This window comes from Epinephelus moara, chromosome 12 (assembly GCF_006386435.1).
Source record: "Epinephelus moara isolate mb chromosome 12, YSFRI_EMoa_1.0, whole genome shotgun sequence".
Lineage (NCBI taxonomy): Eukaryota > Metazoa > Chordata > Actinopteri > Perciformes > Serranidae > Epinephelus > Epinephelus moara.
The window spans coordinates 13443320-13579506 of record NC_065517.1 but is presented as its reverse complement, the minus strand read 5'-3'; the positions used below and the strand labels follow the sequence as shown (position 1 = coordinate 13579506).

The 136187-nt window shown below is 40.8% G+C and overlaps 4 protein-coding genes across 7 annotated transcripts in view; 2 read left to right on the top strand and 2 right to left on the bottom strand.

Annotated features, from left to right (window-relative positions):
- Positions 1 to 28639: 28639 nt before the first annotated feature.
- Positions 28640 to 37760, bottom strand: pex3 (peroxisomal biogenesis factor 3). Of its 2 annotated transcripts, none has more exons than XM_050058972.1 (12): positions 37062 to 37497; positions 35776 to 35907; positions 35549 to 35630; positions 35344 to 35387; positions 34591 to 34712; positions 34006 to 34072; positions 33830 to 33884; positions 33539 to 33677; positions 33377 to 33447; positions 33169 to 33291; positions 32981 to 33077; positions 28640 to 32316 (listed from the first exon to the last, which is right to left on the bottom strand). In XM_050058972.1, the coding sequence occupies exons 1-12, from the start codon at positions 37081 to 37083 to the stop codon at positions 32233 to 32235; spliced, it is 1038 nt and encodes a 345-aa protein (XP_049914929.1). In that variant the 5' UTR covers positions 37084 to 37497; the 3' UTR covers positions 28640 to 32232. The 2 variants fall into 2 exon arrangements, with proteins under 2 accessions (XP_049914929.1, XP_049914928.1); XM_050058971.1 differs by lacking the exon at positions 37062 to 37497 and adding an exon at positions 37539 to 37760 and having other exon boundaries at positions 28642 to 32316.
- A 2139-nt stretch (positions 37761 to 39899) lies between these two features.
- adat2 (adenosine deaminase tRNA specific 2) lies at positions 39900 to 42541 on the top strand. Its single transcript, XM_050058975.1, has 6 exons — positions 39900 to 40176; positions 40838 to 40942; positions 41378 to 41528; positions 41611 to 41717; positions 41954 to 42026; positions 42415 to 42541. The coding sequence occupies exons 1-6, from the start codon at positions 40090 to 40092 to the stop codon at positions 42441 to 42443; spliced, it is 552 nt and encodes a 183-aa protein (XP_049914932.1). The 5' UTR covers positions 39900 to 40089; the 3' UTR covers positions 42444 to 42541.
- Positions 42542 to 49497: 6956 nt separating this feature from the next.
- Positions 49498 to 85457, bottom strand: aig1 (androgen-induced 1 (H. sapiens)). Its single transcript, XM_050058974.1, has 6 exons — positions 85110 to 85457; positions 77145 to 77300; positions 68890 to 68991; positions 53378 to 53493; positions 52682 to 52848; positions 49498 to 50133 (listed from the first exon to the last, which is right to left on the bottom strand). The coding sequence occupies exons 1-6, from the start codon at positions 85248 to 85250 to the stop codon at positions 50114 to 50116; spliced, it is 702 nt and encodes a 233-aa protein (XP_049914931.1). The 5' UTR covers positions 85251 to 85457; the 3' UTR covers positions 49498 to 50113.
- A 15692-nt stretch (positions 85458 to 101149) lies between these two features.
- The window catches only part of hivep2a (HIVEP zinc finger 2a), a 126937-nt gene continuing 91899 nt past the window's right edge, over positions 101150 to 136187 (top strand). For all 3 annotated transcript variants that reach the window (XM_050058965.1, XM_050058967.1, XM_050058969.1), the window contains exons 1-2: positions 101150 to 101547; positions 115036 to 115094. The gene's annotated coding sequence lies outside the window, so the exon portion shown is untranslated. The remainder of the gene's footprint in view (positions 101548 to 115035; positions 115095 to 136187) is intronic.

Here is a 136187-nt window from a genome sequence, read left to right as displayed (position 1 = left end):
TGTTGTATTTTTCAAAATTCAAGATCAACACATGAATTTTCAGTTTCAAATTTTATTTTTTCAAGTACAAAACTTTTGACCCTAATGTAGCTCCATATTAACATAAAATATGCAACGTGACGACCCAATTCACAGGGTGCTAATTTATTAAGTTATGTAACACAAAGTTGCATAGATTAGATTTAGGAAAAGAAACATGGTTGGGTGTTGTCACATTACGTACGAAACATAGAGTTACATAGGTTAGGTTTAGGCAATACATTCTCACTCCGACCTCGTCACATATTGATGTTTGCTCATGGACTTTCCACGTCCAGATACGACGTGCAAGGTACCGTGGGTGCGTTGGTTATTGACGTTCTGGGGCACCCTGTCAAGTTCTGCCTGTTACATGCATTGTCTTCTTTCTTCTTTCCTTTTTCACAGGAAGTCGAAGTTTGCATACAGTCTCTTTCAAAATAAACACACTACGGCGATACAACATCACAAATTTACGTTTTTTCCTTCAACAACTAACGCACGTAGTTGGGTTTTAGGCAACAAAAGCATGTGGTTGGCTTTAGGAAAAAAGAACTTATAATAGCGACTGGCCACGTACCATGCAGGCATTAAAGGATGCCTTTTTTCATTGGTTTCTGACTCCAGAAGTCACTCTCTAAGCGCCGGATTTTGACGACTTTGGAGTGAGACCAAGTTGGTTTAGGAAAAGAAGCATGGTGATGACTTACCTTAAAATAATTTAAAGTTCACTTGGTTTCACAAAATCCCAAACCCCGGTCTCCTGAGGGAAAGTTCTGTGTTTGTTTGACCATCTGCCATCCCAACATGCCTTCTTACACTGACTTTCACTCTTTATACTACTTCCTTTATACTACAGCCTTCCTGATTATGTGGGCTACATATGAATTACTGGCTGGTTATGTACAAACTCTGGGCATTACTTTTTGTAGGTATACATACATAATTTACTATATTATCAAGATACCTTTTTTTACAATCAATCAATTAACCATTTATTTGTCAAATGAAATTATACAAGGCACAACGAAATGCGATCCTGTCAGCTCCTTCAACTTCCTCAATGCAATTTCGTCATTTTTTGCCTCCTCTTACATTGTAGGCTGCTGCTTTATAAGTGTCCATATTTCCAGACTAATTGCAGCCTTGATGGTTCTGGTAATTCTATTTTTGGAATGATTTATCTGTAGTTTTGGGGGCAGTTGCTGCTTTTGTTTTACAAATTAGATCCACCACAGACTCCATGGATTCATTGATGTCATTGGTGACGTCAACGGTGGTGTCCTGGAGCATCGTAAGAAGACTAATGTTTAGAGGTCAAGGTTAACACTGGACTATTTTTGGGTGAAAAGCAACCAGTTTTTATTGACTAAATTTCATTGCATAGTTAGAGTCTGTTTCACATTGGAAATAGTCATTTAAAAACTGACAAAGACATCTAGACCTTCAGTTTTTAAATAAATTTAGACTACTTTTATTGTTTTTTTTGGTTTGTTTTTTTCCTTTTGCTATTGTGTTGTCATATTGCTGCCATGTGTTATGTTTCACCTTGTGTTTTATGTATTTATGTTTTTTCATGTTTTATTGTGTCTACATTTTTGTGTATATAGTAAAAATAATAACTCTACTCTTTGGAAATATTTTTCAGCAGGTTAAATGTGTCTATTGTTACATAAGAGAATTAAAAACTGAAGTTTTCTGTTAGTGTAATGAAGCTGCTGAAGCTTGAATGTGAGTTCTCTTTGTTGACTCATATTCTACTGCAGTGACCCAGTTTCCCCCTCAGGTCTCATTAAACTTTTATTAAAGTTTCATCTCTCACACTTCTCCCCTGCTTTCTAACTGCAGCTCAGGCATTGCCTCATTTGGTGTGGTGGAGAAGAAAACTCCTAACAGGAAGTACATAATGTTCGTACTGGATGTCGTTTCAAACAAAGGAAACTTTACATTAATCACCTTCCTGCTATCGAGCTGCACAAGCTTTTGTGGGAGTCATGTCGCACCCTCAAGGCTGACAACTTCTCGTTTGACTTGTTTCTGCTTCTGTCATGGCAGAAGTTCACCTCACAGGTTAAGTTAATTGGCTATCACACCTTTCACCTTGATTCAAACTGAGTGTTTTTCTGCTCTCTCTATACAATCTCACCCTGCATGTGTTTCATTTGTTTTCCTTGTTTGAGAGTGTGCTGGATATTTTACAGACTTGTCAAATAGTGAGTGTATATTGGTAGAAAGTTTTGACATAACTTTTTAGATATTGTTTCTTTATAAATCTGAGATGAGAATCATACATATTTAAATAAAAGAAAAACATCTGGATCAAAATGCATGTTAAAATGTTCTTAACATTTTCTGGAATTAAAACAGAGCTGCTTTGGAAAGGCCCCAAAATGAAACTGAAATAGTCACGGGGAAATAAACACATGAATTATCATCTCCATCCCAGCTAGGGACACAATAGGCTTGACTTTAGCAATGTTCCTCAGCTAGAACCAGGAGTGAACCAAATAACTTTGATGCTGGTCAAGAGTCACAGGCTGGTCCATAAAAACACTAAGACTATCTATTACCTTTTAAACAAAGCCATCTGGAGCAGAAAAAAACTACTAACATTTTGTCAGCATTAAGCTGTAGAAAATTATTCTTAATTTGTAGAATAGCCGGTTTTGTAGACGTATAATTGAATATTGTCTGCATAGCATTGACAGAAAATATCTTTAATATAACTGATGTGCCTGAGAGGAAGCATATGCAGCGCAAGCAGAATTGGGCCCAGGACAGAATTTGGGGAATACCACAAGACAGAGTTTCAGTTGACGAGGCATTGTTATGAGCGGTAATCGAAAAACTCCTGGCCGAAACTCCAAAACTGATCCAGAGATACACCAGTAGATTTTTTTTTCTTGAAAGATAACAAGACTTGTAAGACTCAACAGTAATGACGTGATAGTGTGGCGGTTTTTGCTGTCTGGTGAACTTTTAACCTTGCTGTAATTAGAAACAAAATACTAAAATAAAATTAAAAGAAAATATCCACCAACATTTCTGTATATAGCTACATGTGCAAGTAGTTAATGCAAGAAATATGAGTCATTCCTAGTTGCCCAGCAATGAGCCTATTTCTCACAAAGCTGTAGAGTAACAAAGTGTGACAATACGCCCAGTTTGCTGAACTTCTGTTCTTTTGTTCTGTCTCTCATTTGCTGCAGCGTCCCATTTTTCCTGCGGGGATAATTAAAGTTTCATAGCATCTTTCATAGAAAGAGCAGGAGGTTTGTATATAGCTCTGCACTTAAAATGAATTTGGAGCTTGTAGCTGTGTCTGTATTGTATCTGTATGTGAGGTTTGTGCCTGTTACATCAGCAAATTTAGGAAATTACATCATATGGGTTCAACTAAGGATGTATGTAACACTGCAATTAAATTAACTGAGGTGTTCACAGTGGAATCTCGATACACCCTGTCGGGACACAGGAGGAGGCGGGGAGACTCCCAGTGGCTGGGAGTTGACTGGTAAATAGCTGGAAACTGACTGGCAGGCTGGCAGTTGAAAGGCCTTTGGTGGGAAGGGAAAATTCTCGGTGGTGCTTCTGTATATATAGAAATATATATTTAAGGAAAACAAACACAAAGGTAGTATTAGACAGGTAGTATTAGAAAGTAGCCTAACTAAGTATGGCACTCAAGTACTGTACTTAGAAACAATTTGAAGGGTAATCTTACTTAACTTGAGTATTCCAGTTTAATGCCATGCTATGTTTCATACTTCAATACGTTTCAGAGGGAAATATTGTGCTTGACATTTATCTGACAGCTGGAGTTACTCTACAGATTAAGTTTATAAAATATGATACTCTGCCATAAACTATCCAACAGTACACTGTATTATAAGTGTCTTAAATGTTCCCAGCCCCCACAAGCTGTGACATTAAAGTGCTGCTCACATGTTAAAGCATCAGTAATAATATGCCAATATTATGATACTGCATGTATTTATGGACCATATGCCAAACAAGGACTTATACTTTTATTTGTAAGAGAGTACTTTTATGGTATTGCTACTTTGACTTAAGTAAACCACAGGAGTTATTCTTCCACCTCTGCTGACAAGCAAGAAAACAGGAAGAAAGGAACCACACACACAGAATTATGCTGATACAGCCTGAGGATGAGGAACCACCTACTGGTGTTTTCTGCCATGGTGTCACTGATGAGAAGAATGAAGCATCTTAACCACCGATGGTTGTTTAGATTTATGATCACTGACAGTAGATTCTGCCAGAGTGACAGTAAAATCTGATGTGAAGCAACAGAGGAAGAGCAAGATGTTGCAGACACGTTTACTGATACTGTGGGCCAAAGCAAGCTGACTGGAGATTCCATGAAGGTTTTGCAAATTGATCATTTCCTATTCGCAGCAGGGATCTTGTCATTTTCTCTTTTTTTCCCTCTGTTCTTAAATCAGTGTTTTCTCTCCAAAATAAAAGCCTTTTAAACAAGATGTGTGTAATGTGTGGGCATATTATTTCCTCCTAACAGTCATAAATCAACAAATAAATCAGAACAAAACACTTTCACCTGCTGCAGCCTGTGAAATGGAAGACAAATTAAAACTGCAAAATTAAGCTGAAAACACATTGCTGCCGCTGCCGCATGGCCCGTCATGTGCCACCCTTAGCACACACTGGACATGTCGTGCTGCAACTCGTCAACAGACAACCACACAGAGTTATTACTACTCTTACTGAAACATCTATACTTCCTCCACTTCTGCATTAGCTTAAAATCATGTGTGAACAGCCCCTCATTAAACTTGATTTCTCACCTGAAGAGCCAATCTCCAGAGCTATGACTCGCCAGGTAGTATCTTTTTGGCCAGGGATTGTGGGTCGTGACAGTGGCAGAGAGTGCTGCGGGGGGGTGCATCAGGGAGGGCCAACATGCGTCAGTGTGGGGTTGTACATTGAAAATTACAGGGGCGTATTTTTTGACAGTATTTTTTGACACCATTTTTTGACGCTTGCTGCCAGTGTGTTTTGGTCATTACAGGTTAAACCTGTTAGTCCTTTGTGATATCAATTGTGTTTAATTCACAGTTTTAACTAAAAAGACAATGAAATAGCAAATATTTCATAATATGATGAAAGCAGTGCAAAAGATTCTAAACACAAATAAGAAGTTAGACGATAAGCCAAGAACAAGTCATTTTGGAAGTTTAAATATTTATGTTATCTTTAGCAGATCCAAAATGGACACAACTTTTGTTTTTTTTTAATGTCCTTTTTGTATCATTTCTACTGATGAACTTCTGCACTTACTTTAATTAAAAACATCTGGTACATGCAGCCATGATTGTTTGTCATTATGTGTGTTTAGCTCAGAAAATAATGAATGTAGTCACATCACCCATTGGTTTGTGGACTCACGTTTCAAAGCCTCAAGTTTGGCATTTTAGCAATCATCTTGGTTTTTTTTGGATCCAGGTTGGGAGTTACTGCCCCAAGCAAAGGAGTTCTAGGGTAAAATGGCACATGAGATGGACTGGCAGTCCATGAAGCTGAGCTGAATGGCAAAGTTCTCGATTTACCACTCCATCTAGGACCCTCCCCTATGGTCACGAGCTTTGGTTAGTGACTGAAAGAATGAGATCGCGGATACAAGCGCCCAAAATTAGTTTTTTAGACTCAGGGACAGGAAGAAGAGCTCAGACACCCATAGGGAGCCCGGAGTAGAGCGGGTGCTCCTTCACGTAAAAAGGGGCCAGTTGAAGTAGTTTGGGCATCTGATCAGGTTTCCTCCTGGGCGCCTACTGTTAGAGGTTTTCTGGGCATGTTTAACAGGTAGGCTAGTAAACCCGGGGGTAGACCCAGAACATGCTGGAGGGATGATATATCTTATCTTGCCTGGGAATGCCTCGGGATCCCCCATGAGGAGCTGGAAAACATTGCTTAGCCTGCAGCCCTGCAACCCAGCCCCGTATAAGCAGGATGGATGGATGGATGGATGGAGAAACGACCATATTTGTAAGACAGGAGCTAGGAGTTGATCTGACTGAGAAGAGGACACTATCTGTGGATAGCCTGTCACTCAAAGAGGCCACACTCTTAATTATGCATAACGTTTAAGCCTTCATAAAATGTAAACGGTTGAGCTATGAAAAATTTACTCCCAGTACAGTTGTCATGAGGGGGGAATTAGCTAAAGAGACCAAAAGTGTTTTTTGTACCAGTCTGTAAACCTCATTTATTTCTGCTGTAAAGTTGGGCATTTTAACATGGGGGTCTATGGGGCCCAACTTGCTTCTGGAGCCAGCCTCGTGTGGCCATTCAAGGAACTGCAGTTTTTGGCACTTCTGCCTTGGCCTCATTTTTCAGACCCGGAGGATGCCGCTTGGTTTTGCTCCAGATATTTAATGCCTTGATAGGATTGTGATGCCTCAGTGAAGGTATGCTCTCTTGTAGCTGAAGTCAAACATTAGCACAGCAGTGTAAATATAGTCTTTCGGTGACGCCGTCAGTGATGATGCGGTTTTGGGACTCTAAATTTGGCCGGTGGACTCCACAGCGTGAGAACGCAAAGCCGACAGATGACATCATGTCAGAAGAAAATAGTTTAGAGCTGTGTATGAAACATTCCTCTCTCATTTCCTCACCACTTCCTTTACTCCTTCCCTTCATTGCTTCTTTCTTCCTCCTCTGGACAACTAGTTCGTCATTTTCTTAACTTTCTTTTTCATCTTCTTTCATCTTCCTTCCTTACGTCCTTCCTCTCTTCCTTTTTTCTCCCTCATGCCCCCCCCTTTTTGTACAGTACACTACCAACATACTCCAGCTGCTCCAGTCATGGTTATTTATAATGTCTTAGCTGCTTCAGTTAAAGGTGCATTCCATATTTCTTCTCCCTCGTTTATCTAATGTGTGACCAGAGTCTTGAGAGATGGGATGTGTTTTTCTGTTATTAGAATAAAAATAATACTGAAAGCTCCAGTACAGTCACCTACTGGACCTTGTTGTGTCATTGTTTTGTCGCCTGCTTTTTCCAGGTATTTATTTTGAATCACATTTTATGTAGTTAATGAATCCTGAAGGTGCTCTGAATATCTACAAATCAATGACGTCTGAGCAACACCACCTCCTAAGGTCATATGTTAGGATCAAGCACCAATACACATACACAGCTGTTGTGGTGAACAAAATTTTTCAACAATTTTATTTTCACTCCCATTTTTTTTTGTTTCCAAATAAAACTATCATATATAAACTGCATAACAGAATTCAGGCTGTAATTTGAGGAAAAATACAAAATCTTCATAAAGGTATGCAAAGTAGAGTTATCATTTTTGTAGGATTTCATATAAAAAATGTGTTGGGGTTTTTTTTGGACAAAAACATACAGCAGGAATACATGTGGGGCTGATGCACTCACTGGTGGTTTAACAACCTGCCTCATACCTGCAGGGTTCCAAGTAAGAGGCCCTTAAACACCTGCAAAACTTCCACAGAACACCTGAAGAACACTCTGGGGAAAAATCAGAAAAGTCCACAGATTTGTATCGGGTGTTGCTCTCAGGTGTCAGACAAAAATTTACATGCGAAGCAATTAAGTCTCTTTTCATTGGGAAGATTGGGCATTTCCATCTCAAATCTTTGCCATGACAAATAGGAAGTTCCCTCTTACTCTGCACCTTTTTGCAAGGTGCTGCTGAGTTAAGAATGAAGTCTGGCAGGTTCACATACCAGGAATGTTTGCAGGCTCAGTGCTTTGTCGGTTGTTTGTTGATGTAATACTGAAGATGTCAGAACAAAAGACGACGGCGTGTTGTTTTGAATGCAAACGTGTGAAGATGAGTCATAAGTTAAATCCTTTACATGTTTGAATTCTTTTCATGCTTTCAATCACTCCATGATGTAAATGCTTGTATGACATGTGCAGCTGTTGTCGTACTTGCATACTTTGTATTTGTTGTGTTATTGTATCAATTCAATTTGCATTCAAGTTGCCATGGTGGGTTGTGCAGCAGACCACACATGGCAGCTGTCCTCAGGATTTTTTCTGGGACTTTGGGGGCTTTAGACACCAGGGCAATTATGCTACAATTATTAAACAGAAACAAAAACAAATGTTCGAACTGGAGACCATTTTGCAGTGGGATCACTCCAACAGTGATAAACAAAGTGAGCCAGGGCTGCAAAGCTGGGGGGCAGTAGCCTCTTCCCTACTTCCAACACCCTTACTTATGGCGCCCTTGCTTGGACTGCACCCATCTTTAAATTCGGCTTTTATTGCGATCACAATGACACACCTTTAGAGTTCCGGACTACAACTTACATGGCTGGGAAATACAGACAAATAAACACTTGGCAAAGTACTCAAATGTGCTACTGTGGGAGTTTTCGCGATCACATCTTGCCATGATGACACACACAGACTCAAAAGGTGAAAACTAACAAAAAAAAAAGAATGGTTACTTCAGGTCAATTAAAATAAGGATTCCATATCCCTATATACCTAGTCCTATATTTTATTCCTGTAAGTATGGAGTAGGCTGTGATTTAGATAATGTTGGGTCTAAATGTTGCACACAAAACATTTTAGATTTTATTTGGTGTCTTAGGTGTGTGCTGTGTTCCTACAGCATTAGACAGGGCCAGAAAATCAGATTATAATCACCACATGTCACGTGACATACATCACTAGCATAACATGTTACGCATACTAGCACACAGTTACTAAACTAACTCAGCTGTCCTTTCAAACAGAAAACAAACAGTGGTCTCGCAGGTGAAAGTCCAGAGTTTGTTTGATCCATCCTCCCCTGCTGTCTGCCCTATGCCAACTTTCTCACTCTTTGGAAAAATTTCGAAAAATGCTGCTGACTGGTGCGTCTCATACCAACCCAAAAGGGTGCCTCTGTGCGTTGGGGTCTGATGTCAAGGGCCACTGACTAAAGGGGGTTTATACTTGTGCGTCAGACCCTACGCCGTAGCCCACACACATGGTCTTTGCTGTTGTGAGCATTTATACTTGTGCGGTGGTGTGTCTGTGTCACTCTGCAGTTATACAAAAACATACAAAACACTAGTCGGTGGCAGGGTTTCTGTGAGGTGCTGTAAAGTTTTGTTGATTCAGAACACACCCAAAAACAACAACACCCAGTATTAAATATGACTTAATTTAAATAATTTCAAACTACACAAATCAGCTTCATTATAACTCGCAGCATTCACAGACAAAGCACTTGTCTTTATCTGGACACATTTTTTCCACAAATACAACATGCTAACATTATTAGCACAAGCCTATGGCATTTTACATTGTATGAATTAGACAAGCAGCTAGCGAACTTTTCCTCTACTCTTATGAAGCCAGGGACAACAGCAACATTTAACAAAGGTAATGGTACATAATCTGGCTCCATTACAACTCACAAGATTCACTGACAAAAAACCTGTCTTATACTAAAACACGTTTTCCAAACAAATATAACATGCTAACATTATTAGCACAAGCCTATGGCATTTTACATTGTATAAATTAGCCTAGCGATGAGTGGAGATTTCCTCTGCTCATATGAAGCCAGCATAAATCCTAAAGTATAAATCCTCAAAGGATAAATCACACACAAGACTTAGAATGCTGTTATTGTGGAGGCTTTATTGTCTTCACAATTTATTGTTTCTTCTGTGAAATAAAAGTAAATAAAAGCTTTGTTTCCACTGAGGGAAATGGTTTCAGCTTACAGAAATAGACAGGAGGTCTGCATCGCCGTGATGTGTAGTTACATTTCTGGGGAGGTGCATGTCAGGCTACAGCGTAGGGTACAGCGCAGGCTTTATGTCGACGCAGAGCCTACGCCGTAGGTACGGCGTTGATTCGATGCAGAAGTATAAATCCTGCATAAGTGTCAGTATTTGACGACTTTAAAGCATGACCAGGTTGACTATGCAAAGCAGGCTGACACAAAAATTCCCTATAATTAGTACCAAATTACAGTTGTTTCCAGGAAAATTCCAAGAAAATTATTAGGGAATTACAGACCAGTAAAATAAAGCATCAACTTTTAAAAAAAAATGTAAATAAAGGTCTAAATTCTGTTTCTCAGCCCTCTTTGTTATGCCAGAATTTCTGTATTTATTTGTCTTTTATTTATGGCCTAGAAATGTGCAAGTGTTAATATTAAAGTTGAAAAAACATTCTCAGAAAAACATACCAAGTATATGACCTCAATGGCCTTTGAAATAAAAAAACATTAACTGATTATTGTTGATGTTACAAAAGATGAACTGATTTACCTGCCTTTTGAAACACAAGTCCTGACATGAGTAGCAAACATCCCACAAAAAGGTATTCATAAATAATATACTGTTGATACAGAACATAAAACTTAAAGAGAAACAGATTTCCCATGAATCCCCTGCCAGCTGACCCTGCTCATTCATTGTTAATGTGTGTAAGTGGATCCCTGACTGAGGCTTTAGGGTAGCGCTCCATTTCTTTCTCTCTTTCTCTCTCTCTCTGCTCCACTAACCCCTGTTTATGTTTACATGGCTGTTGCCCTGGTGACAACACCTTCACGCCCTGCAGACTTCTACCCCTGGAACTGACAGACAGACGGGCGGGTGTGTGACACACACAGAGGGAGTGTCTTAGAGAGAGAGAAAGGGGGAGGGAAGGGAAACCAGAGCCTGGGCTGTGTTCCATTCTGTAAGATCCTGTGTTTCCCTTTATCCACCTGTAGTCTGTACTTTTGTTTTCCATGCTTTTNAAGGGGGAGGGAAGGGAAACCAGAGCCTGGGCTGTGTTCCATTCTGTAAGATCCTGTGTTTCCCTTATCCACCTGTAGTCTGTACTTTTGTTTTCCATGCTTTTTGTTTGTTTTTTAGGTATTTATACTTTTGTTTTTGTGTGGTTTCAATGTTCTGTTCAATGTTTTGCATTTTATATGTTTGATATATTATCATTTAAAAGTATTATATAAAAAAACTTAATGATTATGCTGCATGATTTTTATAAGAACCCCAAGAATGAGTAGATATTGCTGAGCCAGTATTCATCAAGTGCAAGTCAATTCTACTGATTTCCCTTTTTGTGTACTGTTACTACAGACAGTATTATTCTTATTTATCTCTCTAAAGTGCTATATTACAAGACAGAAGTTTTGAGTGGACATAAAGGTCACACAAAAAACATATTAAGTGACTTTAAAATGTCAAAAATCACCACTGCTTCCAAGTCCAACTAACATTTGTCTCCCTTTCTGTCATTAATAATGCTCACTCAGTTCTTTTACATCTACACTTAGAGAAGACATAAACAGAAGCAAAGGATCCTTAAAGGAAACACTAAATGGGATGTGTCCCAGGATTCCCAGGATTTCTCTGGGCTCGACATGGCGTCACATCCTCTGTTGCTCTGCTGTTATTTTTGGGTCGTGTGTAAACTGGGTTATATGGCCTTGGCAGCTGCAACACACACACACAGACACACACAGACACACACACACTTGCACACCCTGTTTTAAGTATCAGTGACGTCAAAACACTACTGATCTTTATTTGTCTCACACAAGAGGTGTACAGCCGTGATGTAAAAAGACATTACATCACTGTGTCGACATTAATAAGTAGGGAGATGTGTTACTGTGTAAATAGACTCGTAGTCATAGATGACATTTCTGGGCTACTGGCTAATATTAACATCTGCATATTGTATATTTATACTTTTATATTTGTGTCTACTAGACAAGCAGAGCAAAAATAGTGGAGAAAATGACATTAAAACTCAAGTTTGAGACCTCAAAATATGAAATTCTTACGTAACATTTCCATTAAAGGTTTATATTTCACATAAACTTTAATCTTAGCACCCCAGTGACGTCAAATGTGAGCAGCTACAAAAACTAATTCGAGGAGGAATCACACCTCTTTCCTCTGACGCTGCTGTTTCATCATTAAAGTTAAAATTTAACCTTGAACTTCTACTAATTTCTGTGCAAGTCAAACTGCTTCCTGATTCCAGTCTTGATATCAGACTACACACACACACACACACACACGCCAGCCCTTTTCTCGCTTGATACGCTCTGTATCGCTCTGCTAATCATGACTCAGCATGTTTGTTAGAGTACAAACTTTCCCAGCAGTGTCATTGTGTTTTTGTCATTTCTCTTTCGCTCACAAGCCCTACATGACATAGCAGATCTCAGGCTGCAGAGAAAGGTAACATGTGACCTGCTTTACATTGTTCTTAACCTGGTTTCATCACATCATTTCACAGCAGCTCTCTTCATGTGACTGTGAGTCATTTCAACACATTTCAGGTTATTTCACACTGTCATGTTGTTTATTGTTTTGTCATGGCTTATGAATTCTCACCTCAATCAGTGCAATCTCAGTTCAACACTCTCACTATTTAGTAACAGTCATTTGTTGTCTTATAAATCTGTGGCATTTGAGTTAAAGATGGAAAACCTCCTCAACAGCATTCAACAGGTAACTTTTCCTCCTGTCTTTGCTCACAAGGTAGATCATGTCATCTATTAAGGATCCAGTGGATCTAGGCCAAGGGTAGGCAACCTGCCACCTGCAGCTCTTTAGCCCTTCTCCCATGGCTCCTTGTGGCTTTGACAAAAAATTATATGTAAATTTTCCAGTTGTATAAATGTGTAGCCTATAACATCTCGTCAACTATGGGTGTCATACGCCTACAGCCTGGCGCCTTTTCCTGAAATTTGCCGCCTCTCACTAGCGATGGCTAAACTTGAGTCTCCTTAGTGATGTTAGCCATTGATTCCAACTCTGATAAAGAAAACATCTCCAAGGAAAACAGAGAATTTCAGTGAGTGGACAGATTTGTTTGCTTTCACCACTAACGCTGCAAAGTTTAAGTACCAAATAATCATATATAGCCCACTGCAGAGTCGCTACTTTGTTGAAAAACATATTAATGAATGCTCATTTGGACATATTAGGACTGTTTATAGGCAAATTTAGATTAAATAGACTGTGTTGCCATCACTACAAGACACAAATTTGCGCCATTTTTTTTGGCCCAAAATGGCTCTTTTGATAGTAAAGGTTGCTGACCCCTGATTTATTGGGATCTATTTGCAGAAATACTATATTCCAAGACGAAAACCACTGCCAAGCAAAAAGAACATTAAGGCTCGTCTCATTTTTGCCAGAAAACATCTTGATGATCCCCAAGACTTTTGGGAAAATATTCTGTGGACTGACGAGACAAAAGTTGAACTTTTTGGAAGGTCTGTGTCCCATTACATCTGGCGTAAAAGTAACACCGCATTTCAGAAACAGAACATCATACCAGCAGTAAAATATGGTGGTAGCAGTGTGATGGTCTGGGGCTGTTTTGCTGCTTCAGGACCTGGAAGACTTGCTGTGATAAATGGAAGCATGAATTCTGCTGTCTACCAAAAAATCCTGAAGGAGAATGTCCGGCCATCTGTTCGTGACCTCAAGCTGAAGCGAACTTGGGTTCTACAGCAGGACAATGATCCAAAACACACCAGCAAGTCCACCTCTGAATGGCTGAAGAAAAACAAAATGAAGACTTTGGAGTGGCCTAGTCAAAGTCCTGACCTGAATCCTATTGAGATGCTGTGGCATGACCTTAAAAAGGCGGTTCATGCTCGAAAACCCTCCAATGTGGCTGAATTACAACAATTCTGCAAAGATGAGTGGGCCAAAATTCCTCCACAGCGTTGTAAAAGACTCATTGCAAGTTATCGCAAACGCTTGATTGCAGTAGTTGCTGCTAAGGGTGGCCCAACCAGTTATTAGGTTTAGGGGGCAAACACTTTTTCACACAGGGCCATGTAGCTTTGGATTTTTTTCTTCCTCATTAATAAAACCCTTCATTTAAAAACTGCATTTTGTGTTTACTTGTGTTATCTTTGACTAATGTTTAAATTTGTTTGATGATCTGAAACATTTAAGTGAGGAAAACATGCAAAAAAGTAAGAAATCAGGAAGGGGGCAAACACTTTTTCACACCACTGTACATATGGAGCAGGTCCTCTTCCACGGAGTCCGCCATGTTTCTACAGTAGCCCAGAGCAGACAAACCAAACACTGGCTCTGTGTAAGGCCATTCCCATTGTTCCATTTCCATGTTGACTATCATAGCTCTCCTATACACTTGATAAATGGGAGAAGTTTGAGCTCTGCAACCTCACCATTAGTTGCCTCTAAATCCTGCATACTGTACCTTTAATAAAGGTTTGGGGATTTTTAGACCCAACCTCTCCTGTCCACATTCTGAAGTATCCTCGAGCAAGACACTGAATACCAACTTCAGCCTATATTCAGTTGTTGTCAAGTCATAGCTTTAGTTTGACAAAAATAGCAGTACCAACTATAGCTGATTATTTTCTTTACTTAAAGTAACAGTTGCATTAGTTATAGTAGAAGTTGTAGTGGCAGCAAAGCTAGTATTAGAAGTGGTTCATCAGTAGTAGCCATTGCAATAAAAGCAGCAGTAGTATTTGTAAAAGAAGTGGACAAAAAGAGTAATACAGCTGCAGTAGTTGCATCAGAAATATCTGTAGTAGTTGTAATAGAGCATGTATTAGTACAAAGCAGTTTTATCGTGTTGTAATGATTACAGAAGTACAAGTAGTAGCAGAGTACACTAGAGAGACACTATCAGCAGCCAGCCTGTCACTCACAGTGGCCTGCCCTTAAGTATGCTGAACTTTAAGCCTTAATAAAATGTAGACAAGTGAGTTATATAAAAATCAAGCCCTGTACAGCTGTCTTGAATGTTGACATTAGCTATAGAGACCAAAACTGTTTTTTGTACCAGGCTGAAAATGTTTATTTCTGCTGTGAAGTTGGGCAGTTTAACATGAGGGTCTATGGAGCCAGCCTCAAGAGGCCATTCAAGGAACTGCAGTTTTTGGCACTTTTGTATTGGCTTCATTTTTCAGCTTCAGAGGCTGCCGCTGGAGCAGTACTTATGGTGATAGCTGTAGTACAAGTAGTAATAAAAGCAATAACAATAACTTTGAGAATATTGGTATTAAACCTGAGATGATGTCATGATCCTTCATGGTAAAATTTTATTTGTTTGGACATTAACTCATCACGGCTCACTGTGGACTAACGCATCTGCCATATTAATGTCATATAATGTGATGATATCACTGATGTAAATAAACCTTCACCAATTTACATTCAGTTGTCATCTAATTTTATTTGAATGGTAAATGGAATGGTGGTTACGACCACTCAAAGTGCTTTTTACAATACATGTCACATTCACCCATTTAAGCACTGGTGCCCGAAGCCACCATACATGATGCCACCTGCTACTCAGGGACCATTCACATTGCTCTCATGCACTGATGGAACAGCCATCGGTAGAAACTTGGAGTTCAGTATCTTGCTTAAGGATACTTTGACATGCGAACTGGAGGAGCTGAGGACTGAACTGCCAAAATTTTGATAGGTGGACAACCAGCTCTCTCTCTGAGCCACAGCTGCCCCTACTGTTTTAGTCTTAAGACCATGTTTCAATTCTGCATTTCAGGGTTAGGGTTAGGGTCAGGGTTAGGGTTAGGGGTTAGGGTCATCATATATGACATTTGATCGTGCCTTGTGCAATTTCATGTCATCTGACCTTCTTATGTCATCATTTCAGCTTTGAGTCTTGTTTATTTCACTTAACTGTGTTTAAATTGAGCTCTTCATTTCACCTAATGAATGTCATGTCATGTCATCTTCCCTCATTACATCTCACATCAGCTCATTTTGTAACTTTATATTTTAAATTGAGTGTTTACATCTATCTGCCTCTCTCTGTTGTACATCTCTGTGGGTCACTTTGGACCAATCAAGGAGCTCAGGTGAGATGACATCACCTCCTTGATCAGCAGTGTGACCTCAGCCTGCATCATGAATTCCTAACAAGGGATCTGAGGGCATCCAATCAGAGGCGGCCTGGATTATCAGGTAATGAGGCCTGACAGCATGCAGCCAATCACATTTCAGCGCACAGATTACTGCCTCAGAGGGAATCAATAATGTAGACACACTCATACACACACACACACTCTTGCCCTGAGCCTGCCCTTACTACCATTACGGCACATGACGAAGCTCAGAGGCTTCTAGAGAAAGGGAAGGACAGACTGCCTTACACACAAGAGGGGAAATAAATAAAGAAAGAAAGAAAGAAAAAAGAAGGGAAAGTGAGAGTAGAGAGAAAAATAAAAGAGGACAGGATGATCTCAGTGTGGATGAATCATTGCCAGTAGTTGTGAGTCACCAGTGTATAAGCAATTCAAAACCAGAGAGACTGTGTCAGATTAAAACACGGCTACTATTCACCTGTCACTCAGTGTGTCTGTATCAGCTTTGTTGATACTACGAACAGCAATCTGAACGGCTGGCTCAGTTCCCACACCGATTATTAAGTTTCACCCAATGTTTTTCTTTCTCTTTTCCTGGCCTAGTCTGGAAGATAAATAGATTTTTGAATTCTTCAAAGCATGAGTAGAGATTAAAGTGCCAAAGGTAGCATACTGTATGAGCTGGCATTTGTAGTTTTAGCAGTAGGGGAGACCAGGGCCAATAGTAACATCTTACATTGCAACAATTAGAAATGAGACAAAACCATGAAACTCATTATGCACATAGTCTGTTATGATCCCTCTCTGCCTGCCAAAGGACAAACTAATATCTCTTATGCTGGTTTCACACTACACAATATCAGCCCCATTATACATATATATACATATATATATATATATATATATATATATATAATTATAGCCTGATGCAGCATTATACGGTGTAGGCTTGGATCGTGAACGACAATGAGTGTCGCACGCGATAATCAATCGTTTTATCTTGTGTAGTGTGTCATAGTAGACGACAACCGACACCAAACCTCATGACTTTCCAACAGAAAGTCTAGCATGTTTGATTTTCGTTTTGTCATTCACGACTGTTCCCATCACAGCTGTCACTTTGACCAATAGAAAACAGAGCGATCTTCTGCCATAGACAACTGTATGACAACAACACCCCAGCCTTTTTAATATTTCCTCTAGGGACGTTACCACACAGAGTAAAAAGGGAAAAATGATGGCGTCAAACAGCAGAGGCACTTTATCAACCCAGTGAGTACTGCCATTAGCATCAAGTTAGCAAAGAATGTTATTTCTTCATAATGGAGGATATAAAGCAATCAAATTTAAAAAATAGTGGCAGGGCTTTTGTAATGTCTGTCTGCCAAGTTACGGCTCAGTTGTACGACCCCACAATCGTCTTATCTGACATAGTAACTGTCGGAACAGACAAAAATGTTGTGTAGTGTGAACCCTGCATTTCTGCCAAGACTTATTTTTGAGGTACAAATTTTTTTTCATCTACAGTATTTTCCTCACACTGTCTTTACCTTTAATGTCTATGAATTTTAACATGCCTAGTCCCAGTGAACATTCTGTTGTCTAAAGCCCTGTTTGGACGGGATTAGTTTTACATAGGTACGTGGGGTAAAGTAATAATTACCAGAGATTTTAGTCCCGTCCGAATGTGCCATGTCAGTAATCATTACCACACAATGTCAGTAAAGATTACCGCGACTTTTACCTTCTATAAAAGGGTCCCGGAAAATTACCTCAGGTAATACTAATCCTGTGCGAATAGACCAGCAGTAAATATGTGTGTAGATATTTCGTCGTATCCTGTTTACAAGTGGTTTTTCGCAGATTTTCAAGCATGGAGGCTCTTGAAGAAGCACTCAGTTGCACTCAGTTTTGCACTTCACAGTCAGACAAGTCCGTGTGAAACCTCAGGTACTGTGGGCCTACGACAAACATGATTTAAAAACCAAAAGAAGGTCACAAGCACTTGTCCGAGGCACGGAACTTCTGATTGCTTTAGGTAAGTTAAGTAAGCAATGTAGCAGGGCTATGTGGCTAATTAAAAAATGACAATAAAATCAACCAGTAGGCTAATCAGTTCATAATAATTCAATGTTGTAGGCTAAATTATTATTGTTTTGTCTGGAAGGAGTGGGGTACGCACAGGAAGCAACGTTATACGCACATGACAACAGGAGGGGACGGTGGTGTGTGAATGGATTTACCCCTCCCACTTGTGGTAGTTTTACTGATATTTCTTATCCCGTGCGAATTGGCCATTAATATTACCGACATCCTCTGGTAAATTACCCTACGTGCCCATGTAAAACTAATCCCATCTGAATAGTGCTTAATACTGGATATATTTGTCAAATATTAGCTTTGTTGGCACTGGCACTGTCGCTCTGCACTGTGCTCATGTGGCAGTGACCTCTGATGATGCCGTCCCGACCAATTGTGACAGAACAGCATTGTCATGGGAGCATAGTGCCCTCCCTCCAGTCCATCCTCCGGTGTGTCCAACGCATTAAAACATTGTTTTCTAGTTGAAGCTGCGCCTCATTTTCAAACTGTATGGTTTGCCTTAAGTGAACAATGACAGCAATATAGTACACGATGACCAGCGCTAAAATCAACCTGCATAGTTGTCCCTTCACTGTGACATTAGAAAGTGTCGCATTTATCTTTCAAGTGTACTCTTCTTCAAAGTTTTGTTTACTTCCTGGATTTTTCCCACAAGGAAATTCTGACCAATCAAGAGCAGCTTTCTTGCGCAGGCATTTTAGATGCTGCCGCGAGAACACGAACCAACTCTAGGCAATTATACAACTTTGTAACAAAATTAGTCCCTGATTCGGACCAAAGCAAGTGAATTCTAGGTCTAAAGGCACCCTAAAACTAGCAATACCACAGTGTGCTGTGTTATAAGCTAAAATCCTTACTGAAGTACAAAAGTATTGGCATCAAATAGCTACACTTAAAGGAGCTATATGTAAGAAATCTAAAGCAAATAGTCGTAAAATCATCCTAATACGTCACAGAGACTAAGGAATAATGTTCATATAACATACTGATCTCACCGACAACAATAGTACGGCCGGAATATTCGCATTTAAAAAAATATTTTACGGTCCGCAAATCATGTTTATGTTTTGAATCTGTGTTTTGGCCTGTTGCGCCACCCACCGCCGTCTACCAGTCACACAGTCAGTAGAGTCTCAGCATCAGTTACAGTTACGACTGAGCTACAGCAGCACGGCAAGCAGCATTAGCAGTGTCCCAGTACATAGCATTAGCAGTCTCCTCCGCTGTATCCCGGCAGCAGCGTTAGCAGCACAGAAGCCGGACTTGCTCGAACGGTCCGCTGGAAAACCGAAGATCAAGGACGTGGCAACGCAGCCCTGCCATGGCAGCCGCCCGTGTGCAAACAAATCAGTCTCCAGCGTGCCGCTGTCCAGCAACCTCGAATCTATAGGGGAGGGGGGGCGGACACGACTCGCGGCAGTATTTTGAATTTGAGTGCAGTAACCGTTTTGGCCACAATCTTACATACAGCGCCTTTAAAGTAGCTACCAAAAGTAAAAGTACTCATTATACAGAATGACCAGTTTCAAGGTAATATATATTGTATCACTTGATTTTAATTATTAATACATCCATGTGTCTATCACAGCTGGTAAAGGTGCAGCTAGTTCCAAGCACTTCCGGTGGCGCTGCCCTCTTGGCTTGTATACTGTAAAATTAACTTGAGATAATCCCATGATTCTTTGTGGTAAAATTTGTTTGTACATGAATTCCTCATCATGGCTCATGAACTTGATCAAACCTGAACACCTGGAACGTACATAAAGGTTAAACCTGCTGAGTCACTGTGACAGTGGTGGAAAAGTTTAGGGCACACCTGATATTATCACCACAGATCCTCCACTCTCAGTAGGAAATGTCCCACTGAAGGGAAAATTTTAAAGCCTGACTATAGGCCACGTACAACAGTGATTAGATGAAAACGTGAAGCCAGCTCAGAGATCACATGACCTTAGTCATCGTGTCACTCAGCAGGTTTCACAAGGAGGAATTGAAGCTTTGTTTGGCAGATTTCCTTGGTTGTAGAGACAGGCAGAGATTTGAAATGTATTGTTCTGCTTTTTTTGGCAGTTGCTCTATAGTTAGGTGTTGTATGTAATGATATCAAACTTTATAACTGACAATCTCTATTATCATTTCTTTTACTATTATCACAACTAGTACTGCTCATTATGTTGCTACAACTACTCCCACTACTGCTGCTAAAGCACCTTCTGTACCTACTGCTACTACAACAGCATCAAGAATTACTTTTTCTGTTACTCTGCTACTTACTGCACCTCTCCAGTACACAATAAACACTACTCAAACTAATACAGTGGGCTTCTTTATTACAACTCTGAGGACTGAAAACAGTGCCGTATTGTTGGTAAGAAAATTGGAGACTGAGAAGACCAACAGCATCAGCTGTTTCAGCAAGTGCCCTTCGACATATGGCTATGTTTAAGTGACATAGCCTTTTATTGACCCAGTAATTATTACAGCAACTAAGTCAGCTTTAAAGGGACGGTTCACCCCAAAATCAATAAGTACATAACTTTTCTCTTCACTGCAGTGCTATTTATCAGTCTTGATGGTTTTGTTGTGAGATGCCAAGTGTTAAAGATACTGGCCGTAGAAATGTCTATCTTCTCTCCATATCACTACGCAGAAGGAAGCGTGCATCTACTATTTACATCTTGTGCTGTCACCAGCATGAGCCTCTCCTGCATGGGTAAATGCACACTTCCTTCTGGGCAGTGATACAGTTGGCTGGTGTAGCTCGGTAGAAAGAAAATAGTTCCTACACAACAAGGTCTGTGGATTATATTGAGTAACTGGGTCATGATTTCTGGAAAGAGACACTGATGTTTAGATTTTGAAGTGTATTTTTTAATGCTTTGAGCACCACAAGCCGAGTGCCATCTAGTTCTATTATATTGGAGAGAAGGCAGACATATCTATGGCTGATAGCTGCAACACTCTGCAACTCACACCAAAACAATCTAGACAGATAAATAGCACTACAGGTAAGAGGAAGAATATGCTTTTTTGATTTGGGGGTGAACTGTCCCTTTAAGGACTAAGCTAGGTGGATGGATGGAAAATATTGGACACCGGTGACAGCTGTTTCAAACTGCCAAATCCAATGCTGTTTTTTTTTCTTTCTTCAAAGCATGACCATGATCGTTACCTAACCTTAACCACTTGTTTATCATTGTAACCATGACAACAGACGTCCCCTACGCTTAAGAAAGTACTTATTTTAACCCAAACCATGGTCATTCCCTGAACCTAACCAAACCTAACCATAGCATTGTCACATCATAAAACAGATTTATTTTTCAACAGCAGGGCGGCTGTATGGCTGAGCAAGTAGAGCCGGTTGTCTACTGATCGCAGGGTTGGTGGTGGGATTCCAGCTCCTCATGTTCACATGTTGAAATGTCCTTTAGCAGAACGCTGAACCCCAAATTCATCAAGATGGTTGGGCCAGGACCTTGCAGGGTACCTTGCTGCCATCGGTGTGTGTGAATGAGTGAATGAGGGGCACAATTGCAAAGCACTTTGGATAAAAGCACTACATAAAAAATGCTGCCAGAAACAGTTTATAGGCGGCGTCAGATCAGAAAACACTCCTCGTGTCATTCTAGAGTGCATGCACAATTAATATATTTTCTCGTTGGACTAGTTGGAAGACAAACAGACATTTATTTCTTCACTGTAAGTTGCAGAAAACAAAATGAAACACAATGAATGACACATAATGAGATCAATATAAAGGGAGCTGATCTTGCTTGTGTGCTTTGTTTGAGCCAGCACCTTGCATCTTGTGTAAGCATGTTATTACAAAGGATGTTGTAACTCTGTAAATCACAGGTTTACCACAACACTTGACAAGATAAGGTGATTATTTGCTGTATTGATGATTTAACTGGAACTACATAATCTTATTTATGAATCATGAGAATGTCCTTTTCCGCCTGTGTGCCTTTTTGCTGCTTTTGTTGTCTTCCTGCATCACAACTGCTGAAAACCTGAGGGGGTGGGAAGATTTGTTTAAGATCTAACAAGTAAAAATCTTCATACACAGATAAAGAGTTACTTTATTTAGTGGTAATGCAGATACAGCTACTATGGTCCATGTGGGTTACGGGATAGTGAATGTGACTCATTTCACAGTCACGTTTAACTTGGATAGGATCTTGGGTCAAATCACATACTGACTATGATTTATTAAGTCAATTGATTGTATCTATTAGTAACTTCTCTCCTGTGTGAAAGTTAAAAGGATTAAATTGAATTGTTGAATTTCTTTCTTTCTCTCTTTCCTGGTGCCATGCCATTGTTCCAATACCCAAATTTCTGAAGCCCCATTCGTCCAAAAAATGACCCACTGGACCAAAAGCCCATTTCTCCAACTGCCCATTAAAACAAAAGCAAATGCCCCTTTTTCCAAAGTCCCATTTTTCTGAAAATACACACTCCCTGCAGTTAGTTTTAGTTCCCCAGTGGCGTTTAAGCCACCCCTCCTGGGTGTTTTTACCTTCCCTTTAGGGCAATTCCCAGTACTATTTAAGCCTCTGATCCTGTGTGTTTTTACCAACCTTTCATGGCATTTCCCAGCCACCAAACCCAAGTGTTTTTCACCAACCTGGCCTTGCTTTTTAGCAGCTACTGTGCAACCAAACTTGGATGTGTTAAGCCAAAACCTGATTTTTCCTAACCATGACCTTTTTTTTTTGCGCCGAAACCCAACCGCACCTTCACCCCAGCATTGTTGAGAAACACAAAGTTTCAACGCATCTGCCACAAAATAATGTATAAATGTAAAGTATCCATTTAGCATCAATAAGTGTTTGCTTTTGGCGCACCGCACTACCTTTTTTTTTAATTGAATGCCATGAGTAAAAAAAATGCTTGCTGCAACTTTTTTTATCGTTGTTTATTGTCCTGTATGATCAATCTACTTTTTTCAAGGTTCAAACCAGGAGCTTCCAAAGAGGCAAGGACGCCCAAGAAGCACGACTGTCAAAAATATTTGCTCTAGTCACTCATCACGTGAATCATTGAACGTTCGATCGTGCTTGTCAATTTAAAGGAGATGCAAAGCAGACTACTGGCTTGAAAGCAGCGTAGTTGCTGCTTGCTGTTGTCCAGTCAAGAAGCTCATAGTTGGCCTATAGAAAGTTATGTTTGGTCAATGAAAACAGAAAACGTTTGTCATCCCATTCAAACCAAGCAAGGAAGACTTGCATGCTACGTCTCAACATTAGCCTACAATTCTCTCCTCTATTACTGACATTACACACTTTAAAACTCACCAGACCAACCAACTACCTCCGCGACGCGGTCCCAAGCCTCATTCTTTTTATTTTGGTCTCTGTAACTGAACAGTGACACTTTATAAAGGACTGAATGGGCGCGAACGCAAGTAATCAACTTCTCCAGTCACCCATTGTCGGAACAAGTGTGCTGTAGGAACCAAAGTTACATGGCTTGTTCTCTGGGACCTGCTTCATTGAAGCACGTCAGCATTCCAATTGGCTGTTGCAAAACCGCGTCAGAGCTCATTACCATAAAGTTAAATGAGTTTTAACTCCTCTTCGGACCGCTCCGGTCGCTTTGGTCGCCCAAGACGGGCGGCTGACAACCAGGTCGCCCAAGTGCCCAAGTCGCCGGGCTCTCATTGAAAATGAATGACTTCCACCGTTTTGGACGCTCTGGTTGCTGTTGGTGTGAACGCACAGTTAGGATGACTCCGAGGCAGTTTGACAACCTGCTGTCTATCGTCGGGCCGTATAGCTCTGGGTATACAGCAACCACTACCACCAGTTTCTCCTCCATTGTTTACTGAAATGACCGTCAAAGAGGGCCCGCCTCTCAAATCCACTGATTGGACAATGGGGGAAAAAAAGATGACAAAAAAAGAGATGATGTGGGCACTTTTCTGCTCTGAGTTGAAGTTTTCTCCACTCGAGGAGTTTAGAGCGCTCCAGCAAGAACGCCAGGTGCCTAGAGGGCAGAAACATGAGCAAAAAGCTTCATTCTCATTGAAAACAATTACAGAAAGGTGCCTCCAGCTGCTAAATTGCTTTCTGTGTGATCAGGGACTAATGTGGTTTACTTTTTGACTGAGAAATAAACACATTTACCGCTATATTGCCAAACAATACCATCAGTTTTCATTAACTGTCAGAATCTGCTTTGTTCATGTCTATTTTTTTTTGGCTAAAAACATTTTGAAACTTGAGAAGACTGTGCAGCAAGAAACTATTTCCTGTTTCCTTAACATCAGAACAGCTTATAAAGATGAAAAACAATTTCAGCAAAATTTCAACATATCTGTGCAGCATGACATGTTTTTCCAAACTCACTGACAAACAGCTTGTACCTGTTCCCGTCTGATATTTATTTCCTACTTTTGCAATTTGGGTCAGTTGCTGAGACGTGATCTGCATCATGCAGCCAGACAGGGTTAAAAAACATCAGCGGCTCAGACCTCTAGCTTAACAACAGGGGGATTTCCAGCTCTCTGCCACAAACCGGGCAAAGACGATAACTCACTGGAGCAAGAACAAACAACGCTACAACATAAGTTCAAACTGTGACATGCAGTCATCTGGTGCAGGCTAATATGAGCTGAACCTGTTTTTGCAGTGTTGAACAGAACTCTGCCCAGCAGTGCTTTGATGGAAACTGCCTCACCACACACAGTTACTCAGCAAATAAAGGCCTTTTTTTATAGAACAAAGCCTCCATTCTGCCTCTCCGCATGATTCAGCTTGTTTATGTGGGGCTCCACTTCTATTTTGTGATGCAAAAAATTATTTCGTCAGCACGACGGGCATGGTGACACGTATCAGACAATCAGCAGAGGAGTGTTGTCAGATTGAGCAGAGCAGGTCATGAGGTGGTGAGGTTGCAGCTGACTGGTGGCTCTGTGTTGCAACTCTAAGGAAAAATTACTGGAGGTCAAACACATCACTCACACTCACAGTGTTGCAGACCACATGGCATTTTTCATCATGTGGCAATTTCTTAACCATCTGCCAGACAAAGTGTGTCACTGTGTTCTCGTCAGTAAGGACTTCTTTGGAAAGTGAGGACATTTTGTTTTGCAAGGGGCTGTCTTAGGGGGTTAGGACATGTTTTTGGGTTAGGGTTAGGATGAAGATCTGGTTAAGGGTTAAGCTTTTAATTTAAGAGGCTGGAGCATTGATGGGGTCCACACAAAGTCTGTTCACAAACACATCAGGATTCAGCTCCATTGTAGGGACTGAACTCCCTTGTGGGGACAAAAGAAACAGGTCCCCACAAGGTAAACTATTGCATGTTAGGGGGTTCGGACTTGGTTTTGGGGATAGGGTTAGAATGAGGTTTAGGTTAATGGTTAAGCTTTTAGATTAAGAGGCTGGATAATGGAGTATTTCAACATGGGTCCTCACAAAGTCTGTTCACAAACTCACATAGGGATTAAGCTACTTTGTGGGACTCAACTCTCTTGTGGGGACAAAAAACAGGTCCCCACAAGGTAAACCATTTGATTTTATGAGGACATGGTTTTTGGGTTAGGGTTAGAATGAGGTTTAGGTTAAGGGTTAAGATTTCAGACTAAGAGGCTGTAGACTGGATTATTTCAACAAAGGTCCTCACAAAGTCTGTTTAGAAACTCACATAAGGACCCTTGTGGAGACTCAACTCCATTGTGGTGACAAAAGCAGGTCCCCACAAGGCAAAACATTACATTTTAGGGGGTTCAGACTTTTTGATGAAGTTGAGCATTAGAGTAAACATAAAACATAAAAGCTGACCTTAACAACAGATTACATAGTAAAATGCAAACATAAAAATCTTGTTTTGATGTTTTCACTTTTTCATTACGTTTCTTGTCCAAAGTTTGGTTAAAACTGTATCAAATAGTACAGTTCTAATATAACCTGATGTAATCTGACTAATCTAACTCCCTATTTCATGGCAAAGTGCAACATCTTTTACTGTTGTTTGATTATTAAGGTATGGGTATATTTATTGTCCTTTATCCTGTGGCAGGGGCTTTGTGTCAAACATGTCCTTCTGACAACACACTGCAGCACCTCAGTTCAGTGTAATGTAGCAATTCATTCTTTTAACCATTTCATCCACTCACCCACTACGGGGAATAAAAACACATCATCTTCGCTCCTTATAAGGAAAAACGTCAAATGGGATCTGTAGAGAAGATGAGGTCATCTTTTGAGTCACGCTCAACCAGGAAAAAAAATGAATGTCACTTTGTGTCCAATTACATTTGAGGGGATACTCATTGAGATAATGATTAATAATTGCCTTGCCCCTTACCCAGACCTTAACCACCACAACTACATGCCTAACCCAAAACCCTACCCCTAATATTTTATCTGTGCCTGTGCACCACAAGCTACACCCTCAGCATGTAGACTACCCCTCTTTTAACCTAATTCCTCTTAACCAGAACCTTCAATTCAAGTCTGAACCCTCAAACAGGCCTTTGAACATCTGTCTGAAGGTATGAACTGGTCAATATGTCCTCACTTTCCAAAAATGTCCTCAATGTCATGGCCTAAAACGGTCAATGGTTTTCACAAAGATAGCTGTACAAGTACACACACACACACACACACACACACACACACACACACACACACACACACACACACACAGAGTTTAAATGAATTGTTTTTGACATTCATTTTTTCAAATTCAAATTCCTGAGTGTCACAGGTATTTGTCTGAAATATGATAAATCAGTAAAGCTGATGATCAGTTGGTGTTATGACCCTTGAACTTGTGTGTGCAACATCTTTTTGTTTTGGTGCTGCTGATATTTTGTCTGCCGGCTTTTTCCACTGTTTGCACTTTCATCCTGATAAGAGCTTTCGCCAATGGCTTCTCAAAAGTTTCACTGAGAACAGTTTGTCACTGGCAATTCCTGTTGATTCAAGGTCAGAGAGGGAATATGTGAAATATATTGGCTTCAAGAAAAACAAGGGGATTTTTCGTGTGTGTCAAACAGAAAACATTCAGTACATGAATGCCACATACATCAATTAAAGGGCAGAATTAAGGCAACTTTGAGTATGAAAATAATCAAATAAGTGCATAGTTAGGTAACATATGTTTGTTATATTTGAAGCAAACAGTGTAGTTTAACCAGACAGAACCCAGCAAGCAATAGTCGTCATTTAAACGTATTGGCTATATTTAGCTCCAATTTAGTCTAGCTACATGTAACCCAAATCTAGCTGATTTAATTTTGAAATTGATTAAATGTAATTTTCGCCATTGCAGATGGCGTGCAGTATGATATTCAATCACGTATGGAGAGTCAACAGTAATTTAAATATGTTTATCTACATTTTTTGGACATGGTCTCTACATAGCCGTATAATTGATGATGTCTACACTTTGGCTATGATTAGACGTCTACCAAATTTTCACTGACAGCCCAAATTCAGCCGTGATTTAGCCTAGACGTCAGGTCTTCATGTAGACGACTATTAGACGTTTTTTAAACCAAAAAATGCTTGCTGGGAAGGGTCATTAACTGCAGGTCCAGAATTCATGTGCCTGATGAATCAATCCTTTGAACAATGAAGCTGAAACATAGCAAAGTATGTGAAGACGTGTCCTTCAGATGACCCAACTCTCACACTGATACTCCTCAATGTCCTTCCTCCTCCCTAAAATTAACCTCACTGAGACCAAAACTAGTGATGCATTCAGGCGTCAGCCTGTACAGTAAAGTGTTTCCAAGACTATCACCAGGAAGTTCCCTCAAAGGCTGACACGGTGTTAAATAACAAGTTTCATTATGCTGAAGTTAAGAGTTTGGACTGTGACGGTGAACTTCAGAACACATGAGGCTGACATTTGAGGTTTTGAGTCAAGTCAAGTCAACTATTGGATTGACAACCATGAAATTTGGTGCAGACATTCACATTTCACTTGGGAGGCAATGAAGTAATTTGGTGATCTCCTGACTTTTCATTTAGCGCCATCATCAGGTCAACATAATGACATTACTATTAGCCTCAGCTATACACTGTGTCTGGTGCTAATCAGCATATATAAGCACCCTAACAGATTAAACTAAAATGGTGAACATGGGAAACACAATTGCTAAACATCAGCATGTTAGCCTTTCGCTCAAAGCTCACAGAGCTGCTAGGAAATCCCAAAGTCTAAGCAGGTTGTGTGTGTAGGAAAAGTGAAAATATTTAGTATCATGATGGGCATTAATCTCCCACAATGCAATGCAAAAAGGAAATGTAGTACTCACAACTGGGAATAATGTAAATAGTGTCTGTAGCGATGAGCTCCAGAAAGATATTTGGTAAATATTAGACAATTTGCAGTTTAGTTAACAGTGTCATTCCAAAGTCGAAGTTTGACACCTGACGTTGACGCCGGAAACTTTGAGGAAAACTTCAATATAGGGAGTTCCCATCTGTCATTTTTGTCCATCATCATAGGGCTGGGCGGTATGACCTAAAATTCATATCACGGTATAAATCGAATACCTTCACGGTAACGGTATATATCGCGGTATAAATTTAAGTGTAAAAGTTATAATAGAAGTGTTTCTGAATGGGTTTTGTAGTCCCTTAGCAAAGCTAAGTTGATAAAAAATACAAAAAAACAACAACAACAAAAGCAAAGATATAATGTATTTTTAGAGCATTTATTGTGCAGAATGCAGATCTCAAAACTCAAAATTAAAACCCAGTACTCTATGGTGCAAAATGTCCCCTGGGATCTATATCAAAAGGTAATTTCCTTCTTTTAGCAAAATCCTAAATGACTGAGTTGTGTTTTTTCCACCTGGACCTTTATGCTCTGCCATTTCTCCTCTAATCATCACGCTGTAACCTGTGACAGGCTGCTATGATACCACAACTATCACACATTCACATATGGAGTTTTTTGTGGAGCCCCTAGCGTCACATAGGTTTACATTACCAAAGGTTTATGACAAACTCTCTTGCCGAAAACCAACTCCCGTGTGCGCACGGCGAGAGAGGAGAGGGAGAGACGCTGTGCTGCTGCCAGAGGAGACACTGAATGAGTTCCCTCTGAGCGGTAAGTCGCTAAAAGAGTCTGAGAAGTCCGGGGCTGTTCATAAGACATTAACTCACTCACTCACAAGTTCTCCAGCAACACATGTTGCACGTGCTACGCTAAATCACGGACGTGAACCAGCTCCTCTTGCTCCGCTGTCTCTGTGCTCGCAGCCATTTTCACACTGAGGCAGGTGCGATGACGTCATCGACGATAGGACGGTAGAGCGCAAATCTCTACCGTGGGCCAAATTTATATAATTTCTACCGTCTACCGCATATACCGCGCAGCCCTACATCATCACAGTAAATATCAGCAAATTCATCCACAAAATAAAACCCTTTTAACAAAGGAAATTCAAGAGCACTCACAAGACTCACCTCAGCTTTCTAGCAGGTGATGTTCTTGTTTTTGACCCTTCTATGACCTTGATTGAGACAAATCTGTTTGATCAATCTATGTGTAAACTTTCCCAAACATGTCCTTTTGAACTGCACGTTTGGGAAGTCCGTTTCATAACCCAATAAACTAAAGGAGTGTCAGTTTTCTTAAGAGTGCAACTGGAGATGTCATATTAGTCTCTTAATCTTCTCCATAAAGACCAGGATGGAAAACAATGATTGTCTTTGGAAGTCACACCCAGGTTCCTTTGAGTATATTTCCAATTTGGAAAATTTCTTTCCTAAATTCAGTGATCAGTGGTCAACTGATGATGTCTTATGAGTCGGCATTCTGACAATGCAGTGATAATTTTCCAAGACCAGTATTTTCCATTCAGGTGGCTCTTATCACATGAAACTGTTTCCTGCTGCACTATGGCGCTCCCTGCTGACACAATCATTTCCTGTAATCTGTTTGATAACTAGCTTGAAGCTTCCAAGTAAACCCTGACACATAACAAAAGTTTTGAATTTTTTAAAAGCCCAGAGCACAGAGCAAGGAAACACAAAATGTATATTAAATCACATTTTACATTTATTATCTCTTTAATAAATTGCTACAAACATACATTTTAGCTGTCATTTAGGACATTATGCTTCAAAAGGCATAACGTCATTGATTACAGAGATTTACATTCTCACCTGACTGGTTTATTATGTTATCCAGGAGTCCGTTAGACTAACTTACTGTCACCTGACGTTTCATCATCTCCTGAGAGGGAGACTAACAGAAATCTGACAGGTTGAACGTGCACACCTGCTCTGAACAAATAATCATCCGCAGGTAAACTTGAAGGTGGTGGAGGAGGTCACTTTTCTCTCCACGTATTGAATTATTTAATATTTACCTTGCTCTATTCATTTATCATCAGACTTGTAGGACCAATCAGCAGATTTTAGGAGCTAATAGTTGTTTTTCCTTCCTAGCAACAGAGCTGAACTCATCACCTAAACAGATATAGCACAGGCTGACTGACACATATAGACAAATCATTTTGTCATATGATGGGTAGATGAATGAGCTGTCAGTTGCAGGAGGATAAATTATCTTTTCATAATCTCTATATGCAGCTAACCCAACCTGTGTGGCACTGAGGTGGGGCAAATCAGAGCTTAAGTAGTATTTCAAATAGGGGTAATGAAGTAATGCTCTGAAGGGCATTTTTACTGTGACTATAGTTACCTGGGTGATGTCAGTTGTCTGTAATCGAAGTAAAGGGTTGATGTAAGTAGTGTATCAGGTGCTGCTTATGTCCACCTCTCCCTGCTCTACCCATCTCACATGACCAGCTGAATCAGGTGTGCTCACGAGCTCTCGTTTGGCCGAATACACCTGATTTGAGTCGCTAATCAGGAGTGGGAAGAGTCAGAGTTGAGAGGAGCAGAATTTGGACCCCGTGGGAAATTTATAGGCATCCCAGATTGCTTGGCTTTGGATAACAGTTCTGTAATTTCCACAGAGGAGACTCTGAAATCAAGTCAGCTTTTCAAGAGTAACACACATACAATGTGTAAACCAGAAAGGAACGTGTGGAAACACTAAGATGCCATTACAAAACAACATAATTTACCATTGATGAGAAAAATACAAAGTGATTGTGGCCATTACAGTGTTAGATGCTATGAGTAATTTAAAATGTAAACCATGATGTAATACAAATGCCGTCGAGGACAGAATCATGACTAGCAAATTGATCTTACTTTTATCTGACTTAAAAACAGAAGAAACATCGTTGGAATGAAGCCCTACATATAAAGGGAAGGAGGGCGATGCAGAGGGATTCTCACATTCGCTAAAGAACAGCTACACCTTGTGGGTAAAAATGGAACTACATCAGGAAATTGAGATAAAGACCCTGCATTAAATACTCCATACATTTGTAAGCGTGCGTGTCCTATTTTTTGTCACACACCTCTGACTTAATTTTTAATTTGGTATTACTCAATGCCACTGGCTGTTCTAATACGACATTTTAATCATCCTTTTCTCACTCTTTGATTATCATATTTTTAAAAGTTGTAATATCCCTAAATTACCCACAGGCTGCTGCAGATTTCCTCCACAATGACAAGAAAAATGGTTAAATAAAAAACACTGATTAGCACAAAAAAATCTGTCTAACAAATCCCTCTACCACCTGGATTGAGTTATGAAAAACTTCTTTTGACGCACAGCCAAGGTGCAGACCGAAGCTGGAAACAAGAACAGACGTAAGCCACTCACCACTGCTGATAGAAAAGGGGAAATCATCCTAAAATCTGTTACATCAACATAATGAACCGACAATGTTTCAGTGTCATCTTGCTTAACAAAAAACAGTTGTGACCGATCCTTCACCTCTTTTTCACAGTCTTAGTGAGTTTCTCATTTCTTCAGGTAAATAAAACCACCTTACCGGGTTAAATAAGACTCCAATTCCCAAGATGCAGTGGTCCTAGAGTTAACCACAGGCTCTGCTGTGACTACAAACTCAGTGCGAGTCTCGTCTTCTTCCACCAGTACAGTAATCCATAAAGGCTCTGTTCACAGAGGGAACACAGGCGCTCCCTGTCCTGCTTTGTCATGGACATTTCTCCGATGAATCCTCACCATCACAGAGTGAAAAGTCTGCAGGATTTGGAGGAGAAAAGTGTCTCACAGAAAGGAAGGAGGGACGAACAGTCCAGGGCTTAAATCACTCTTATGTTTTAATCCCTCTTCCTCTTCATTTCCCCTCCTTGTTCTCCTGATGCTTGGTTGGTTATTTCTGCAGCTCCTGTGGGGTGCTGAAGGTCTCATACACGTTGGCAGCAAACTCCTTCACCTGGTCGTTCATCAGCAAGTCCTGAGAGAGACGGACACAAAGTTAGAGACACTGACAGAGAAGTCTGTTCTAATGAAATACAGTTTAAAAATGGACAAAATGTGATCTTCATCAAACTCTGTCTGGTCAAAGAATAAGTAGATAAGATAACGATCTGACGAGATGTTCGATGCCAGCTTTTGGTACCTGGCAGTTGCTACCAAACAAGTATAGAGGTTTGAGGCAGTCAGTGTTAATAAACAGCCCATAAGCGCAGATGGAAAAGATATCTGTTTTTCAAACACTTAAATTAAAACACTCTTTAAAATGAAACTGGTATTTTGTCATTTCTTTTACAAACATTAAACTGATCCCCAATTACTGTCAGATTGTACATTGATAACAAATTCACAGTTATAATTTGATGAGAGCTGCGTATATTGATCATCGTGGAACATCTGTTTGATTATCACTTAACAAACATTAAAGAAAAAGGCAAACAAAAGGCAAACAGCGTGTGGACTTTGTTTTGTAATTGAGCCAATCTGTGTGGTCAAACACACCACGTAAGTGCAGCCTGTTTGTGCCAGCAGTTGGGATATGTTTGTCTAAATGTTGGTGTCAGACTGACTAGTTGATTATTCACAAAAAGTGTACTTGGCTTTAAAATATGTTTGGCTGAGTGTCGACTGTAGCCTGGGTTCACCTGGACAAAGTGGCTGGGAGTCTCGCTGCAGATGGTGTTGATCTGACCGTTGATGATGGGGATGATCTTCGCCAGCGGCAGACTGACTGCAGACAGACTGGATGGACAGAAACAAAGCAACAATCAATTACACTATTAGTGGTTCTTCTGACGGAACAAAAAACATTATTTTCAGTCAAACAGCTGACCTGTCAGGTGCAGAGCTGAGGGCGGAGTCAAAGGGCGGCGGGCGGAAGAACTCGGCCAGGTTGTCAAGAAGACGAGAAAAACCCCGGTTGAAACTGGCATTGAGGACAGTGGTGAAGTCCGGACTGGAGACACAAACACACACATCAGTCACAAAACACACACTGCTACAGTCAGGCGTACAAACAAAAACACAGGTGTGGTGTTTACCTGTCCAACATGTCTCTTGTCTCATTTAACAATCTAATGGTCACAAGATCGCTTTCTGTCAACCCACATGCCTGCACAGAGGAGAAGAGAATGTGATAAGCACCCAGATGCTTATCTGTTATTACTGCTGCGTATCCTACTCATCATACTGAGTGTAGCTACCTGGTCGGCGAGCGCATTCTCATCATCAGCCAGCATGTACCAGGACATCGGCCGATTAGAGCCGGCCTCCACCTCCGCTCTGATCCAGCTCAGCTGCTGCTCCAGCTCCAACACGGACAGGCTCTGCTTCAGAGAGATGCTGGAAATAAATGATTTTAAGTCACTTATTAAGCACAAATGATGACGTTTTCTGATTCAGACCACAGAAACATCACTGTAAAATGATCTAATGAGCATTATTAATGATGAACCAAAAACATAATGTCCAAATTATCAGTCATAGATTCTCACCCTCCCAGTGAGTTCTGTACAGCTTTCTTCACTACTGTCATCAACTCTGTCAAACCTGGAGACAGACAGACAGATGTTAAGGCTGTGCTGACAGACTGACAAAAACAAGGATGAACATGGTTGAACAATATTGTGCTCTTATGAGATTTTGATGTGGGTCCAAATGTTCATCCTACCGTCTCCCAGTAGATGTTGGATACTGGACAGGTACTGCTGCTGGACATCTGGGGGAGCCAGAGGAGTCTGAGAGAAACAAAAAAACATAGGTAAATCAACCTAAAAATAATTTCCCCTGGCCTTGTTGTGTGGTAATGGTTGTTTTCAGATTTTCCTTTCTGGTATGTTGTTTTTCTAAAATCACAGCACTGCCAACAAATCTCAGTGAGATTTTCCGTGTCAAATATTCTACGTTAAGCTCAACTCTAAACAACTCTTTCAGAGTTGTGGTTTACAGTTCCATCAGGACACTAAGCACCAGGTAACTACTTTCAAAAGTTGTATGTAACAAGCTTTCATGTGGAGGGAATGACCCAATTATAAAACAGTCTGAAACTGCGGATTTTATTGTGAGACTCGACTGACAAACTGGAATAATCTGTTGCTCTGACTAGAGCTCCATCGACTGGTTCCAGCAGCAGAACTCTGATGTCAAATATTTGCATAAACAAAACAACGTCAGCAGTTTCTACTGGTAACTAATAATGCAAACTTCAGAAACAAACAGTGCTGTGAAAGAAGCTTGTGAATATTGTGTTCCTCACCGTTGTGTTCTTGCCCACAGAGTTGTCCAGGTACAGGTAACCTCCTATGATGTTCAGCTGGACTCTCAGCAGAACTACCAACATGCAGGTGCTGTACACTGCTACGATGGTGCGGGTAAAACCTGAACAAGAAAATAAGTTTCAGACATTAAGAACCAAATACTGGATGTTGAACCCCCCCCCCCCCCCCCCCCCAAAAAAAATAAGTTGACAATTCTTAGGTTTTTGATAGGGATGTCCCGATCACATTTTTTTTGCATCTGATCCGATACTGAGTCCTTTATTTTGAAACCGAGTCCGATACCCAGTCCGATCCGATACTTTGCAAAGCAGTAAGAAAGAAAAAAAAAGAATGCATCCAAGTTGTCCCATAAGGTTTGTTTTTTATTTAAATAGTATCCAAAAAGCTTACGGTGGTTCAGCAGCACAAAATGTAAACAAATTCTTCTTGTCTTCAACAAACAAAATAGGCCTATATCTTTATACATTGGAAAGCGGAGGCAACAATGAACAATATAGATGAAAAACCTGGCCATTTTTGCTGTTTTGATTCCTCCGATCTTTTATTACCGATTCCGATTTTGTAAAAATAACGTGATTTGAGCCGATACCCAATCTGAGAATCGGATATCCCTAGTTTTTGAGCATCAAAGTATTTTATGGGATTATTTACAAGTAATTTATTAGAACTGTGCGACATTAAAGAGTGTGTAGGATGGTTTAGTGATGACCATTGTGAAGAACAGAACTTACTGATGATCTTTAAGTCTTCCCAGATTTCCAGTTTATTGGCTGGTCTGTGAGACGATGTGAAAAAAGAAAAAGCAACATCATCATTTTGTTTTTTTACATCATCAAGTCTGCAACTCACATATAAGAATGTGTAGAACTGTGTGTGTAGGTGGATTAGGAATTGTTTGATGTCCTGGCTCTAACAGTAAAAGGCAGATCTACTTACTTGGCCTTGAGCATTGCAGTGAGGCTTTCTGAATTCAGCTGATTGATGATGGCTTCTCTCAGTGGAGGCAGCATGGACAGCACTGCAACACACATACAGCACAGTGAAGTACAAAACATGTATGTGTTGCATAAGACAAACTCTTAATTTTCCATTTCTGAGAAAAAAAAGGAAAAAAAGCATTTCTAAGGGATTATTATTCAGGAAGACATGTGTGACATCATCACCGGTCATGTTGCAGGTCCTCTGGTTGCTTTCAAAGTGGAACTGTCGTCTGGCCTGAGCGATGTACTCTGTAGCCTCCCTCTCCTGGATGTCCCTGATCTTCTTCTGGGCATATTTACCCAGGAAGTACACTCCTGGGGATCAGCAACAAATAAGAAGGGAAATTACTGTCAACCAACATCAGGCATACTTCATGAGGAGTCTGAACTGTTTGTAGGGTCACCAGCAATTTGCCCTGGCTAAAGCATAGATGTATATTTTGAAACAGATGCTGCCAACAGTATAGGGGATACTGGGGATGGTTGTAACACTTCTCCAACCAGAAACAAGCTAAGAATCACCTGACTCACTGTGCACATGCTTGGTTTCGTCCTTATTGTTCATGTGAGGAAGTGACATTTATCAAACTGAAATCATATTTATTACACGTCTTTGTAGATATCTTTCACGCAAGTTGTAAGTGCTAATATTTTAGCTGTTAGCTGTGAGGTAAGCTAGTTCATGGTTACAAGGGTCTGGGTTAGCTTCAAGAAGTGAAAAAAAGTAACAACCTAGCCAAAGCAAAATTTTAGATAGGATACTTGGCTCACACACATCAATTATGTCCAAAATGTAGTTAAGTAGTTTGATTAAAACCCTTAAATATCAACAGTTTCTGTCATAATCCTTATTTCATAATGTTACATTTCACCCACAGCCTGTTTTACAACTAACCCGAACTATGGGTGAATTGCAACAGCTCACTCCTTGTGTGTGAAACCATACCATGCATTTTCTGTTTGTGTTACAGAGATAACAGCTACGCCATTTAATAGCACACACGTGTAACTAGCTTGTATCACATTTTGAACACACTGGCTTAAAACAGCTCCAAGATACAGACAGGAATGTTGAAACTGTCACAACCATCCCCGGTCTCCCCTATAGTTTTTAACTGCATATTTAAATTTGATCAATGTCATGCAAGGAAAAAGCAGTTCTTACATGTTTCTCTTTTTTTGTTTAGCCATGAAACCCAAGCAAATGCTTCCACTTTATAAATAAATGGCAAAACTTTTGATGAATTGTCATGTGTTTCACAGTTAAAGCTAGAAATCATTTCCCTTGCAACACCTTATTGTTATATAACAAAACTACAAAGTATAATGGTCCCTGAATGCATCAGGTGCAGGTACTTAATTAACTATCACTAAGTTTTTGAAATATAATTACACAATCTTATAAGACAACCTGATTAACCAACCTGCAGTTACTACAAAGCCAAATGAGATTGATTGTAGGTACTTACTGGTCATCAAGGAGCTTAGCATTAAGTTAACATGCTAACATGTAGCATCCATTAGTGCTGTTCCCATGAATGTAACGTCACACCAAACTTCATTATATTTTCTGGCAATTTAAGGATGTCCCACTCATTTACAAATACAACTAATGAAATACGCTCATTGAAATAATTTAAACGCGGTGTGCAACTTTTGTCGTCTGGTCGTACCGCAGTTATTCTCCATTAAAGTAACGTTACACCTGGCTGGTTGTTTGGGAACAGCACCTTCATGTTGGCAATGATGCTGCTTGATAGAGAATAATATATATGCCGAACTGCAAATACACACTGCTCGATTCTTAAAAGCTTTTGTAACATGTTTTTAAAAGCATGAAGTCAACCTGTAAGTAATAAAATGTAATATATGAGGCTTTTTCAGTGCAGCCAGGCGTGCTGCTGAAGTTACTAGCTAGCTCTGAAGCTAACATGAACACCAGTTACCTCCAACTAAAGCTCCGGTGACAATAAATTTCCTTTTGTGGCGTTTAACAAAATTCCAGACAGATGAAAACATCCTCGGAGACTGAGGGGTTCACAAACTACAACTCCAAGAACACTCTGTACTTTTAGCTCTGCGCTAAAACTAGTTTACGGACATGTTGTCTGAGGACTTCGGATAGTTAGCAACTCTCTGCTAACATGCTAACTGTCAAACGTGCCAAAGTATGCCGGTCAAGGTGGGCGGAGTAAACTATATGACTTCTGGTTTTTGATTTCAAAATAAAAGATGAGATGAGTGTTTAGTGTGTCACAACTATTACATGTGATAAAACCGAAGACAGACTGCTGTTTATAAAGGGAATCACCAGATATTTGTGTTATATAGTTATGAGATTATAATAACAGACTTTTCTTGTCATAATCTAACCATTATAACAAGCACAACAGCAAGAAAAGAGAATATGAGTAGACAGGTCCCACATCGAAGCCTCCCACTGTCTTCTTTTTGGACCCATCCTTATATTAATATTTGACATTATAAAAAAAAATCTGATAGCCATTTATTTATTTAGACATTCTTTTCTTTTTTAAAACATTTTTGATGAGGACAATTTAAATTTTTTTGTTCAAAAATTGTGACTTGCAACCTGTCAGTGCTCACTGGTGGACAAAGTAATGTCATAGGAACACTTTTTTTTTAAATGCCTCAATTTTGGCACGCAGTGTGAATAAAAACAGAATCTTTTGGGAATCTTTTTCAACCTAGAATCCAGATAAATATCTGCGCGTAAGGGGGAAGGCCGAGAACCAACATTGAATGCATGTGACCTTTGACCCCTCAGGCTGCACTGCATTAAAAGCCAACATGACTGTATCAAGGATATGACTACATGGACTCAGGAACACTTTGAAACCACTGTCGGTAAACACAATTCATCACTGCATCTACAAATTCAAGTTAAGACTCGACCATGCAAAGTGAAAGCCAAATATCAACAACATCCAGAAACACCACCCACTCCTCTGAGCCTGAGCTCGTCTGAGATAGACTGACACAAAGTGGAAAAGTGTGCTGTGGTCTGAAGAGTCCACATTTTCCATTTTCAAATTGTTTTTGGAAATCATGAATGTCGTGTCCTCTGGGATAAAGAGAAAGAGGACCATCACACAGCGTCTGTGAGTGTATGGAGGTGTGTTAGTGCCCATGGCATCATGGGTAACAGCACATCTGTGAAAGCACCATGAAAGCTAAAAGGAGCATACAGGTTCTGGAGCAATGTATGCTGCCATCCAGATGACGTCTTTATCAGGGACGTCTCTGTTTATTTCAGCAAGACATTGAGCCACATTCTGCCCGTGGTACAACAGTGTGGCTTCGTAGAAAAAGAGCGCAGGCGCTAGACTGGCCTACCTGCATTCCAGACCTGACTCCCATTGAACATGTGTGGCACATTATGAAGCGTAACATATGACAATGGAGACCCCCGACTGTTGAGCAACTATAGTTGTATATCAAGCAAGACTGAGAAAGAATTTAATTTTCCATGACCTCAGTTCCCAATCGCTTACTGAGTGTTGTTAAAAGAAAAGGTGATGTAACACAGTGGTAAACATCTCCTGTCCTGACTTTTTTGGAACCTGTTTGGGCATTAGATTCAGAATGAGTGCATAAAGCGATAAAGGTTATCAGTTTGAGCCTTAAATATCTTATTTTGGATTGTATTCAATTAAATATATGTCAAAAAGGGTCTGTGAGTAATTGCATTCTGTTTTTATTTACATTTTACACAGTGTCCCAACTTTTTGGAATTGGTTTTGTATATAAAAAGGTAATGAATGCATTTCGACAACGTGAAGAACATCTTTTTAACTCCATTTTGCACAAAAATAAACCACACCGAGTTTATCTTTGAATAACCAAATTGGTGACGTACATTTCTCGGGCTAATCAAAAGAGAATTTCAAGGTGTTTGGTACAGATGTACAACAACATTAGAAAATGTAACGGAAATGTTAAGGACATTGGGGGACCTTAAACTTGCACATAGTTTTTTAAGGCCCTTGTTTTACATCCTTTTCAGAACAGGAGCACAATGACTTACTTTACTTTGGATAAAGCTATATATTTTCAAGGATTCAAGGTGTTATTATAGTCATTATACAAAGCAGGATTTCACAATGAAATGTAATCAGCTTGAGTCGGCCAAAGCCAGAAACCTAGAGACGTTAACATGCCTGAAAGAAATACTAACAGAAGATAAGCTTTTATTTTCTATGAAAAATCCCTTCATTTCCGGTTTACATCTAGCTAACAGCAGTCATCTTGACGCGTCAGCATGAACGTGGGGATCCGCGGTGCTGTGAGGAGCTCGATTGGTCATGTCTGGAACTGGTCCGTCCAATATTATCTTCCCCCTTACCGGTGTGGGTGAGTGTCGTGGAGACTATAGCAGACGAAATTGTAACTAAAAACGAAGAAATAAGCTACAAACCCTCATCGTATGCGAATAGTATGACGTTTGTTAAGTTAAGCTAAATATCTGCCATTGCCATGGGAACAGAGGAGGGCGGTAAAGCGGAGAGTTTTAACCCGAGTGATGAGGAAATTGAGAAGTGGCTGTCCAGCGCTTTTGACATGGTGAGTCAGAAATGACTGTTATTCCGTTCACATCTCAGCCAAGTTACTTTAACTAAGTCGTCATCTGAGTTTTGTTTTATGATTATTTTTATGATATGCCGTTTTTGAATAATTGCCAAAATTCACGTTATGAATTATTTTTAATGACAGAAATGCCTTACCACTTAAAAAAGTGCTTAGCAACTTATTAATTATAGCTATGCGTTTTTCAGGAGTGCTGCTGTATGTTTTCACTATCGATTGTGTTATAATATTGAACCTCTAGCTTTCCTTAAATTCAGCAAGTCTTGAAATGAGTCCCAAATATGTTCAGAAATTATCATTTCACATGACTGACAATAAATATGTTAGAAAATGTGCCAAACATTTGCCAGTTCAAGCTTATTAAGTATTAAAAAGTTACAGTGCAAAAATAATGTATGAATAAACAAAAAAAGGACAAACAATACATTTTAGAAGCAAAAAAATAAACAAGGAAATATAAACAATAAATAAATAAAATGATAATGAAACTAATAGGTAGTCAGAGCCGTAATCTACATAAAGATGTGTGCTGTATGCCTCCATGAGTTTTTTCTGTGTGGTTTCTTTCTTCTCAATACTACCTGAAAGTCTGTGTGTAGTTGCTGTGTGTTGACCTGGTGTAAATGTGTTGCTGCAGGCCAAAGATGCTCTGGAGAATGGAGAGGTGCCGGTTGGATGTCTGATGGTGTACAACGATGAAGTCGTGGGCAAGGGGCGGAATGAAGTCAACGAGACCAAAAATGTAGGAAAAATGAAGAATGTGCTGCCTTTGACTGAACAAACTCTGACTTTTGTCCTATTTTTATGGCTGAGAAAACTTGACAATTAGCCCCATGTAGAAATCTATAAGTTTACTTAACGTAGCATGAAATTAAATTTCTGTTGTTTGTTGGTTTTCTCATCACGTCAGTCATGCATGAGCTTGTGCAGTCTCCAAACCACCACAGTAACTTCATATTCGGGCAAACAATTTGGGGCAAGTCAATTTTATTAATATACACAGCACATTTAGTTACATGTAAACTTAATGAGCTTTACATTAAAGGGCACAGGGAGGGTATTGAATGTCTTGCATTGTTTACCTGATCACTAAATGGGATTTAAAGTTCCACTAATCAATATTCATAAACAGACAGTTTATAGAGCAAATACGCTTTAAATCTTGTGTGTGTGTTAGGCCACTCGTCATGCTGAGATGGTGGCCCTAGACCAGCTCCTGGACTGGTGTCGCCACAGCAACCTGGATGTGAGCAGCGTGTGCGAGCGAACAGCCCTGTACGTCACTGTGGAGCCGTGCATCATGTGTGCTGCAGCCCTGCGCCTGCTCAGTATCCTTCCCCTACCTCTGTGTGTGTGTGTGTGTGTGTGTGAGTGTGAGATAACAGTTGTTGTTTCTTTACCATCTGTCAGATATCCCATTTGTCGTGTACGGCTGCAGGAACGAGCGGTTCGGAGGCTGCGGCTCAGTCCTGGACGTTTCCTCTGCAGACTTACCTCAGACTGGGACCACGTTCAAGGTCTGTGCTCGTCCCTGATGTCTTTTTATGTTCGTCCACCTGCCATGTTTTATGTGTGCGTGTCTTTTCCTTGTAAAGTACACTGTGCTCATGTGTCGATGTTGAGTGGAGGCTGTTACAGCAGCAGATTAATGCCCATAATTCTGGAAGAACTTGTTTAGTTGTCATATACGGGTGTCCACATACTTTTGGCCGTATAGTGTGTATGATTGTGTATCTTGTGTGTGTATGTTCAGTGTGTTTCAGGTCACAGAGCAGAGGAAGCTGTAGAGATGCTGAAGACTTTCTACAAACAGGAGAATCCAAACGGTGATTAAAAACTGTCTCCTCTTCTTCTGTTCTTCCTTTTCTCTCTTTCTCCTTTCTTCTCCCCTCTTTCACCTCCTCATTTCCCATCTCTCCTCATCTTATCTTTTCTCTTCCTCCATTTTCTCATTTTTGTATCCCCTTTGTGATCTATTCTCTCATCTTCTCATCATTTTCTCCTTTAACTACACCTCTCCTTTTATCTTTTCTACTCCTCCATCATCCTTTCACCTATTGTCTTTTCTTTACTTTTACTCTTTACTCACGCTTCCCTTTCTTTTATAACTTTTCCTTACTGTCATTTGTTTTCTTTCTTTTTCTTTGGCATTATTATATTTTCTCAGTTTTCTTTTCCTTTCTCTAACAGTTTCATACTTTCTGTCTGTTTCAGCCCCGAAACCAAAAACAAGGAAGGACTGACTGAGTTTCCCGGACAAATCAGTTGCAGATTCAGCTTTTATGTTGCTTGATTTTACGTTTTTTATTTTTGTAATTTAATAAATGACATTTTAAAGACATTTCCGGGTGTTGCGTGCAGACTTCTTTGATCATTAGTTGCTTTACAATCAGTCTACCAGCAGGGGGAGCAGTAGACCAACTAACTTCACCTTAAGGGAAAGTGTTGAACATCTACACAGGAGAAATGAAACTCACTTTATAGTGATAAACCTCCAAAATATAAGCTTTTCATGAACTACAACTCTGTCTTTTTGTGAAATCTTAACCACTAACAGATAAGCTTGTGATACTGCAACAACAATAACAAAACAAACAAACAAAAGTGAAGATTATCAACATTAGAAAGCAAAATTTAATTCAGTTTCTTGTAGCAGTGTCTGTAGGTGACTGCTTTTGGCTCCTCGGCCATGTTGACCTTTATTGTTCACACAGTTCACACAGTTCTGTTTGTTCTTAAACTATAAATGTAAAACACACCACTTCCTGTGTTCGCCTATTTGTCTGAGAATGAGACAGACAGAAAGTGTGAGAAACAGCGAGGAAGTGTGTGGTGTGTCTAACACCGCAACAGGAGTGACCTTCACAGCTGCTCATATAACACAGGCACACACACATGCTGACACAATTCAGACTTTTTCTGTCGTTTCACTTCCTCCCAGACACACACACATATATTGTGGCATGCTGGAGTGTGTGTGTGTGTTCACAGTGTCTGCAGCTGGGAGGAGTTCAAAAAACTGTGTGTAAATGCTTGCCGGAGTGTGTGTGTGTGCTGAGTGTCGGAGAAAGTGTGCTGAGTGAGTGTGTGGGCGAGTACATCTGTGATCTGTCCGTGTGTGCGTGTGTTTCAGGTGTCCTGCAGTTTTTTCCAGCAACGTGAAGAAGAGATTTTTAAACTCTTTCTCACCTTGTTTTGCTCACACCATGTGAAAGACTCTTTTTAGTGTGTTAGCGTGTTTCTACACTTCCTTTCTCCTTTTAGTGGCTGACAACTTCCTTCCTCCCCCACTTCCTTCCTGCTTATTTCCTTCCTTCCTTCCTTCCTTTTTTAATTTCTCTCCTTTCCTTCCTCCTTATTGTTTTTTTTTTTCTTTTACAGCTTCCCTTTGTGCTTCCTTCCTGCCTCTTCCTTCCCCCTGTGTTTCTCTCCTGTTTTAATCCTTTTACATTTTTCTTCCTCATTTCCTTTTTCAGTGACTTCAGTGACGTATCCGTTTGTTTTTAGCCGTGGACCGAAGCTCCACAGGTCTTTCTGTTGGTCAATGGTCCACAAAAGTTCCCCACCCTTTGCCAGGCACAGTTTTCCCTAAAGGCCCAGACTCACTGAAACGACTTCGGAGAGCTAGTTAGGAAGATGGATGCCCCCAGCTGCATTGCCTGACATCACCGTGTCTCGGCCAAAAAGTTTCTCATGAACACACCGCAAAGACTACAGCCAACGGCCAACTAGCACATATGTCCTGCGCCTCCATGTGAGGAAATAACTCTCCACACTAGCAGATGGTGGTCGTCTGTAATCGTCTTCCAATCAGGGAAACCGTAAGATCATCCTGACGCTAGTTAGCCAGTTAGCACATGAACAACACAATCCAGTGCCCGTGAGCGACAACACAAACCATCACAAAATGTTGGGGTTGGGTTGAAAAATGGGCCCTATATGGGACTGTCCACAGGTTCTACATTGGCCCCATGCCGAATGCCCACATGGTTGATTTTACCCAAGTGGGCTCCAGATAAGATCTCCATGTTGGGCCCAAACCCACTTGGAACCCAGGTAGCCCTAGCATAACCCATGTATAGTCCATTTGGGTAAACCCATCCATGTGGTCAACTGGCATGGGGCCATTATTGAACCCATGGACAATCCCATATAGGGCCCATTTAAGCCCATTTACCACCCACATGAGCCCCACATGCCAATGTTTTCTAGAAAGAATTCAGTGGCTAAAGACAAATAATCTTACTGTATGTAATCCTAAATGCTATAACGTCGGCTGTCCATAGGAACTCCACACCAGTCTCTTACAACTGAAGAAGCCTCTTGGATTAGAGGTGAAACGTCTTCAAGAAACTCAAGAAAGTCCAGTTGCCTACAATATAGCACTTATGATTACAATGACCTGGATGACTGAGAATCTTCACCAACATCTTGCCTTATGTCGCAAGTTTGTTTTGGTCTCACTCCCTCCTGACTTTAGCTCTTTGTTTACTTTCCTCACTTCTGCTTATCTTTCTGTGCGCTGAACTGAACTGCCAATCAGAGTGATTTTATTTACTGACGGGCCATCTCGGATGCCAATTCAACTCGCTGAATCGGATGAAAAAGGCGACAAGGGCTGACTAGTGGCAACAGTGCGGGACACACCTCAAATACTAGGGTGACAGATGCTTAGAGACAGCCTGACATTGACCAACAGCTGACCGTTGGCTTGGTGTGTCAGGGCCCTTACAAACAGGCATGACTCCTGACTTTCACTTTAGATGACTGCACTTAAAATAAAGACACCCACACACACCACAATTTTGCCATTTTCCCTTTCATAACTCATGAACCAGTTGTCGTAGGAAGGCATCATTGGACGCGTGATGAGTGTTTGTCAGGTTCTGTGTGCGTGAATGTACGAACATGTTGACGCATGCCCAGATGTGGTTGCAGCTACTGAGATTTTGCACCTGTTATTCAACTGATTCCTTAATTCCCTTTTGTCCTTGTTTCTACTTCCTTTTCTCCTTCCATCTTTCAGCGGCTCATCTTGTTTTATTATTCTTTTATGTCTTTCCTCTTTGCTATCTTACCCTTGTTCCATCTAATTTCCTTCCTCTGTCTCTTCATTTCTCACCCTTTCCTTCCCTCTGTCCACTTTTATCTCTTCATGTTTCTTACTTTTTTTATACTTCCCTTTTCACCCTCTTTGCTTCCCGTCTCCTTCCTTCATTCTTTCATCTCATTTCCTTCCCTCTTTCATTTTTTACTTTCTTACAACAATGGTTCAGTGGCAGTCATTTTACCTTCTTTTGTTCTTTTAATTGCCCCTTCTTCCTCCTTTCCTTTAATGTGTCACCATATCAGTTCCTTCCTTCAACACATTGTATACTTCCTTTTTCACCTTCCTCTTTATACAGATGTGCGAAGTGCATAGGCAATTATCACTCTTTTGTTGACCCTGTTATTGTTGTTGCAATGGAAATATGTGCTTACTTCTAATGACTCCTCCTGGTGTTTATCTATTGTGTAAAAGGTGTATTGTGTATATTGTGTCTGTGTCTGTGTCTCTGTCTTCGGTGGCAAACCAGTTTTCTCTTTGGGGATTAATAAAGTTCAACCTATCTCACCCGTGCAAAAAAAAATCATCCATGAATCCGTCATGTGAAACAGCTTTACCATAAATACACATGCATACATTTCACATAAACATATTTCCCTCCGTATTTTCTACGGACGGTTTAATCGCAGATACACCACAAATCAGAAATGTGGTTTTATTCCAACTGGAACACGTGCCGGGGTCCAGCTCTTCTCTGCTCGTTAGCATGCAAATCTATGCTAATTAATGCAGAGCAGAATATTCCAGAATGTTTTAATGTGTCACCTCAGAGTGGAGGAGTTGACGTGTTAATGAAGAGACGACACACACACACACACACACATACATACACACACACACAGAGCAGTGCAGAGTTAGCTGTTAACCGCTAATGAACAGTGTTGTGTCAAACTCTCCTTTCCAAACTGACAGTTAGAGGAGTCACACACACACACACACACACACACACACAAAGCAAAGAAAAAGGAAAGCGGTGTAATATGAGATGTCATATTGTGTAAAGGTGAAAGAACAACACTGCCAGAGAAAACTCAGTTAATTTTTTATTAATAATCCCCTACAACAGACGGGGGGAGTTTGGTTTGTGTTGACAGAAAGTGTTGTGTAGATGTGTTTTGTGGTTTCACTCTTTTAACCTTTACAGTCTGAAGAAAAGGAAATGGTCTTAGTCTTGCTCCACCCTTCTGCTCAGCGCTGTGGGGAGGAATAAATACTCAGAAGAGCCTTGCTTTCTGTCTGTGCTTGGTTTTACTTCCTCATTGCCTCTTTCTCTTTTCACATCTTTTCTACCCTGAGAAACCCACTGCATTCTTCTTCTTTTTTTGTCTCTTTGCAGTTGTCTTTGTCTTTAATCAGCTTCTGTTTAGTTCAGACACAGACTCGATCCTTCATACCTGGACAGCACGGGTCTGCGTGTTTTTCTGCTCTGCTTTATTTAGGCAGAGAACGCCAGCTAACAGGGTACCACTGGAGAGAGCGGTGAATGTGTGAGTGCTGTTCATTTCATGTGCTTAATTGCGTTTGAAGTTTGGGTTTCCATGGCGACAGAGAGCTGGGAAAGCAGTTAGGAGGATTTGGCTAAATTTTAAAAGACATTTCTCTCCCCGCTCACTGCTGTGACCCAGCCACCATGTAAGTGTTTGAGTGTGTGAAATCCATCCAGTGATGAATCTGAAGCCATCAGTCTCATGTTGTGATTGTCAGCTTTCCACTGTGACACACACACACACTCACTCGCCGACTCTCTGGAGAATAGCCTCGGTCACCAGTTTATGGAAAGTATTTAGTGACCAGTGTTTTCTCACTCACAGGGTGTCAAAAATGCTGCTTTCGCTGTCCATCCCTTCTAAACACAAATATGGATATCATAAGATCAGAGCTAACCAAGCTAAAATGTCATTTATCGGCGATTAACCAATTTATCAAGATGCAGTGGGACAACATGCATATAGGATGTGTTTTTGATTTTCATCCTTCTATATAATTTTCAAGTTGAACTGGATTAAACATTACATTGGGAATAAAGATAAGATGTGGTTCTTAACTCTAAACTTTGTTTTTAAAGAAAATTGGGAGTACAGAATTTTGATGTAAAAAAAAAAAAACTCCCTCTTTAGTATCCAATACTTGCAGGCAGGTTTTATTCTGTTGCACACTTTTGCATCTCAACCAACTCCAATGTAAAGCCATCCGTGTCACTATTAAGATCTGTATCCACATAAGCCCCGTTTCCACTGAGCAGTAAGGTATAGTACAGTTCCGTTTTCACCCTGGAAAAATTGTGGATGGCACCAATGGAACTGTTCCGTACCGTCCCCATGTTTGGTCCCCCCTCTGTTGGGGTACCTAGCACACAGATCTGGTACTAAAAGGTGGAGCTGTGAACACTGCAGTCCATTGACTGGTCAACAGCAGACGGTCACTCTGCTCAGGGCTGAGTTGTGGCTGGTTTTGAAGCTCAGTTTTATGAGTAGACTACAACTATAAAATGAAAGGATGTTTTGCTGCCTCTTGCAGCAGCTGGAGTCGGAGAAAAAAAATAAACTGAATTCACTGGACCGACTGCCAGCGACTTTTAAGGTGGAACATTAACTTGAATGAATCAATAAATTAATGCATGAGTTGATGATGTTCCATCAACACACCTTAAATATTCTATGACAACTTTGACCATTGCATTAGTTTTTATATGACATACACTTTTAGTCATGAGTGGATCGTCAACAGATGTCGTAAAAGGGTGAGAAAGTCTGATTAGGGCTGGTGGTGACAACAAGCTCAGCATTTTGAGCCAGCAGGCCAGTGTTCATGTAAAACTAAAAGTCAGAGTTGAGTTATTTGGTTATTTTATTAGTCTAGTCTGTCGAGTAGAGAATGCCAACCCCATGTGTGAAGATCAACACGTAAAAGCCCGACACCAGGGAATTCTGCCCAAGCGTCAAAATATGATGAGTAGGGATAAGATCATGTTGCAGTGACACAGAATATATTTTAAACAGATGGTGATCTCAACAGCATCTCAAACTATCTGTTTCTGTCTGTTGTCACTTTATTTTCTCGGTCAAACTGCATCTCAGTCTCTTCACTGTTGACCCGTCTGTATGTGTTCTTGTCCATCTGTCTGCCTACAGCACAGTCCATCAACAAGTCATCCCGTCCAACAGCTAAATTAGGTTGTTTTCCACCTGTGTGGTAAAGATCTGCGATTAGGCAACTAAAAGTACCTGGTTAAGCTTCAGTTAAACCTCCGTCACAGTTAAAAGAATGATAATTATGCAGCATGATTAGCATGATTATGACACAGGTGTGTCCTGGGCTGGTCACAATAATCAGCATCTTGATATGCCACACCTGTCAGGTGGAGGGAGTATTTTGGCAATGGTGTGTTCAAAAAATAACAAATAAATTTGTGAACAAAATCTGAGAAAAATAAGCCTTTTGTGTGTCTCAAAAAAGTCTTAGATCTTTTACTTCAACTAATAAAAACAGGCAGCACGATGGTCCATGGTTAGCATTGTTGCCCTTCAAAGAAGAGGCCCTCTGTGCAGTCTGCATGTTGTACTCCAGCTTCCTCCTACAATCCAAAGACATGCAGGTTCATTGGTGACTCTAAATTGTCCGTAGGTGTGAATGTGAGTGTGAATGGTTGTCTGTCTCTATGTGTCAGCCCTGTGATAGTCTGGTGACCTGCCTCTCACCCAATGTCAGCTGGGATAGGCTCCCGTGCCCCCGCAACCCCTAATAGGATAAGTGGTTACGGATATAAATGAATGAATAATGAGAAACAGGAGAAAAAACAGCGTGTCAGTGTACCTTTTTTGGGTGCCGAGGTCACACACTGATCTAACCATCCTAATCCCAAGAGGTTACACTCGTGATGAGGACATTCTCTGTGTGTCTTTATTTTTTCACCTGTCTCACTTAAACTTATAGAGTCAGATAACAGTCACACAGAAGTTGAATCATTTCCTTCTAATGCTGAGAATCACTTGTTCACACTTGTCTCGTCAAAATAAATGAGGCAGCAGCGACGTCTCGTAATATGCGTGTGACTCATGAAGATGCAGTGTGTTTGCTCATCTTACCTGAGACTCTTTATCAGGTGCTATGGGGCCCCGTCACATCCAATTAAAACTCCACGGAGACTCGTTGCAATTTAAAAAGGGATCCAAACTGGACTGACCGACAGGAAATATTTGCCACTCAAGCTTTATTGATTTTGTACCAACATCTAGTTGCCTCCGTACATGTAGTGTGACTCATAAGATGAATAATAATGATGTTCAACACATTATTGATGTTCAGTAGTTTCCTAGTAGCTGATGAAAGAATCCATTCACTTTGATAAGTAGTTCATACCAGAAAAGCAAATTACAAATACTGTTAATGTGTGTGTGTTTATGCTTGTGTGTGTGCAGTATGTCAATGTTTAAGTCCTATGTTTTTGTGTAAATGTATGTTTGTGCGTTTAGTCCATTGTCCGCCATATAACAAAGCCAGATGCAACACGGTTGCTTAGTTTCTGCCACTGAAAAAATGAAAAAAATAAAAATAAAAAAATAAATTGAAAAAACAGTAGATGAGTTTTGACTCGCTTTCATTCGTCACCTTTTTCTCTATATTTACAGTTAACTGATGATCTCCTATGTTATTGTTATTGAGTATAGTTCAATGGTAGATGGTGTTTTCCACTTTTGGTGAGGTCGCTTGTTTTCTGTTCTTGTGCTGTCCTGGGTGGGCGGGGCACGACTCGTCCTCTGCTGTCTGGGCGAGGCTGACTTCGATGCCCGCACAGTCACGAGAAGATCACTCACCTTTGACCTTTTCTGGGAGAAAGAGACAGAGAGGAGAGAGAACTTGTGAAGTCAGCAGACTGTAGAGGGGCGTGTGTGTGTGTGTGTGTGTGTGTGTGTGTGGGAGGTATTTTAAATGAGAGTAAAACTAGAGACTAAAGCTGCAGGCTTCTCGTCTAGAAAGTCACACACAGACAGATTTTTTCTCTTTGGTGTGGGTGGAGTGCTACCTGCCGACCTGCTGAGCAGATGGATGGGGGAGAGCGCGAGTGTGTGTGTGTGTGTGTGTGTGAGAGAGAGAGAGAGAGAGAGAGAGAGAGAGAGAGAGAGAGAGAGAGAGACTGGGAAAGAGGCGGCTGGTCGGCAGATGCTTCGTCTGTTTCTGCTTTCTAACACTTTTCAGACTGACCAACAAGTCTGAGTAAAGTTTATCAACGACGGAACTTTTGAGCGAGATTCAAGCTTTTGTCAATCTGTAAGTCAAAATGTGACCTCAGACGCTCAGTTTTTTCAAAGAGTAACTAAATCCCAGACTTTTGGCTGAAAAGCCTCCCTGGTACGTGAAAATGGGCGGGGCTGGGAGGGGGGCTATGGCACGCCCAGTCACTCTATCACGCCACCTCCAGATCCACAGCCTCCTCCCCCATCAATATGGACATATGCTATACACATCGTTAGCGCGGTTACATTCTTCACAATGCAATCATTCAGTTCATTTTATTGAAACAATGAACATCAAAGAAGACTGTAATTCACTGAGATTTAATAGCCCGGTAAACAAGAGAGATGGAAAGAAAAAAAACAAAAACGGGACCTCTAAAGCGATCATAAAGTCTTATTGGTTGGTGGTGCATATTGTTTTAAGAGGATAAAGAGTGGTGTAGTGTCAGTATGCTGGCTGCTGTAATTCTGTGCCATTAAACAACCGTAGTAACTGTCTCTCTATTTCTCTTGTCTCACACAGACATCCCTTCCAAATATATGCTGGTAGGGTTCAATGATTGAAGCAAATAAAATGCCCGTGCTATTGATTGAAGATTTATATTTTTCGACTGACTGACTGACTGACTGACTGACTGACTGACCACTGCTGGCCACAGTCTTCACAGTCGGAAACATTGAATTTACAGAGGGTGTGGCAACAGGGAAAAGATGGAGGAGGGTAGTTGGTAATGAAAGCTGACCAACTGGTCCCAGATCAGCCAATAACAAAATTCAACTGCCTTTCAACCTGTAGAGGGCAGTCACTATGCATTTTTTTAGACCCTGTTACTGTTAGTAAACAGTATGACGTTTTTTGGTGGGCAGGGCTTAGCTGGAGGCAAAATAATTCTCCACAGACATTAGCTAGTGCTAGCTAGCGTGTTCTGTTGGCTTATTTTAGACAATGCAGAAAGATGATGAGAGCGGTGCATTCAGAAATACTTATCCCAAGCGTCGGAGCGCACTCTCGCACAAGCTGGACCGTTTGTAAATTCAGAGCGCTATCCAATCTTACAAAGGAGGATGGCACTTGAACAGTTTCCTCCAGTTTGTTTTGCTACTGAAGCTAACGTTAGCTAATGCGCTAAAAAGTTAATCTGAATACCTCCCCAATTTCTGGTGAGGTGGACATGATAACACTTAACACAGTGGCAGCTGCAATGGAATAAAATTTAAGATTTGAGCCATGACTCCTTCTATTCTGGCTCCCAAGAACACAACAAGACGACATTTTAAGACTCCTATGTCTTAAAAGCTAACAATTGTGGTAGATATGGAGAAGGAGTTGTGACGTCGGCCCTAAAAAGGGTCTATAACATAATTTGTAGAACTGAAATACTTTGCACTCCAATGTCAAGCTCTGGACCTGAATCAATCAACAACACTACTAAATACCCGTATATATTGGTTTTCAACTTAAAAAAATTGGTGTGGGGATTTAGTTACTCTTAAAGCAGCTTTCTTGTGAATTCAACAAACAGTTGAGTGTGTGTCTCTGCTGAAGTACACAGTCCAAGAGTGCAGAAAGCCTCTGGGTATCCTGAGTATTTCTGGCCGAGTATGATTTTACAAGCCTTTTTCTACATGTGAGGAATAAAGAGAGGATTATCTATTTCTCACTCAAATAAAGTTTCACATTTCCTCTCACTTACTCTAGTATCTGCACTCGCTTTACCAGAACCTATTCTGCTCTTACAAATCAGCCCAAGCATGATATTGAGTCTTTACTTGTAATTAATTTTACTTAAAATTTTGTTTTCTGTCAAACTACCTGCCATGAACATCAATAGAACCATTTTACACTGTGCTTTGTGTTTCTTTATTTATTTTTGTTACAATATCAGGATTCAACAGCTTTTTAATGACAGTTTGATTTATCCCTGTACATGTGTGAGTTGAAGAGGCAAAACGTGAAGCTCTAAACTGCAGTTATGAAATTTCAAATGCAATCCTTTTTTTTTAAATAAAAAGGTCCAAGTTACAAATACCCATAATCATTGTGTAAGCCTCCCCGCTAGACTACTTGTGTATTTAACAGTTAATTGACTGAATGCCATGTGTGTATTATAACCATTTTGGTTGTGTATGCATTGTGTACCTGTGTGTGGCTGGTCCCAGATGTAGCTGTTGAGGATTTCCCCGAGGGTGTAGAAAACACAAATCACAGCGGTCATCGCGCTGAAGAAGACGACTCGAGCCAGCGGAGTGATGCGCTCCAGCACCGGGTACACCCACACCCCTGTCACCTGGTGCACCCAACACGTCCTGGGCAGGCAGGGACACAGAAAGTTGACATGCATTCAGAGTACATTTTGGACATGGTTTATGTGACATCAGTTAGTGGTAAAGACGCAATCATTTTTTAATGATTATACTCAGTCAAACACCTAGGCTGAAATTACGTTAAACTCTACGACACCAGACTAATTTAAACCAGACTTCAACTAGATAAAGCCTAAACTAGCCTCGCAAAGATAAACTGGACCTCTGAGTGAATAAACCTGAACTGAACCCAACACAAAAAATAAACCAAAATCACATCCAACTAAACTATAAGGTAAGTAAATAAACCTCAGCTTTGGTTTTAGCACCTCAACTCCTCCTGAACTAAACAAAGTAGAACTTAATGTAGATAAAATATCAACAAATAAATCAGTCTAAAGAACACTAATCTACACATTAATTATCCTATATTACAAAATGTACTTGCCACTTTGCTACTTACTTAACCATGATCTGGATGAACAGTGTATGTGGTGTTTATTGAGTGTTGGAAATAAGAAACATTCAATACCAGAGGATGTATCCCACGCCAAAGCAGCACACGGCTGCCAGACCCCACGACCTGCTGGGGTACCGATGGTGGGTGGTCCGCATCTCGATGATGATGAAGGGCAGAACAGTGGTGTGCTAGGAGAGGAGAGCAGAGACAAAAGGACAGATAATAAACATAATGTTGCATTTTTGAAAAAGGGAAAAACCACAAACTGAACTTTTTGGATACATCTCAACCTTTTACTTTCAGCTCCAACGGTTACTGGATCTCAGCTTGTTTTCTTTAAATGATTCATTCACCTCTATATAAGGCGTGTGTGTGTATGTGTGTGTGTTCAGACACCTGTGTAATCCACCTAAACACATAAACACATTTAATGGAGGTCATGGCATGTGCTGCTATTTTCTGTGAAGCTCAAACACACATGAGAATTGTGCTTAATCGGTGTTGCTGTGACTCACCATCAGACGGCAGTAAACAAACACACACAGCAGTGGAGATAACACACACACACCAGTATGTATACCCTCAACCCTCAGCCAATGTTCCCTGCATGCTTTCGACAGCTGTCTTGTTTTCAATTTAACATCGGGAATCACAGTACGTCTCGCCTGCTTTGGTGCATTTCTCAGATCGGAATTGAAACTTGTTCAACCTCCACTTCATCTAATCGCTTGTGCACATCATAAAAGGAATTTCTCGCTCTTTTTAATAAATTGCAAATGCCTTGGCACATTTATGCAAATGATTCTGCACAAGTGTCAACTGCATCCTGTGAAACTTTTTTTGTTTTTTTGTGTCCAGAATTGATTAATTGCTCTCAGGTGAATCTTGACTTTCACTAATGAAAGGGAATACATAGACTGATATATATACTGACTTCATGTGAACTACTGTCTTTGTCCACTAGGGGGCACTCAAATACAAAATACAGGCACACACCAACACAGACACAGGCAAACACACACACACACACACACACACACACACACACACGCACACACACAACCGTCATGATCGTCTCAGCAGAGTTGAGACCTCTTACCTCATTTGCACCCTCAGGAGCACAGCTGTGTGTGTGTGTGTGTGTGTGTGTGTGTGTGTGTGTGCGTGTGCATGTGTGTCAGACTGTTCACCCTGGGCGAAGTCAGACTGCTAAGCTCTTTTGTCTCCAGCCGTCGAGCCGCCCGGCCTCGTTATGTTACGGTGAGAAAAACAACCACTGGGATTCTTCCATCTGTTAATTGTTCCCAGACTGATGGTTAGAAAGGACGATGAAGTGTTTGGTTTGATGAAGTTGGGCTGTTTAAGGTAGAAATGCTGCAGTGTTGAAGGGAAACCTCGGTATTTTTCAACCTGCACCCTATTTTCCCATGCTTTCCCAAGTCTCAGTGACTAATGGGAACAACAGTTTTTTAAATTGGTCCAGTACTGAGCGAAAACCAGGCTGCATATAACCACTCGGGGCAATAGAGCACTGTCAATGTACATGCATTAAACGTGCTTGGTTTTGCCACTGACAGGCTCATATTGTTTCTCTGCGGACAAAATGTTCTCCTTTACCTTTCGCTTGACCTGATCTGTTTGTCCCGAAGATTAAACTGCAGTCTGTTTTCCTGCTGTCGGCTGCTGGCTGCTAGCTCTTGCTCAGTACTGGACCAATTTTAAAAAATGTTGTTCCCATTAGTCACTTAGACACAAAAACATGGGAAAATAGGGTCCGGGTTGTAGAATATAGACATGTCTCTTCACGGCAGGTTTTGGCGTTGGTCTTTATCCAGAGTTTATCCTATCTTTCAACTAGACTCAAACACTGAGCAGTTATTTCCTTCAGATTTGAAATTGTCCACTTAGGCCTAGCATTAAAGCACCCAGGGCTGCATGTCTTCGGCAATGTTTTATTGTCATCACATTAAATGTTAAAATATTTTTTATATCTGCATGTACTAGTACACAGTAGCTTGTACTATGTCATTACAGAACAGTAGCAGAGCGTCGCTGTGAAATTACAGCATTGACAGTTTCCAAAAATGAGACAATTACTGAACCTTTGTTTTATGTTGCCTTCACTCTCAACAGTCTCCAACAGCATCAGAAACTTGACCAATCAGAGCTCTTGTTGTCTCTGTAGCCTCAACTGTAGTTTAACTCCTGAGGACATGCAGGTCATCTGCGAAAAAGATATGGGGCCCAAACACGTGCCATGCCTTTAACCGCCTGGAAAACATGAAGTCGGGCGCTGGATGCTACTCTGGTGCCAACTTTCAAGAGCACAAAGGCAGGTTGCATCTGTGGTTGCTAAGCAAACTCAGCACTAATCATCTTCAAGGCATTGTTCTGTAGTGTGTATTAGGCCTAAAATATTGCCCGTGGGACAGATGTAAAGCTCTGGGTAGCCCAGCACTAAAATGATCAACTCCTTCTCCATATCTACCACAGACTGATATTTAAGGAAGAAGGGAAAGATATCTGCCAGCTGTGGTTGGTTGTTCCTCGTCACACGACATGCAGTACGTGTTGCTTCATTCCAAAAGTTGTACTCTGTTTATCTAGGGGCAGCTGTCATGCCCTGAAAATCAGGCACTTATGTGTTGCAACACGATCGCTCCTGCATTTTAGTGCACCTTCTGCACGTCCACATTGAAAACAATGGATTTGAGAGCACAAAAAACGCAGCATGTGTACGGCCCTATGGCAGCCATATGCATAAGCTCCCAAACTACACCTTGACCCCTTAATGCGCACCTATGAATCCACTTTATGAGGCACCGAGGACAAAAAAAGAAGGCTTGGAATAGCAACTACTCCGGTTACAATGTATTTCAAGCTTGGGTTGAAATCTTTCAGGTCAATATAAACATTAAGCCACTTCAAGTCGATGTATTCTCTACTGTGTAAAACTGCTCCTCTTCCTTGGCCCTTGCAAGCCTTTCTAAAATGTCCAATCAATTCCATTAGCCACAGGTGGACTTCAATCAAGGTCCAGACACATGTCAAGGATAATTAAAGCAAACATGATGCACCTGACAAAAATTCAGAGGCACCAACAAAGGGTAAGAATACTTCTTGAAGTTTGTCACTGTCATTATGAGTTGAGTGTAGATCTGTGAGGGAAAAATGGCAATTTTATCCATAAAAATTTTAATTTACCTCACAATAAAGTGTTTGGAAAGTGAAGGGGTCTCAGTGTATATTTAATACATTGTAATAATGTAGTAGTTTCCTCTGATGTTAATGATGTCTTTTATATTTTAGGTGAGGCAAGACAGGGCATCTCCTCTATAAGGGGAACCTGGGTATCATTTTAAGGTTCAAAACAACTTACTTTGTGGAGTAAAAAGAATTTCTACACTGTTTTACAGTGAAAGTTTTGGGTTCTGTGGTGAGTTTCGGTGCCTCATGTTGATCTAAATTCTTGACAAGACTATAAATCTGAAGGGAAACTGAATATTCATGTATTTTGACATCACTGTCACCCCGTTTAAAGACATTCTGTGACAGTTCTCAGTGGATTTAACAGGAAAATCAAACTTGTGTGTATCTGATACAGAGGAGTCCTTTGTATACTGTACACCAAAGGAGGCAGTCACTGTGTCACAACCTTTCTTTGACCAATCGGCATCTCTGGTTTCCCTCTGAGGATTTAAAAGGTCAGCCAGAAGATGCCAAGTATGTGCAAACTAACAAGAGTAACAGCATCTCAGAGGAGGACAGAATAGCTCTCTCTCTTGGGGTCTTAAATTCTAGGTTTCCCTCCCATCATTATACTGTACACACACACACACACACACACACACACACACACGCGCGCACACACACACACGCACACACACACAAACGTCCTGATGCTGCACTTTTACCCAGTGAGCCTCAGTGGAATTCCAGTCTCTCGGTCGTGTTTAAGTTTAGTCTCTGTTGAGAGGACTCGCGGCTCGTAAATAATACTCTCTTTATTCTCGCTGTCCCTCTCTCTCTATTTTTGTTTCTAGGTCTGTCTCTCTGTTGTTCTCCCTCTCTCTCCCTCTCTCTCTCTCTGTCTGTCTCCCCCCCGAGGGTTGCGGTTTTGCTCAAGCAGCCAGCTTTCTGCCTCTGTGGAAAATCCCCCCTCTTCGGCAAACAGCGGTGGTTCGATCCTGTGGTCTGGGGCTAAAAATGGGACAAACCATTTCACGCAGAGATACACAGCTGGGGGTGGGTGGGGTCACATGGCTGAGGGCAGGTTTCGCAGGGTCAAATATCCTCCAGTTTCGACGAACAACCGAAGTGGATGCATCGGAAATAGGTTTACTCCTGGACGGTTTTAAGAAGCACACAATGTGACCTGAAAGTTGAGGCTACACCAAAATCAAATGGAATGACATTGCTTTTGAAACTTTGTCCCCACATCACTACCTGCTGTTATGTTGCTTTTGAGCAAGGCACTTAAGTTACACTTCAATCAAAGCTTTATTGCATAAACCCACCCTACAGCCTATTGGTGCTAGTCTGCTAGACCTGCAAACTCTAGTGAGTTGAAACTCAGACCGAACTTTGCTTTGCAACGCATCACTTTTAGTGAGAGCCAAACAAAGCAACACTGCAGAGATTGTTGTTGGCATATTATGTTAATACAGCTGATTTTTCCAACAGTGTTCATAGTGTGTGTCAAAACAGCTTCTTCTGCTCAAAATCTGCTTCAGACTTCGAGATCTATTACGTATGCTGACTGTCTATGGTAGCAACTGCAATTATAAAAGGTAGAATGCTGACTAACTGTAGCCCCAGTTTGTGCTTCTCACACATAGCTGCTGGTTGCTTCAGCATTAGCATTAGCATTAGCAAGACCAACAAACGCTGGTGGGAAAATGACAAGGGTCCACCAATAACTGTGCTTGCCAAGTTTGCCCTAGGTGGCACAAACCAAGAAAAAGTCATGAATGTACAGAGACAAGGAACAAAGGAGAGAGACTGAAATTTTAACAAAAACGACTGGAATTACTGAAGAGCTCTGACTCTAGAAGAAATGCTCCTTTCTGGTGTTTGGATAAGGAGGTCTGTGGTCAACAATGTTTTTCTAACTTGGAAATCAACAATCCAACATTTTGCTTAATTTATGCAACACCTGATCAGATGTGCACAGGTGTGAAGGGATTATTTGCTGTTTTTCTGTGATTTATATTATTGCAAACTGAATATCTTTGGGTTTTGGCAGCCCAGACGCCAGACGAAAATGTTGCCACTGTAGCTACCTGTCAGTGATTTTTTAATTGGCTTTACAGGCTTCAAATGTGGGTGTCTCATACGGATCTATCGACGGAGTCCATTGTATTTTTAGAGAGACATTGCTGCTTTTCCTGCTGAGATAGTGTTCCCAAAACTGCGTATTTTAAGACAAAATATATTTTCCTAACCATAACCAAGTGGTTTTTGTGCACAAACCTCACCAAACATTGCCCACAGCACTGTTGAAACGCAAGGTTTCAATGTATTCACTACATAATACAGTGGCAATGTAACCTACTTGTGGTTTGCATAAACGTACGTTGCCAACATTTTTTCTGGTGATCGGGTTGGTTTTGGACTGTTAGTAAGACAAAATGAGACATTTGATGACATCACCTAGGATCAGGGGATGATGTGGTGTATGTTTTACAACATTTTCTGGCATTCTACAGATGAAACAAAAAACAAAATACATAATCAACAGATTAGCCGATGATTAACCTTGTCCATTTTTAAAGTCCAGCTTTTTTCCCCATTTAGTTTATTTAAATCTAGATTCCCCAGCTGTATGATAATATCTGTTTTTGCTTGCTCCAGCACTTCTCTAAAGCTTACACTGAGTGACATTCCAGCCCACGACACCTTATTTTCATAGCTGCACCATAACATCAAATGGGAATATTCTATTAAGTCAGACTGACACTTTTGGTATCTTTGGAAACGTTTGTATCCTCAGTAGAATTTAAACTTTTGTGGCTTTTGAAAAAATGTTTGGCTTCATCACACAAGATTATAAAGATGAATCCACTGGTGGGTGCTTCGGAGTTTAAGAGGCCAGAGAGCAGCAGCTGATGCGGAGCTTGTTGCACCGATAAAGGTTTTCAAACTGAACTCCACTTGAACCCTGAAAACCAAATGAAAAGTCTCCTGTTGACATTTTTCTCAACAGTTTTCGAACTTAAGAAGCTTATCATGTCACAGAGGGACAATCCTGTTCCACTTTCTTTCAACAAAACACACTCCGAGAAACTCTGTCTGTATTTGAGCCCCGCAGCACCAGTGTGCACTCCTGCCATTTAATATCAGCGTTAAGCAAAGAGCGGCAGGCTGTTGATGATGCTCCAATATTATAACATTATATTTGTTTGTACAGGAGATTCACTGATGACAATTATATCCAGATTTCTTCTCTTTAATTCTAAAACACTGATGTTGTTGCCTTTTTATTACAGATGTTTAATGCTTATAATCCTGTTCTTCTGTTTTGCTGCAACACTTAATCTGCCCTTTAAGGGTTGATTAGAGTTTAAGTGATAAATCAGCAGATATTAGATTACTGCAGACACAGTAAATCATTCTCTGTGGTAGCTGTGTGAAAGGAACTGCACAGGAAAGCCAAAAATATGTTTAAAGTACATTTGAAACTGTGTCTCAATTAAAAAGTCTGTCCACCAGATGGGAATGCAAAGCTTATTTTTAACTGTAAAATGTCTAGTGCAGTACGTATGATTGTCAGAAAATTTTTAACTAAACTAATTCAAGGGATCCTCTTAAAAGATGTTAGCTTAAGGTAAGTGTTTGATGTAAGTGATGTCTGCCTTCTCTCCAACATAATGGAACTAGATGGCACTCAGCTTGTGGTGCTCAAAGTGCCAAAAAATATATTTGAAAAACTCATATAAATGTCTCTTTCCAGAAATCATGACCCAGTTACTCAAGATAATCCACAGACCTTGTTGTGAGCAGTTTCATGTAGGAACTATTTTCTTTTTACCAACCTACACCCACCAACCGTATCACTACACAGAAGGAAGTGTGCATCTACTCATGGGCGAGAGGCTCGTGCTCATGACAGCGCAAGATGTAAACATTATTGGCGTCATCCTCAGCTGAGTTGTAACATTAGTTAGCTCAGTGGTGGCAGATGAGCTAGAAGGAGATGCACGCTGCATGATGCACATTGATATGGTTGGCGGATGTAGTTTGTTAGAAAGAAAATAGTTCCTACATGAAACTGCTCACAACAAGGTCTGTGGATTGGGGGGAACTGTCCCTTTAAAGTTTCTTCAATATAACAAAAACAAAAAACAAAAAATAGCCAAAAAACATTCCCAATTTAAACATCTCATCTCCAAAACAGCAGCAACTCTCAATAAATGACCTCAAAAATGTGTCAATGATCTCACTTGTTTATAGCAGACACGTCAACTTTTAGTTCAACAATTGACAACAGCTGATGTTACATTTAAAAAGCCTTTGGTATTTGTTTACTATTGGTTGTTTGGAGGATTAATAATGATTATAGTGCTGCTTCATTCTGTGTGAGTCACTAAATATCCACAAGGTAAAAAAAACACAGCAAATGAATCAGACACAAACACAGAGAGTGATAACAAATCAAGCAGAGCACACGAGGGATGAAGGTTAATTGCAGATCCCAGGTTTGTCCGTATGTGTGTGTGTGTGTGTGTGTGTGTGTGTGTGTGCGCACACAGTGCGTGTGTGTGTGGACCCGACAGTGATTCACCAGATGTTAACAAACAGCTGATCCTCAGCCAGCAGAGCTTTTATAACTAAACTACAGAGGAAAGAAGAGTGTGTCCATGTGTATGTGTCACAGGTCAATGGCATCAGTCTCAGTGTGAGACTAATCCTCTGTTGCTATGAGAAACCTCACTGTGTGTGTGTCGGTTCATGTGTGGGTATGCCTTTATAAACTGCAAGGGTAAACAATAACACACACACACACACACATGCTGGTTTTGCTATACTTGTTAGGACTCTGTTTGGGTCACATTCACTAACCCAAAAAAACAGGTTATAGAACAGGTTTTGTTTTGGTTCGTTGTGTTCTCTTGGTAACCAACATTGGACAGAGGGGACCCCACCCCTGAATCACATAATTTAGTGGAGAAAGCAGTGCTCAGTTTTAAGCAGAGGCACCAACAATGAGCAAAATACGTCAAACCTTTCTGAACATCTTGCGGCTCATCACACAAAACATGTGAGAAAAGTCTTGCACCAAAACACCAGAGAGAAAGCGCTCTCAAGACGAGAGCTGGTGTAGGAAATAAGACAAAACTAAATTCTACGACATGAAATTATGTTTGTTTTCAGACTATTGTCTAATCTTTGGTCATGACATGCAGCCTGTAAAAGTATACTTCTTCATGTTTGGGATTCACTAACTAAAAGAAACATGTATGAATGAATATGAATACATCTAACAGGAGCAAAGAGTGTCAAGGTAAGTTAAGTAAGGTAGTTAAGGTAAGTAAAGGAAAACACAAAGGTGACAATTAGAAATATAAAAATATATGGAACGTAATGCAATGTGACTCTGTAATGCTTTCAGGATATTTATTCTCCTGTAGATCAGCTTTTCTCACTCACTCACTCTGCTGAGTCAACACACATGTAGGCATGAGTTACTCTTACCTCCTCTTTTGTTAGGGGAAGTAACCTCTTCAAATGTGCATGTGGCACCTATATATATATATCAATTACACATTAATTCATTTTAATTAATTTACAAACCAATCAACCAAGAGACTTCACATGTTGCCATGTTCACAGAGAAAGAAAAGAAAACTTGGACAAGTAGAAACTGTATCAAGAATTTGTTGGTCATGTTCGCCGCGTGCATGTTTTTGAGTCATTTTAAAATCAGTAAACAAACCTTTCTCAAAGCGTTTTCATTTGTTAGTTAACAATTTTTGGTGCAAGCTATTTCACAGAACACTGTTTTAAACAAATTATGCTTTGAAAAAGTGATGGGGTCAAAATCAGCGTTTCTATTTCTCAACTGATTGCAATGAGTCGTTTTTATTTTCAAGGGTTTATGATCTTCAGTGGTGAAAAAAAGTTTTGTCTCTAGTTAAATAGAATCCAGGGCCCGTATTCACAAAGAATCCTAAAACTCAAAGTAGCTCTTAGTGACGTCATTCTAAGAAAAATCTTAGAATTTGAGGAATTCTAAGATTTTTCTTAGAATTTTCCCTTGCTAAGATAAAAGTTATTCACAAAGCATCTTAGGCCTTAAGAGAGCTCCTAAGGTGAAAAACTGTTAAGAGGAGGGAGGAGGACTTTTAAGAAGCCTAAAAGAGTGTCTTAAACAGAGAAGATGGCGGAAAAACAGAGAGGAAGGAGAGATATTCTCCGTATATTGAACGACAGTGATTTAATAAGACGCTACCGGCTTGATCATGCAGGGAGAATGTTTGTGGTTGACCTCATCAGGGATGAGCTTACTTTTCCCACCCAGCGTAGTAACGCAATAACGCCCGCTTTGGATTGCAGCACATACCAGCGCTTCTCATCGCTTGTGCGTAAAAGGAGAGGGAACGACGCATTGATTTGTCGGGCAATGTGCTCCCAAGTCTGCCTCTTCCCTTGTGCCGTGATCCCGGGACCGAATTTCCCTCTTAAAACTCCTTTGTTCTCCTCCACAAGCTGTGCCAACAGCAGGCACTATTTGTTTGCCCACGGGCGGCTGCCGTGGCAGGGCCGCGTCACCGCGTCCTTGATCTTCGGTTTTCCAGCGGACCGTTCGAGCAAGTCCGGCTTCTTTGCTGCTAACACTGCTGCCGGGATACAGCTGAAAAGGAGCCGGCTGCTAATGCTATGTACTGGGACACTGCTAATGCTGCTTGCCGTGCTGCTGTAGCTCAGTCGTAACTGTAACTGATGCTGAGACTCTACTGACTGTGTGACTGGTAGATGGCGGTGGGTGGCGCAACAGGCCAAAACACAAATTCAAAACATAAATATGATTTGCGGACCGTAAAATATTTTTTTAAATGCGAATATTCTGGCTGTACTATTGTTGTCGGTGAGATCAGTATGTTATATGAACATTATTCCTTAGTCTCTGTGACATATTAGGAGGATTTTATGACTATTTGCTTTAGATTTCTTACATATAGCTAGTAGTAAAATTACCAGCATGGCGAATAAACATAACAATAAGCAAATCAATATCATAATCAGCATGTGAATGAAGTACATTCAAACATTCTGAAGCTGTGTAACAATTAATTTAATTTTGCTGAGTTTCATCATCATGACGTAAAATTATTTTCACGATTACACATTTCTTAATACAGTCTAAGTTCTATGATCGGTTGATTTCACTGTCCATTCATTACTAGGAGCGCTTTTTTTTTTCTTTTTTCCTTTTTGTAACAACCAATCTCAGCTTTTAGAAGACTGCGTCATACCTAGCAACGGGGTCAACCACACCTCCTCACTAAGATAAAAGTTTCTGTCCCCTCCTTGCTCAGAGTTGCTCTCAGAAACTTCCTGAATCACTCTTAAGCTAAGATTCCTTGGTAGGAATTTTTAGGCTAAGTTAGGAGCTCTCTGAGAGGACTCTGAGAATCTTTGTGAATACGGGCCCTGATATTTAGGCTGTAGTCACTGCTGGGTGCTCAGTAGAGTCATGTGTATTAGGCTTACATAAACTGAATTATTTTCATGGTGTAAAATAATTTCTTGTCATTAGGTATTGTAAAAGCTCAGGTTTGTCAAGTGTAGATTTGGCCTATTTTCATTGGTTAATACTTCCCTATATAATATAATTAAATGTGGAAGTAGACAACTTTTAACTAGCTAACTAACTCTATCTGCTTATTAACTCCTTGTTCACAACAGAATACAATAATTTCCCCACTATTGATTATAGAAAAAAAACATGTTCTTTGTTTATGTTGTATGATGTGAGTTTAGATTGGTTCCTTCCAGGCACGAGAAAATGAAGGGCTCACTAACATTAGCGCACTGACAGAAACAACAATCTATGGTCCGTTTCATAATCTAAACAAAGAATATGTTTTCTTGTGGTGTGCTTTCTAAAATGAGCAGTGGTGAAAGTTACTATATTCTGTTACAGTTAAGGAGTTGAACAGACAGTGTTAGCTAGCTTGCACGCTAGCACGCTGATTAGCTGTCTTCTTCCACGTGTAATTATAGGTATTATATTGGGACATCTTAAGAAGTATTTAACCATGGAAAATAAGACAAATCCATTTTTGACAGAGATGAGTTTTTACAATTCCTTGTGACAAGGGACCTTGCGTGAATTATGTGTGCAACTTGTGGTGTTGAACCAAAACCGGCGATTTCTAATGGTAACAGTTTGTTGACAGTACTCTATTCTTCTTTCCAAGAGCAACTGGGAAATAGAACGTGGAACACACCACCTGTTATAGCTCAGACGGGATTATGTGATCATACCTCTGCCATCTCTGACAGCTGTCTCAAAGCATTGTTTTTTTTTCCTTTTCAACCAAGCATGCTAGCAGTTAGCTTGCATTGCTCCATTATAATATTGTTAACTTTAACATGACCCGAGGTGGCTTACAGTGAACATCTGCTCCTTCTAAAGATGATTTATGATTTATGATGACTTATTAAGAGATACTTACACATTCGGCAAACATTTAACATAATTCAATATTAACTGTAGCTCCATGTAAAGTGAATAAATGTGATGTTTCCCTGCTAATCCTGCGCTCATCTGCGTTAACGTCGCAGTTTACACCTTATTTCAACTTATGATTTATTAAAACTGTTCTGAGCGAAACATGAAGCTGCAGTAATAGTAATATAAAGTAGTAGTAAAATAAATAACTTTTGGCATTCGTTTTTTTCTATGATATAAAGGAAGTACGGTAAATCAGTAACATATTCTCAGCCCTAATGACTAAATACATATTTCAAGGTATGTTGCTGAGTTTATTTTATAACGAGCAATTTCCTACTGTAGTTTGAGAATGAAGTCAGATGGGGAAAGGCAGGGATATCATGTACTGCTGTTGAGTGACGGACCTGTCAGTCTAGGTGTCATCCTTTTCTGCAAATTATGATTTAAAACTATATTCGCTATGTCTCGTGAAACTTATTTCTCATATCAATGGTACCTTTGGCAACAGGAACAATCCCTTTGTGTTCTGGTCACATGTTCAACACATAGTTGCTACAGACAAAAAATTAGCTTGGACTGGTTGTTTGCCGTTACAGACATGGACAGTGCAACAGAGCTCCGCAAAAACATTTTAGAAAATGCTACGTTAACATTAGTGAAATGTTTGCTAAAAAATAAATCAGTATTTGCTAAACTGAAGGCAAATTTGTTTGGAAAAGAACCAGTGTTGGTGGTTAGCCACCAAGAGTAGCCACTGGAACTAACCACAGACAGTCTATGGGACTAACTAGCTTACTGCTACTTCCGCTATCTCACAGGAAGTTGCACACATAATCATTTCTACAGTAGTACCCTCAGGAATAAAGTGGATATATTGAGATTATAATTAACTGGAGACACTACATGTAGATCATAAACCCTTGAAAATAAAAATGACTCATTGTAATCACTTGAGAAATATAAACATTATAGTGCTTTTTATCCAAAAATCAGCTCCCCTGTTTGCTTGCATTCGTTTACAGGCAAATCTTGCACTCTCCAACATGGCGTCTCTGTTGAAGCATCACTGCCAGGGGCTGACACAGTCAATGGGGTGTCTAAATACATATGTCTATGGTTATGTTTACTAGATTGATTATGGTGTTGTCTATGTATCACTTCTTTCTTTTTCACTGGTGATAACACTGTTTCGTGCATACAGGACAATATTACTAAATTACTGATGTAATGAATTCATAAGCATAATTATCTGTATTATAGAGAATATTAGTAACAGATCTTTGTAAAACCACTCATTCACCTCTAATTATTGTACTGGCTTGACTGTTAAACAGATTCATTTAGATAATGCACTCTTTCTCTCCTCACTCTACATCACTCGACCCCTCCCTCCTCCGATGGGAATGGCGACATGGTTGCCGTGGCAGCCAGTATAGACAAACAACAGTGATACCATGGAATAGCGAAAAATATTTACAACCAGACTGGACTCGCGCGCACACGCACACGCACACTCACACGCACGCACGCACACACACACACACACACACACACACACACACACACACAGAGTGTTTCACAAAGGCATTCACACATGCACAAACTTCCTCACGTTTTCTGTCTCTCTCATTCTCTCTCTTATACACACACACACACACACACACACACACACAAGGCTGTTGATGGTGTTCTGGTTGTTTTGGTCCTTGGCAACGCCACCATAGCAACCACTCAGCCATTACATCATCTTCTGGAGTATGAGAAGAGTCAAGCAGACACACACTGCCTTTGTCTCTTTCAATTAAAGTAGTGTTGCGGGAATGATCATTTTTTAAACACACACACTCTGCCGCTCGGTGCTCTGTGTTCTGGCAGGAGGAAGCTTCATGAGGAGGTTTTGCATATTACAGCCAAAGTCCTGGAACATTTTCTGATCTCAGAGGCTGATTTAAACACACACACACAGCCGACGGTGTTATCAGTCGGTCGACACGCAGCGCAGCGTGTCAGTCGCTGTCTAAACATTAGATTAAACCCACTTCCTCTTGATGGCAAATCAAAGCCAGCGATCCGCCGCTGACTCTATTCAAATTCAGAGGTTCACCAGCACCAGCTTTGACCACTGATAAGACTTATCAAGTACTTTATGGAGGTTATGATCAACTGATATGAGTAATGATCCAAGTAGGACTTATTTTACATGTCAGGCCATGTGGAGTTGTAAAAGCAACCATCAGTCAATCAATCATTTTATTGCAGCAGGCTGAGTAAGCTCGCTTAGATGGGCTTCTTCTCCAGCTCCTTCTGGGGGCCCTGAGGCAAACCCAGACCAGAGGGGAAGATAGGAGTCCTGCACTTGACCCCGTGATCCAACCCTTTAACAACTGCGGGTTTATGTAGATAAATTTCATCAGCATGGGTGAAAATAAATTACATGCAGGCAGCCCTAAAAAAACAGTTGCAGTCTTAAATTAATTTTAGCAGTCCTACTTATACCAGTGTTTTCTTCAGTGTTATAATTGAACATGGCTGTTGGGCTGCCAGGCCATCAGGACCCCTGCCAGGCCAAAACTTTATATTTTCAATGCCATGTATATGTTTAGTTCACGTCTGTAATAACAGCAGGAAAGTGAGGTGTCTCTTATCTGATGTGCTGAAGTCAGTTGAACAGGTGAAGTGAAGATTATGTTGTAACAAACAGGTTCAAACATGCTGACGGATTCTGTGGTTTTGTGTTTTTAGCGCAGCTAGGCCAGAGACTATTCCAGAGACTATTCCAGAACCATTATTAAAACAGATCAGTGATGCTGTTTAGCCCTCATAATTCTCCGTGCTTTGGTTAGCAGGTGAACCAGCTTTAAAGGGGATATAATCTCTTTTTGAATATGTGCCGTGCAGCTGATCTAATTTATGCCGATGTGAAGACTGCGATTTCTGGAGTTCAAAAAGTAACTGATAAATATTTAGAAAATATTATTTCTAACTTCTGTACAGTATTTGTTTAAGTTTATTATTAAACATCCACTCAAATAGTAGAGACACTCTATATCCCAACTTGGGAGTAATTCACCAAGCAGCAACCTGTGGAGGGCTGAAAAGTGAAGCCAACATCCAAGTTCCGAAAGCTGCAGTTCCTCTAATGGCCACCTGAGGCTGGTTCCAAAAGTGAGTCAATCCCCATAGACACCCATGTTAAAATGCCCAATTTTAAGATGGAAATAAACATGTTTAAAGCCTGGGAAAAACAGTTTTGGTCTCTATAGCTAATTTCAACATTCATGACAATTGTATGGAGGATCAATTATTATATAACTCACCTATTTACATTTTATCAAGGCTTAAAGTTACATGAGAAAAGCTGCGAGGCATCTCTACAGTCTATGAGTCAGATCCAACCCCCCGCTCCTCCATAGCTCCACCTTCTTGTCCTAATATGATCACTTCAGGCTCCAAAAAGCCAAGATGGCAACAGCCAAAATGTCAAACTCAAAGCTTCAAAACAGCAGTCCACAAAACAATGGATGATGTCACAGTAGCTATGTTTATTATTATTATTTTTACAGTCTATGGTGTTCATGCATTAATCCAAAGACCATCTGGAGTTCATTTGTAAATAATTACTTGAGATGATTCAGTTTTAGTGCTGAGCTTTGCGGGTGTGAAGCAAGTAAGGTTTTGCATAACCAAACTCTGATAGAGTCCCTCCACTGTGTCTGCTATGGGGTCTTTTACTGCTTTATATTAATCCTCGGGTTTTTAATATATTTATTGCAGATATGTTTTAATTTTTGTCATGATACATTCTTACATTTGTAACATCATTGTAATCTCAGTGAGGTACTTTCCTGGTTAAATCAAAGTTAATAATGACAATGTCAGCATCAGCACAGACAATAAGACTCACCATGCCGTGGTTAAGCCACTGAGGGATGAAGTTGTCCAGTAGTCTGGGGTAGACCAGGTCTCTGTCGTACAGGTAGAGAGTCCAGAAAGTGAACACCACAAACTGGAGAGGAAGACGAACACAAGGTTAGCAAACAGTGCACTGTAGTCCTCATACAGCATGCTGTACAGAAACACTGATGATAAGTGTGTATTATTGACCTGCTGCTGGTTACCAGCTTTCTCTTGTGCTGTCAGGTCAGTGATAAGAATCCTCATATCCTCTCCTCACAGTTATTACACTGTATGAGGGGGGTGTTTCTGTCTTTACACCAGACGACTTTCCAAGTAATTTCATGGTTGCAGACAAATTTCCAAAGTCGGAATAAAATCATGAGTAAAGTGGTCATAAAACTCAGAACTTTTCTCTACTTGCCAGTCCAACAAATTTACACATGTTTAATAAAATAATAAAAAATAAAATTTGTGAGTTTGTAGTCTTGCTTCATGCAAATAGTGAAGAGTAGCTGCGCTCACTCCAGCACCAAACATGAAGCAGCAAACCATCGAACAAGAAGGAGGCAAGAATGTGAACGAGTTTGTTCTTTTTTAGTGAGTGAAAGGAGGGTTGTGGAGTGAACAAAAGTCAGTGTTTAATTCGGCATGTATCTGATCCACCAACCAGCACTTATATTAATGAGAAATTCACCTCTCATTTCTATGGTCTCCTCCCAGTAAAATGCCACAGCTAATCAATGGATGCTGGGAGTTTGGCTTAATATTTTCCAACCCGTAGTAGGAAATGACCTCAAAAGGAATCTAGTTTTAGTCTTGTAAATAGCGACCCTGCAAGACCCCAAATCTTTACAAAATCTTGTAGTGTATGACAAAAGACTCAAATTGTCTTTCGATGTGAGTGTGTGTCAGACATCAGTCTTTAAAGTCTTTTAAAAGTCTTCTGGGAGGTATAAGTTGTTGTAGACATTTCTGTGGGAGTGCAGTTAACTACTTTTTCTCTTTTGAAATGTAGTCAAGTGTTGCAAGGACATTGGTGATCTTAATGAAAAGCTCTTCATGCCTCTGTGCTGGCGACAGCCGTGGCACAAGGCATGACATACTATACTGTGACTTTTTTTTACCACAATTTTACGACATGCTATACTGTGACTTTTTTACCACAATTTTACGACATGCTATACTGTGACTTTTTAGCACAATTTAACGACATGCTATACTATGACTTTTTAGCACAATTTAACGACATGCTATACTGTGACTTTTTTAGCACAATTTTACGACATGCTATACTGTGACTTTTTTAGCACAATTTAACGACATGCTATACTATGACTTTTTAGCACAATTTAACGACATGCTATACTATGACTTTTTTTTAGCACAATTTTATGACATGCTATACTGTGACTTTTTTACCACAATTTTACGACATGCTATACTGTAACTTTTTTAGCACAATTTTACGACATGCTATACTGTGACTTTTCAGCACAATTTAACGACATGCTATACTGTGACTTTTTTACCACAATTTTACGACATGCTATACTGTAACTTTTTTAGCACAATTTTACGACATGCTATACTGTGACTTTTTAGCAAAATTTAACGACATGCTATAATGTGACTTTTTTAGCACAATTTTTCACTATGACTTTTCCTGTCACTTTTTCCTGATATACTGTACAAGACTTTTTTTTTCACATTATTACAAAAAACTATACAACTACTTTTTTTCCTGCACATCTTTACGATAAACTATACTACTACTTTTTTTAGCACGTTTACAATAAACTATACTACTACTTTCTTTAACACGTTTACGATAAACTATACTACAACTTTTTTTAGCACATTTTTACGATACGCTACACTATGACTTTTTTTGACACTTTTCCTGACATACTATATTATGACTTTTTAGCACATTTTTAAAATGAAATGATGAAGTGCTGATACTTTATATCCAAAAGGTCAAAGGTCAGCTTCACTGTGACATCATAATGTTCTGCAAAAACACCTTTCTGGCCATTACTCAACATCATATCTCAGGAACAGAAGGGGAGACATTTGTTCAGATACTGAATTGGTGACATTAATCTTGGGTGCCCATCTTGACACTATGCTGACTGTACATGTCTTCTGTGCTGACGGGTTGAAGATGTGCGAGACTCATTCATGTTTTAGAATATGTAGCCTTCTTGCAGCAACATCCATATTTGAAGCAGTGTCTACTGTCATAGCTACATGTGAGTCTGGACAGACATGGATCTAAACTGTAACTGCAACTTAACTGGTTCGTGGAGGCATACAGCCGCAAGGTGGTAATTCTAGTTTTGTAACAGGGTTCAACGCTAAGGTTTTTTTTCACTTGCCCGGTCGGGCAAGTTGGTCAGAGATCTACTTGCCCGAAGTCAGTTTTTACTTGCCCTATAAAAATTGTTTAATTTAAGCGGCTATCAAATAACAAAATCTGCAGTTATTTTTATGTTATGTAATCTTTACTCACACTGTATTTATTAATTAAAACAACATATGTCATGTATTGCAGCTTAATTCCTACACAAAAATGACAGTGTCAGGGCTTAAAGTGAAAAATTTGTCAATCATTCTCCGTCTATAATTTTGCACCCTACTTGAGCCATGCCCACCTCTATTTATTTTTCACCCCTCTCTCCAGTTCTGCTGTATTAACACCGGGTTTAATATATTTTGCTTCCATCTCTCTGCCCTGCTCTACTCTACTTCAACGCTACTTAGCTCTCTCTCTACTCTACCAGTAGACTACCACATCCACCTGTTGCACAAAACGCACACAGCAGTGTTTCCCCTAGGATGGAGTTGTAGCAGCGGAGGTGAAGCACACGCATGAAAAATAATTTTCACATGCGTGAAACTTTTTTGTATGCTTGCAAAGCACAGCCTGCTGGGATGTTTCTATGTATCTACTGGCACCAGAAGGGCTCTTTAGGACTAAGTACATACAGTACGTGTGTGCACAGTAATGAGCAGATGAAATGTCTGTCTAGCTTACATATGAGGTGTCTCAAGATTTAGGAACATACAATTTTATTGAATATAATAAAGTAAAAAGTCACTTGACATGCTGCTGTTTTGTGCTATGACCTATTTAAGTGTTGGAAGTTGTTATTTACGTGACAACGCCTGAATGCAACACAAGCTCTGCATGAGTGCCGTGCTGAGCTGCTGTGCGAGCAGCGTGTTTGTCTGTGCGTTACAGCAGTCTGTTGGTGGTTATTTACACACTGTCCATTTCAATAACTTTGTCAGCTGACAAACTGCACCGGGCTCGGGGTCAGGTTTGGTCAGGAAAATGCGGTCCGAGCCGCTCTAGCGTGCTCACCTGTGTGTGTGGCGGAACTCCGCCGTGCGCGATACAGAGAGCAGAAGAGAATTGTTAACGCGTGACCATGGAGAGACAGAAATGACACGATGACATAACACCATAAATAGTATATTGTTATGTTATTATATGAAGCGTCCGTCGCGCAAAATAATATCAATGGGCGCTGTGGGCAGGACATTAGGTTCGTTCGAGATGAGCCAGGCCTGCGCAGATTCAATCACCGGCGATCGGCGCACAATGCATGCCGGTTAGTTTTGTGTCCAACTTCATCCCGACTTGCTCTGACGTATTACAAAAGTGGACAGCGATAAAGCCGCGAGAGCGAGGCAGCCGCAGTTTTTAGAGCCAGGCGCTGCAGTTGCTCTCCACCGACTGCACCGCCTGGCTCTCACCTGATCTAACAGCTCATTGGTTTAGATGTCGACTCAACAAGATGACGTTTTAGATAAACTACTCATTTTTGTTGTATTTTAGAGATTAAGATTGTATTTGTCTGATCTGAAGGTTTATTCTGTGAACAGAAAACATGTTGTGTGACTGATGGTGAAAACAAACTGATAAATGGGCCTGATCACTTTTTTAATGAACTGACATCATTCCAGACAGGGTGTTAGTGTGTCTGTGACTTCCTGTACGGACTGAAGGCTGCTGGAAACTGTCGGGAAACTGTCCGACTTCACTGCGGCTTTTTGTCACCGGCCCCCGCTGCGGCCGCCTGCTCTCGTCTACTTTTCAGGCGAGGCGCAGTTCATCTCGAACGAGCCTATTGTTACACAGCTGTGCCTGTGACTTCAGGCAGAGAGACCGCTGCATCAGAGCAGAAGAGCACGTTTTAAAATACATTTATTTTATCAGTTAGTTATTAACTTTTACTATTTTTAGCAACTTGCCCGATCGGGCAAGTGAGTTGTTAGTTTACATGCCCGGCCGTGAGTTTTACTTGCCCCGGGCAATCGGGCAATCCTTATTGTTGAGCCCTGTGTAAGAACACAATAAGCTGCACGTGCTGCTTCAGTAGAGTTTTAAGAATTAGAACATTTTCTAATGCAGCCTTTGCACAGTGTTTTATTTAGGACAGAAAATGACACTATGTTCTCATCCCTTTTACACTGTGGTTGTGGTTCAATGGTTAGAGAAGCATGTTAACAACAACTAGATGGCCACCTTCCATCAAACATATCCTGCATGCACCATAAGCTAACAAACTCTTGGTCTAATGTATCTCCAGCAGGCTGTTTGGACGTGGGCCAGACCATGTTCTGCAGGACGGGGGTGGAATTACCTGACTGTCATCTGGGTTCCAGTTCGAGGCATCTGAACCAACCCCCTCTATTGTAGCCTGACCGGCATGTTCTCTGCTTTCAACAAGCCGGTAGAGGCAGGGAAAAACACACACACACACACACACACACACACACACACACACACACTTTGTCCCTGTGTGTCACATATACACACTGACTTCCTCTAGTTTCCACACTGCCCTACACATACAGAGATGCCCATATGGACATGCATGCACAGGTATATACAGACAGCACTATATGTACCTACCCACCTGTGCAGGCACCTGAACGCTACACACATATGCGGGCACACACACTCACACACGCTCTTTCCATATCAGTCAGGCTAGGTTTCCAGACATTAGCTGTAGTGATAATCATGTCTATTGTACTGTGTGTAAACTGAACTCTGTGCCCAACTCACACACACATGGCACCATGCCAGCTGACTGCTTCTATAGGTGTGTATGTCTACGGGTCAGAGAGAGTAGGTGTGTGTTGCAGCCTCGACTGTGGCAGCTATCTAACTGGCACCCTGGTTGCTTAGGGCAGTTAGTTATCAACTGTGTGTGTATAGTATGCATATTCATGACTCTGTGTGTGTGTGTGTGTGTGTGTGTGTGTGTGTGTGTGTACACACGTGTGTCAAACCTGGGATATGGTTGTGGTCAGACAGCCATACAAGTTCTTCAGTGCAGCAGCTACAGGGCACCTTGCCAACTGAAGTCTTGAATAAGTGTGTGTGTGTGTGTGTGTGTGTGTGTGTGTGTGTGTGTGTGTGTGTGTGCGTGTGTAAAAGAGAGGCAGAACCATGTGAGTGGAGTCTGCCAGCGTAGTGAGAACAGCCCGAGGATCAGACGGGGGTCACCGTCTGGCTGTCTGAAGCAACAGAGGACGACTCGACACTGTTTCCTCTGTTCTGTTTATTCAGAGCAAGACTTAACTGGGATTTCACTGAGCGTCAAGTATGATTCATTCATATACTAATTATTGATTATTTGTTTGATTTGCTGCAAGGACATCTTCACATTCCTCATTTTGTCTCATCGACAGTCAAAAACCCAAAGACATTTAATCTAGATTAATACAAAACAGAAAAACAGCAAACTCCCTCATTTGAAGAGCTTGAATGAGGAGCTGTTTGGTTAGCCTGGCATCACCTGACCAATTCACAAATGCAAATTAGTCTGAGACCTCTCATTTCATTTTCGATTAGATCAAAATGCCTCTGGACGTAATTAGATAGACCTACAACCAATCAGGAAAAAAAATGTGATATAGCGCTGAGCTGCAGACAAACGTAAACAGACTACAGCGTGCAGAGACAAGCTGTGATAATGTAACACCAATATGTCTATGAATGAGTGTTGGTGTTTTGCCATCTGAATCTGAGGACAGTATTTTAACATAAAGATCTACATCAGGTGCAGCCACTTTGGTTGTTTTCAAAAAATGCCTCCACGGCATCCCTCTTAACTAAGCAGGACTACGTATTGCTACCTTTAGCCCAGTACCAAGTAGTATCCAAACATCTCCAGTCAGATAATACCTGCATTTGATCTTTTTTGCACCACAGGTTTGATCCCAGACCACGCCGACTCTCCGCTGGATCAGCAAACTTTCTGTTGCTGCCATTTCGGGAGCTGCTCTTCTCCAGGGAAACGGTCAGTTCATTGTTTGCTCAGGTAACACAAGTAAACACAGCAGCAGCAGCTAACATCCGATGGTATGGTGAAGTTGATCATGATGTATTTGACCGAGTTGGCAGTTCAGCATGCCAAAATGCTGCCAAAACATTCGAAAGTATGGCTACACTACACGCTACTCCATTCATATTTTGGGTATCAAATAAAGTACTCTATTTGCCAAAATAGGTTTATGCTCACTGTAGTATCCCCAGAGCAAGGGTGCGCAAGCCAAACATGACGGACAAAGTGTCTGCAAGATCTCAATCATCTTGTCAAACCCGCACCATATTAGATAAATGACTGTGATTGACCCGAAGTGGGCAAGGTGGGATGAAAATCAGTCTGGTCTCTCTGGAGTCTGGGAATAAAACATGAGCTTGCAGATTCCGTCACAGGGTACTGTTTGGCAGTTTTCCTTGATGAAACCTTTTCAAAATGGAGTTTCAAAGTTCATTCTCGACTTTCGAACCAGTTGGTTTAAAACTCCATGTGCTGATGAAGATAAGGTGATATGATCAAAAGCTCCACAACAGCTAGGAAATGGACCTTGTGGTGAGACTGTTTTCACAACTGCTGTTTTCAAGGTCAAGAATTTTTAGCCAATATGGATGAAAAGTCCTCAAAGGTCCAATGTGTAGGATTTAGTGGCATCTTGCAGTGAGGTTGCAGAGATGAAACTTCTCCCATGTGACAAGTGTGTGGTAGAACTACTTCAGTTTGACTTAACCATTCTGAGCTAATGTAGAACAACATGACAGACTCTGTGGAAGTGGACCTACTCTGTATATAGATATGAACGGCTCATTTTAAAGCAACGAAAACAACACTTCTTCATTTTAGGTGATTATTATTATAAACTAAAGAAAACATAGTTATTAATACTACACCATTCCTGCCAATAGATGCCCCTACTGTAAATCCTACACACTGGACCTTTACGTGGTCAGAAAAAAAAAGAAAAATTTAAACATTTACATGACAACTGGGAAAATTCCATCTGCTAATGAAGACCATGTTATTGGAAGCTCTAGAACAGCTACTAAACAGATATTTTGGCAAGTTTTCTAAACTGATCTCTAACTTAGACTCACTTGCGATTGTGTATTTGATTAGTCAACTAATCATCTCAATACTTGATGGTATTTTTAACAATTCACAATTGTTATTATCTTTAATTATTCATTGTTTTGTACCTCAAGCCATAACCTTGTTATAGTTATGCAAAGACTTTTACTTATTACAACCTGCCCACTCCATCTGCGTCAACAACAAATCTTCCTGTTGAGAGACTTAATGCCTCGTATCCCCCCAACGCTCTTGTTCTCTCTCCCACATTTTGTCAAGCAGTGTGTTTGCTGACAAATAATCCTTTATATAACTCAGAGATGCCGTTAAATGGTTTATTTTTGCTGTTACGCAAACCCTCAAACCTGATGGCTTTTTAAGAGACAGCCTGTAGCTAACTGAAGCCATGTGACGGACAAAGCATCTAAATAAATGTCCTGATTCTCTTGTTATACCAAGGTCTTAATGTTAAAGTCACTGACACAGGGAGGAAGACAAGGATTCCTCTGTGATGTCCAGACCTAACCTACTATGGGAATTTTTACTAGCCAAGTGTAAATGTAGCACTGTTGACACTTGGGACATCCACATGCTGAATCCACAAAATGTTTTTTGAGGTTTATCTGAGAGGACAAGTCTTGTGAACTGACATCTGGGCCATGCTGTCAGAGAGACCAAAGAGAGGCGAGAGACGTAGTGAGAACCAGGGAATGCGAGAGAGAGCTGATTATACTGCAGATGCAGTATAAACTTGAGCCTTTGATTCCTGCAAACCAGGCTGATCCTTCCCCGGGCTATTGTGTGTTTGTGTGTGTGTGTGTGTGTGTGTGTGTGTGTGCATCCATCCGCTCACCGCTCCAACAGGGAAGGCCAGTACAGCCATCATCCAGTCCCTTAGGCCAATCAGTTTCCTCAGCTGCCGCTCCTGCTCCCTGCTGTCGCCCCCCTTAGTCAGCAGACTGGACACATCGATCAGGACGCACACTCCGAAAAACACTGCCTGGATCACCTGCAGACAGAGACAGGGAGAGTTCAGCAAGCCCTTCAACAGCTTACACGTTTTCACATGACAAACACTTCAAAGAGGTGGAGAGAGGAAAGGGGAAGCAAAAGAGGGGATGAGAGAGAGAAGCCACACATTAAAGCAAAAGCTGCACTGCAATCAAAGCAATCATTGCATTTTGTGGTACACCCACTTTTCCTTAACCTGCCTCACCTTCCTCCACTTCAGCCGGTAATTTCATACATTACCCCAAAGTCGTGTCAACATCCTCAGGAAAAGGTGCCGGAGACACTGGCTTCAATCTGAGATGAGCATGTACGAACACAGCCAGCTGGAGAACCAGTTTGTTACACAAATATGACCACTGGAGTGTTTTTGTGGTTTCTGTTTATTCACCACAAACTGTACAGATGTCTGGCAAAGTACACAGCAGTGACTGTAGATGAACCTATACTGTTTGTATAACCGCTCAGCCTTTGACTGATCGCAGAACTTAACACAAACTCGTTTTTCATTATGTTCTACTCATTACACCTCCTTTTGTATTGTTAAAAAAACAATAGCTAAAGAGAGTGAATCTGTTTGTCTCCACTAGTGTTGTTACACTGACTTGACATGAAGTTACAACAGTTTTCTAAAATTTACCAAACTGTAATATTCCTTTTTTAAATGACAGTGCTTGTGAAATAAGTTCTTGAAATTAAAGTGAAATCCAACGAACATAAAATCATTTGCCGTCTTGCAGAGCAATTTTCCATTTTATTGTCCGTCACCTAGCAACAGTATTCTCAAACTTCAACCACTTGAATGACACACTACCTGTACTTGACCTCCCATACTGAAAATGCAGCCTCGCCAGTTCCATTTAAAAGGCAGCACATGCTGCAGCTGCCGTAAGTGTCTGGACACGATGTAAGCACTGTTCATGTTTGAATAAAATGAAAAGGACTTCAAAACATGCCAGAATTACATGGTTTTTTTTTAACAGTGTGAGATGTTATAATCATGGGTGTAGCGGACGCGTGGGACATGTCTCCCATACTTCCGTATCTGTGCCCTCTGTCCCCTGCACTTTTTACAGCCGTTCAATTCGTTTTTAACATGTAATAACATGTTTTTCCGAGCCGTCTTTAAACGCATACTCATGGTGTCGTGTTGTGATTTGAATCAACTGCACAGATGAGACATGTGCTGCTGGGCAGTGCTGCTGTGTGTTAACCATGTTCAGCAAACCAGCCAGCAAGAAGCAAAAAACCTTGCACAGTTTCTTCCAAACAAACCGTGTATGTTTAGTAATGCTGTTGCATGTAGATAATGTTAGCTAAATGATTACTAATTAATAGATGCTAATACATCAAGTTAAGCTAGTTAACAAGAACACTAATGTTATTGTTACCTATGTTAAATCGCTTGCTAGCTAGTTTCATGCTAGGAATAAACCCACTCCTCCTTAATTTCTGCGCAGAACTTGTGCTCACTATTGCTTTGCACATATTTTTTTAAATCTTTATTGCCTCAATAGAAAGAGCAGGGTCAGGGAGGAGACAGTGGACCAGAGGCCAGCAAGGATGATCATGCAGGGTCTTCACAGGTGAGGAGAGATTATAACTGGCTGAGAGAAAATATCTAGAGCATAAAAGTGACTTTGAGGTTAATTTCCACAGCTATGTCACCACTACTATTCTTAATTCTATTTATGAATTTTGCTTTGCACATGTATTATCTATATTATTGCAATAGATAGAAGAGGGATAGGGAGAAATCAGGCAGGTATTTGGCACTTAATTATCTGGCTACTTACCCTGTAGATGCTCGAGGGTCATTCTGTGTCAACTCAACAAGAGTTTGGCAGCTAAAACTTTAGATTTTGATATTATATCATTTTAAAGAACTAAAGTTGGTCCCCTGGTGCCTGTGGCTGTTTGTGGTTATGTGGTTCTTTAGCCGCTAAGGAGAGGTGCAACTGAATGCGAGAGGATGATCAATCACTCAATATACCTCTGAACAATTTGTCCCCCTCACTTCTGAAATGATGGCTACGCCCCTGGTTATAATGCTTATGATTATTTTCAGGTTCATACCTACATGTTTCCCTGACGTTAGCATGTTGCTACATGTAGCAGTGTAGGCTATGAACTGTAAACACCACAGATTGTATATAAAGATGGACAACATGACCGCTCCAAAATAGGGAAGCCAAAACAATCTTAAACACCCCCTTGTGGCTGGCTGCAGTATAGTCCATGAACCCCACCCCCTCCATGTTAATGGATGGTATGGGGATACGGGCGAAACTAAAACCTCAATGTTCAGGTCACTCTGTTGAATGTCCAACTGTTTGCTTTTCTGATAAGTTTGGTTATAAATAGATATTTGATGCTATACAAAGGGAGTCTGGACTGACAGCTGTCTGTGCCAACCAGTGCTCTCTGGATCAACAGCGCTGCTCGTAAGTGGTTGGACAGGTGTATAGGTGTAAACTCAGTCAGTGTATCTGGGTCTTCCATATCTTGGCGTTTCTGCACCATCATTGCAGCTAAGGAATTTTTACCATGAAAAATTACTACTAAAAGCTTCTAACCAAAATCTTCACAACTGGACACTACAGCGTGGACTAATGGTTCCAAATGACATCACCAGTGCAAGATGGCAGCGGCCAAATCTGGGATATTTAGGCTTCAAATTCATACAAATGGAGGAAGTTGCAGACCTGTTGTCCATCTCTATATACAGTCACTGGGAGACACTGGCAGCACTGTGCGAGGAGCAGATGACTGTATAAAGAAATCTGTGACAAGTTGATGTCATCATCTTCCGAAAGATGAGTGGAAATACAGTTGTTCGGTCAACTACTAGCCTATATGTTAGAGCTCTCTGGAGGTGTCCGCTGTAAATAAATTCTCCAACAGAGGGAAGCACTGTAACCTTTCTGCACTGTATTTAAACTATACATGCATATAATAACACATACACCATTAACAGTGACACTCAAGTTGCAGCCTGTGGGCCAAATCTGGCCCCAGATAGGGTGCCAGGTGGCCAGGGACTTTTTTCTAATTCACAATAAAAATAAACTGATTACAACTGTGGTTTAAGGTGCCAAAGTGCAAAAAATAAGCATAAAAAATGATTACTTTTTTTAAAAAAAAGAAAAGTGCCAGTGGAGGATTCCCTGGACCCCTCTGACAGAAATCCAGGCTAAGCCCTGAATATCCTCAAATCCTAGAAATGCTCTCGCATACACCTGACCTGTGCAGGACTGCTGCAGCTGGATTTGTCTCTTGGCAAAGATGAGTGAAGACAGCAAATGTTGAAAGGTTGAAAACAGGCAATTCATTTATTATATATACTCATACTGTAGATATTATTAATGTTTGTTTATCACAGGCTCCTGGTCTGAGCAAAGCAAGTTGAGCATCCCTGCCATAAACAGTTCACTCATATCACGAAATTTCAAATGCTCAAATTCAGAAGGAGCTGCAGAGCATCAAGTGAATTGTTGCGAGGGAGAGATCAGTTCTATCTTTTAACCTCCTCCTCCTCCTCCTCCTCCTCTGTGTAATGAAACACTCCCATCAATATGTTCACAGCGATGGATCTGACCCTCTTTTCCAGAGTGACATGGAGAAGATGCACACACTCATCTCTCCCCCTCCTCTCCTCTAATCTACCGGTGGGAGGATCAGGTGTCACCCACTGGGTGTGGGGACGGCTGGACGTTGGGAGACAGCTATCGGATGCCAATTCACCTCCAGTTAGATGTGTGTGATTGTGTATCATCATCCTTTTGTCTAAAAATACTGAGCTGGTTTCCTGCTTGATGTGTGTGTTGCTTGTAACCTCAAAAAAGTCAGATACCTGAATTAGCTTGCCTGCTACATAAATAAGTGGTTTCTATGAGAACTCAGCTAGCGATGAGGCTCAGAGCTGTAACAACACACACAATCAATCGCAATGTAATTGCCTGCATCTGTGAAACAGATCTCATAGCAATCATGTCACTGTTTGAGTGTCAGTGTATAGCTCTAATTCGCAGGGCTTCATATTGCACATGTTCATACAGTAACACACACTCACACACAGAGTATGATTAAGAGCCAGATGTTGCAGTAGTGTGTGTGTTTCCTGGCTGCTGGTGTGTACAGATCATTAACAGCACAGTTAACCAGGAGGAGAGGTCTAATGTGGAAAATATGACACAGCTGTTTCTCACACGCACACCCACACACACACACACACACACACACACAAACAAACAAATGGTTGCTTTTTAATGTACCCCTGGTTTTGACAGCTCTTGGGGAAACTGCATTTTCCTACTGTGCACCTTGGGCATGAACTTATCTGCAAAAAGATCTAGTATCAAAAGCGTCCATCAGTGAATTTCAGGCAGCCATAAAGAATGTGATAATGGAGCCATGTGGTTGTTTTTCTTGAGAGGCCACGGTGTTAAATAGCTGTTTTTTGTTTCTTTTTTCAATAGCTGTGTTTGTGTGCGGCTGCTGTCTTGGCCAGGTCTCTCTTGTAACAGCGATTTTTGATCTTGATGGGACTTCCTGGTAAAATAATAATTAAGAAAACACACACATGAACAGGTATGCACTTCAGAGGGAAACATTTTGGCATTCACTAAATCGCTGCTAAGAAAACTAGAATGTTTATTATCCTTTCAGGCCTATTATCAATCAATATTTCAACAGATACATAGCCTTATTACAACTGTACCAAGTGTAATTGCTGTGATTGTTGTTTTTATTGTTGCTGAACACTTTACAGCTAATTCACTAGAAAAACAATTCTGAACCAAAGCCAAAACCACATACTTGTTCTTCTATTAAAGAATGAAGTACATGCATTACATTTTGTTAGACTCTGTACACTTTTAAATGTTGAGCTTTTGAAAGCATCACCAGTAAACATAGCTGAGCAACAGCACATACTGTTACATTACTACTGAAATAAACACCCAAAAAATGTACTTTGATTCTTCAAATGGAAACATTAGTCACAACAGAAAGAACATCCTGCTTTCTATTTGTCTAAAGTGGTTAGCTTGTTATAGCTAGTTCATAGCTAACACACTGTGTGAGGTTATTGCTAAAGCTGACATGCTATTTTTGTGAATGACAGCTTAAGTGAGTTAGACTCTAGTAGAGCTGCCTCTTTGTGAATTCATGTATGCGTGCTTTGTTTGGGATGACTACGAGCTGTGTGTCTTCTTCCAGTTTTCACTGGTTATTACACTGTAAAGTCCTTAATTCATCTTTCACTTCAAATCCATAATACTGGTTATGAAGTTTAATATGTACTGCTTCATATAAGCTTTTACAAGTATAGTAAAGAGCACCGATACAAAGTGCTTTGTGCACATTTTTGTCTATGAACTTTTCTAAAACCTCACTGTTGATATCTGCTCTGCTCTGATCCTGAATCTATTTTATTCATATGTTTATTTTAGGTCTATTACCTGAATAGAAATCCTAACCGTGGCCTGTTCTTTAAATGTGGCTTAACTTATCTGGACTAAAATGCTGTGTTTGGGCTAAAATAATATAACACTTATTCTCATCAAGATAATTTGGTTCATTTAAAGTAATTTGAAGAATGATTTAATAAAACAGGATGAAGTTATCTTTAACAACAGCGCACTCTTATTTTGTAACAAAGGCAAAATTAGAATAGAGCTGAAACCCTGATAAACATCTATATAATCAGCAGTGTGCTGATCATGTATCAGGTATATGATGAATGTATCTCTATTACTCAAGGGCATATGGAAATAAATTGTTTATCCTGTGTCATTTCCTTCTTTTTTAAATGAATATTCAGACAACTGTGTAATGAATTGTTTGTTTTATTGCTAAGCCAACTATACATCTGTGGCTAGCTGTTTGAGCAGCCTAGGGCCTGAAAAAAAATAGAAAATGAACAAAAAAAACAAAGCTGAAGATTGACTGGACTGATAGCATTATTCTTATCATTATTATCATTATTATTATTATTATTATTATTTTATTATCCTGTAAAGCTGTTTTTGGTGGGATGATAGTGGGATTCTGCAATATTCTCTACAATTATTCAACTGTGCAATATTTCTCAGTAGCCTTTACAACTTTATTCTCACCAACATCTCTTGAATGTACATATTCATTCAACATACAATGCACATAATGTACATATTTCTTATGTTTACACTTATTCTTCTTTTATTCTATTGACGTATACATCGTGGTTAAATTTTCACACTGACAGCCCCAGCAGAGTGACGATATATATTTTAATATTTTCAATATCTTAAGTACTCGTGTTAAACACTGTAGCATAATGCACATTTTATTTTCATTGCTAATGTACGGTTTCATTTATATTATTTTATTTTACTACTTTAAATTTATATACTTCAATTTCATACTCTTATTCTTACTTCTTCTAAGAGCCACTGAGCAACTGTAATGAATCATAATTTCTCCTGGGAGATCAATAAAGTATTTCTGATTCTGATTCTGATGCTCTTCACTCTTATTTAGCCACTTATTAGCTTATTGTCCACTTATTCGGCCTTTTTGTAGCACAGTTCTTAGACGCATGAGTAAATGGCTAGGTAAGACATTGCCAGTGTCTCCAAGACTGTGTTTTGGGGGACAGATCACAGGTGTATAATGTGTCAAGGGATGAATTCTCAGTCATTAAGCCTGGAGTCACTACAGCTGCTAGAACTATACTCAAGTACTGGAAGTCAATGAAGCCCATGGAAGTAAAGGAATGGGTCAACTACATGATAAAAACTGTCTCTTATAAATCTATGTTGATTGGGATGATTAACCATGCTCAAGGACCAATCATGGGGGTATTTTTGGAATTATTTTGTATGGTCTGGGGGCCTGGAAGTGTGGTTTTTGTTTTGTCTTGCCCTGCCAATTTTTTTGTTTTTGTATTCATTCTTTTTTATATATATGATTTTCACTGTCAATTTTAATGTGTTTATTTATTCAAATTTAATTTTATTATTGTTTACTATTTTTGGTGGATTGAGACTGGTGCTGCCCCCCCCTCTTGTACGAATCTCTAGTATCCTGTTTGTATTATTTTTGTTAGTCACGACTGAATGTCTCATTTGTCATCTAGAACCGTCACATACCACCCTGACGAAAAATTATAAAAAATTGAATTACGTTACAAATAGAAACATATATTAATTAAGCAATGTGCTAAAACTAATAAAAGGATTTAGATAAGAAACAGATAAGATTTAAGAAGTGATTTTAAAGATGTCACTGATTATATATATATATATATATATATATATATTATATATATATATATATATATATATATATATATAATGCTTATATTACCCTTGTTTAGCTTAGCTGCATGTCTGTATCTGAGTAATAACAGAGTGAAATGTCTTGTTATGTGCACACATGCTTGGCCACTGAAGCTGATTCAGATTCTTTTACAATCGATGGTGCACGCGCGGCGCGCTCCCGCGGAGGTGGAGGATTTGTGACAGGAGTCATTCTGCACCACAACACCTGTTCCGATTCAGTCACTACACACACATGTACACACACAGCGAGCTCACCAGTTAACCACGCTGGGAGCTTTGAAAGCGTCTCCAGTCCCAGTGGAGTCTAACTGGTGCAGTTTGATGAACTCCTTTCCGGTTAACGATGAATTAAACACCGGAACCGTGAGAGCAGGGAGGCGGAAATGATGAACACTCATTCAGATGTGACCACAACATGAAGCACCGACCCTGCAGCTCGTGCAGCTCTCTCACCGGGTGAATATAAAGGGAATGTGAAATCTCACCAGGTCGATGAAGGTCAGGAACTTCCAGCTGCCTCCGTAGGTCTGGTGTGCCGGCATGTCTAACGCTTTGTAGTGGCACAGGATGGAGAAGTAAGACAGCAGGATGGCGACCCGGAGAACCTGCGAGGGGATCAGCGCCATGATGCTCGCTCTGTGTCTGTGTCTGTGTCTACCTGTGTACCCTTACCTCTCTGTGACTGTTAACACCTTTCTGTGTGTCTGTCTGTGATGCTGTTTTGGCCTGTCTTCACCTCCCTCCCTGTGTCTGCGCCTCTCCTGCCCCCCACTGTCTGCCTACTGCTTCCGTGTTATGATGATGATGCAAGGGGGAGGGGAGGGCTGACGGCGGCTCTGTACACTGCTACGCTGGGATGTAGTTCAGTCACTAAGCACATGTATTTCATTTGTTGATCAATGGATCACATGATTTATCACAGATTTTTATTTAAAGATGCTTAATGTAACACTTGGATTTAATAGCCTCATATAAGTTATATTAGTTATTCAGCTAGCATTATATTGCTTTGCAAATAAACACATTTGTATTTATTCAGATTTATTTGTATATTAAATTCAGCTGTTATCATACTGCTTTGCCAATACACAATTTTATAATTATTTTTATTTTAAAATTTAGCTGCCAATATACTGATTTGTAAATAAACAATTATTTATCTATTTGTATTTATTTGTAGTTAAAATCCAACCGTTATTTCCCTGTTATTAATAAACAAAGGTATTTTTTTGCTATGTACACAAAGTTAAAACTGGGTCAATGAAAATGAAATAAAAGACTCTGGCAACAATAATAATAATAATATAATAATGAATAATAAAATAATAATAATAATATATGAAAATAATAATAAAAAGAAGAAGAAAAATGATGATAATAGGCTAATAATAAATAAGATTAGTTCAATGGTGTAAATATATCAAATTATTAAATAATCATGATTAAATATAGTGAAATATAGAAATAAAAATATCAAAACTCAACTCATAATTCTTATTTTTAGAACAGTTTTACTTCACTTTAATTTAATGATGGACATTTTTATTTTGTAATGGCATTTTGATTTCATGACAGTGGAGATGTCAGTTCTAAGTCCCTCTTTATCTCTCAGCCAATCTCATTTATACAGGCATTCATAAAGTGTACATATTAATATTTTAATATTGCACAGAACAATGAATGAACATGACATTAACAGTAAAGTTGTAAAAACATGAACTAAATATTGCATTCTGATACAAATGCAGGCAAAATTGAGTAAATTTTAAATAAATCTGTGTGCTGTTGTAGCTGTAAGTTGTATAATAGTGTTGGCTAACAGTAAATGATCACCTGTTTTATTCTTTCTGTTGTTTCCAGATTTTTCCAACATGACGGTGCAGCGTTTTTTTAAATGTTTGCCATTTACTTGTACCAATAATACTGACTGACGAAAGCTCTGCTCATACTTAATATGTACTGCTGTCTGCATTGTTCTGAATCTAATGGGTGTAAAGTCATCATGTCTTCATTTGGATGATGCAGGAAAAAACTAGTGATATGACAATAAAGCAGTGAAAGAGAGAAAGAGAGAGGGTGCTAATAGGCATTATAAAAAGCTATCCAGTGAGTGAGGAAAGAAGTGATGCTGTTGCCACGGCGACGCTGTACTGCTGCTTAGAAAAGAGTGTACTTACATTACATGTCTGTTTTGAATATTAGCATGACAAAGGAGCACTCAACCATCATGTAATGTGTGCCAAGATATCAGCGTGCTACATGTGTCGTTCTCTCATCCCACTGGCCACCACAGGAATCAAACCTGTGACTGGAGCACACACACATTGTCTCATCACATGATCAAATAGAGACTTGACATTGGGCAACTTTATTCAGAAATCATCAATGCATATCTGTATATAGCAACAATACTAAAGAAAATAAGAAATTAATCATGTAATTGAATAGTTTCTTTTATAGTTTCTAACTTATGTAGTTTAAGTATATCGTTTTGTTATAGATTGCTTCTGACTATTTTACAATAAATAAATAAATAAAAGAATTAAAGAAAGGAGATGGGTTTGCCTTTTCGAAAAAAAAATGGATGAACAACAAACATCTTTTTTTTAAAGCATCTACAATTGATATTTTCATAATCACAATATAATACTGTGAAATCAATGTGACAGTGCGACAGGGGTTATTCACAGTGGTGAAGACTGAAGAATTATCACCCAGATCTGCAGCCAATATTGGCTTTAATCACATCTATGATACTCTCTTTCCAAATGCTAGTGTGAAAGCTGCAAATTGCATGTGATTGCATTAAAAAAAAACTTTTTTTGTTTGTTTTCCAGACCTACCATCCTTATAAAGTGGAGACTTTTTGGTCAGTGATGGCAGAGTGATTTCTAATAAATGGTGAGACTTTCCAGTTAGCATTTTATTCCTATCCTTAAGGTGCTGCACTATTTTATGTCTTAGATTCTAATTAAAAATGTTGTTTCACTGATGTGATTTTCCTTTATACATATTTTTATATATGTCTGTCAGAGCAGAGTTTGAAGGAGCCTGAGATCTAAGAATTTCATTGCTAATGGCTGCTTCACGGTAAATGTACGGTAAACTTGATAAAGCATCTGGTTAAAAAAAGTCAAATTTAATTAAATTGTTTTTTAGGCATATACTGTATGTTATTGCATGGTTTAGTTAGGAACTTCTATGATCATTTTACCAATTTATTTTCCAAGCCTTTTGAGCTTCAGATCAACAAAATCTTGCTAACTGGGTCATGACACTGTGAAATGTCGAGCTCACAGTGAACATCTTGAAAAACACTGTTTAGAAGAACATGGAGAGCTTGTGGGTTTATATGGTTGGCTTAATATTTCTGCTTAAATAACTGCCTTAAACACATACAGTATGCTCAGTAGCAATACACCATGGTCTGAAAACAGTGTGTTTTTTGTTCCAGCGTGAGCTGTAACCAGTAAAAATCAATTAAAGCGAATGAAAGTGCTCTCTGTGAAAAAACTCTTCTTCTTCCTCCACTTTTAAATGAATGGTGGGTAGCCAGTAATGAAATGGTGCAGTACGTCCACCATCTGGTGGGAAGTATGGTCAGACTGGTGTGACAGAGGTGGCCAAACACTTGTGGCCTCAGCAGGGTTAACTCTAATTGCCTGTTCAGGCTATGACAAAACAAGTCCTGTTCATCTGTCAGAGCCTTTCTGTCTGTTCTAAACTGGTTATGGTTTGGTTTAGACAACCTTAACTACTGGATTAAGGTGAGAGACAGACTGTCTTCATGGTTGAAAGAAGCAATAATGACTGCTCTCAACAAAACTATGGTTTTCTGGTGAAGGCAGTCTCCAGTTACGACACTATAGGCACTGTCACGTTAACTTTGTCCTTCTGTTTTCAGACATACTGCACTGCAGTACTGCAGTTCCTGGTTCTTCAGCATTGAGACCATTTATCATATCAGTTTTTTACACTTGTGCAGTCATCAGAAACAATAATCCACACTTGTGTTGTGTGAAAAGCTACACTGACTACTAACTACACAAAAAAGTGAAGATAGTTTAAGGTGAAAATATTTGCATTGCTAGAACTGAAAATATAGTGAAATGTTATTTATGATTACCCTTTAACATTGAATAGTAAGTTGGTAAATGATGGTAATACTCAGGGGGGTGATTTCACAATAGGACTGTGCAGCTTTTGTGGCCACTAAACCTGCACAAATACGACAGAAAGATGTAATTCTTGAGCACCTGCAAAGGGTAAAAAGCACCCTTAGCTGCGCTGCCAAGCAAATAGTGTCTCAGTACTCCTGTGCTATTTGCATGTATTTAAAGGGACACTTACCTGATTTTCAACCAGCTTTGTGTCATCACTGTGAGGCCTGTAGCTCGTTGTCTGAAACTTTCAGTTTTCTTTATCTCTCTGCTGTAGTTCTGCCCACTGCAACATTTATATTTGCCATATTTGCCTTTCACTAAGCCCTGCGCCTTTGTGATGGGGTCCGACAAGCTGTCGGAGTAAGCATGGAGCCCACACTGTAACTAACTGCACTCCCTGAAGAAATACTACCATATATTTATTCCAGAGAGTAGCAGACAGAGGGGTCTACAGTCTGTGTTTGAAGGATATATCCAGGACGTCAAACTGACTCAGCAGCAACAACAGGTTAAAAAGACAAAGATAGTTAGAAGCTAAAGCCGAACTATAGGCTACAGATCACAGTGTAAAAGTGAACCACCACATCACTGCTGATCACCACAGAAGACGATGAATATAAAGGGAAACTTTGCTGATATTGAACCAGCTGTGTGGCATGGCAGTGTGTGCAGATGAACGCTGTTTGGCTTCACCCCCGTGCCGCTGCCAGCACCAGGACTTCTGCCATCAGACGGGCAGGGATCTCTGGGCAAAGTCAAACAACGTTCATCTGCACACAATGCGATGACACAGAGCTGGTTGAATATCAGCGAAGTTTCCCTGCTTCCCTTCACTGGTTCCTGTACAGCAGGGTCAGTCTTTATTCACTGTTATGATCATTAAAAGCAAAAGCAGCATGTGTATACATTCAGTAGGCTATATCTTCAGTAGCTAGCTAGCTAGCTAACCCTACACTTTTCAGGGTCTGATTTTGGTTGATTTTGAAACAGGCCAACACTCATCAGTGTTTTGGAAGAGCTCTTTTTAACAGTTTTACTCCCTCCAGTTTCTTCGACTTTGAGTGCTTAGAAAACATCTAACTTGGTGGATGAAAAGTCAAAACAGACACATACACGTATGAAAACATTCCCTCTCCTTTCCTCTCCTTGCGTCTTCCTCTCTGTCTGCTCTTTCTGTCTTTCACTGATTGATGTCTGTAAAAAGTTTGTCCAAAGAATGGCCGTTGCATTTGCCAGTTTTATTTCCAGTCAGTTCGGAACATCTTAATCCAGAAGAGTGCTGCAGTGATTTAGTCTTTCACTTCCATTAAGTTGGAGGACTCAGAAGGGACAAGTTATTTAAAGTCCCCAAAGCCCTGTCAAATCAGTGGAGTGCACCTTTAAAATATTGAGTCATTTATTTACCTTTGCCATTATGTCTTTTTTGACTGTGTGCCAGTCAGCAGGGCTCGGGCCAAGGAAACCCTGATTAGGTTTTATGTGGGATTTCCACCTCAACTCAATCAGTGTTTTTAATCCACAGCAATAAAACCTGTAGAGATAGAGACTTCTGAATCCTTTCATTGTACCCACAAAGTCAATAAAACAATTAAACTTGAAATGCAAGTAATAGGAATGCTTTGTTTAAGTGTAAAGGCAACTCAAGCTGTGTTTGCATACATTTTTTAAAATTATTTTTTGAATATTCACATTCAAAAGTTGTAAAATATTTCTAAAATAACAAAAGAGGATATTTAGTTGGCCACTGAGCAGCTCTACTGGAGATGTTGAAGGGAACTGAGTGCCGTGCAAAACGTCACCTTCCTTTTGGCTGTTTAGGGAGTAGTTCCTTGCTCAGATTGGGGATTTAAACTAGTAACCTGGTTGCTGTGAGAGAAAGATCTTATTGCAGCTTGTTTGGGGTTTGGAAGTGTTTTGTGGAAAATGCCAGAATGATTGCATGGAATATTTTGACCCTCGTAGATCTCTAAGAATCCTGGAGAGCGAGAGCGAGACTGTGTGTGTGTGTGTGTGTGTGTGTGTGTGTGTGTGTGTGTGTGTGTGTGTGTGTGTGTGTGTGTGAAAAGTTTCCCATTGTGGAAATAAGCCTCCCTGTACCAGGCAGGACGTCAGATTCCCACTTTATAAAGCGGCACACACACACACACACACACACACACAACACACACATGCACAAACTATGCCAGCTCTGTGGGGTCTCTGAGGAGTTGGCGGCAACATGTTTCCTCTTTCCCTCTTCCTCCTCCTCCTCCTTCTCCTGCTACTTGTCTTCCTCCTTTATTCTCCAAAATGTTCCACAGTGGAAACTCTGCTGACTGGTAGAGACACAGAGTCAACATATTACACAGTTACACAATACATTCATCATCATTTATCACACATTGAATTCAAATTACATTTGAGATATTAAATTACCTGAGATCTTTGCAAATGAAACAAATAAACAGGATTATAATGAATATAGTGGCCACCAGTACTGATACTGACCAGTAAGGGGCGCTGTTTAGTCCCAAACAGCCAGCAGGGTCCTGGTTATATTGTCTGCGTGTGTGTGACAGTTTCCTCTCTTAGCCCAAAGGCTTGCTTATCCTTGGTGTGTGTGTGTGTGTGTGTGTGTGTGTGTGTGTGTTACTGTCCCACATCTATCTATCTCTTCTTAGCTCACACACTGCCTCTGAAGATGTCCTCTTGAAACTGTTATCTTACAGGTACTTTGACCTTTACCCTCTGGCTTTTACATAACATTTGGGCCACACCTCAATACACTGATGATAGTGTGTGTGTGTGTGTGTGTGTGCGTGTGTGTGTGTGCGTGTGTGTGTGTGAACATGCAAGGGAAGGGGAAAGACACAGTGACAGGACAGGGATTAATGTGGCTGCGTAAAGAGAATCAAAGCCCAGAAGATGGAAAGATACACAATGTTAATGTGTTTATTCGTGTAAAAATGTGTGTCAAGTGAACACAATGAAGGTGTGGTAGCGAGGGGAGCGGTCTTGCTGTTAGTGTGTGCTGTGTGTGTGTTACATGTGTGTGTGTTTGTGTGAGTGTGAGAGTGTATGAGTAAGCATTAGTAATCAGTCAGCTGTCACAGAAGTGCTTTGTCTTGCAGAGCGTTGCAGTTCGACTCCGGGACAAGTGCCTGAGGCGACTGCCTGTGTGTGTGTGTGTGTGTGTGTGTGTGTGTGTGTGTGTGTGTGTGTGTGTGTGTGTGTCCACCTCTCTGATGTAATGGATTATTCACAGCTTCCCGTAACTACTCAGCAGGTTCCTCGTTCACCGTCGTTTTTTTATTTTATTTTTTTCACTCCTGTACAGTGAATGCAAACAATGAATAGAGAGGATTTAAGGTTTCAGTGTGGGACTTTAACCACATTAAAGCCAGACACATGACTCACTTCCTGGGATTGTGGCCATACTTGTTACTTTAGCCGATACTCGATCGTATGAGAGGATTGGCAGCGAAAATCATCTCTGTGTCACAGATAACTCTGTGCATGCTAATGCTAAGTAGCCCTAAAAAATTAGCATTATCTTTGAGTCATCCATGTAATGAGCTCAGTCTCCCAAAAGCTCCACTCAGTGTTTCTTGTATTAACTTAAATCAAATAAAGCAAAGGTATGTGTGAAATCACTCAAAGTGACAAACCCACAGAGAATCACCCCCAGCTCTTTTTAGCCTCTTTTAGCTCGTTGGCAGATTTATACTGTAGAGTTCAGTCTCACTGATCTCAAAGATCCTGTTTCCAGTAGCTGCAGGCTGCTTTTTTCATCAAACAACCTCTGATAAACCCACTGTGGGGAACCTGCCCAACACCGAACAACAGACAAAGTTAGAGACAAGCTTGTGAAGAAAGTTGAACCTGCAGCAGGTAAAGAGCCACATATGTTGGTTGGTTGGTTGGTTGAGACCATCGATTGTCTAACAACATTGGACGTAGCCACCTTGATGCCAATTGGTTTGTGGACTCCATTTTTAGGGCTAAAGTTTGGCATCCTGGCCATCACCATCTTGGATTTTTGGAGCCGGAGGTGACCATATGTGGACGAGAGGATGGAGCTGTTGTGGAGAAAAGGTTAGATCTGACTCATTGGTGACACCTTGCAGACAGCTTTTCACTCAATGCATCCACACCCTTAATTATGCGTAACTTTCAGTCCTAATAAATTGTAAATAGGTGAGTTACATAATTACTCCCATACTGTTGTCATGACGAGGGAAATTAGAGACCAAAACTGTTTTTGGTTTCAGGCTGTAAACATGTTCTTCTCTGCTGTAGCGTTGGGCATTTAAACATGGGGGTTTGTGGGGATTGAATTGCTCTTGGAGCCAGCCTCAAGTGGCCATTAGAGGTACTGTATTTTTGTGTTGGCTTTGATTTTTAGCCCCAGAGATTGCTGCTTGGTGGAGACCAAAAACAGAACTAAAAGGAAAGTTAATATAAGATTTTCATTCATCAGGTGGACAGAAATATGGCTCCATGAATGTCAATGTTGCTCAGTGTCTGCTGTTCTTCTGCCCCTTGGTGCCCAAAAAATCAAATTTTGCAGCTTCAAAGTGATTAACAACGCAAAACCATTAAAAAAAAAAAAAAAAGGTATAAAACATTCATAGCATTGTTTTATTTGTCAGTTTTGTCAGTTGTAGTGAATGCTGATTTTTTTTTAATGTGTAAGCCTATTGAATTTTTTTTCTAATCTGTTGCTTCGGTTATCTAACCTTATTTTGATGCTGATGAAAATACATTAATTTATTCATTTTCTGCAACCACTTATCCTGTTGGGAGTTGCGGGGGCTGAAGCCTATCCCAGCTGATATTGGGCAAGAGGCGGGGTACACCCTGGACAGGTCGCCAGACTATCTCAGGGCTGACACATACAGGCAATTTAGAGTCACCAATCATCCTAGCCTGCATGTCTTTGGACTGTTGGAGGAAGCCAGAGTACTTAGAGAAAACCCACACTGACACGGGGAGAACATGCAAACTCCACCTAGGGTTCGAACCCCCACCCCCAGGCTCAAACCACTATCCCTCTTACTGTGAGGTGACAATGCTAACCACTGCACCACTGTGCCACCACGATAACAACACAGACAAAACTAAATCATTCACAGTGTTTTAAAATGGAACCAGGTATGTTTTTTTATTGTTAGTCATAAAGCATGTTCACACAACCACTTTAAACATCAAGAATATTGTGTACTGGATGTCCCAGGTCGCAAATATATCCATGTTGTGATGTGAGTGCTGTTTAAAGGCAGCATCAGTATGTTATGATGAGAATGTCTCAAACCACTGCTGCAATATAATCCCATTGTTACCAGTTAGTTTTAGTATTTCACACCCTTGCTACTCTTTATTAAATGTTCTTTATCATAATTGTCTAATTAGTCACATTTCTTTGGTTCACCAATGACATTAAGGTCAAAGACTAGAAATAAAATGGATTCTGACTCAGCACAGTGTTTTTCCATTGAGATCTTAAAGAGACACTTTAACATTATTAACATCTTTGAATCACATGTAACAATAAGAAACTGATGGAGTTTAAAGGGAAATGGCATATGTAGAAAAACTAACACTTACTTCACCAAAATGACAGCTGCAGAGCAAATTATCAAAGCAATGAGTCATGTGAAGACATTTGCTGGTAAATCATTCTGTTGTTGAAGACGAAATCAACATTCAGAGTTTTACCAGTGACACTCAGGGGGTTCAGCTTTGTTGAATGAAAACTGGTATACATATATTTACACACATATGTACAGTATTTTCACTAATATATGTAAAAGCAGGCTCGGTGTGCAGGCTCCAGAGCTTCAGGCTGTGCTCACCTTCCTGCTGGGCTTCATATGAAAAGCAGATGCAAATTGCCGCATCAGAAGCTACTGCAGCTCTCTGTCGTTATGGTGCCGTGTTGCCACGGCGTCGCCATGGGGACTCCGGGGTCACCGGTGATGAGGTCACATCCCGATGAGCCTCTTATGGGAGATGGCAGACGTTAATCCACTTATCGCTGGCCAGCACAAACACACACGCACAAACACTTACACACACACACACACACACACACACACACACACACACACACAGGCACACCAAGGGTAAGCAAGCCTATGGGCTAAGAGAAGAGGACTTTCATTGAGAAGTTGTGCTACTGGAGGTCAGAGATCTGACGACTTGGTTCTAACTAAAGCACAGCATACATGGAACACAGTGTTTTTAAAGGGACAGTTCACCCCAAAGTAAAAAAATCCAGATTTTTTTCTCTTTCCTGTAGTGCTAGAATGTTTTGGTGTGAGGTGCCAATTGTTAAAGATATCACCCGTAGAATGTCTCTTTCCAAAAATGATGACCCAGTTACCCAAGATAATCCACAGACCTTGTTGTGAGCAGTTTCATGTAGGAACTATTTTCTCTCTACCCAACTACATCCACCAAACGTATCATTAGGCAGAAGGAAGTGTGCATCTACTGCTAGCTCACCTAGCAACATTAAACTAGCTAACATTACAGCTCAGCCAAGGAGGATGCCATAAGGTTTACATCTCATGCTGTCATGCTGTAACACTTTCACAAGCACAAGCCTCTCGTCCATGAATAGATGCACACTTCCTTCTGCACAGTGTAACAGTTGCCAGGTGTAGTTTGTATTTTGACGCTTTGTACACCACAAGCCAAGTGCCAACTGGTTCAGCTATGTTTGAGAGAAGGCAGATATCTCTATGGCCTATATCTCCAACACTCAGCAACTCACACCAAAACAATCTTGACTGATAAACAGCACTACAGGTAAGAGGAAAACTATGTATTTGTGACTGGGGGGTGAACTTTCCATTTAAAGTGCTGGAATTAGGGAAGCTGGCAGATTTATTGCAATCAAAACTGTTAGCAGAAGGTGGGATTCACAGCCTGCAGATTTACACCTCCCCTTGAAATGAAGATCAAGGGCTCAAGACGAAATAACTACATTTTTCATGTGGCTCTGTTAGGTAATGTGTTTGGAATCTGGCCCAGGATGTTCGTTGCATGAAACTCCACTATCTCTTTTTGCATTTTATACCTTTCTCTGACAGGAAATACAGAGAGAGAGTGGAATGACATGCAAAAAAAGGTCCAATATCCAACCAGGAACATTGTGGTTATGTGTCTTAACCACTTGGACACTGGACATCCCATCACTTTCATCTGCATAAAGGGTTCATGCCATAGATAAAAACCCTTTGGCGATAAAAATAGATGTTGTTTTTGCCAGCCTGTGACATTAGCAAAACCAAAACAACAAAAGGTCACTGCATTTCTAATTGCTCCACTGATGACTCCGCCTTTGCCAAGCAGCATCTATTCCTCCTTGGACGATAACTTCTCACAGCGCTTTGAATGGACAGATGCCATCGAGACAATTATCAAACCATTATGTGTCATTATGTGTTCCGCAGGTACAATGGGAGCTATTTGAAGAAAGGCTGACGTCTGAGTGCTGTGCTAAAGTCTGGTTTATTACCACAGTGGACGATCACTGCAGGTCAGAGCCTGCAGGCTGCAATTCACATCCACAGGCCTGATGCTCTGTCTGCAGAGGAATCAAACCTGCAATGCTTCAAACCTGCCACCTGTTGCTAAAAGGCGCTTACAAAAGCTAATGTATTTTAGAAGCACAAAGGGGCATCAGAACCTGTCCAAAGGAAAAAAAGGACTTTATCAATTCTGATTTAATTCATTAGCAGGAGGGCTGCCTAAATGAGCTCCTCTGTATTCCTAAATGTGTTTTACAGATGAAAGGACTCAGAGCTGGAGTGGGTGTGTTGTCTGAATACAGAGGATTCATCCTTAATCTGGCAGTGCACGAACGACATGGCTTCTTATTGTGCATGTAAAACTGGCTGCTGGAAGATGCAACTGTGCAACCCTAAATAAATAAATAAATTCTATGGAAACATGTTTCACATATTTGGCTCTTATACCACCCACTTCTCCACCAGCGGGATGCCAGATCATGTTCTTCATCTTGTGCTATGAAAAGTTACATGAATATGAATACATAATTTGTACTGATAAATAAGACACTTGTATTTCTTTGATCATTGTGGAGGTCGTAGGGGCAGTGTAGTGTAGTTTAAGCAAGATACAACCGTAGGACGTGATGATGACTCTGCCTTTGTTAAAAGGTACATTATAGAGTGCTCAAGGGATGACATTTTTCTCTAGCCCAATGCGGAAAGTTAGCGTTGCCCAGGCGAACGAACTACACTACAGTCGCATGACTTAGCATCCCTGCTATGCTGTAAGGTCGTATTAGGCGTGATGTCATTCTGCAGCTTAGCCACCTGTTAGCAACCACCTTTTTTAAGATGCATAAAAGCTTCATAATTCATCAGTGGGGTATTTACTGACTTATTTTTTGTCATAGAACAAAAGGCGACAGTCTTTTAAGCTTTTGTTAACCACAAACCTTATGTCAGGTATTCAACCAAAAATTGATTGAAAAAAAATATTGACTCTAAGATGAGGGAACCAGGAGTATTAAAATACTAACTAATTTCCGGGTTTTAGGACTCATTCCTGGGGCACTCCGTCACAACCTCCTTAACCGGTGTCACCATATTTGTTGTGTCAGAAACTTTTGACTCTGCCCTCAGGGGCCATCTATTGGATATATTCATCCCAACATGAAGGACGCATGGAAGTATTTGGGCCGTGACGGTCACAATGTTTAAAATGAACGTATCTATTTTCGCATATAAAGTGAGTATAAATGTGTAATCTAATTTTAAAGGCGCTGTATGTAAGAATGTGGCCAAAACGGTTACTGCACTCAAATTCAAAATACTGCCGCAAGTCGTGTCTGCCGCCCCCTCCCCTACAGATTCGAGGTTGCTGCTCTGTGCTGAATTGCTGCGTTGTGCTCCGGCGTCCGGCAAAAATAGAAGTCCTGCGTATCTGTTGCCGAGGGCTCTGGAGTGCCACAGCTGAGACGGAGCCGGAACGCAGCACAGCCGCAGCCGGTGGAAACACACACATTGACTAGAAATGAATCCTATTGGCTCCGCTGCCATGCCAGGGCGCAGACGCAACCAACACGCATCTGGTGAAAATTTGGGGTGATTTGTTTGCCCACGGGCGGTTGCCGTGGCAGGGCCACGTTGCCGTGTCCTTGATCTTCGGTTTTCCAGCGGACCGTTCAAGCAAATCCGGCTTCTCTGCTGCTAACGCTGTTGCCGGGATACAGCTGAGGAGGAGCCGGCTGCTAATACTATGTACCGGGACACTGCTAATGCTGCTTGCCGTGCTGCTAACGTGTGTCTCTCAAAAAAATCAGTCGGGTCGATGACCCACCTGCACATGGGCTACAGTGTATGATCGAAAATGAATAACAGTTGAAAGTATTCGAAATGTCCATCCCCGTCTAGCTATGATGCTAGTTAGCAAACTTTGGCTAAAGCCTACCTGTCGAGGAGAAGAGTAGCCACTTCGACATCCGATTTCAAATTCTTCTCCGCTTTCAACCTGTGACAGCTGTTTTTTTTTACTGATCTGCCTTGTCACCTGTTCACGCCCCGAACACACCCAGCTGCGCAGGGATTTGTTCCCGGTTCCCGCTTCCATTCAAGCACTCCCATTCATTCCCTTTTGGAACAGCTGATTTCACTCGCCATTCATTCAGCAGGAGAGAAAAAACAGGAGAAGGAGACGGGCAGAGAAAGTGTGGTGTGACGATCGGCCGGAGCAAACAGCTCATAGCGCGAGTAATAGCTATTAAAAGTGAGGTCGTTTAAACCCTTGTTCTTCACCCGCCGGGGCCATCATCTTTATCATCCTCATCATTACTGCCGCAGCGATCTCCGGATTTCCCCGTACACATCTCCCAAACAGCTGATCCCTTGCACACAATCCTGCAACCACCTCACCCTTGCCGCAAAACCCGGACTGGAGTATCCCCAAACCGGACTGGACTGACGGGGTAACGTGACTATTTCTTGCTCAAGGAGTTTTTTTTGTTAAAGGTTGCTGATATTTTTTTGAACTGTACTGAAAGTAACTTCGTTGATGAACTGAATTAGATTTTTTTTAAATTTTGATTCTTTGAACATTTGAAAGAGACTGAGTAAAAGGGAAAACCCGAAGTGGAATTTTGTGTTGGCTTGTTCTTTGTGTGGTGAACTTTGAGAATTGTTTATTTTTGCCGGTGTTTGAAATATACATTACTATTAGGTTTGAAAATTATTTGTGTTGTGGTTTTCACATTCATTCAATGTAAGGGTGTTCATTTCAAGTGTTCATCCTTGTGTGACGTTTTCGAACAAACAGACAAACTGACTGACTAATCTTAAATGCCAGAAGAGAAACCTGGCTGGCACCCCGAAACAGATTTCAAAAGAAAGGAAATCAAGTCAAACCGTCACAAACCGTCTCCACCATTCACAAGCATCTCCTATATAGACCCTCACTTTGCCTCGAGTTTTGTCTTGGCGTTTTTGGGAATCATAACGATGCTTGGGTTTAGTCACACCGTCAGCCATTGTAGCTCAGTCGTAACTGTAACTGACGCTGAGACACTACTGACTGCGTGACTGGTAGACGGCGGTGGGTGGCGCAACAGGCCAAAACACAAATTCAAAACATAAACATGATTTACGGACCGTAAAAATGTTTTTTAAATGCTAATATTCTGGCTGTACTATTGTTGTCGGTGAGATCAGTATGTTATATGAACATTATTCCTTAGTCTCTGTGACATATTAGGAGGATTTTACGATTATTTGCTTAAGATTTCTTACATATAGCTCCTTTAAATGCTTGTGAATATGCACCAGTAGACCAGTAGTTCAATGTTAAGGCCCTTATCAGTAAATGAAAAGTTCACTCTCATTTCTGTCTGTTAAAGGTCCAGTGTGTAGGATTTAGAGGCATCTTGCAGTGAAGCTGCAGAACTGAAACATCAGTGTGTGAAGCGTGTAGGAGAACTACAGTGTCTGGTCTGTCTGTTATGGGCTACTGTAGAACAACATGGCGGACTCTGTGGGAAAGGATCTGCTCGTATATAAACCAGCTCATTCTAAGGTAACAAAAACAGAACAATTCTTAGTTTCAGGTGATTATAAAAATATAATTATGAAGGTAATATACCATCTCTGCCAATAGATGCCCCTGAATTCTACACAGTGGACCTTTAAACATGGCTCTGTCTCAGTGAAAAAAATACACCCCGTAGCACTTATATCTTTTTGTTTAATCTGTTCAAAAATCAAAGAGTAAAAGGACAAGTTGTGATTTTATTATATGCTGGACGCAGGCGCAGTGATTTCTCAGAGTTGTGCTGTCATTGTGAGGTTGCTAGGGCAACCAGAGGAAATTCAGAAAGTCACTATCACACCTTCATTACAAAATTTTGCGCTTATAATTTGCATATTCTTAAAGTAATGGGGGTCCAACAGCCGTTTTTTTTTTCATGCAGCAGGTGTATCTGAGAATGTTCCTTATCTTCAAAGCAGTCTGGCAGTCAAACTGTGTAATGAATCTCTGATAATCCGTCCAAATTAATTGATTTAATTACAATAAGGGTATTGTGGATGTACCTGATGTCCTTCATGTTGTTATGCTGTGGTGCATGTGACGCCCTGTGCAGACTGTGGCAACAAAGTTCTTTGGAAAGGAAAATAAAGAATCCATCTATGTATAATGATCATAAATCATTCAGGGGGGTGGGTGTTCAAAAATTCATTATTTGTAGGTTTTAATATTGTAATGGGTTAGGTACACATTACACTGTACATATTATTATTTAATTTATATACAGCAATAACGAAAGTAATGGCAGAGATGGTGATGATGATGAAATAGTAGTGCTAATACTAAAAATTTTATTTGCATATGCAATGTTTATTTACACAAAAATGTGTGTATTTATAACTACAAGCACATTTACAATAATAATATGATGTGATCGTTTTGTATTGCAAACTGTTTAGCTTTTGGTGTATTCAATTCCAGTCTTAACCTATAGCTGAGGACACAGATAGACAGGCACAAACGAGGCAGGAAGACAGTGAGGCAGTCAGACAGACAGGTCGCTCCAGAGGTGACCGGGGAATCCTGCTCTCTCTGTGCCGGCAGACAGAGCCTCCTCTTCGGCCACTGCTCCTCCTCCCCTCCCCTCCCTCTGCCCTGGTTGCGCGCTGGGGGATCCGACGACGTCACACGAGCACACACACACACGAGCACACACACACACGAGCACACACACACACACACACACACACACACACACACACACACACACACACACACACACACACACGCCCTCTCTCGCTCTCTGCCACTCCGTCTCACTCTCTCTCCCTCTCCTCTATGCTGCTATTCTGGGAAGTGGCGTTTGGAATAACCCCCGTGTGCGTACGAGTGTGTGTGTGCGTGTGTCTCCTGATTTCACCCTCACACACGCACACATACACACTCACAACACAGTCAGACGCACACATTTACTGTCTGTCTGACTGCAGTAGTGGAGCTCCGGCAGCAGAAATCCGGTCGGAAAGGATTCCTTCCATTTTTACGCGCAACTTTTCCTCCGTCGGCCGCCTCGCCGCGCCGTTTCCACCGCTCCCCCTCTACTCCTGTGGATTTCTAACAACCGTCTCCTGCCTGTTTTCTAACGGACAACCAGCGAGGTGTCAAGCCCGCCCGGAATCGGATCTCCTGTCACCGGGGTTGCTTGTTGTCATTTTCGCACGGAGACGCGCAGCCAGAGCGCAGACATAAGGTAAGTGCGGGGAGGGAAAACGAAACCTTACCGGGCATATTCTCACACATATCACAGTGACAGCGGGCTTTTCTGCGCCATGACGGACATTATGGGCTGTTTTCACGGCACTTGATCTGTAGTTTAGCTTATAAGGGCAAGACTATGCAGGGGGAATACCCCGGGCACGCATTGCATTGCATGCAGATTACCCAGGTTGCGTAATATCCTGAGGAATTTGCAGTAGCCTGCACGGCCAGGCTGGCTGCAAGGCCGGGGGGGGGGGAGAGAAATATAGAGGGAGAACGAGAGGGAGGGGGAGTGTTCGTGGATATGAAGCTGTGAAAGTGGAAGAGGTGCGATGGTGTGATTTTGCGTCTGGAAGGTCGATTTTCTGCATTTGTGCGTTGTGCAGCAACAAACCACCTCTGCCCGCATCTGGGCTGTTTGGCTCAAAGAAGTTCACTTGCCATCCTCTATAATAACACCACAATCACCGTATAGTGCCAGCTGAGCGCTCAAAAGTGAGTTTAAGCTGTGACCTTAGCTCGCTCCGGTATTTCCTTGTTGCTGCTACAGTGTGCTGAGTGTGACATGCCAGAGGTATTTAAACAGAGGCTTATTGCCACAGTGTGTGTTGTGTATGTCTCCAGTATGAGAACTGCTGTAAAGCTCGGGGTTCTTTTTCAGTAGGGAGTGACTTTATCTCATATGCTCATCGTTTGCTTCCTCTGTTTGTGTGTGTATGTATGTGTGTGTCTGTGTATGAGAGAGAGAGTGAGAGAAATGGTGGGTGGTGCGCTGGCTGGTTCCGGGAATGTTCCATGACGTGTTGCCGTCTAGAGAGGGGCCCCGGCCGGGGAGACTCCGACGCACGGCCCGGCCCTGCTCAGTCTCTCTTTCTCTCCCTCCGCTCAAAAAAGCCAGCTGATACTGTTGTGCTGGAAAATATCTCAGCAGCCCTTTCTTCGCTGCGTTCCCAGAGATTTACAGCCTCATCATGTAAGCACGTCGCGTGTGACTGCGCGTCATAATCCTGTGATCCAGAACGGCACTCATTTCTGCAGGGAAACTCTCTTTTTTTCCCCCTCACTGTGAGGTCAGAGGTCAAAGGTCAGGGTCAAACACTACTATATGCTTAAAGACACAACAGCAAAGGTTATTGGCAATGTGAGGGTCCTGACTGCAGGTTGAAGCAGCTGAAGGACACTGTGCTGCCCAGCTGCTGCCAACATGACTGTTTGGTTGTCAGAGCGTTTCTTTGATGTTTAATGTGTCACAGGAAGCACAAATAGAGCGCACATTAACATTAAGGACCAATAAACATCAAACATCAGCTTCTCCATGATGGCATGCCTAAAAAAATCAAACACATAAACATATTTATAACAAATTATAAGAAAACTAAACATTAACAAACGGGAAAAATATCCAAATAAGTCTTCGTTGAACAATTGGTCTTATTGTCACATCTGTGTGTGTTTATTGTCTGTGTTGGCAGGGAAAGCAGCTAATTTTAAACTCAGATTGACACTGTAAAGGTGGTATTTTTAGAAACAATGAGAAGCTGCGTGCGGTGCAGAACAGTGAAATAAAATGGAAGCTGAATTAAAGAGTGAAGCAGCGCTGATGGAATGCTTTGTTGCTGTTTAAGAGGAGCAATAAGAGAAACTTTTCCTGAATGTGTTTGTGGTGTTTGTGGGGTTACAATGAGCCTGTAGCTGAAGACAATGTATTCTGCTGTCAGGACACGTGCTGTGCACGACTGTGTGCGTGTGTCTGTGGTAAATGTGTGTGAGAGCGTGCGCGGAGTAAGAGACCGACCTACGTACCATCTGTCCCACTGCCACCTCAGATGGCCATCGGGGTGTGCTGCGTAGGAGCGAGCGTCCATGCATACACACACACGTGCACACACACAATCACACACACACACACTTTTACCAGGGTAGACAGGCGTACGGAGAACATGCATGAGGTGTGAGTTGATTTTCTGCACTAAACACTCAATTAATTTATTACATAGGCCTTGTGGGAACTCTATGTGTGTATGCATGTGTGTGAGGTATCCTCACTGATGTATAGCATACTACAGCAGTTAACAGTAGGGATGAAACAACTACTCTGAGTACAAAGAATCCTTGATTCCATGCCTTGAAGAGTTGTTTCATCACAGACGGTGATCTCTGTCACACCAGGGCTGACTTTATGTGGAGTTGAACATTCATGGTTGAAAATGGAGGGAAAAGAAAAGAGGAAGAGCAAATGAAGAGACAGAGTCAAGATTTAGGACCATTCCAGTTTGGAAATGTGCAAGCTGCCTTATTAGCAGCTGTGTCACACTGGCCTTAGAGTTGGCTGCAGCATGGCTAGCTTGCTACTTTATCTACTACAAAAGTATCAGACTTTCCAAAACTGCTGTGCACTGGCTGTGCCATTGTTTTCCTATAGAGAGAGCTGTGGCGCTCAACTGGGCATGGCGCTCAATTATTTCAACTTTGACCTAGTTTGACACTGACCTTTGAAAGTACAACCTATGAGATGACAGTGGTATATGACATAGCCAGAGGCAAATAATGACACATGCATGCAGAGGAGGTAGAGTGATGGAAGTTCGTCCTGGAAACCTTAAAGCCCCTTTACCACTGCAGAAAAAAACCCACCATCACCCACTAATATCTGACTTTGTATTTAATGGGAAAGGCTACAATCAGCTTTCATTTATGGGCTCAGAGCGGCTCCAATCGCAGTGATGTAAATATACGACACCCGTGTGGACGTAAACCATGCATAACTTTTCCTGGTGAGGTTGTGGTATGTTTGTACATATATGAGGGTTTATTGAATGCGGGAAAACCTGCTAAAAATAGCTGATAGACTGCTTTCCCATTACCAGTAGACCAGACCCATGTGTGGACGAGTCTGTTTGTATTTTCTCTGATGTGTTACGTTCAATGTCAAGAAAGCACCAGGAAAAGGGGTGAGTAAACAGTAGAAAGTAGCATGGAGGCCAGTGAAAACGTTACGGTAGTTACTTATTTTTGATATCTGTTACATCTTTGGTCTCTCTTTCGAACTGTAGTGCCGACTAATTTTGAACACGTTCAAGCACTGCTTGGAAAGAGACTGATGGAATTTTCTCAGAAAATTGATTTTGATTGTGACAGGGGCTGTGCTTTGTATCACAAGCATCTGGTTTGAACCGCACCTGCCACGGCCTTCTGTAAAGATACACTCAAATGCATCATACATAAAACAATATTTTATTCTTTTGAGATTGAACCCACACAGAATGGTATTCGACTGCAGCTGTTGTTGCCTAGATGACGTATACCTGTGCTGTGCTTTGCCCCTGCATTTTCTGAACCCTACCTCACCAGTGGCGTCCACAGAGTTGGGTCGAGGGCCATGGCCACCCTGATGCCAGTTGATGCCCCCCAGGGGAAAATAGTTGAAGGCTGACATTAGTGTTTTTTTTTCAGAGGCCGTGGCACACTTATTTTTTAGTGATATCTTGTGAGGCTAGACAACCTAAGGCAAAAAAATGGTATCAAAAATGCTTATCAGGAAGGGGGCCTAGTAATGCTCCAAAGGCTATATTTTAGCATTGGAATAACTGCATGGCCATTTTCGAAAGGGTCCCTTGAACTTAAGACCTCTCTAATCTTTGTTTTTTACTTGTGAAATATACTGAACAGTTTTACGTCTTCAAATGATATTCAAATCTGATGAAGGAAAATCACTTTTCAACAATCATGGACAGGCAAACCTGTGACAAGGGGTCCAAAGTATATGCTCAATGTTTAGGGGTTAGATTGGGATCCACTGGCTGAAGTGACAGTATGGTATGCTAGCTTCAAATTGCACCTGTTGGTGGGACATGCTGTATGTCAGTGACAGTATCATCCTGTCTCTAAGTGGCATAATGTTATGTTGGTGAAGGGTGTGACAGCCTGCTTAAGTTGCTACATGATGATTTATTACATCATTTTGGGAAATCCTTTTGTCCAAAGAGACTTACATCTAATATGGTGCAATAATGAAGAAACACAAAGTCCATTTTGGTTTAAAATCACCTGCTGAGGTTTACATCACTGCTGTGTGGAAAACAATGCAGCAGCCTGTTTTGATTTTATATATTTATATGTATAATTTTATGTTGTTGAAATTAATTATCTGAGCACTTGCTTGAAATCTGTTTGATTATTAGCGCGTCTCGCTTCTTGTGTATTCCTAGCTGCAGCCGTCTGCATCTGTCTCGCCGCTGGCTGTGCATCACTTGGTTGACCGCAGATGTGATACGTTTGCATTTGCTGTCAATTAACACGGTGCACACATCATAGCTGGAGAATTTGAAATGACTGCAGATGTATGGCATGGTGCGATGAAGTAACACACCCTCTCACTCTCTCAAACACACACACACGCACAGTTGAGTTGAGTTGAGCTTTCGTTACAGCTTTCAATTGCTGGTGTACATCCTGATGTGAAGTGTGAAATCCATAACATCCCCCCATTCTGCTTGTACAGATGACACTTAACACCATCAGCTTTCGATATTCTGCTGCCATGGATTTAGAAACTAACAGTCAATAGTTATATCTTGCATCAAGAGCTGAAATGGTTATTGAACAGGTTTGCTTGAGATTACTGTGAGAATCAGAAATGTCAAAAACAGCCACAGGGTAACAACAAAAACTCTATCTTGGTAATAGTATGAACATTTGTATATAATCACAGCCATTATATAATTCTAATATAATGGTTATATAACCTTGGACAAGGTGACAGCTGTATTTCCCTTCGCACTATCGGCTCACGCTATAGAGGTTTCCACAGAGATGATATCTAATAATGACTGAACCCACTGGGAAATCTGAAGTTTAGGAGGAGACTATCACCTGCTGTAATACTTAGAACTTTTTGGCGGCTGTTAGACGTTAAAAGTTAAAAAAAAAGATTAAAAAAAGAAATCAGAATAATATATATCATATCATATAAATTGACTGAATTGACTATTTTATTAAAATTATTGATGCATTCATGTGTTCATCACTTTAATGTCACAGCTGGTAAAGGCAGGGCTACATTTTTACTGGGTGCTTCAGGTGACAATACTACATTTTAATATAATAGGCCTAGTTGATTTAAATTTAAAAAAAATTGGTCTAAATCTGCAAAGTAACTAAAGCTGTAAAATAAATATAGTTTATTAACAAGTACGATACTTACCTCTGACATGCAGTGGAGTAGAGGTATAAAGTAGCAGACAATAGAAATACTCAAGAATAAGTGCGTGTACCTCAAAACTATATGGTATTGAATTCATTAGGATATTAGCAACTAATTGAAAGACCCAGTTTTGGTCTACTAGCTTGATATATCTGATGTTTTATAGGCTGATAATAAAGAATAAATGAAAGACTAAACAACTACAACAAAAGGAAGAATGACAAAAATGAAGCGGGCCGACATCAGGTGTATGTTTGAACAATCGAGTGTATATCTTTACCCTTTAAACTACCTATTTGGTGATTTAAAAACAGATTTCACAAAGGAAACATTGCTCTGCTTTGTACTGTGGCTTTCTTTGCCTCACCCAGGCTGTTACTGTAACATATCAGACACCTCTGAGTGGATTACTACTAACAAATAACAGCTGCATTGCAACATAATGCACCTGCAACACAGGAACACTGTGCCTACTGATTCCCCGCCACAGAGTGAATGGGCTTCCTCCAGAGAGCGACGAATTCAGAGCATTAAAAGAGGATTTTAAGCTTCGCACTGAACTGATCCACAGTTTATGTCAGTGAATGAATTGTGCTGCTTTTGAATGCAACTGCACAGTTTCACCTGTGTGTGTATGTGTGTGTGTGTGTGTGTGTGTGTGTGATCACCTGAGAGCTGGAGAGGAACCTGAGAGCGCTCCGGTGACCGTGGTCCTGACAGCGACGGCTAAATTATTAAGATACACACTCACACACAAAGCTAATGAGTTGGTTGACTGGCTTCTCCTGATAAATTGTTCCTCTGTGGTTTGGTTTTACGCAATACCTGCTTGGATATACAGTATACACACCTGGAGGAGAGGAGGAGGTGAAGGAGTGGGGGGAGAAGTAGAGGAGAGTGAAGTTCAAGTGAGAGTAAAATTCAATAAGGGGGAAGGTGAATTAAAGAATGAGGGAATTAAATGAGAAGAAGAGGGAGAAGGTAGGAAGAAAAGAAGGGAGGAGACAGAATGAGGTAGAAGAGAAAATGAGAGGAAAGAAGGAGTGAGAGTGTGACTGGAAGAGGAGAGGAGGCAAGAGGAGAAGAAAGGAAATAAGAGTAAGGACACAAGAGGAGATGAGACAAGGGTGCAGGAAAAAAAGGAAGGAAGAGGTAAAAAGAGGTGAGGAGAGGAAAGAAGTGGAGAGGAGAGGGAAAGAGGGGAGCGAAACAAAAGGTGAAAAGAGGAAGAAAGTGGAGAAGGTAGAAGACGAGAGGAAACAAGTGGAGAGGAGAGACGAAAAGAGGAAACAAAATGAGAGGCGAGGGAAGGAAACAAGAGCTGGCAAGAGAGAAGAGAGGAACCAAGAGGAAAGGAGAGAAGAGGAGAGGACACTGAAGGGAAGGGGAGGAGAGGAAACAAAAAGAGAGCTGAGAAGAGATGCGGAAAGGAAACAAGGTTAGGATAGGAGAATATGGGAGGAAATGAGAGAAGAGGAGAGGAAACAAGAGGAGATAAGTAGAGGAGAGGAAAGATGGGGTGAGGAAAGGAAGCAACTGGAGAAGAGAAAGGAGGAGAAGAAACAGGTGGAGAGGAGAGAAGAGGAGAGGAAACAAGAGGTGAGGAGAAAAAACAAGTCAAGAGCAAAGAGAAGAGGAAACAAGTGAGGAGGTGGGAATCAAGTGGTGGGGGAGGAAACAAGTAAGAGAGAAGAGGAAAGGAAGCAAGAGGGGAGGGAAAAAGAGGAGAGGATAGGCAGGGGATAGGGTAGGAAAGGAGACAAGAGGTAAAGAGAGAAAAAGAAGTCAAGACTGAAGAGGAGAGGAAACAAAGAGGAAGGAAAAAGAGGAGAACAGGGGAAAGGAGAGAGGTAGAGCAGAGGGATTGAGAGGTGAGGAGAAGAAATGAGGGGAGAGAAAAGGAGAGGAAACGAGGAGAGGAAAGAAATCAAGTGGGATGATGAGAGGAGATGAAACAAAAGGAGAAGAGAGGAAATGAGAGGGGAAGAGAGGATGATGGAGGAGGAGAAGGAAAAGGAGGAAAAGAGGAGGATCAGGAGTAACAGAGCGCAGGAAGAGGAGAGAGGATGAGAGGTGTCCAAGCTGTACCAACAGATGAGTGTGTCTATTCTGTCAGCTGCTGACACACTTATCATTTGAAGGACTTTACTCAGTAGGGTGTGTGTGTGTGTGTGTGTGTGAGATCTCAGCTTGTTGTCCTCAGCTGTACAAAAGGAAACTCCCGCTCCCCTATAACCTCTAAGATGAGGACATTTTTTAATCCCCCAGCGAATCTGTGATCACTATGCTGCTGACTGTTGCTTCACATCGGCCAATAGTATGGCATATATTTGTGTGTGTGTGTGTGTGTGTGTCTGTGTGTCTGTGTGTGTGTGTCTGTATGTGTGACAGGGGAAGAGGCTGATATTGAAACCCAACCTCTCTTTACTCAAAGGGAGGCACTGATGTCAGGTGGGCTGTGTGTGTGTGTGTGTGTGTTTGGCTCTTTAAATTGGACAGCGACTTGATGGAGAGATAGAGGGAGAGAGACAGAGAGAGACCTTTACCCAAACTGCCCTACTTTCTCAACAGCTTGTAATTAGTCCCACTTCATGCATTTATGCATCAGACAGTAGAGCTAAAGCAGTGTTTTGTAATCAGAAAATCCCAACTGACACAACCAACATTCGGCTTCCCCTTTACTGTACACTCAATTGGTTGTAAATGAAAGGCAGTAACTGCTAACACACAACATATGGAGAGGAACACTACTGCATATAGGCCTACATGTAGCGTTCTCCTGTACAGGTGATTGTCTGAGCCAAGCTAAGAGCTTGAAAGCTTTCATACCATTTACATAACATGGTAAAAGTTGCTTTTTCCCTTGGTGAAGCAACCCTGTTTCCTAGAAATTACTTTGTACTGCTTTCTTAATTATGTTGTTGTGGCAACATAATTGCTGCCTGCATTATGTTCCTAGATAATGTTTCTTTCAGCTAACGAAACATTACATTCATGTACCGTGCAGGCTTCACATGGAGATGGTTGGGAAGGATGGCAGCGTACAAATTGCAGGACCTTGACACCAGAACTTTGGGTTCACATCCAAGCTACTGTCTTAGGGTTAGGCAACAAAAGCACTTCGGTTAAGTCATGAATTTGGTTAAATGTCAAAGGTCTAATGTGAAGGATTTAGTAGCATCTAGCGGTGAGGTTGCAGAATTTGAACCTCCTCCATGTTCAAGCATGTTGGAGAACTATGGTAGCTGATACAGAAACGCAAATGGCCCTGTCTAGTGCCAGTGTTTGACTTGTCTATTCTGGTCTACTTTATGTAGATATAAATGACTCATTCTAAGGTAACAAAAACACAATGCTTTCTTTTTTCATTATAAATTAATGATAAATAAAGTTATGAATATTACACACCATTTCTGCCGATAGATAGCCTACCCCTAATTCCTACACTCTCAACAAAGAAGTACTAAAGTGAACATTTTTATTGAGCATAGCGTTAGTTCAGGCAGGACATGATGTCAAGCTCAGCTCACATCCCAGCTACACGTTTGCTGCTGTTCCCTCTGCGGAAGGCTTTCCATGTAGGCGCATGGAAGGGCAGGTGTGCTCTCTCAACCTTGTGCTTTCCTTATTTGCACCTAGAAGGGCAGAGAGGTGCAAGGAACAGTTGTTGTGTGTAGGCCAAATGTAAGGCAGAGGGGCCCCAGAACAGAGCCATACTGCAAATGGAAATAAAGTTTTCTTTGACTGAAGTGTTCCTGACTGAACTACTATGTTTAGTAACACATTAATAACATGGCAGGTAGCAAGGTTTTTTCATTATGTTAATAGAAAGCTTAATTAGCATTAGCAGTATTAAGTTTCCCTAAAAATGTATGTGCCGTGTCAAATTAGTTGTAGCCTTAACATTATTTCAGGGACAGGGCTGATTGAAGCAGTAAGAGCGTGTTGCGTACATCTCTTTATCTAGTTTCTTCCTGCTACTTCTGCAATATTCAAAACTAATGGCACTAAGCATAGGGGGTGGGGGAAAATATTGATACAGCATAGTATCACAATATTTTTGCGTGGCAATATCGTATCGATACACAGACGCAAAGTATTGATTTTTTATTACATAAATAATTAATGTTACAGAAACAAATTCAACTCTTGGAAGCTGACTAGAATAATAACATCAGTTGCTTGTCCACTAAATATTAGATAGTGCACTAGATTTGCTGCAATAAAAACGCCTGAAGTGAGATAAACAGCCTGAGATTTTGTCTTACAACAGATGTTGACAAAGTCTCCCTTTTTGGACATAAATTGCAGTTGAAAAAGGTAAAAAATAAATATATTGCAATATATGTTATCATAATACTCAGCATATTGCAACACGTTTAAAAATTGCATTGTTATTGTATCGTGACTGTGAAGTATCAGGATTATATTGTATCATGGGGAATTTCTATTTGTTATGTAGACCAACTTTTAGACACAGAGTAGCGCTTCTGGATCCCACTCGATGAAAAGCTTATTAAGGTAACTATTCTGAAATTTTGAGATTGCTTGTTGCAGTCTTGCCAAAATTTAGATAAGAGGGCTGATATTAATTTCATTATTGTGCATTCAGTAGTTCAGAACATGTAAGCTGGAGTGTAGAAGACACAGAGGGAAACAGCTAGCCAAAAGACACCTTTACAGTATATGTTGTATCCTGTTAGCTAGCAAGCTAGCTAATCACCTGTCTGTTAGCTTCATGACAAGCAAAGATACTGGGACCATTTTGTTTAAGCTAGCTAAGTTAAGTAAGTTAACTGACCAGAAACAAGTTTCTTTGTTTTCTCTTTGTATAAGTGTTAAATACATGAGATATAAGTTGTAACTATGTCTTTTGGCAAGGCTTTTATCACAGCAGACAGTTTGACTTGTCAGAAAAAACAGTTGAAACTAATTTCATTAACGATGGCTCAGTTCCATTAAGTGTCCCAGTAGGCTATGACAGTGAGCCAGCATTCACAATACCAGTAACCCTGGAAACAGCTCACCTAAATGGAATGCAGCCTTTGTAATGTCATCAATTACACCTGTGCTTTTCCCACAATGACAAGTCAAAAAGTCTGCCAAGGGAAAGGTCTGTTGTGAGGAGGGCTAACGTTAGCAGCTTCCCCCTGGCTGTCTGTATAAGTGCTCAAACTTAACACTTGCTGGACCACAGAGCACACAAACTGATATCAAACTTGTCATCTACCTTATGGTAAGAAAGTTTATTCCTTTTATATATATATATATATATATATATATATATATATATACAGTATATATAAGCAGAGAGCAATGTAGGAAACTATCAGGTGCAAAGGTAACAAATAGCAGTCTGGAAAAACCTGAGTTTTCGGTTCTTTGAATATTTATAGCCGTAGTTTTGCCAGCTTAAATTTTTGGGGGCTAAACCTTAACGGATTTGATAAGGGATATAGAAGGATTTGGATTTGATACTGGAATCAAATTTAATAAAATGCTATCAAAGCCCTAACTCTAATCTAATGTACAGCTCATACATCACCATTTCATAGTTTGGTTTCATTTTTTCCTATTAATAGCTGGATAACTGCTCAAATGTAGATGACATGCCATCTTATTCCCAGCAGCTGCGGTGCGGTATGATTAAATAAAACGTGTCAGTCATCTCAAACATCAGAAACCTTCAACTTTTTGATGTCAGTCACTGTCAATCTACTGCCGCTATTTTGCAGCGTCGTACACACCCACAGACATGAAACCAGAACTGAAATACGTTACAACGGCACCAAATAGTTTTTTTTTTTTTATGAGCAAAGTTTGAAACTCTCAATTTCTCTCAGTGGGAAAGTCTCGCTTTCTTGCTTGCGGTAACTCATGGTGTCTACATGTACGTATATGTAAAACCCAGTGGAATACACAGAGCTCAGACATTTACTACTGGGGTGGGTGTAGAGTGGCATTTTGGGAAATGTAGGATCTTTACGTGACATACGTCAGGCTGTTGAAGGGAAAGTTGGTGAATCAAAAATGCAAATTAAAATGAGGTGTACAACACAGGCTGATGTAAGTGTATCTAAAGTGTTTTTTCCCTTAACAATGATCTTAATCTTTTCATGACATTTGTTTACATCAGATAAATGGGTACTTTTGAGTTCGGTTAATGTCATCTTAATCTCATATGTTTTTAAAAGGAGTATTCTCATTAGAAGCCATTAAAAAAAGGTAATATAAAATCTTAAATATGCATCACTATGTTGAGCGATCTGCCTCTTGTGAGTTTGCCGTTCCCAGGCTTTGCTGCCCAGTCTGATATTATCTGCCACAGTGGAGTAAGCGGTGGCACAATTAAAACACAGACACATTACTGCTGTAGGTTTAGGTTGAGTTATTTGCATATCCATACAAAAGATAAGAACACTTCAAAAAATATCAGGGGATGAAAAGAAATCCAGTCTCAGCGGGTGAGACAGAACAGAAACCCCAACGGGCTTAAAAAAAAACCCAAAGAAAAAAGTGACAAAAGAAAACTGAAAATCAAGATGACAAACGGATGACACGAGTGATCTGAAACTCTAAGACAGAATGTCGTCTGTTTTTATTTGTTTATTGTTGGATTCATCGAAGGGTTTGAAATGTCAGTGTCAACCACTCAGAATCTGCTAAGAAGACAACAGAGACTTCTGTGTTTTTAGAAATTTTAGATTACAAACCACAGGATCAGCGTGTCACTCCCGTTGTCGGGAAATTTTACAAAAACAGCTGCTGGTTTTTATTTTCCTGACATAAATTTAAATATCACATTGGTATTTATATGCTGAGAGAGTCTCGTGACCTTTTGACCTTTAAAACTATCAAGAATATGTTTGCAGTCTATGCTTTTATTTTCCACTACAAGGCCAAAAGTATGTGGACATCTGAACAGAAAATGTATGACTGTCAAACATCTTATTCTAAAACCATGGACTATAGTCTGCTGCTATAACAGCCTCCACTCGTTGGGGAGGACTTTCCACCAGATGGTGAACCTGGCTGCAGGGATTTGCTCCCATACAGAGAGCGTTAGTATGGTCCGACACTGATGTCGGGTGATAAGGTCTTGCAGCTTGCAGTCCAAGTTCTGGACCATCCCAGTGGTGTTGGATGGGGTTGAGGGCAGGCCACTGAAGTTCTTTCACACCAAATTAGGAAAACCGTTTCTCTGTTAGGTTAGGTTTGTTGTTAGGTTGAAAGGGTCTTCCCCAAACTGTTCCACGCATTCTCATTTCAACTTGTTAAATATTGCTGCTTTGTCTGTGGACTTTCACATCTACATATGATGCACTAGGTATCCCCCTGCGTCTGGTGTTGGCACTGTGGGACTCTCTGTCGATTTACGCTTTTTACATGCATTGTGTCTTGTCAAAATACACTTCCATTTTTGCAGAACATGTACAGTTTCTGCTCATTAGATACATACAGTCTTTTTCAAAATAAACTTGCCGCGTAGGTAAAACACCTTGTATTCATGTTTATTACCTTGTGCAACAAAAGCTCATGGTTAGGTTTAGAAAAAAAAAACATGATGGTTTGGTTCAACATCCCCATCCACCTCCTCTACTGCCCACCCAACAGGCACTTTCCAGCTTCTTATATTACGTTGTTACCAGCCCTGGTGCAATCTATAATGATGCGAAAGGTGCCTTTGTGCGTTGGTATCTTATGCAGATGTCCACCGACATAGCGGCGGTATTTGACGTCTGTGGTTGCTGGCCGCTGCATCAGCGATTGTTGCAGCCTGGTGCATATAAAGGTCTGGACACACTTAAGTGCTTTTGTGCATCCATAACTAACATACGGATCACTGACAAAGCAGCAGTATTTAATGAGCTTGGAATGAGAACTGCCTGAACTGTTGTAACAAATATGACTTGGAAGGACAGCATTGTCTAAAATATATGCTACTGGGAAATAACTTTGATTCGAAGCAGTTCCCAGGCATACTGTGTTTTGTACAGAATAATCAGTTGGGATTTAATGTGTTGATTGAGCTTTAGAAGTGTTGTTAGGCTGCATGCAATAATTTTGGGCTCATAAAAACAATGAGATAATGCTATACTACTAAAAAGATGTACTGGTGTTATATTTTGGGATATGCCAAGGCTCAGCATGACTCCAGTGTGAGGAGGCAGCCATATTGTATCCACGCGGCTTTACAGTACACACAGTATGTTTCAGGTGGAGTTATATAAAAGTGCTATATGTCTTTATCATCCTTCCTCTCTCCCTCTCCCTCAGGGGCTGTGACCAGTTTGTGGACTTGCTAAACTGGGCCAGAGGACACAAGGTTACACCAGGTAGGAGCCACAAAACTAATATCTGTGTATGTGTGCATGTGTGCGGTGGTTATAGCTCACGGTTGTACACAACGGTAGATGTAAAGATAGATAAAATGGGAACACAGTAAGTAAAAATCTGAGTTCATGCAGCAAAAGTTTATTCTGTGAAGTCAAATGTGAGGATGGATTTATAAGTTAGTCTAGGTGAGTCTTGTGCAAGCTCCGCAAAAAGTTAGGTGACATACATTAAATATCAGGTGCAAGTAAAAAAGGTCAGCAAATTGAAATCACTGACTGACAAAAAGTTTTAGTAGTAGTAAAAGGAAAATTACCTCAAGAAAATCCCTTAAAAAGGAGTGTAATTTGGTTTATGTTTTGTTTTAATTGCAAGTATATGTAGATAATGTGAGAGTAGTTAAAGATACATTTACTGTAAGCTTATGAGAATAAACTCCTGCCTGGAATAGAGTATGAAGAAAATGGTGGAATAAAAGGCTGTCTTTGTAATAATAACCATCATTAGGATTTAAAATGGCCGATCCTTTTGTCATGAGAGAGGGAGAGGCTCACACAGAGAAACAGACGTTAAGACAAGGAGAGAGTTGAGCTGTATTCATTTAACCAGAATTACTCTCGCTGTTTTCTCCTGGCTGGTTGCCCCGGCAACCGGCCAGCTTCGTTACCAGAGGTGTGACCTCGGCTGGGAGTGTAAATGGAAAAAACTCACTTTAATGGTCCTGCTGACTGTCATCATGTAAAGTTTCTGTACTCCTGTCTGCTTCGCTTGTCGTAGCTCCACCTCAGGGATGATTGAATTCTGCTCTCTGTACACACAAGAGGAGTCATTAGGAGGGGTCTGGTAGCTGGTTGTTTGGAGTTGTCTTGTGTTTGAAGAGCTGAATTTGTTTTACAGTTTAATGCAGAAGACAGAGTGTGTGTGTTGCTATGCCAGCTGTAGTGAAACAGATCCAAGAATAAGGACGGAACAGGGTGCACTAAACTGTTGCAGTGACAAAATGTGACAAAATACACAGTTCTGCCAGCTGCTTTAACAAAGACAGCAGGAGTCAACACGATAAAAAAAAATCAGCTCGTTTTAAGGAAATACTTTTCACGTTCACATTGAAGTTATTTGTTATAACAACATCCTAATTTATCGTACAATAAGGGAACAAAAGTTAAGTGTTTTAATGAGATAAGGCAGAATGAAAAACACAGTGGGTCTCAACCTTTTTCATGTCAGATTAGGTCAAAGAAGCGTCTTGATAAGAGTTTGGTTGTTCGATACTCACCTCTATAGTGAATTAAATAGTGAACATTTTTTTGGGGGACCCCCTAAAACTCTCTCAAAGGCCCCTATGGTCCCTGGATGAGAACCACTGATCTAACAAGATAGATTTGTTGTTATACTGAAAGGTTTATTTTTATTACAAAAAAATCTGGTATGTGGAAAAAAGAAAAATGTGTCATTATAACACGAAAAATATGAATAACTCATATATTTGTGCTATTTTGTTTTTTGTCATGGTGGCACCAATGAGCAGTACGATAGGCCTTTGTATTGGAGCTAGAATTACACATGTGGCGGACAGCACATGTGCGTAATCATTTTTCATTGTTTGTCATCCGATCGTTAAGAAAACGCTGTGTCATCTCAACACGACACGTCAGTTTTTTGTTGATTGCCAAAAAAAAAAAAAAAAGACATGATCATGAGAAAACATCACATGGAGCTAAGAGAATAGTTATTCTGAGATCATTAGAAAAACAGCTTATTACAATAAGCTGACATTATGTGGTAGTCTGCTCTTAATCATGAAGAAATCCCAAGAAAGTTTGTGTCATTGTCATGACAAAAAGGATCACATCTCTCTCTGTAATGAGAGTCAACTGAAATCTTGGTTCCTGTCTCTTCTGATTGGTTACTTTTACTAAAACAGCACCCCTTTTAATCAAAAACAAGAAGTGAAATGGCTTCATTCTGTCAGAAAGCAATGAATTAAATGAACTTTAAATACTGACACTGGTAAACAATCATGGTTCCTGTTGCAGATTTCATCTCAAGCTTGTGCACTTGCCACAACTGTATTTTTTTTTAGTGTAGTCAGCTTTAAAAAGAAGCTTTTTAAAGTTCATATAGACCTAACGGTGAGGTCAGCTAAAGAATAAGCTTAATTTTCTATGTCCATCATTAAATCGACAAGCCACAACGGGGAAGTCAAAGGTCAGTGAGGCCTCAGCATCTTGAAAACAGATCTATGAAAGCATCACCACCCCCCCACAATGATCACCAAGGATTATTTAGCCGAGGAAGAACATAATTTGCATTTGAATCACAAGTCAGGAGAATATTGTAGAAAGGAGAAGTGGCAGAATGAAGCGCTGATGTAGGATAGACTGAGAGAAATTGACTGTCATGGCAGAGAGTAAAAACAGATTCAGGATTAAACAAGAAGGACTTGTGTAATGGCTGCTGCACTAAAGATTAGGCTAAAAAAGACGGATGGATGCAAGACAGAGGAGTGATGCTGAAGCATAAAGTCTGGCCTTTTTGCTTTCTTTGCTTTTTAAATGTGTGATGACTGCAGATAGGCTGGATAATAGAAGAAACAGCATATTGTGTGTGTGTGCGTGTCAGCAGTGTCACTTCCTCTTCCTGTGTAACAGGCGGCTTCGTATCAAGGCTAAGATGAACTATGTCATCCAAACACCCTCTGTCTTTCTCTCTATCTCCCCCTCGCTCTCACATCATTCCCTCTTCTATATATGTTCTCACCCACCGCTCTGTGTGTGTGTGTGTGTGGTTGACTCAGACAGTGCACAGAAATAGATCATGTAAAGCAGAGATTACTATCTGCACCTCAAAGCACAAATGTGTGGGGTTTTAAACTTCATACAGTGTCATCTCACACACACACACACACACACACACACACACACACAGACAACAGAAAACATGCACAGGATGTGCGTCAGTGCTTGCAGACAGTGCACATGCTGTAAAATGCATACACTCTGTGTAAGGTGTGTTATGGGGAGATAGAAGGTGACAACTGTCAACGGCTGCTCCAAACTGAGGCAAGCTGTTCAGACAGACAGAAAGTTTGTCTCCATGCCAACAACTCCTTCACAATAAACGACAACATATATTGTCCATGCACTCTAGGACGACCAGTGATGAGTTGTAACTAGTTACATGTAACTAATTTCATTACAGTTACTTATCAAAACTGTTTACAAAGGGGTTACATCTGAATATATTCTTAATAATAATATAATATAAAATAATAATAATATAAAGAACATTCAATTTGTTGCTTTGCATCTTTTCACAGTGCAAGAATGAACATTACTTACTTACTTTTATGAAGTAATTTTAATACTCATATTACTTATTACATTTTGATCAGAGTTACTAGTGATCTATAAGCTTTTACAATTCAGTAGTAACCTTCCCAACACTGAGGATGACACAAAAGTGTTTTTGGACAGGATGACATCGTCTGTCTGTGGCTTCCAAAACTGTTCCAAATCCCAGATGAAAAATAAATCAGTTTCATGATGGGACAGCGCTACAGTCAAGGTTTGGTTAGGACACAAAGACGACATGGTTAGTGTTAGAAAAACATGATGGTTTGGGTACAAGTACTTTGTTCCTGCTTCAGTGCTGCTTGTCATAGATTCTCCAAGTCTGTGGAACTCTACTGGAGGGATGAATATCATTCTTCCGAGAGATGTTCTCTCATTTGGTGTTCTGATGATGGTCGAGACCGTTGTCTAAAGCGTGGGCCCAAAATCTCTCATTCAAACTTTTCAGTGAGTACTCTAGGGAAGTAGCTTCAGGTTTTACCTTTAATTTATCATCATTCTGTATTGGCAAAGCAGGAAAACACAATAATACAGAGAAACAAATACAACAGAAAGGCTAGTTTCCAGCTTACCAACACCAGAAAGACAAAACTCAAAAACACTGAGCAGCAGCAAGATCTAAAAACCGACTAAATGAGCCACATCTATAAAAAAATCACAGAAATACCACTGAATGAAGGGAAATAACGTGAAATTCAAGACAGAGAAAGTGAGAGAGACAGAGAGAGAGACAGAGAGAGATGGAGGACCAAATGGATGCGGGCGCCATGGTAACAACAGAGTCGGTACATTGAGAAGTATGCTGAAAATGAAAAACCAGTGGACAGTAAGCCAATGAGTGTTCACATCAGTCTCTGTTCACTGATTGGCTAAAATGGACCAGGAAGTGAACTGAGTCACACTTAGACACACACACACACACACACACAAACACGCAAACACAAACACAAACATAAGCACAGATTCATTCACCTTTGCTCTCACACAATAGCTAATGTTCAAATAAAGAAACGAAGGAAAAAGGCAAAACATGGAGAGGGAAGACTGTATGTTCTGTTGCCATGGCGACCACGGCTTGGTACGACGGATGCAAGTTGTGCCCTTGACAGCAACACATGGAGAGGGAGTTTTTATACACACAAATGCACACACACACACACACACACACAAGTGCAGAATGATGATCATGTGTATTGACTAACAGCTGTGTCTATATGAATGGCCTTTGGGTGAGCACTCTAGACGTGTGTGTTCATGTATGTGTGTGTACAGGTCACAAGTGAGATAACAGAGCGACAGAATTTGAATAGCATTATGGGATATGACTGTTGCCGAGACAACAGCAGTTAGTTTGGTTCCCATTTCCTCCAGGTAACCAGAAGTCCACTGGCCTCTTTGTTTGTGCATTCAAATCACATGAAAAGTAGTGAGTGTGCATGTGTGTGTGTGTGTTTGTGTGTGTGTTTGAGAGAGAGAGAGAGAGAGAGAGTCGTGGTGTGTCTGAATACAGTGCGGCAGTACAATAAGGAGCTTTGGTTTCGCTTCCGCGTCGTTCGTCATGCAAATGACGGCGTTGTTGCTTCTGCAGCCTGCACACTTCCTGTACATACTCTCTGTGTGTGAACCAGTGTGTGTATCTATGTGTGTGAGATAGAGAGCCTATACAGCACTGAAGAGGTTCAGTGTGTGCATTTCTGCATCTAAATTTGCATTGGAGAGTGCATGTTTAATGTATGACAGTTTTTTTGTGTGTCTGTATGCATGTACATCCTTGTAAACAGAATATATGTGTGTTGTGTTTTGTGTAAATATAATAAATATGAAAACACTAATGCCCTCTCTCCATTCATCCCTCCATCTCTCCAGTAATAAACTGTAATAAAGATTTGTAAAACAGTAAAAGACAGTATTGAAACAGGAATAAACTGCAGTAACTGTAATTAACATTTGTAAAAAAGTAATAAACATTAATGAACTGTAATAACTGTAGCAGTAAATGGTGGTAGCATGGCTCAGAGTCAGCGGGGTGACGTGGAGACCTAGCTGAAGAGCCATTCAGAAAAAGACCGGATGTTTCTAGGAGGAGAGATGGACTGATGAATGGAGAGAGGACAAAGTCAAGATAGGAGAGGAGGGATTGTAATTAGGCGCCATCACCGTCACCCATCACCTTCTCCACCTCCCTTCGAGCATCGAGCATCCCTCGCTCTGTCATCTTTCCTTTCCTCCCCTCCTCTTCCGTACCTCTCACCTCTTTTCTTTGCTGTCTTTTCCCTCCCTTTTTATCCCCCCTTTTTTATCTTTCTCTTCCTCCCTGATGTTTTTTCTTTCATTCCTCCAATTCTTTTACTCCTGTATCCCACTATCCCTCTTTTGCTGTGCCTCCTCCCATCTTCTTCCTCTTTCTCTCTCAGCATCCTTCACTCTGTTTCTATTTCTTTTTCCATCTTCCTTTCCTTCTTACATTCCTTCTCTCTTCCTCTCTATTTCTCCCCATTATTTTTCATCCTCCCATCCTCTCTTTTTTCCTTCTTTTCCCATCCCTACATTTTGTAACCCCTCCATCTTCCTGTCCTCCATGGTTTCCAGTTTTGCCTTATTCCTTTATGTTGACTTTTCCTCATTCCTCTTTCATCTCTCCATTCTTTTATCCTTCTAATCATTTCTCATATCTCTTCTTTTTCCTTTCCCATCTCTCATTTTCTGTCACCATTTCATGTCTCTCTAGCCCCCCCACATTTTTGCAGGTTTTTGTCATATTCCCTTTCTCCTTCTCCTCGTTCGGCTCTTCACCTCCCCTCTTTCTTTACCTCTACCAGTCATTCCTTTCTCCCTGTTTTTTGTAACCCTCTCCTTCTCTTCTCTGTCCTTATTTCTTCTGTTCCTTCTTTTCACCCCTACTTTCATACCCCATCCTTCTCTTTCTCTACCTCCCTCCAGCTTTGTTTTCTTTGCATCCTCCATCATCCTTGCTTTCCACTGTCCCCTCCTCTTGCCTTCCCTGTCTGCTTTCTCCTTACCTCTTCCTCCTCTCCTCCATCCCTCCTCCTTCTTTCCCCCTACACTCCCTTCGCTCCATCATCACGCCCTTCCTCTTCACCTCGCTCCCCCACGTGTCACTTCCCCCTGCCTTCATCTTTTCATCACTCTCTCTATCTCTCCACGATTTCCTCTGCCAGGGAGGAACAGGTGGCTCGCCTCTGCTGTGCCACTTGGTGGCTTCCTGCCCGAAACAGAGAGAGAGAGAGAGATAGACAGAGGGAGGGAGAAAGAGAGGGAGGGAGAGATTGTGGCCCATGTCATTGCCCTGGCACTGGGGCTTGTACCATGTGACGGACGGAAGGAGGAGGAGCAGGAGGAAGTGGAAGAGGAGGATGGGAGGAGGAGTCTGACTGAAGGCTGTGATTTTGGAGACTGAGGGAGAGAAAGAGAGCAGCAGGTGCTTCAGTTTGAAGCGCTTGTACAGACGCACACATGCTCTTAAAGATAAGAGCTACCAAGATATTTCTGTGCACACACCAGCATGACATCATTTCCTGTCCTCACACTGGAAGTCAACACATTAAAGAGTCGGTGGTGTGTCTCTCACCCAGCTGTTTTTCTTAACCCAGCAAAATTAGGGAAATTCTCTAAATGTCTTACCTTCATTCTTACTTCCACCCCAGCCCTTTCTCCTCTTTTTGAGCTCTCCTCGCCCCTCGCTTGTCTCTTTTACATGATATGCATTTGGCATTCAGGCTCAGTAATAACAAGCGCTCCATGTTATCCAAGTGCATCCCTCCCAAAGAACATGTGTGTGCTACAGTACAAATGCGTTCTCCTTTCTCTCATCTCCTCTGCTCTATTTTTATTCTCTCCCTCTAATCTTAATCTCATGCTGCAGTTTCAAAATTTGACATATTTGGAAAAAACGAGTTGTGGGCTTGTTCCTGTAGCTGCTAGGATTAGCCGCTGCTACACTGGCTACCCATCTCTGGAGCTAACTCCATATGCATGGCATTAAGACTGATTAGCTCCACGCTAGCTCACTCATACTCAGGGTATTAAGGCTTAAAAGCTAGCGTAGCTGGCTAGCACCTTGCGCCTCCCGTCCGTCATGCGACGGGGATTACCGCATGCTAACAGCGGTGAGTGCTGAGCATGGCCTAGCAGGCTAAAAATTAGCTCTTCAAAGAGGGGTAAATCTAGCGTGACCTGAAAACACATCCCTGTTAAATTTCTTTGATGCCTGTCTTCTCTGCAGTCACAAGTGTTTAAGTGTGGAGAAATGTATGTTATACATATATTACCTGGATGAGGGTGGGCAAAGTCTAACGCCTGCCCCTTTTACACCACTCTCAGAGAGGTACCTTTCAGCAAGACATCAACCAGCACCAACACCAGAGGGCCGTGACTTTGCCAGGCAGCTCCCAGTTTGATTATCTGGACCCGTAAGAATGTAAGGCTGAAGAAAGAGAGCTTCGCATGGCATTTAGTTGATTAATATGCTAGCTTTGTATGGTAACTGTGGCATATAAGTACCTTATCCAGGGGCCTGTATCATGAAGCAGGATTAATGTCTTAGCGAGGTAACTTCAGGGTTAACCCTGGGTTATCGGTCTCACGAAGCCGGTTCAGTTCTTATCGGGGTAGATCACCATGGTAACTTACTCTGAACGGCTATCCTGCTCCGGAGCAGGGTAAGTTCAGGGTTGAATCTGATCCTATAAAAAGCACCACCCACTGGCCAATCAGCTGTCATGACTCCGCTGGCAGAAATGCAGCCCAGTCATGAAGTTTAATTAATTTGATTGATTTTGATTTGAAAGTTTATTTTGAACGTTAAAAAAGAAAAGAAAGCAACAACAACAGACAATGAAAAGATTGTTCAAAAAGGAGTGGAAAGAAGTCAAAATTTCTCCCACCCCTTCATAAGAAAGAAACTGATCATTTGCGGACACTTAATAGCACCATTAATTAGTGCCAACATTTTGTTTTGTTGGAGGAAATGATCCCTGTTAAAGATAATGGGCCTAATTGACAGCTTTGCTGCTGGAAATGTGGAAAGTAGCCTATCATGTCTACACTTCATGGTGTTTGAGGGATTTTCCTTTTTGTCTTTTAAACAGGGAGACTAGGTATATTTTTGCGCAGCTGTTAATTTCTAACACAGCTCAATATCAGGATGATTTTATTCAGACTATCAATATGGTGTTGATACGATTTAATTGTGGCGTCAGCTTTAAGCTTTATTGTAGCATATAACGTTATGACAAAGAAGACCAGTTTATCAGACGCAGTAATGTTAGACGATAATTGTAATACACGCAATTCATCTGCGCAGCATTGATTTCATGGGATTCAAGGGTGTGTGTGTCAGATGTACAGGTACAGGTACTGTAGCTACTTGAACCAGTGATGAGGAATTTAACCTACACATCATTTTATTTGCTACCTTGTTTTGTCTTGATTTTTCCCTCTCTCCTCCTCTATTTCTTCTTTCCTGACCCGTTTTTTTTCTTCTCTATTATGTGATTTCATTGATGTTTTGACAGCGGAATTTCTTTGATAAGCTTTTAGTGGCTTCGAACCTCTCCGGCACTTTTCTTTTTTTAATCTTGTAAATTTTATACTGTCTGTTTTTAACATTATGTGCAAATAAACTAATCTAAACTAACCGTTGCCACGGTGTTGGCCTTTTCTGTAATGTTGCTTTTGTCCTCCTCATATTTTAGTAGAATTAATCTCTGATCCTCACATGAGAAATACTTTTTTTTCCCTCACATACGGTGCTCTGTGAGGACGCTCAGTGACGCTGCGCTTCTCTGATGATTGTGATTGGTCCGCTGCATGCGCGTTCATGGCTCTTGATAAAGCAACCCTGGGTTGAGTTACCGAGTTGATATCCAGCGTCATGATACCGATTATCCTGATTGCCATTGTTAGGGTTAGTCAACCCAGGACTTGTCAGAAAGCTACGGTTCCACTGTTTCACGTGATATGCGTGGCTTCTTGCTAGTGTTGTCACGATACCAAAATCTTTGTTTCGGTACCGATACCAATATGAATTTCGATACTCTTCGGTACTTTTCCTAAGGAAAAGTCCTTTTGGATACAAACCTTTAGAACAATAAATAGTAGGGGTGTAACGGTACCAAAAAATCATGGTTCGTTAAGTACCTCGGTACGGATGTCACAGTTTGGTTGCTCAAATGTTTCACCAAGTTGGTATTGTCTTGTGGTGTCTCCCTTTGCGAGGCAGACTTTCTCTTGTCTTTTTTCACGTGCGCCAGCTGCGAATGTTGATACAGGTGTTGTCATACACACCACTTGTGCAATCTGTGCTCCAATAGGAACAAGAAAGGCGTTTGTGTGCATAAATGAGTAAAATAAATTAACTAAATGAATAAATTGAATCAATTTCAAAGTACCGGTATTTTCCAAATGCAGTATAGTACCGTTTGGAATACTCTAGTACCCCGGTACTATTTTAGTACCGGTATACCGTGCAACACTACTTCTTGCTATGACGCACGGTCGCGGAGAAAATCAATAGAGAAGAACAGGTGTGAATTTGGATGCACTATGCGTCGTTTGGGCCCATAGGGTTAATGATTATTACTAGTGAATATTCGAAGTTTCGGTGAGACACGACGGAACCTGGGGGGCCAGAGTAATAGTAATTTATCATATTCATATACTTTAATCAACCACCTGCACCCAAGTCATCGATAGCAGGACTTAGCATTGTGTTTGTGTCTGTGAACGACAGAGGGAAGATAGGTGGAAGGTGGTCTATTGTAAGCAATGTTTCTGTGAGTTTACTCTAAATGCCGTGGGTTGGGCCTCATCACTAGATGCAAAGCAAGTGCTTCAATACAGTAAGCAGCCGCCAATAACCATCTGCCATTCGTCTCACCTCTTCTTTTTCCTGGTCAGACTGCCAATTTAATGCTTGAAGCGGAGGTTGTGACTGCACTGAGAACACTGGCCTCATTTGTGTCTGACACTTGCCACCTTCTTTCAGTTTCCTTCACCATTTTAGTGGTGAAAAACAGCCCTAGAAACCTGGATTGCTAAAACTTACATCATGAATATGATTAATACCAGAAAAGGTCTCAAATACAGAATAGTAGTGCAATTTAGTTTAGTTACAAAAACCTCTATATACTGCCATAGTCCTGCCAGATGTTGTGTAGTTTTTTCTTTCTGGCAACATAATGATTGTTTGGAACATTGACAACATACATTAAGAAGTGTATTATACTGCAGGACTTATATGGACGTCACATTTTGGCACATCCATTGTAACAGTGGTAAATCCAAGGAATCAGTGGCAATGTATAAACAGGCTACTACTCACTCCCTTTCCTGATTTGCACAGACTGCTCCTCATTGTACGACACATTGCAAGTTGGCCCGCGTGTAACCTTCTTGTCTTTGTGTCTAAGGTTTAAGTGAAAATGTTGTCTGAATTTTTTCATGCAAAACTGTCACACTCAATTACCACCAATGTAGCACAGAGCTCTCTGCTTTCCCACAAACACAAACTGGATAGTGCTTTTGTCTGTCCGCCTTTTGAAATTCATCTTCACTCACACACTTGTCCAAATGGAGTCGTTTCATCTCAAACATATTTTCACATTTAACATTTGAAAAGTGTGATTTTGCCTGTTGTGACATATGTGACATGAGTGGATTACGTTGATTTGTATTTTTACTGATAAAATATCTAAAAGCTGTCAATCAAAAAATTTGAATTCCTCCCAAAATGAGTGAAACTCTGCTTCTCTTGTTGGTCTTAAACTTTTCCCCTCTTACTCTCCATCTCCCTCACTCCTTTCATCTGTCTTTCCATCCCTCTGTCCCTTTCGCCTCCTGTTTCATCCTTCATCACTCTGATCCCCCTCTCTCCTCCCTCCTCCTCCTCCTCCTCTTCAAAGCTCTGTCTATCTGTCTCTGGATTCAATCCTCCCCTCCCTTTCATCCCCCTCTCCTCTCCTCCCTTCTCTCCTCTCATCTCCTCTCCTCTGTTCCCCTCCTGTCTCAACTCGTCTTTTCCCACTTTGTCTCCTCTCTGATGTTTTCCTCTTTCCTCTCTCTTCGTCTCCTCCTCTTCTCCTCGCTTTGGTTTCTCCTCGCCTTGTCTCCTTCTTCCTCCTTTCTTCCTTTTTTTTCTCCCTTCTCTTCATGTCTCCTCTAATTTACACCTTTCTTTACTTCCTCTTTGTTCTACTTCTCTTCTCCTCTCATTCTCTCATCTCGTCCAGCCTCCTAATTTGTCCTCCCCACCCTCTTCTCTTAAGCTTTCCTCTTGTCTTTCCTCCATTCCTCCCCTCTCCTGTCTGTCTGTCCTTCCCCTCCCCTCATTATCGTTGTTCTTCTCTATTTAACTTCTGTTTTACCTTTTATCCATCCTCCTCCTTTTTCTCTACCTTCTCTCCTCCTATCCCCTCCCCTCTTTGTCCTCTTTTAAACTCATCTCCACCAGTTTGCATCTTTTTTCTTACAGCTTGTCCCCTCTTTTCCTTCCCTTCTTTTTTGTCCTCTCATCTCCTCTCCTCTCATTAAGACCTTTCTTTACTGCCTCTCTGTTCTATTTCTCTTTTTCTCTCCTTCCTCTCTTACTCTTTTTCATCTGTCCTCTTCTCTTATCCTCTCCTTCTCCCATCCAGCCTCCTGATTTGTCCTCCCTTCGTCATTACTGTAAGCTTTCCTTCTTGTCTTTCCTCTTCTCTCAACTTTTTATCTGTCCTTCCTCTCCTCTCCTCGTCTTAGTTCTTCTCTAGTTTCCTCCTCTCTGTTCTCATCCTTCTCTCCTCAACCTATCACCTCTCCTAATTTTTCCATTATCTTAAATCATCACATCTTTTTCCTTTTTCCTTTACTTCTTATCGCTTGTCTCTTTCTCGCTTTACATTTCCTCTATTTTTTTTTATCTCCCATCTTCTCTTCTTTTTTTCTCCTCATCCTCTTAATTTTTCCTCCTCCTTAAAGCTTTCCTCTCATTTATTTTTTGTTCATTTCTTTTCCTGTTTCTCCTTCTCTCTTTCCTTACTGCTTATTTCCTCCTCCACTTCCTTTTCTCCTTTGCTGCTCTTTGCTCCTTCCTTGTCCCTCTTCCTCTCTTCTTCTTTTCATTTCCCAATTCTCTTCTCTTCATCCATCCTCTGAATTTCCCATTCCCTCCATCCCCTCCTTCAAGCCTCTCCTTCATCCTTATACTCCTCCCTTTCTCCTCCTTCTTTACTCTTTTCCCACCTTCTGCCCTCCCTTCATCTCTCTTGCTTTAATTTCTACTCCTGTTCTTCTCCATCTTCTCTCTTCTTTTCTCCTCCTCTCCTGTTGTTTCATTAGCTCCCATCACTTCTTCTCTGCACCCTTCGCTTCCCTTTTAATCTCATCTCTTGTGCTTTTCTCCTCTCTCCTCCTGTCTTCCTCTTCCATCCTTTCTTCTTCTTCCCTCTCCTCATCTCGTCTTTCATCCCTACGTGCCAAAAGCAGCCCAAAAAATTCAAAACAGATCCTCCTCTCCTCTCTTGGCTGTCAGCGGTACCATCTCTCTCCCTCTTCAGCTTCAGTCTTTTAACTGATGAATTAAAAGACACTTAGATATATTCACTGTTTGTTTTAAAAGTATCTGTACCTGATGTGTGTTTCCATGCTGTGACACACAAACACACACTAACGGTGTCAGTGACAGGATTTGGCTGACAACTCGGTGATATTAGACCTCTCTGTTAACTTAAACTACATAGGAGGATCAGAAGCAGCTGTCAGCTGTGTGTGTGTGTGTGTGTGTGATCTCTTGTTAGACTGCCTCAGTGTCATCAGTAAATGTTTTGCTCTGTCCTCCGTCTAATTCCCACTGGATATTAAACACAGAGTCGTTCAGCTGAGGGCCAGAAATATCTATGCAAATATATTCAGATAAGTCTCGTTTCAAAAAAATGTAAATACGGAGATGTTCCTTCCAAAATCGTGATTGTTGGCATGAAAGTAAAGCACATTACAGGGTAGTATTAAAATTATGAGTCATCTTAAGGCATTTCATTTCAGAATACCCAAAAATGTATCACAATTTGTGGTATACTGACAGGAAGAGGTGTGCTATCTGCATTTAGGACCTTTAAAGGTAGCCTATTAAAGCATATTAAAGTTGCTTGGAGCTGGCCTTTGGATCATTTTTTTCTTACTAGTTTTACGTCTGCCTCCATAAAACCTGATGTTGGGAGGGGACTTATGAGTTCAACCACAGTGCTATGAAAAAAAGCTTTAGTAAACTGACAGCTGTGACTCATGTTTCTGCTCATTGTGCAGGTATGATGAAGGTCTGAGGGAGGCAGACCTGCAGGTTTTATATAAAGAGTAAAATATAAGCTTGCTTGGCCAGGATCATTCAGAATCTAGCATCCTGTTTGAATTGACAGAATTTGTAAATAGACTCCAGAATGCAAGATGCATCAAAGTTCATTTTTTAGGAAAAGAAATTTAGGCGTTTTAAAGGTTTAAATGTTTTTCTTTGTTATATTTTGTCTGCGTAATGTAAATCAATGGGAAAAACAACCCAACACCAGCACAAACTACAGTCCCAAAAATGACAATAAAGTGGAATCAACACACCTCTTACTGTATACCATGTAAAGTTAGGTTTTATTTTAGCACGGTTGACCTAATAAATGGGCTATAACTGAGGAATATTGTCGTTATCAGTCTACTATTTTAATGATTAACTGATTTATGATGCATCTAGAAAACAGTCTAAAAGATATTTAAAACTGGGGTAGGTGAAAGTACACCCTCCTCCTGCAGCTCTCCCCTCTCTGTCCTAAGCCCCTCCTACCAGATGACCCCAGGCATATGCATGCCCTTCATACAGTAACCCAGTATTTCTCATACATTAATTTTATTTCATTGTACAGTTGCGCTCAGCTCATGCACGCACCCTGTCCTTGCCACGCACTCTCTCTGTGCTATCAGACCACAAATGAGACAAGGATTAGCTAGCTAGCAACTCCATGGCCCCTCAAGAGAGCTGGCAGCAGCTGAGCGGAGACAGACCTTCAGTTAGGCTCGAATTCAGCCAGTGCAAACCCTCCAGCAGTGGGTGTAACAGCAGGCTGGTGGCCAGAGGTAGCGCTGGGTTTAACCTGTCTAACACCAACACATAGTTTGCTGATCAGGCTGGGAGCTGGAGCTGTCCGGTCTCATGAAGCTGGGGTTTCTAAATTCCCAAACTAAATGACTTAACGTAACAATATACTAAGTATATCTGGGCAATGTTAAATTGTTTATGCTACATAGTAAAGGAGCATTTCTCTCTGTATTGACCAAAGTCTGTCCACTTTTAAAGAACACATTCAGGCATCAGGTCTCTTTCACCACAGCTGGATGTCTTGTCTCTTACTGTTCAGCATTCAGGCATTTTATTGTTTAACAACCTCTATGTATTTTCAAGTCAGAAATCAGCTGCTTTTGACAGCTTGGTGTCTTTATTTTGCTGCCTTAATTGTGAACACTGGGGGGTTGTGGGGTTGCAGATATACAGAGTTCCATATACAGTGCATGCTCTTATTTTATGTATATATAAACAGTTTTGTAGAAAAGGGTACTGCATATAAACACGTCAAAATAAAGCACACACAGCACATATAAACACATGTCAATATAAAGCACACACAGCACATATAAACAGACATGTATGCACAAATATGTACTGTAAATGCACACGTAAGGACAGACATGCGAAGACACACATGCAGATACATATACAGTATTTACACACACAGAGGCATGCGGGCTTTACATGAACCCAGTCGCAGTTGGTTTTGACTCTCCTCACCAAACCAAACACTGTAATTTATCTCCATCTCTCTCTCAGTCCGACCTCAGGCCGTTAAAGGTTTCCCGTTGGGTTTGTGGCGGGCAGAAATGTCAGAGCTGTGGATTCCAGCGCGGGGCAGAGAGGCTGCTGTGTGGTGGCTGATTGCTATGCTATATGTGTTATGTTTCTGTCCGTGGGGTGCTGCTTTTTTAGGCAGCATGTGTTTGTGTGTTAACATAAAGTGTGCCTGGGCCTGACGATCTGATCCGAGCTGAGAAGAAGCGTTCCCACCTGTGAGGTTTGCTTTGGGAACAGATGCTACTTGACTTAAACGCACATATCGAAGGATATTGCAGATTTGATTTGTGTCTTAGTTGCACATCTGGATGGAGCATCACACAGAGTCCATACAGTAGCTGTTCTGGAGCTTTCGATCCTATCAGCAAGTTTTGAGTTCACACAAAACTAACATCAACAAACTACTGTAATGTACAGTATGAGAAGCATAAAGCATTAATTTATTATCTTATTTCCCTGTCTACTGAAGCTTTATATGCCCATAGTAAAGCCATAAAGCTTGTAGTAAAACTGGAGGCTAGTTCACCGCATCACAACATATAAAATTTGGACATCTGTGTCATTTGAATGGCTGCCTGTGCTTCTGTGTAGGAAAAAAAGAGACTTGGCGTCTACAAAAACAGAGGGGGTCGAGTCGTTTCACAGTTGTGTGGATTGATTGATTTGTAGAAATCAAAGGCAACCGGTTCCACGACGAGTGACGGACAACTAAAACGCTCCGGAAAGCCTTCACTAAGTGCTGGCGGTGTGGATTACTCTCAAACACAGAGGATGTGACATCATGTCCAGATGTTTCCAGCGGTTACTCTGGAGTTCAGAGTCGAAGAGCCAAGGTGTCCTTCATGAGCTGCCATTTTGCACTCAGCAAACGTACAGGGAGGGATCCATGATGGAGGAGGAAACTCAGAGAACACTTTCTACCTACTGGAACTGGAATAAATAGTTCAGAATGCAGTGCATGTGATGTATGTTGTGCATACAGTATGTTAAGTGATTTAATTACAATTATGGAGACTCTTAAAGGATGGCATGCCTTTCAAAATGTAGCCTAATGAATCTGACATCTTTGGAAGTCTCTGTGGGTCATGTGACTCTCACCCTACAGGTTCTTGATGGTCCTTTAAGAGTCTCCCATTACTTTCATTGTCTCTACCTGGGAATAGTTAAAAGTAATTCTGGGAAATGTAAAAAAAAAATCAAGGGCTAGAGTCATACATGCCTTTCCATCCACGATCTCACCAAACAGCTTTTCTCCAACCTTTTTTGGCCTGCTGGTTGTTATCCATGTTTATTTTGGTACAAGAACACGTGACAGTTGGCGTCCTCACTGGATTTATGGGGTTGTCTACGACTGCCAGAGCTCCAGTGGTCACTGACCAGTGGTTCACTGTGTTGTCTGGTGTATTTACACACTTTATGTGTACTTGAGGGAAACTGACCATTGAGAATCGAGTAGGGTTTGCTGAACTTAGTGGGCAGAAGCTTAAAGTTTAGAGAAGCAGGCTTAATATTTAGCGGTTGCTGGTTTGAATCCCGGGACCAGGAATGGAAACAGTAGATTGTGGTGTTACTGGAAAGCTGCAAGGTGGATGTGTATGACTGAATGTGAATGTTTTCTGAGTGTACAAATTATAAAAATAGAAGTTTGGAAACTAGTTGTCTGTTAACATAAATCTGTAACTTTAACAGTTATTTGTATTTGGCATCCAAGGAAAGGATGCTTGTCCAACTTTTTGTCTTTCCTCTTCCCTTTCATCCTTCTTTTCTCTCTCCGTATGTCCTCTTCTCTCCTCTCCTCTTCTCTCCTCTCCTGTCCTCCTGTTTCTCAGATGCTGCTCAGGGCCAGAAGAGTTATATTTAGCTCCTCTCTCCTCCTCCTCCTTCTCTCCCTCTGTTTCTGTGTTTTGCCCCTGCAAAGATGGCTTCATTAGCCATAGACCTCAGCATGAAAACACACACACACACACACACACACACACACACACACACTGGGGTATGGAAGGGGATAGAGTCTGTTACATAAGAGCCTCTCTTATATAATTTGATGCATATTTGATGCTGAATGGCGCAGTGGCAATGCAGAAAGCTGCGAGGTGTGTGTGTGTGTGTGTGTGTGTGTGTGTGTGTGTATGTGTGTGTGTGTGTGTGTGTGTGTGTGCGTGTAGAGGAGGAAAGCCAGATTTTTATAGTTTGGCCTCTCCTTGCCCTCCCTGAGCTGTTGCGTCATAGGGAAAGCTAAAGGTGAATGGGCAGTCAGAACTAGAACAGAGAATGCGTGTGTGTGTGTGTACTGAATCTACAAAACACTGAAACGTCTTGTTTTTCAAAATCTCAACGTCTCAAACATTTTCTAACTTGTCTGCTTCTTTTTTATCTCCATTTCCTCCTCTGCAATCAATATAAACTTAATAACAGGAATCAATAAAGGTTAATGGCTTTCACCTGGATTCACCTCATCAGTGCATCTCATCAGAAGTGCCCCTAGTGTCCTCACACTCAGGGTGCAGTATCATAATGGAGCACATGCAGTGGGAAGGACAGCAGACATTTGATTTTAGATGTAGCTATCAAAGAAATGTAACTTTGTGCTGACTTGCAGAGCTGCAGCTGCTTTAAGGAGTTGTGTCTTCTTTAAAGGCAGTAGTCTGTGCAGCATACAGCATGCTAGTCTGGATGAACCTCTTTAAAGGGGCACTGCAGCAATTTAGTATTTCACTTCCATAAAGTTGCAGGACTTACCAGGAATTGTGTAATTCAAAGCAGCAGAGCATGAAATATCCTGACTTTTAGTCAAGCCCCTAAAACTACTGGATCCTACATTTCCCATCACACTTTCCAAACTTTGGAAATCTCTGTTCAAAGCCATTAAGCAACTTTCCACCACAGGCTGAGTAGTACTCTCTGTGTCCAATAAACTGAGCTCAACGTATAAAAAAAAAAAGCCCCTTTCACCTCTTTTCATGTTTTCTGCAGGTACAAAAAGTTATTTGTTTTATGCTGCCTTCAGGTCATGTGGGAACTATCAGATCTAGGAACAGAGTACACATGAACAAGCCACGAGGAGTACATGCTGTAAGTGGAAATGTATTGGTGCAGTCTCTGTGATTTGTGACAGCGTGGTCGACGGTTCTTAGAAAGTCTTAAAATGTCTTGAATACACATTTAGTTAGTATCAGCAGTATCATTTTACCTTAATATTTATGTTGAACTGGAATCATTAATGTGATTACTTGAGAAGAGTTTATTTTTTACTGAGTGAGTATGTCCATCGAGTGTTTGGTCTTAAATTTCATTTACAGTCTTGAAAAGTCTTAAATTTACCCTGTTTATACCTGTAGACACTTATGTTATGTTGAGCCGATGGACACAGTAAGTAAACTCAGATGCTTTAGGGTTTTGGTTTTCTTTTTTGGCTCCACACCTGGAGACCTTAATGTTTCTATGATTCCAGTATTTAAAGTGTATGAAGTTGTCAAGTAAATGTGCAAATTTGCATTTTATTGTCAAGCCCTGTATGATTTAAAAATAAATAATGTCATATTTCAAACCTTTTTTATTAATTCAATTTTAATTGTTTATTCAAATTTATTAGTTTCTACATTAAGCAGCTGTGGTTGATTTGCACAGGGTTGAGAAACTGTGTAAGACAGAAAATAATGTTGACAGTTTTTTTTTTCCATACAGCCAAATGCTGCTCATTTGGATTTACGCAAGTAGATGAACTCGTCTAAACTTAGCCACTTTATTTGGCTGTATTTTCTGCTCTATAAAGGGCAGCAGTGGCAGTTAACAGCTCATAGAAGCAGGCTCGGCACTCAGAGGTCGCTGGTTTAATCCCAGTCTGCCATAGCAGAGCTGTTAGCTCCCAGCAGTGTAGAGCTTTGGTTATACTGGGCAGCTCCCAGGTGGGAATGTATGGAATTCCCCCATTGGAAAAATAAAGGCCAAAATAAAAAAAAAGCATTCCCGCACTTGCCTTAATGAAGCTTTCCTGTCATGCTTCAAGTCTTCCGGGTGCCTGGATCCCGAATCCTTCTCCTGGAGGTAAACAACCTGTCATGTTTTGTTTCTGTCGGGAAGCAGAGGGTGATTCGTCAGCTTACTAGCACTCCTTTTTTTGTTTGTTTTTTCCTTCTTTAATTTCCCGAGGGGGGAAGTAAGTCATGATGAGGTGAGGTTGTGCCAAACAGAAGCAGCTGGAATGGAAAACAAATGAAAAACATAAAACTTAATTGAGCCTCTAAAAGATATCTAATCTCTGAACAAAGAAAATTCAAAAAAGGGAAGACTCCCACAAAAATAGGATGACAACTCATGTCACTTCAGTCAAATCTCCATATGATAGATATGATAGATCGATCCATATATGAGTGATAGATCACATTTTTTAAGGTTAGAAGAATTGAAAATTGAATGTGTTCCTTTAATAAAGTAGATCTACATATAGACATACTACTGCCATCATTTTCATTGTCAAGTGATCGCTCAACCATTCTTTTGATTGATTGATTGGTTGGTTAGTAAAATTTGGAGTCATCCTATTATTTCTTCAGTCCAAAAATCATAACAAACAAACAAATTCAGGGCAGCCTGTTGGTGCGGTGGTTAGCACTTTCTCCTCACAACAAGAGGGTTCCGGGTTCGAACATGGCAGCCAGCTGGGACCCTTCTGTGTGGAGTTTGCAGCCGAGTTCTGCAGCTTCCTCCCACAGTCCAAACACATGCAGGTTAGGCTAATTGGTGACGTTAAACAGCCCGACCCTGCACAGGTTAAGTTGTTACAGATACTGGCTGGAGTCCGAAAGATTAAACGATCTAAAACAAAGAAAAGCAACAAAACTCTCACATTTGAGAAACTGGAACCAAAGTCTGTTTGATGTTTTTGGTTAATGAATGACTTAAAGGTCCAGTGTGATGGTTTATGGGCATCTTAGTTTACAGTCACCTGAAGCTAAGAATCGTGGTGTTTTCTTTACCTTACAATGAGCCGTTTGTATCATACAGGACCTACATACAAAGTAGGTCCTCTCCCACGGAATCCGCCATGTTGTTTCCACAAGAAAAGATGAACCAAACACTTGCTTTGGATATGACCATTTGTGTTCTCACGTCGGCCACCATAGGTCTCCTACACACTTGTGTTATGATAGCTTTATTGGTAGTTTAATGAATATCGTGTGGGTGTGGTTTAGGCAGTTGGTGGGAGGCAGTGTCAGCACCAACATGTTGGTGGTAATGACTTATTAGCGGTTATTAGCCTCACCTGAAGCGAGAGCTTCAGGCATGCCATGAGGGAGACGCTGGAGGCAAGACATTCTGAAGACAAAAGAGACAGAGAAAGCGTTTGACACCATGAATTATCCATGTAAATAAACATTCACTCTAAACAGCAGTGACATCTGAAAAAATTCAGATGCCACTAAACCCTACACACCAGACCTTTACATGATTAATCAGTTCTCTCTCTCTCTTTTTTTCTGTTGATTGGTTGATTGACTACTTTTTTAACTAATTATTAATGCTGTCATATCAGTATTACCGTTCATAGTATCAGTGTTGAAAAGCAATATTAATTTTGGAACAATGTTACTTTTACTTATTTTGGGAATTATTGTGATTTTTTTATATTACATTGATAAGAACTGTCAAATTATTATCAACTTAAAATCACATGGATGTAAACAAATCTGGCCTATAAAGCATTTTTATGATGTTGCATGGTCCATCTTCAGTCTGACATTGCGTCCACCCTAATTGATTTCTATGGGACAGGGAGTCCACACTGATGCGTAGCCATGCCAACATACCTGTTTTGCTAGGGTTTTAGGAGTGGAGTGGAGAAAAGTAAAAACTTACTTACT

Coding starts and splice junctions, on each gene's coding strand:
- pex3 (XM_050058971.1), bottom strand. CDS start 37,611: ATGTTTTCATCTGTCTGGAATTTTGTTAAACGCCACAAAAGGAAATTT. Junction 35,388..35,548: donor ACTGCAATGCTCAAGGCCAA/GTAAGTAGATCT, acceptor ATCGTCTCACAG/ACCAGCCAATAAACTGGAAA. Junction 33,448..33,538: donor AGAATGCGCTCGCCGACCAG/GTAGCTACACTC, acceptor TCCTCTGTGCAG/GCATGTGGGTTGACAGAAAG.
- adat2 (XM_050058975.1), top strand. CDS start 40,090: ATGGGAACAGAGGAGGGCGGTAAAGCGGAGAGTTTTAACCCGAGTGAT. Junction 41,529..41,610: donor TGCAGCCCTGCGCCTGCTCA/GTATCCTTCCCC, acceptor ACCATCTGTCAG/ATATCCCATTTGTCGTGTAC. Junction 41,718..41,953: donor AGACTGGGACCACGTTCAAG/GTCTGTGCTCGT, acceptor GTGTATGTTCAG/TGTGTTTCAGGTCACAGAGC.
- aig1 (XM_050058974.1), bottom strand. CDS start 85,250: ATGGCGCTGATCCCCTCGCAGGTTCTCCGGGTCGCCATCCTGCTGTCT. Junction 77,301..85,109: donor TCCTGACCTTCATCGACCTG/GTGAGATTTCAC, acceptor CTCTGTCTGCAG/GTGATCCAGGCAGTGTTTTT. Junction 53,494..68,889: donor AGTGGCTTAACCACGGCATG/GTGAGTCTTATT, acceptor CTCCTCTCCTAG/CACACCACTGTTCTGCCCTT.